This window comes from Engystomops pustulosus, chromosome 6, assembly GCF_040894005.1.
Source record: "Engystomops pustulosus chromosome 6, aEngPut4.maternal, whole genome shotgun sequence".
NCBI classification, from domain to species: Eukaryota; Metazoa; Chordata; class Amphibia; order Anura; family Leptodactylidae; genus Engystomops; species Engystomops pustulosus.
In genome coordinates, this window is record NC_092416.1 from 1,953,080 (window position 1) to 2,097,258 (window position 144,179).

Consider the following 144,179-nt stretch of genomic DNA (forward strand, 5'->3'; position numbering starts at 1 on the left):
AGGAGATAGCAGGATTTGCATATTACAATCAGTCCGACCTTCAGATATTTTCAGTATCGCACAACTTCACAACTGAACATTGTCCTAAATGATTGGACTGTCCATATATTACACAGACATTACATAGGCCCCCCCCTCAATCCTCAACCCCCCCCCCCTCCCCCAGCAGGACTCCAGACCACCAGGACTCAGAGGACCCAGTAGGTTCATGTAATGTCCAATGGCTGCTGAGCCCAAGAGGGTGACACTCCATATCACTCTTTCCCCTTAGGATCCTCTAAATCCCACCCACTGTACACTATACATATTTCTAGCCTCCACTCCTCCAGACTCCTCCTCCAGACTCCTCTGTCCTCCTCCTCCAGACTCCACTGTCCTCCTCCTCCTGACTTTTGTCACTCCTCAGCCCCCCGGTCCTTCATGTGGCCCCTACTGACAGCCTGGCCCCGCCCATGTAGCTATGGCCAGCAGAAAGTACTGAGGTGGAGGGTCCATGAATCTGTGGACGTCGTCTATAAGGAATAAAATGAACTAACTTAAAATTTCACTGAACTGGGACTGAAAAACGGAAACAGCCAATGGATGGGGGGGGGGCGGGTTTCTGGGGAGAAAGTGCTTTTCCTAATCTCTATCATCCCTCCTGCCCCCTCCTAACTCCTAACCCTCACAGGGGTAAATGTGGCATAAGTCCAGCCCCGGAGTAACAGACACAATTCAACTTTCTAAAAGCATCAAACAAGATAAAACCTTAATAGTCCACGCGTTTCAGTGTCACGTGTAAGAGGAAGGGCCTGAAACGCGTTTGGACTTTTACGGTTTTGTCTTGTTTGATGCTTTAATAAATTTACTCCGGGCTGGGAAACGTCTTCTGGAACGTCTCGGAGCTCTATGTGCCGAGGGAGGAACCGAGAGACAAAGACGCTGAGCTGGTTCTCTATTTACAAGTAAATGTGGCGTCCAGAGCCGTGGAGCCGGCGCCAGCAGTGACATCACGGGCACAGAGCCCCCGGGTCACGCCAGTGGAGCCGTTTGCTGATGGCGTCGCTGCCTAATCTCATATATTTGTTCTTTATCCTTGTTTAACCTTAATATGAGAGTGAGAGGTGATGATAATCTGATATCACGGTCACCAGCGCCAGGCGGTCACTTACCCTATCACTGGCGCTCGTAATGTCACATCCACACAGCACAGAATTATGGGAAATAGCCCTTTAAATCATAAGATAAACCCTTTAAGGCAACAGTTTCTTTCTTCCTACATTTGGATCTCCCCATCAATATAGACTTTTAGGTGGGTCCTCGCCATAAATGAGATGCAAATGAGGGATTATTTTAGGTTTAAGGAGTTTTTCTCAAATTTAACCTCCAGTGATGTTACACAATAAAGATCATGTTTAACCCATTAGTTACAATGTTACTCAGTGTTATTGTGGTTTTGGTCAGTGTAAGATCCCAGAGTGTGAGCAGGGACTCTAGGCAGATGCTTCATGATCCCTCTGTGGTGTGAGATGATGTGTGCTGACAATGTGCTTAGATTATCAGGGTACAGGGTTATATACACTTTCATTTACCTTCTGATCGTTCACTAATATCTGACAGTGGGGCACATTTACTTACCCGGTCCTGTCGCGATCCCGTGGTGCGTTGTCCGACGAGGATTCCTGTCTGCCACGATTCACCAAGGTCGTGCGTCCAATTTCCTGCATGTGTCGCTTCTGCGCTGAGATCCGGCCACGCCTCCTGATTTGTGTCGCATGCAAGCCGATGCACCAAAATTCCAATCGCGTGCGCCAAATACCCCTGCGCGAAATTAAAAAATTTGCAAACCCCAACGAAAATGCATCCGACGGACCGTTAGTAAATAAGCCCCCTAAAGAGAGATGAGGCAGATCAGAGATGATGAAATCCATGAGATGCATATTACACATGACATTCTCATCTCTGCTACATCTGCTCTTCCACAACACACTAGATCTGCTGTGCCTCCCCAGATAAAGAGCTTATCTTCCTGTAGCTTGTAGTTTTTCTCCTGTTGCTCAAGGCAAGAACTCATTGGGGGTCACTTACTAAGGGCCCGATTCGCTTTTTTGTCGGGTTTCCCGAATCTTACTGATCTGCGCCGTTTTTTCCTGAATTGCCCCGGGTTTTTGGCGCAAGCGATCGGATTGTGGGGCATCGCCGCCGGCATGCATGCGACGGAAATGGGGGGGCGTGGAAAAAACGCGGAATTGTCGCTTGACACGCACTTACCTGCACCCAGGATAGGATAGTGAACTCCGGTGGACTTCAACGCAGCAGCGACACCTGGTGGACATCGGGCGCACTACCTTAGTGAATCCCGGCCGGACCCGAATCAGCGTCGGAGAACCCACCGCTGGATTGCAACAGTAAATGTGCCCCACTGTCTGTGTATCAATGTGCATCAGTGAGTGAGCTCCGTCCTAGACTGCAGGGGGCGGGGCTAGAGTGCAAGGGGTGGGACTAGGATGTAAGGGGTGTGGCTAGAGTGCAGGGAGCAGAGACAGAGAAGCTCAGCAGGGTCCCCGACCCTAAGTCGGAAGTCACAGGGTCGTGTCTAGGGGCAGCTGAAATTGTGTCCAGCAGGACTGATAGAGGCAGGTGGGATTATATCTGTGAAATGCAAGATTTTGGTTAATAACAGCGAATTACAGAATGGGATATTCTGTTATCCTGAGTAGATTTTTAAAAAAACCTGTTTTCATGGGAGGAAAACCCCTTTAGGATGAAGTTTTTATTAATAGTAATTAGATTTTTTTAATTAAGATTTTTATCAGTATAATAGCCCTAGAAGCCCCGGTTAGAAGGTGATGATGCTGTAGTTCTTCTATATCACCGTGTGTTTATTAGGTCTAGTGCTCGGCCGGTCTGTAGACATCTGTAGCCTGGAGGTTGTGGTTGGACATCATGGTGTTCCCCCAGCCCCGGGGCCATCAGTATAATAGTCCTAGAAGCCCCGGTCAGAACGTGATGATACTGTAGTTCTTCTATATCACCGTGTGTTTATTAGGTCTAGTGCTCGGCCGGTCTGTAGACATCTGTAGCCAGGAGGTTGTGGGTGGACCTCATGGTGTTCCCCTAGCCCCGGGGCCATCAGTATAATAGTCCTAGAAGCCCCGGTCAGAAGGTGATGATACTGTAGTTCTTCTATATCACCGTGTGTTTATTAGGTCTAGTGCTCGGCCGGTCTGTAGACATCTGTAGCCAGGAGGTTGTGGGTGGACCTCATGGTGTTCCCCTAGCCCTGGGCCATCAGTATAATAGTCCTAGAAGCCCCGGTCAGAAGGTGATGATGCTGTAGTTCTTATACATCACCGTGTGTTTATTAGGTCTAGTGCCCGGCCGGTCTGTAGACATCTGTAGCCTGGAGGTTGTGGTTGGACCTCATGGTGTTCCCCCAGCCCCGGGGCCATCAGTATAATAGTCCTAGAGGCCCTGGTCAGAAGGTGATGATGCTGTAGTTCTTATACATCACCGTGTGTTTATTAGGTCTAGTGCCCGGCCGGTCTGTAGACCTCTGTAGCCTGGAGGTTGTGGTTGGACCTCATGGTGTTCCCCCAGCCCCGGGGCCATCAGTATAATAGCCCTAGAAGCCCCGGTCAGAAGGTGATGATACTGTAGTTCTTCTATATCACCGTGTGTTTATTAGGTCTACAGACCGGCCGAGCACAAGACCTCTGTAGCCTGGAGGTTGTGGTTGGACCTTATGGTGTTCCCCTAGCCCTGGGCCATCAGTATAATAGTCCTAGAAGCCCCGGTCAGAACGTGATGATGCTGTAGTTCTTCTGTATCACCGTGTGTTTATTAGGTCTAGTGCTCGGCCGGTCTGTAGACATCTGTAGCCTGGAGGTTGTGGGTGGACCTCATGGTGTTCCCCCAGCCCCGGGGCCATCAGTATAATAGTCCTAGAGGCCCTGGTCAGAAGGTGATGATGCTGTAGTTCTTATACATCACCGTGTGTTTATTAGGTCTAGTGCCCGGCCGGTCTGTAGACATCTGTGGCCTGGAGGTTGTGGTTGGACCTCATGGTGTTCCCCTAGCCCTGGGCCATCAGTATAATAGTCCTAGAAGCCCCGGTCAGAAGGTGATGATGCTGTAGTTCTTCTGTATCACCGTGTGTTTATTAGGTCTAGTGCTCGGCCGGTCTGTAGACATCTGTGGCCTGGAGGTTGTGGTTGGACCTCATGGTGTTCCTTCAGCCCTCGGGCCATTAGTATAATAGTCCTAGAAGCCCCGGTCAGAACGTGATGATACTGTAGTTCTTCTGTATCACCGTGTGTTTATTAGGTCTAGTGCTCGGCCGGTCTGTAGACATCTGTAGCCTGGGGGTTGTGGTTGGACCTTATGGTGTTCCCCTAGCCCTGGGCCATCAGTATAATAGTCCTAGAAGCCCCGGTCAGAACGTGATGATGCTGTAGTTCTTCTGTATCACCGTGTGTTTATTAGGTCTAGTGCTCGGCCGGTCTGTAGACATCTGTAGCCAGGAGGTTGTGGTTGGACCTCATGGTGTTCCTTCAGCCCTCGGGCCATTAGTATAATAGTCCTAGAAGCCCCGGTCAGAACGTGATGATACTGTAGTTCTTCTATATCACCGTGTGTTTATTAGGTCTAGTGCCCGGCCGGTCTGTAGACCTCTGTAGCCTGGAGGTTGTGGTTGGACCTCATGGTGTTCCCCCAGCCCCGGGGCCATCAGTATAATAGCCCTAGAAGCCCCGGTTAGAAGGTGATGATGCTGTAGTTCTTCTATATCACCGTGTGTTTATTAGGTCTAGTGCCCGGCCGGTCTGTAGACATCTGTAGCCTGGAGGTTGTGGTTGGACCTCATGGTGTTCCCCTAGCCCTGGGCCATCAGTATAATAGTCCTAGAGGCCCTGGTCAGAAGGTGATGATGCTGTAGTTCTTATACATCACCGTGTGTTTATTAGGTCTAGTGCTCGGCCGGTCTGTAGACATCTGTAGCCTGGAGGATGTGGTTGGTGTTCCTTCAGCCCTGGGGCCATCAGTATAATAGTCCTAGAAGCCCCGGTCAGAACGTGATGATACTGTAGTTCTTCTATATCACCGTGTGTTTATTAGGTCTAGTGCTCGGCCGGTCTGTAGACATCTGTAGCCTGGAGGTTGTGGTTGGACCTCATGGTGTTCCCCTAGCCCCGGGGCCATCAGTATAATAGTCCTAGAGGCCCCGGTCAGAACGTGATGATACTGTAGTTCTTCTGTATCACCGTGTGTTTATTAGGTCTAGTGCCCGGCCGGTCTGTAGACATCTGTAGCCTGGAGGTTGTGGTTGGACCTCATGGTGTTCCCCCAGCCCCGGGGCCATCAGTATATTAGTCCTAGAGGCCCCGGTCAGAACGTGATGATACTGTAGTTCTTCTATATCACCATGTGTTTATTAGGTCTAGTGCTCGGCCGGTCTGTAGACATCTGTAGTCATCTGGAGGTTGTGGTTGGACCTCATGGTGTTCCCCCAGCCCCGGGGCCATCAGTATAATAGCCCTAGAAGCCCCGGTCAGAAGGTGATGATACTGTAGTTCTTATACATCACCGTGTGTTTATTAGGTCTAGTGCTCGGCCGGTCTGTAGACATCTGTAGCCTGGAGGTTGTGGTTGGACCTCATGGTGTTCCCCTAGCCCCGGGGCCATCAGTATAATAGTCCTAGAGGCCCCGGTCAGAACGTGATGATACTGTAGTTCTTCTATATCACCGTGTGTTTATTAGGTCTAGTGCTCGGCCGGTCTGTAGACCTCTGTAGTCATCTGGAGGTTGTGGTTGGTGTTCATGATGTTTGCTCTTACCCCATTTGGTGTATGGATGTGGGGTAGGCCTGACCAGATAGGAAGGGCGCCCCTAGACTGGTGGCTCCCTTTTGTATGGGTTACCTTGGGTCACTTGCACAAAGGTGGTACTGGCACTTTCATATAGTGGGCAGAGTTTAGCTGAGGCCAACCCTATAAACTTCCCCTTCTTATTGCGGCACGTAAAGGAGTTGTAAGAAACTGTTTCCGCCTCCGCCCTTACTCCACCGTGACACTCGTTAGCAGTCCCGCCCTCCCCATTGTATTGATGTTTATTACTTTGTTTATTCTTTAAGTCACCGCTGGTGCAATGAGATACTGGAGATGGTGATGCTCAGCTTTTATAATAATAAAATCTGTGACCATTTTACAGCCAGCAGGAAGTTCTTGTCTTTATTTATTTACTAGCTGTAGATGTTCCCCATGATAGGAAATAACTGCTCTTAGCAGAATGGGTTAAAAAATGGGTCAAAATAGAATGGATTAATAAAAAATAATTTTATGTATCTGTCTCTCTCTTTCTGACTTTTCTGACTCTCTGTGTCTCTCTGACTGACTGCCTTTAACTTCTCTGTCTCTGACTCTCTTTCATTGACAGTCAATGACCATCTCATTCATTGACTGTCACTGACTGTCTCTTTCAGTGACTGACTGTCTCTGTCCGTCTCTTTCAGTGACTGTCTGTCTCTGTCCGTCTCTTTCAGTGACTGTCTGTCTCTGTCCGTCTCTTTCAGTGACTGTCTGTCTCTGTCCGTCTCTTTCAGTGACTGACTGTCTCTGTCCGTCTCTTTCAGTGACTGTCTGTCTCTGTCCGTCTCTTTCAGTGACTGTCTGTCTCTGTCCGTCTCTTTCAGTGACTGTCTGTCTCTGTCCGTCTCTTTCAGTGACTGTCTGTCTCTGTCCGTCTCTTTCAGTGACTGTCTGTCTCTGTCCGTCTCTTTCAGTGACTGTCTGTCTCTGTCCGTCTCTTTCAGTGACTGTCTGTCTCTGTCCGTCTCTTTCAGTGACTGTCTGTCTCTGTCCGTCTCTTTCAGTGACTGTCTGTCTCTGTCCGTGGGGAGATTTATTAGAAGTGTCTGAGAGTAGAACTGTTCTAGTTGTCCAGGACAACCAATCAGAGCTTAAGTTTCATTTTCCTACAGCTGTTTATAAAATGACAGCTGATCTCTGATTGGTTTCCATGGGCAACTGGAAGAGTTTTCCCTCAGACATTTCTGCTAAATCTCCCCCTATGTCTCTCTCCATATTACCTCACACATAAGCGTCTTATGCTCATTGCCTGTAGTAACCAATCACAGCTCAGAGCTCATAGTAATCACCTGTAATAGTAACCAATCAGAGCTCATATTAATCACCTGCGGCAGAACAGCAACCAGAAATCCGCTTACAACTGCCACATACATGCACACACATACATGCGTACACACACACTTACATACATACACACACACACACTTACACACACTTACACACACACACTTACATACACACACACACTTAGCATTTAACCAAATGTAGTTAATAACGCTATTTATTATAAGATAAAAAAGTGCCCTCTAGTGGTGGGGGATCAGACGCAGCAGATAACGTGACCTGTATAGAGACGGCTGTGCAGCCTGGACTCTGCCCCGGGTTTCTCTCCGGCTTTTTTGCATAGGACGTTTTATCTCGTCATCCTGAGAGTTTCACTTCCTTGTTTTCATCAGATAATCGGAGAGGACAAGGGGCTCAGTCATCGGGTTCCATGGTTACTATCAGACCACAGAGATGACGAGGCTGGAGGACTCCATGTTACTGTCACACCATAGAGATGACGAGGCAGGAGGACTCCAGGGTGAATATCAGACCATAGAGATGACAAGGCAGGAGGACTCCAGGGTGAATATCAGACCATAGAGATGACGAGGCTGGAGGACTCCATGTTACTATTAGACCATAGAGATGACGAGGCTGGAGGACTCCATGTTACTATTAGACCATAGAGATGACGAGACAGTGGGACTCCATTTTACTATCTGACCATAGAGATGACGAGGGAGGAGGACTCCAGGGTGAATATCAGACCATAGAGATGACGAGGCTGGAGGACTCCATGTTACTATTAGACCATAGAGATGACGAGGCAGGAGGACTCCATGTTACTATCAGACCACAGAGATGACGAGGCAGGAGGACTCCAGGGTGAATATCAGACCACAGAGATGACGAGGCAGGAGGACTCCATGTTACTGTCACACCATAGAGATGACGAGGCAGGAGGACTCCAGGGTGAATATCAGACCACAGAGATGACGAGGCAGGAGGACTCCATGTTACTATCTGACCATAGGATGACGAGGCAGGAGGACTCCGTATTACTATCTGACCATAGGATGACGAGGCTGGAGGACTCCATGTTACTATCTGACCATAGGATGACGAGGCAGGAGGACTCCGTATTACTATCAGAACATAGAGATGACAAGGCTGGAGGACTCCATGTTACTGTCACACCATAGAGATGACGAGGCAGGAGGACTCCATGTTACTATCAGACCATAGAGATGACGAGGCAGGAGGACTCCATGTTACTATCAGACCATAGAGATGACGAGGCAGGAGGACTCCATGTTACTGTCACACCATAGAGATGACAAGGCTGGAGGACTCCATGTTACTGTCACACCATAGAGATGACGAGGCAGGGTGAATATCAGACCACAGAGATGACAAGGCAGGAGGACTCCAGGGTGAATATCAGACCATAGAGATGACGAGGCTGGAGGACTCCATGTTACTATCTGACCATAGGATGACGAGGCAGGAGGACTCCGTATTACTATCAGAACATAGAGATGACAAGGCTGGAGGACTCCATGTTACTGTCACACCATAGAGATGACGAGGCAGGAGGACTCCATGTTACTATCAGACCATAGAGATGACGAGGCAGGAGGACTCCATGTTACTATCTGACCATAGAGATGACGAGGCTGGAGGACTCCATGTTACTATCTGACCATAGAGATGACGAGTCTGGAGGACTCCATGTTACTATCTGACCATAGGATGACGAGGCTGGAGGACTCCATGTTACTGTCACACCATAGAGATGACAAGGCTGGAGGACTCCATGTTACTGTCACACCATAGAGATGACGAGGCTGGAGGACTCCATGTTACTATCAGACCATAGAGATGACGAGGCTGGAGGACTCCATGTTACTATCTGACCATAGGATGACGAGGCAGGAGGACTCCGTATTACTATCAGAACATAGAGATGACAAGGCTGGAGGACTCCATGTTACTGTCACACCATAGAGATGACGAGGCAGGAGGACTCCATGTTACTATCAGACCATAGAGATGACGAGGCAGGAGGACTCCATGTTACTATCTGACCATAGAGATGACGAGGCTGGAGGACTCCATGTTACTATCTGACCATAGAGATGACGAGTCTGGAGGACTCCATGTTACTATCTGACCATAGGATGACGAGGCTGGAGGACTCCATGTTACTGTCACACCATAGAGATGACAAGGCTGGAGGACTCCATGTTACTGTCACACCATAGAGATGACGAGGCAGGAGGACTCCAGGGTGAATATCAGACCATAGAGATGACGAGGCTGGAGGATTCCAGGGTGAATATCAGACCATAGAGATGACGAGGCAGGAGGACTCCATGTTACTGTCACACCATAGAGATGACGAGGCTGGAGGACTCCATGTTACTATCTGACCATAGAGATGACGAGGCTGGAGGACTCCATGTTACTGTCACACCATAGAGATGACAAGGCTGGAGGACTCCATGTTACTGTCACACCATAGAGATGACGAGGCAGGAGGACTCCAGGGTGAATATCAGACCACAGAGATGACAAGGCAGGAGGACTCCAGGGTGAATATCAGACCATAGAGATGACGAGGCTGGAGGACTCCATGTTACTATCTGACCATAGGATGACGAGGCAGGAGGACTCCGTATTACTATCAGAACATAGAGATGACAAGGCTGGAGGACTCCATGTTACTGTCACACCATAGAGATGACGAGGCAGGAGGACTCCATGTTACTATCAGACCATAGAGATGACGAGGCAGGAGGACTCCATGTTACTATCAGACCATAGAGATGACGAGGATGGAGGACTCCATGTTACTGTCACACCATAGAGATGACAAGGCTGGAGGACTCCATGTTACTGTCACACCATAGAGATGACGAGGCAGGAGGACTCCAGGGTGAATATCAGACCACAGAGATGACAAGGCAGGAGGACTCCAGGGTGAATATCAGACCATAGAGATGACGAGGCTGGAGGACTCCATGTTACTATCTGACCATAGGATGACGAGGCTGGAGGACTCCGTATTACTATCAGAACATAGAGATGACAAGGCTGGAGGACTCCATGTTACTGTCACACCATAGAGATGACGAGGCAGGAGGACTCCAAATCTATGTCATGTATCTAGCACCTGGAGAAGTTCTAGGGCAGTGTTCACACTGTATGTAGAGAAGATGTCACTAGATCTGGGAGAAAAGTATGTGCCCCTGTAACTTCAATCTCCAATACAAATACTCCTCCCCCACCGTGTAGAATGTATTGTTTATCATAAGGGCCCCCTGAGCATCCAGGGCCCGGGGGCAGCCACACAGGTTACCCCTTGTCTGGGATCCTCAGGCTGTATACCAGAGGGATGGGGGCAGTAATCCTGCCCGATGCAGGAGGACTTGTGGTTGTGTTTCTGGCGTATGATGGTGGCACATTTCCAGGGGGTTGTTATATTTGGCCCCCGGCCCTGATATCTCCCAATCTCTACACCCGGTCACCTTCATGTCTTAATATCAGGGCGATAAACCGTCTGCGTCACTTCATGGGATGGGATGAAGCTTCTCTATTCTCTCTCCACAGATCTCAGGGAAAGAACCTTCAGGATGGGGTTAATATTAACAGAGAGCCGGTGCTGGGAATTCCCGGCTCAGGGCAGGAGGTGACGTGTAATGATGTCCCCACAGGGAACCACATGACTTCACCCACCATAGTGGAAGCCAGGGCAGAAAACAAGGAAACAGCAATTCCTGCAGCCACCACTAGAGCGGCGGATGTGAGGCCATTGTGTCCCATAGGTCTGATCTAAGTTGTCCCCGACTCCCTGGTCCTCTCTCTTTACTCCATAGATGTCAAACTCCAGGTCCTGAGGTCAGAGGTCTCCTGCAGCCTCCGGCCTTGATTTGTTGGCCCCTTAGTGACTGTATCATCTGCAGAACTTTACCATAAATGTGGACATCATGTGGGTTCATCAGTCGTAGCTCACCATAGACTTCCTCCAGAAGATCCTCTGGGCCTCCTTTGTGCCCTCAGAAGCTTTACTAAAACATTTGGTAAGAGACTGTAGCTGCATCCCCCTCCTCCACTGCTAGCACATTGTATAGATCACATGTGAATGTCCTCTGTAGCTGCATCCCCCTCCTCCTCCTCCTCCAGCACATCATATAGATCACATGTGAATGTCCTCTGTAGCTGCATCCCCCTCCTCCTCCTCCAGCACATCATATAGATCACATGTGAATGTCCTCTGTAGCTGCATCCCCCTCCTCCTCCTCCAGCACATCATATAGATCACATGTGAATGTCCTCTGTAGCTGCATCCCCCTCCTCCTCCTCCAGCACATCATATAGATCACATGTGAATGTCCTCTGTAGCTGCATCCCCCTCCTCCTCCAGCACATCCTATAGATCACATGTGAATGTCCTCTGCAGCTGCATCCCCCTCCTCCTCCTCCAGCACATCATATAGATCACATGTGAATGTCCTCTGTAGCTGCATCCCCCTCCTCCACTGCTAGCACATTGTATAGATCATAAGTGAACATCCTCTGCAGCTGCATCCCCCTCCTCCTCCTCCAGCACATCATATAGATCACATGTGAATGTCCTCTGTAGCTGCATCCCCCTCCTCCACTGCTAGCACATTGTATAGATCATAAGTGAACATCCTCTGTAGCTGCATCCCCCTCCTCCTCCTCCAGCACATCATATAGATCACATGTGAATGTCCTCTGTAGCTGCATCCCCCTCCTCCACTGCTAGCACATTGTATAGATCACATGTGAATGTCCTCTGTAGCTGCATCCCCCTCCTCCTCCTCCTCCAGCACATCATATAGATCACATGTGAATGTCCTCTGTAGCTGCATCCCCCTCCTCCTCCTCCAGCACATCATATAGATCACATGTGAATGTCCTCTGTAGCTGCATCCCCCTCCTCCTCCTCCAGCACATCATATAGATCACATGTGAATGTCCTCTGTAGCTGCATCCCCCTCCTCCTCCTCCAGCACATCATATAGATCACATGTGAATGTCCTCTGTAGCTGCATCCCCCTCCTCCTCCTCCAGCACATCATATAGATCACATGTGAATGTCCTCTGTAGCTGCATCCCCCTCCACCTCCTCCTCCAGCACATCATATAGATCCCATGTGAATGTCCTCTGTAGCTGCATCCCCCTCCTCCTCCTCCAGCACATCATATAGATCACATGTGAATGTCCTCTGTAGCTGCATCCCCCTCCTCCTCCTCCTGGACATCATATAGATCACATGTGAATGTCCTATGCAGCTGCATCCCCCCTCCTCCTCCTCCAGCACATCATATAGATCACATGTGAATGTCCTCTGTAGCTGCATCCCCCTCCTCCACTGCTAGCACATTGTATAGATCACATGTGAATGTCCTCTGTAGCTGCATCCCCCTCCTCCTCCTCCTCCAGCACATCATATAGATCACATGTGAATGTCCTCTGTACCTGCATCCCCCTCCTCCTCCTCCTCCTCCAGCACATCATATAGATCACATGTGAATGTCCTCTGTAGCTGCATCCCCCTCCTCCTCCTCCAGCACATCATATAGATCACATGTGAATGTCCTCTGTAGCTGCATCCCCCTCCTCCTCCTCCTGGACATCATATAGATCACATGTGAATGTCCTATGCAGCTGCATCCCCCCTCCTCCTCCTCCAGCACATCATATAGATCACATGTGAATGTCCTCTGTAGCTGCATCCCCCTCCTCCACTGCTAGCACATTGTATAGATCATAAGTGAACATCCTCTGCAGCTGCATCCCCCTCCTCCTCCTCCAGCACATCATATAGATCACATGTGAATGTCCTCTGTAGCTGCATCCCCCTCCACCTCCTCCAGCACATCATATAGATCACATGTGAATGTCCTCTGTAGCTGCATCCCCCTCCTCCTCCTCCTGGACATCATATAGATCACATGTGAATGTCCTCTGTAGCTGCATCCCCCTCCTCCTCCTCCAGCACATCATATAGATCACATGTGAATGTCCTCTGTAGCTGCATCCCCCTCCTCCTCCTCCAGCACATCATATAGATCCCATGTGAATGTCCTCTGTAGCTGCATCCCCCTCCTCCTCCTCCTGGACATCATATAGATCACATGTGAATGTCCTCTGTAGCTGCATCCCCCTCCTCCTCCTCCAGCACATCATATAGATCACATGTGAATGTCCTCTGTAGCTGCATCCCCCTCCACCTCCTCCTCCAGCACATCATATAGATCCCATGTGAATGTCCTCTGTAGCTGCATCCCCCTCCTCCTCCTCCAGCACATCATATAGATCACATGTGAATGTCCTCTGTAGCTGCATCCCCCTCCTCCTCCTCCAGCACATCATATAGATCACATGTGAATGTCCTCTGTAGCTGCATCCCCCTCCTCCTCCTCCAGCACATCATATAGATCACATGTGAATGTCCTCTGTAGCTGCATCCCCCTCCTCCTCCTCCAGCACATCATATAGATCCCATGTGAATGTCCTCTGTAGCTGCATCCCCCTCCTCCTCCTCCTGGACATCATATAGATCACATGTGAATGTCCTCTGTAGCTGCATCCCCCTCCTCCTCCTCCAGCACATCATATAGATCCCATGTGAATGTCCTCTGTAGCTGCATCCCCCTCCTCCTCCTCCAGCACATTCTATAGATCACATGTGAATGTTCTCTGTAGCTGCATCCCCCTCCTCCTTCTCCTGGACATCATATAGATCACATGTGAATGTCCTCTGTAGCTGTATCCCCCTCCTCCTCCTCCAGCACATTCTATAGATCACATGTGAATGTCCTCTGTAGCTGCATCCCCCTCCTCCTCCTCCAGCACATCATATAGATCACATGTGAATGTCCTCTGTAGCTGCATCCCCCTCCTCCTCCTCCTGGACATCATATAGATCACATGTGAATGTCCTCTGTAGCTGCATCCCCCTCCTCCTCCTCCAGCACATCATATAGATCCCATGTGAATGTCCTCTGTAGCTGCATCCCCCTCCTCCTCCTCCAGCACATCATATAGATCACATGTGAATGTCCTCTGTAGCTGCATCCCCCTCCTCCTCCTCCAGCACATTCTATAGATCACATGTGAATGTTCTCTGTAGCTGCATCCCCCTCCTCCTTCTCCTGGACATCATATAGATCACATGTGAATGTCCTCTGTAGCTGTATCCCCCTCCTCCTCCTCCAGCACATTCTATAGATCACATGTGAATGTCCTCTGTAGCTGCATCCCCCTCCTCCTCCTCCAGCACATCATATAGATCACATGTGAATGTCCTCTGTAGCTGCATCCCCCTCCTCCTCCTCCAGTACATCATATAGATCACATGTGAATGTCCTCTGTAGCTGCATCCCCCTCCTCCTCCTCCAGCACATCATATAGATCACATGTGAATGTCCTCTGTAGCTGCATCCCCCTCCTCCTCCTCCAGCACATCATATAGATCCCATGTGAATGTCCTCTGTAGCTGCATCCCCCTCCTCCTCCTCCAGCACATCATATAGATCACATGTGAATGTCCTCTGTAGCTGCATCCCCCTCCTCCTCCTCCAGCACATCCTATAGATCACATGTGAATGTCCTCTGTAGCTGCATCCCCCTCCTCCTCCTCCAGCACATCATATAGATCACATGTGAATGTCCTCTGTAGCTGTATCCCCCTCCTCCTCCTCCAGCACATTCTATAGATCACATGTGAATATTCTCTGTAGCTGCATCCCCCTCCTCCTCCTCCTGGACATCATATAGATCACATGTGAATGTCCTCTGTAGCTGCATCCCCCTCCTCCACTGCTAGCACATTGTATAGATCATAAGTGAACATCCTCTGCAGCTGCATCCCCCTCCTCCTCCTCCAGCACATCATATAGATCACATGTGAATGTCCTCTGTAGCTGCATCCCCCTCCTCCTCCTCCAGCACATCATATAGATCACATGTGAATGTCCTCTGTAGCTGCATCCCCCTCCTCCTCCTCCAGCACATCATATAGATCACATGTGAATGTCCTCTGCAGCTGCATCCCCCTCCTCCTCCTCCAGCACATCATATAGATCACATGTGAATGTCCTCTGTAGCTGCATCCCCCTCCTCCTCCTCCAGTACATCATATAGATCACATGTGAAAGTCCTCTGTAGCTGCATCCCCCTCCTCCTCCTCCAGCACATCATATAGATCCCATGTGAATGTCCTCTGTAGCTGCATCCCCCTCCACCTCCTCCAGCACATCATATAGATCACATGTGAATGTCCTCTGTAGCTGCATCCCCCTCCTCCTCCTCCAGCACATCATATAGATCCCATGTGAATGTCCTCTGTAGCTGCATCCCCCTCCTCCTCCTCCTGGACATCATATAGATCACATGTGAATGTCCTCTGTAGCTGCATCCCCCTCCTCCTCCTCCAGCACATCATATAGATCCCATGTGAATGTCCTCTGTAGCTGCATCCCCCTCCTCCTCCTCCTCCAGCACATTCTATAGATCACATGTGAATGTTCTCTGTAGCTGCATCCCCCTCCTCCTCCTCCTGGACATCATATAGATCACATGTGAATGTCCTCTGTAGCTGTATCCCCCTCCTCCTCCTCCAGCACATTCTATAGATCACATGTGAATGTCCTCTGTAGCTGCATCCCCCTCCTCCTCCTCCTGGACATCATATAGATCACATGTGAATGTCCTCTGTAGCTGCATCCCCCTCCTCCTCCTCCAGCACATCATATAGATCCCATGTGAATGTCCTCTGTAGCTGCATCCCCCTCCTCCTCCTCCAGCACATCATATAGATCACATGTGAATGTCCTCTGTAGCTGCATCCCCCTCCTCCTCCTCCAGCACATCCTATAGATCACATGTGAATGTCCTCTGTAGCTGCATCCCCCTCCTCCTCCTCCAGCACATCATATAGATCACATGTGAATGTCCTCTGTAGCTGCATCCCCCTCCTCCTCCTCCAGCACATCATATAGATCACATGTGAATGTCCTCTGTAGCTGCATCCCCCTCCTCCTCCTCCTGGACATCATATAGATCACATGTGAATGTCCTCTGTAGCTGCATCCCCCTCCTCCTCCTCCAGCACATCATATAGATCACATGTGAATGTCCTCTGTAGCTGCATCCCCCTCCTCCTCCTCCAGCACATCATATAGATCACATGTGAATGTCCTCTGTAGCTGTATCCCCCTCCTCCTCCTCCAGCACATTCTATAGATCACATGTGAATATTCTCTGTAGCTGCATCCCCCTCCTCCTCCTCCTGGACATCATATAGATCACATGTGAATGTCCTCTGTAGCTGCATCCCCCTCCTCCTCCTCCTCCAGCACATCCTATAAATCACATGTGAATGTCCTCTGTAGCTGCATCCCCCTCCTCCTCCTCCTGGACATCATATAGATCACATGTGAATGTCCTCTGTAGCTGCATCCCCCTCCTCCTCCTCCAGCACATCATATAGATCCCATGTGAATGTCCTCTGTAGCTGTATCCCCCTCCTCCTCCTCCAGCACATTCTATAGATCACATGTGAATGTTCTCTGTAGCTGCATCCCCCTCCTCCTCCTCCAGCACATCATATAGATCACATGTGAATGTCCTCTGCAGCTGTATCCCCCTCCTCCTCATCCAGCACATCATATAGATCACATGTGAATGTCCTCTGTAGCTGCATCCCCCTCCTCCTCCTCCAGCACATCATATAGATCACATGTGAATGTCCTCTGTAGCTGCATCCCCCTCCTCCTCCTCCAGCACATCCTATAGATCACATGTGAATGTCCTCTGTAGCTGCATCCCCCTCCTCCTCCTCCTGGACATCATATAGATCACATGTGAAAGTCCTCTGTAGCTGCATCCCCCTCCTCCTCCAGCACATCATATAGATCACATGTGAATGTCCTCTGCAGCTGCATCCCCCTCCTCCTCCTCCAGCACATCATATAGATCACATGTGAATGTCCTCTGTAGCTGCATCCCCCTCCTCCTCCTCCTCCAGCACATCATATAGATCATAAGTGAATGTCCTCTGTAGCTGCATCCCCCTCCTCCTCCAGCACATTCTATAGATCACATGTGAATGTCCTCTGTAGCTGCATCCCCCTCCTCCTCCTCCAGCACATCATATAGATAACATGTGAATGTCCTCTGTAGCTGCATCCCCCTCCTCCTCCTCCTGGACATCATATAGATCACATGTGAATGTCCTCTGCAGCTGCATCCCCCTCCTCCTCCTCCAGCACATCCTATAGATCACATGTGAATGTCCTCTGTAGCTGCATCCCCCTCCTCCTCCAGCACATCATATAGATCACATGTGAATGTCCTCTGTAGCTGCATCCCCCTCCTCCTCCTCCAGCACATCATATAGATCACATGTGAATGTCCTCTGTAGCTGCATCCCCCTCCTCCTCCTCCAGCACATCATATAGATCACATGTGAATGTCCTCTGTAGCTGCATCCCCCTCCTCCTCCTCCAGCACATCATATAGATCACATGTGAATGTCCTCTGTAGCTGCATCCCCCTCCTCCTCCAGCACATCATATAGATCACATGTGAATGTCCTCTGTAGCTGCATCCCCCTCCTCCTCCTCCAGCACATCATATAGATCACATGTGAAAGTCCTCTGTAGCTGCATCCCCCTCCTCCTCCAGCACATCATATAGATCACATGTGAATGTCCTCTGCAGCTGCATCCCCCTCCTCCTCCTCCAGCACATCATATAGATCACATGTGAATGTCCTCTGCAGCTGCATCCCCCTCCTCCTCCTCCAGCACATCATATAGATCATAAGTGAACATCCTCTGCAGCTGCATTCCCCTCCTCCTCCTCCAGCACATCCTATAGATCACATGTGAATGTCCTCTGTAGCTGCATCCCCCTCCTCCTCCAGCACATCATATAGATCACATGTGAATGTTCTCTGTAGCTGCATCCCCCTCCTCCTCCTCCAGCACATCATATAGATCACATGTGAATGTCCTCTGCAGCTGTATCCCCCTCCCCCTCATCCAGCACATCATATAGATCACATGTGAATGTCCTCTGTAGCTGCATCCTCCTCCTCCTCCTCCAGCACATCATATAGATCACATGTGAATGTCCTCTGTAGCTGCATCCCCCTCCTCCTCCTCCAGCACATCATATAGATCACATGTGAAAGTCCTCTGTAGCTGCATCCCCCTCCTTCTCCAGCACATCATATAGATCACATGTGAATGTCCTCTGCAGCTGCATCCCCCTCCTCCTCCTCCAGCACATCATATAGTTCACATGTGAATGTCCTCTGTAGCTGCATCCCCCTCCTCCTCCTCCAGCACATCATATAGATCATAAGTGAACATCCTCTGCAGCTGCATCCCCCTCCTCCTCCTCCAGCACATCCTATAGATCACATGTGAATGTCCTCTGTAGCTGCATCCCCCTCCTCCTCCAGCACATCATATAGATCACATGTGAATGTCCTCTGCAGCTGCATCCCCCTACTCCTCCTCCATCACATCATATAGATCACATGTGAATGTCCTCTGTAGCTGCATCCACCTCCTCCTCCTCCAGTACATCATATAGATCACATGTGAATGTTCTCTGTAGCTGCATCCCCCTCCTCCTCCTACTCTAGCACATCATATAGATCACATGTGAATGTTCTCTGTAGCTGCATCCCCCTCCTCCTCCTCCAGCACATCATATAGATCCCATGTGAATGTCCTCTGTAGCTGCTTCCCCCTCCTCCTCCTCCAGTACATCATATAGATCACATGTGAATGTCCTCTGTAGCTGCACCCCCCTCCTCCTCCTCCAGCACATCATATAGATCACATGTGAATGTCCTCTGTAGCTGCATCCCCCTCCTCCTCCTCCAGCACATCATATAGATCACATGTGAATGTCCTCTGCAGCTGCATCCCCCTCCTCCTCCTCCAGCACATCATATAGATCACATGTGAATGTCCTCTGTAGCTGCATCCCCCTCCTCCTCCTCCTCCAGCACATCATATAGATCACATGTGAATGTTCTCTGTAGCTGTATCCCCCTCCTCCTCCTCCTCTAGCACATCATATAGATCACATGTGAATGTCCTATGCAGCTGCATCCCCCTCCTCCTCCTCCAGCACATCATATAGATCACATGTGAATGTCCTCTGTAGCTGCATCCCCCTCCACCTCCTCCTCTAGCACATGATATAGATCATAAGTGAACATAATCTGCAGCTGCATATCACATCCTGCAGGTGGGGAGGGACCTTGCAACTTTTTTCAAGTGCTATTTCTGAGTTGTGGGACTTTATTAATGACTGTCCGAGCAGTGAGACTCATCTTATAGATTTCATTAGGTCGTGTAGTCACATGGAAGCTGCAGAAATGTGGTGACCCCAAACAAGGAATGTTATGCCCCCTATAAGTCTGGTCACAAAGGACAACCCAGAAGACATTGGGCTAGGGGGAGAAGTATCTACGAGATGAGACTTTCCAGAACCTCAGCTTCATCCAGGTGATAGATAGGACAATGTACACTCACCGGCCACTTTATTAGGTACACCTGTCCAACTGCTCGTTAACACTTAATTTCTAATCAGCCAATCACATGGCAGCAACTCAGTGCATTTAAGCATGTAGACATGGTCAAGACAATCTCCTGCAGTTCTCCCGAGCATCAGTATGGGGAAGAAAGGTGATTTGATGCCTTTGAACGTGGCATGGTTGTTGGTGGCAGAAGGGCTGGTCTGAGTATTTCAGAAACTGCTGATCTACTGGGATTTTCACGCACAACCATCTCTAGGGTTTACAGAGAATGGTCCGAAAAAGGAAAAACATCCAGTGAGCTGCAGTTCTGTGGGCGGAAATGCCTTGTTGATGCCAGAGGTCGGAGGAGAATGGGCAGACTGGTTCGAGCTGATAGAAAGGCAACAGTGACTCAAATCGCCACCCGTTACAACCAAGGTAGACAGAAGAGCATCTCTGAACGCACAGTACGTCCAACTTTGAGGCAGATGGGCTACAGCAGCAGAAGACCACACCGGGTGCCACTCCTTTCAGCTAAGAACAGGAAACTGAGGCTACAATTTGCACAAGCTCATCGAAATTGGACAGTAGAAGATTGGAAAAACGTTGCCTGGTCTGATGAGTCTCGATTTCTGCTGCGACATTTGGATGGTAGGGTCAGAATTTGGCGTCAACAACATGAAAGCATGGATCCATCCTGCCTTGTATCAGCGGGTCAGGCTGGTGGTGGTGGTGTCATGGATCTATCCTGCCTTGTATCAGCGGCTCAGGCTGGTGGTGGTGGTGTCATGGATCCATCCTGCCTTGTATCAGCGGCTCAGGCTGGTGGTGCTGGTGTCATGGATCCATCCTGCCTTGTATCAGCGGCTCAGGCTGGTGCTGGTGGTGTCATGGATCCATCCTGCCTTGTATCAGCGGCTCAGGCTGGTGGTGGTGGTGTCATGGATCCATCCTGCCTTGTATCAGCGGTCAGGCTGGTGGTGGTGGTGTCATGGATCCATCCTGCCTTGTATCAGCGGCTCAGGCTGGTGGTGCTGGTGTCATGGATCCATCCTGCCTTGTATCAGCGGCTCAGGCTGGTGGTGGTGGTGTCATGGATCCATCCTGCCTTGTATCAGTGGCTCAGGCTGGTGGTGGTGGTGTCATGGATCCATCCTGCCTTGTATGAGCGGCTCAGGCTGGTGGTGGTGGTGCCATGGATCCATCCTGCCTTGTATCAGCGGGTCAGGCTGGTGGTGCTGGTGTCATGGATCCATCCTGCCTTGTATCAGCGGGTCAGGCTGGTGGTGGTGGTGTCATGGATCCATCCTGCCTTGTATCAGCGGCTCAGGCTGGTGGTGGTGGTGTCATGGATCCATCCTGCCTTGTTTCAGCGGGTCAGGCTGGTGGTGGTGGTGTCATGGATCCATCCTGCCTTGTATCAGCGGCTCAGGCTGGTGCTGGTGGTGTCATGGATCCATCCTGCCTTGTATCAGCTGGTCAGGCTGGTGGTGGTGGTGTCATGGATCCATCCTGCCTTGTATCAGCGGGTCAGGCTGGTGCTGGTGGTGTCATGGATCCATCCTGCCTTGTATCAGCGGGTCAGGCTGGTGCTGGTGGTGTCATGGATCCATCCTGCCTTGTATCAGCGGCTCAGGCTGGTGCTGGTGGTGTCATGGATCCATCCTGCCTTGTATCAGCGGCTCAGGCTGGTGGTGGTGGTGTCATGGATCCATCCTGCCTTGTATCAGCGGCTCAGGCTGGTGGTGGTGTCATGGATCCATCCTGCCTTGTATCAGCGGCTCAGGCTGGTGGTGGTGGTGTCATGGATCCATCCTGCCTTGTATCAGCGGCTCAGGCTGGTGGTGGTGGTGTCATGGATCCATCCTGCCTTGTATCAGCGGCTCAGGCTGGTGGTGGTGGTGTCATGGATCCATCCTGTCTTGTATCAGCGGCTCAGGCTGGTGGTGGTGGTGTCATGGATCCATCCTGCCTTGTATCAGCGGCTCAGGCTGGTGGTGGTGGTGTCATGGATCCATCCTGCCTTGTATCAGCGGCTCAGGCTGGTGGTGGTGGTGTCATGGATCCATCCTGCCTTGTATCAGCGGCTCAGGCTGGTGGTGGTGGTGTCATGGATCCATCCTGTCTTGTATCAGCGGCTCAGGCTGGTGGTGGTGGTGTCATGGATCCATCCTGCCTTGTATCAGCGGCTCAGGCTGGTGGTGGTGGTGCCATGGATCCATCCTGCCTTGTATCAGCAGCTCAGGCTGGTGGTGGTGGTGTCATGGATCCATCCTGCCTTGTATCAGCGGCTCAGGCTGGTGGTGGTGGTGGTGTCATGGATCCATCCTGCCTTGTATCAGCGGCTCAGGCTGGTGCTGGTGTCATGGATCCATCCTGCCTTGTATCAGCGGGTCAGGCTGGTGGTGGTGGTGTCATGGATCCATCCTGCCTTGTATCAGCGGCTCAGGCTGGTGGTGGTGGTGGTGTCATGGATCCATCCTGCCTTGTATCAGCGGCTCAGGCTGGTGGTGGTGTCATGGATCCATCCTGCCTTGTATCAGCGGCTCAGGCTGGTGGTGGTGGTGTCATGGATCCATCCTGCCTTGTATCAGCGGCTCAGGCTGGTGGTGGTGGTGTCATGGATCCATCCTGCCTTGTATCAGCGGCTCAGGCTAGTGGTGGTGGTGCCATGGATCCATCCTGCCTTGTATCAGCAGCTCAGGCTGGTGGTGGTGGTGTCATGGATCCATCCTGCCTTGTATCAGCGGCTCAGGCTGGTGGTGGTGGTGTCATGGATCCATCCTGCCTTGTATCAGCGGCTCAGGCTGGTGGTGGTGGTGTCATGGATCCATCCTGCCTTGTATCAGCGGCTCAGGCTGGTGGTGCTGGTGTCATGGATCCATCCTTCCTTGTATCAGCGGCTCAGGCTGGTGGTGGTGGTGTCATGGATCCATCCTGCCTTGTATCAGCGGCTCAGGCTGGTGGTGGTGGTGTCATGGATCCATCCTGCCTTGTATCAGCGGCTCAGGCTGGTGGTGGTGGTGGTGTCATGGATCCATCCTGCCTTGTATCAGCGGCTCAGGCTGGTGGTGGTGTCATGGATCCATCCTGCCTTGTATCAGCGGCTCAGGCTGGTGGTGGTGGTGTCATGGATCCATCCTGCCTTGTATCAGCGGCTCAGGCTGGTGGTGCTGGTGTCAAGGATCCATCCTGCCTTGTATCAGCGGCTCAGGCTGGTGGTGGTGGTGTCATGGATCCATCCTGCCTTGTATCAGCGGCTCAGGCTGGTGGTGGTGGTGTCATGGATCCATCCTGCCTTGTATCAGCGGCTCAGGCTGGTGGTGCTGGTGTCATGGATCCATCCTGCCTTGTATCAGCGGCTCAGGCTGGTGGTGGTGGTGTCATGGATCCATCCTGCCTTGTATCAGCGGCTCAGGCTGGTGGTGCTGGTGTCATGGATCCATCCTGCCTTGTATCAGCGGCTCAGGCTGGTGGTGGTGGTGTCATGGATCCATCCTGCCTTGTATCAGCGGGTCAGGCTGGTGGTGCTGGTGTCATGGATCCATCCTGCCTTGTATCAGCGGCTCAGGCTGGTGGTGGTGGTGGTGTCATGGATCCATCCTGCCTTGTATCAGCGGCTCAGACTGGTGGTGCTGGTGTCATGGATCCATCCTGCCTTGTATCAGCGGCTCAGGCTGGTGCTGGTGGTGTCATGGATCCATCCTGCCTTGTATCAGCGGGTCAGGCTGGTGGTGGTGGTGTCATGGTGTTGTTGCTGCCCATGTCCATCCCTTTATGAGCACAATGTACCCGGTAACATCTGATGCTACTTTCAGCAGGATAATGCGCCAGGTCATAAAGCTGGAATCATCTCAGACTGGTTTCTTGAACATGACAATGAGGTCACTGGACACAAATGGCCTCCACAGTCACCAGATCTCAATCCAATAGAGCATCTTTGGGATGTGGTGGAACGGGAGATTCGCATCATGGATGTGCAGCCGACAAATCTGCGGCAACTGTGTGATGCCATCATGTCACTATGGAGCAAAATCTCTGAGGAGCTTCCAGCACCTTGTTGTATCTATGCCACCAAGAATTGAGGCAGTTCTGAAGGCAAAAGGGGGTCCAACCCGTTACTAGCATGGTGTACCTAATAAAGTGGCCGGTGAGTGTATGTGTAGATGATCAGGTGATTGGACAGTCTTTGACTTCAGATGTTTCCGTAGAGCGGGATCCGTCCCTCCTCCAGTTGTCGTGTACATTGGACCCGGAGTAATAAAATCTTCATAAACAGCCGCAATCCATGAGAATTATTACCTGGTGTCAATTATTAGCCGATAGCAGCTGCCATATAATCCACATCCGTAATCTCTACTTCCTTATAACGTGGAGCCACCTCCCGTTGCCTGCGCACAACTAGGGAAATGTCCAGGGCTCTGGGGTTCTAGGACCCCCATTAAAGGTTCTATAGAGTCAGCTAAGGTCAACCTGAAATTGTCTAGCCATTAGGGTTACAGTCATAGTCCCTGCAGCTGCCCGGTCTTATTATGTGCCCCCTGGTGTGAGATGGAAACCACCACAATCCAGGAAGGACATCAAGGTGGGTTACAGCATCTGACAACCAATGACCTCTCTCCCAGAGTCCTGAACCCCAGTAGAGGGCGCGGGTTGTGGTCATGTAGTGGCGGATCATCCCTCAAACATAAGAGCGCTCGGGGCCCAGATGTCAGGAGGTCATCTATACATTTATATACAGAGGGTGAAGACATCAACAAGTAAATCGATGTCTAGAGATGTTCTCAACCCATGAAGAAAGTGAGGTTCAAAAATCCATGGAAAGTCGTGACACCAGATGAAATCCATCAGCAATTACAGAGCAATCTGCCGCCGGGTGTCTGCCGCCGAGTGTCTGCCGCCGGGTGTCTGCCCCCAGGGTGTCTGCCGCCAGGGTGTCTGCCGCCAGGGTGTCTGCCGCCAGGGTGTCTGCTGCCGGGTGTCTGCCGCCAGGGTGTCTGCCGCCAGGGTGTCTGCCGCCGGGTGTCTGCCCCCAGGGTGTCTGCCCCCAGGGTGTCTGCCCCCAGGGTGTCTGCCGCCGGGTGTCTGCCGCCAGGGTGTCTGCCGCCAGGGTGTCTGCCCCCAGGGTGTCTGCCGCCAGGGTGTCTGCCGCCAGGGTGTCTGCCGCCAGGGTGTCTGCCGCCAGGGTGTCTGCCGCCAGGGTGTCTGCCGCCAGGGTGTCTGCCGCCAGGGTGTCTGCCGCCAGGGTGTCAGCCGCCAGGGTGTCTGCCGCCAGGGTGTCTGCCGCCAGGGTGTCTGCCGCCGGGTGTCTGCCGCCGGGTGTCTGCCCCCAGGGTGTCTGGCGCTGAGTGATACGTAATATCAGCTGCTGTCTCCATAAAAGGGCCGACCCCAGCATGGTCCGGATGTAAAGATAATCCCCGGGGGTGCAGGACCCCGATCTCCAGACACAGAACATACGTGTGGTTAGCGTGTTCTAGACTCTCATTATTACACGTTAGAGATGGAGAAGTCACCGACATCTGAGGAGACCTCCATGTCTGCAGCCGCGTCACTCATGGATCCTCCTCATGTGCTGATCCGTCAGGTGCTGGAGATGAAAGGGTTAAATCTACACAGAGATTTTATTATTCATCAGAAATCAGCGCCGCGCCCGGAGCGAATATTATCTGCCGCTACTTCCTCATAGACACGTAGTATCCTGATACCACAGCGCCCCCTACTGTACAGATCATGTACTGATACCACAGCGCCCCCTACTGTACAGATCATGTACCGATACCAGACCCAGAGCTCCCCCTACTGTACAGATCATGTACCGATACCAGACCCAGAGCTCCCCCTACTGTACAGATCATGTACTGATACCACAGCGCCCCCTGCTGTACAGATCATGTACTGATACCAGACCCAGAGCTCCCCCTACTGTACAGATCATGTACTGATACCACAGCGCCCCCTGCTGTACAGATCATGTACTGATACCACAGCGCCCCCTGCTGTACAGATCATGTACTGATACCAGACCCAGAGCTCCCCCTACTGTACAGATCATGTACCGATACCAGACCCAGAGCTCCCCCTACTGTACAGATCATGTACTGATACCAGACCCAGAGCCCCCCCCTACTGTACAGATCATGTACCGATACCAGACCCAGAGCTCCCCCTACTGTACAGATCATGTACCGATACCAGACCCAGAGCTCCCCCTACTGTACAGATCATGTACTGATACCACAGCGCCCCCTGCTGTACAGATCATGTACTGATACCAGACCCAGAGCTCCCCCTACTGTACAGATCATGTACTGATACCACAGCGCCCCCTGCTGTACAGATCATGTACTGATACCACAGCGCCCCCTGCTGTACAGATCATGTACTGATACCAGACCCAGAGCTCCCCCTACTGTACAGATCATGTACCGATACCAGACCCAGAGCTCCCCCTACTGTACAGATCATGTACTGATACCAGACCCAGAGCCCCCCCCTACTGTACAGATCATGTACCGATACCAGACCCAGAGCTCCCCCTACTGTACAGATCATGTACTGATACCAGACCCAGAGCTCCCCCTACTGTACAGATCATGTACCGATACCAGACCCAGAGCTCCCCCTACTGTACAGATCATGTACTGATACCAGACCCAGAGCTCCCCCTACTGTACAGATCATGTACCGATACCAGACCCAGAGCCCCCCCCCTACTGTACAGATCATGTACCGATACCAGACCCAGAGCTCCCCCTACTGTACAGATCATGTACTGATACCAGACCCAGAGCTCCCCCTACTGTACAGATCATGTACTGATACCAGACCCAGAGCCCCCCCTACTGTACAGATCATGTACCGATACCAGACCCAGAGCTCCCCCTACTGTACAGATCATGTACCGATACCAGACCCAGAGCTCCCCCTACTGTACAGATCATGTACCGATACCAGACCACGAGCTCCCCCTACTGTACAGATCATGTACCGATACCAGACCCAGAGCTCCCCCTACTGTACAGATCATGTACTGATACCAGACCCAGAGCCCCCCCTACTGTACAGATCATGTACCGATACCAGACCCAGAGCTCCCACTACTGTACAGATCATGTACTGATACCAGACCCAGAGCTCCCCCTACTGTACAGATCATGTACTGATACCAGACCCAGAGCTCCCCCTACTGTACAGATCATGTACTGATACCAGACCCAGAGCTCCCCCTACTGTACAGATCATGTACTGATACCAGACCCAGAGCTCCCCCTACTGTACAGATCATGTACCGATACCAGACCCAGAGCCCCCCCTACTGTACAGATCATGTACTGATACCAGACCCAGAGCCCCCCTACTGTACAGATCATGTACCGATACCAGACCCAGAGCTCCCCCTACTGTACAGATCATGTACTGATACCAGACCCAGAGCTCCCCCTACTGTACAGATCATGTACTGATACCAGACCCAGAGCCCCCCCTACTGTACAGATCATGTACTGATACCAGACCCAGAGCTCCCCCTACTGTACAGATCATGTACTGATACCAGACCCAGAGCCCCCCCTACTGTACAGATCATGTACTGATACCAGACCCAGAGCTCCCCCTACTGTACAGATCATGTACTGATACCAGACCCAGAGCTCCCCCTACTGTACAGATCATGTACTGATACCAGACCCAGAGCTCCCCCTACTGTACAGATCATGTACTGATACCAGACCCAGAGCTCCCCTTACTGTACAGATCATGTACTGATACCAGACCCAGAGCTCCCCCTACTGTACAGATCATATACTGATACCAGACCCAGAGCCCCCCTACTGTACAGATCATGTACTGATACCAGACCCAGAGCTCCCCCTACTGTACAGATCATGTACCGATACCAGACCCAGAGCTCCCCCTACTATACAGATCATGTACCGATACCAGACCCAGAGCTCCCCCTACTGTACAGATCATATACTGATACCAGACCCAGAGCCCCCTACTGTACAGATCATGTACCGATACCAGACCCAGAGCCCCCCCTACTGTACAGATCATGTACTGATACCAGACCCAGAGCTCCCCCTACTGTACAGATCATGTACCGATACCAGACCCAAAGCTCCCCCCCCCCCCCTACTGTACAGATCATGTACCGATACCAGACACAGAGCTCCCCCTACTGTACAGATCATGTACTGATACCAGACCCAGAGCTCCCCCTACTGTACAGATCATGTACTGATACCAGACCCAGAGCTCCCCCTACTGTACAGATCATGTACCGATACCAGACCCAGAGCTCCCCCTACTGTACAGATCATGTACTGATACCAGACCCAGAGCTCCCCCTACTGTACAGATCATGTACCGATACCAGACCCAGAGCTCCCCCTACTGTACAGATCATGTACCGATACCAGACCCAGAGCTCCCCCTACTGTACAGATCATGTACTGATACCAGACCCAGAGCCCCCCTACTGTACAGATCATGTACCGATACCAGACCCAGAGCCCCCCCTACTGTACAGATCATGTACTGATACCAGACCCAGAGCTCCCCCTACTGTACAGATCATGTACCGATACCAGACCCAGAGCTCCCCCTACTGTACAGATCATGTACTGATACCAGACCCAGAGCCCCCCCTACTGTACAGATCATGTACCGATACCAGACACAGAGCCCCCCCTACTGTACAGATCATGTACCGATACCAGACCCAGAGCTCCCCCTACTGTACAGATCATGTACTGATACCAGACCCAGAGCTCCCCCTACTGTACAGATCATGTACTGATACCAGACCCAGAGCTCCCCCTACTGTACAGATCATGTACCGATACCAGACCCAGAGCTCCCCCTACTGTACAGATCATGTACCGATACCAGACACAGAGCTCCCCCTACTGTACAGATCATGTACTGATACCAGACCCAGAGCACCCCCTACTGTACAGATCATGTACTGATACCAGACCCAGAGCTCCCACTACTGTACAGATCATGTACTGATACCAGACCCAGAGCCCCCCCTACTGTACAGATCATGTACCGATACCAGACCCAGAGCTCCCCCTACTGTACAGATCATGTACTGATACCAGACCCAGAGCTCCCCCTACTGTACAGATCATGTACTGATACCAGACCCAGAGCTCCCCCTACTGTACAGATCATGTACTGATACCAGACCCAGAGCCCCCCCTACTGTACAGATCATGTACTGATACCAGACCCAGAGCTCCCCCTACTGTACAGATCATGTACTGATACCAGACCCAGAGCTCCTCCTACTGTACAGATCATGTACTGATACCAGACCCAGAGCTCCCCCCTACTGTACAGATCATGTACTGATACCAGACCCAGAGCTCCCCCTACTGTACAGATCATGTACCGATACCAGACCCAGAGCTCTCCCTACTGTACAGATCATGTACCGATACCAGACCCAAAGCTCCCCCTACTGTACAGATCATGTACTGATACCAGACCCAGAGCTCCCCCTACTGTACAGATCATGTACTGATACCAGACCCAGAGCTCCCCCTACTGTACAGATCATGTACCGATACCAGACCCAGAGCTCCCCCTACTGTACAGATCATGTACTGATACCAGACCCAGAGCTCCTCCTACTGTACAGATCATGTACCGATACCAGACCCAGAGCTCCCCCTACTGTACAGATCATGTACCGATACCAGGCCCAGAGCCCCCCCCCCCTACTGTACAGATCATGTACCGATACCAGACCCAGAGACCCCCCCCCCTACTGTACAGATCATGTACTGATACCAGACCCAGAGCTTCCCCTACTGTACAGATCATGTACCGATACCAGACCCAGAGCTCCCCCTACTGTACAGATCATGTACTGATACCAGACCCAGAGCTCCCCCTACTGTACAGATCATGTACTGATACATGGAGACCACTTGTCTGGTCTGGTATCTCCTCCACTATCTGTACATATGATCTCCACTCATGGCCTTCTTCCTCTACACATGGGGACTTCAGGTATCTCCTCCATCTTCACTACCTATGATCTCCATGTGTGGCCTTCCTGCTCTCCACATGTAGTCTCTATGTATCTCCTCAACCATCTCTACCTCTGATCTCCATGCGTGGCCTCTCTACTCTCCACATGGGGTGTCCTTGTATCTCCCCCACCACCTCTACCTATGATCTCCATGCATGGCCGTCCCTCTCCCTTTATGAGACCTCCTTGTATCTCTTTCACCTTTACCTATGATCTCCAAATGTGGGCTCCCTGCTCTCTTCATGGGGTCTCCACCATCTCTACCTATAATCTCCATGCATGGACTTCCCGCTCTCAACGTGGAATCTCCATGTATATCCTCCACCTCCTCTTCCTATGATCTCCATGCATGGCCTCCTTGCTCTCCACGAGGAGTCTCCATGTATCTCCTCCACCATCTCTAACTATGATCTCCATACATTGCCTCCCTGCTGTCCAGATAGGGTGTCCATGTAACTCCTCCACCATCTCTACATATGATCTCCTTGCATGGCCTCTCTGCTCTCCAGATGGGGTCTCCATGTATCTCCTCCACCATTTCTACCTATGATCTCCATGCATGGACAACCCGCTCTCCACATGGCGTCAACATGTATCTCCTCCACCATCTCTACCTATGATCTCCATGCTTAGCCTCCCTGCTCTCCACATGGCGTCTCCATGTATATCTTCCACCATCTCTACATATGATCTCCATGAATGGCCTTCCTGCTCTCCAAATGGGGTCTCCATGTACCTCCTCCATCATCTCTACCTATGATCTCAATGCATGGCCTTTCCACTCTCCACAGTGGGTTTCCAAATATCTCCTCAAACATCTCTGCCTATGATCTCCATGCATGGCCTTCCTGCTCTCCAAATGTGGTCTTCTTTTTTTTTTCCTCAACCATCTTTACCTATGATCTTCTTGCATGGCCTTCCCGCTCCCTATATGAGACCTCCTTGTATCTCTTTCACCTTTACCTATGATCTCCACGTGTGGGCTCTCTGCTCTCTTCATTGGGTCTCCACCATCTCTACCTATAATCTCCATGCATTGACTTCCCACTCTCCACGTAGACTTTCCATATATATCCTCCAACTCCTCTTCCTATGATCTCCATGCATGGCCTCCTTGCTCTCCACGAGGAGTCTCCATGTATCTCCTCCACCATCTCTACCTATAATCTCAATGCATGGACTTCCCGCTCTCTACGTGGACTCTACATATATATCCTCCTCATCCTATCATCTCCATGTATTTCCTCCACCATCTCTACCTATGATCTCCATACACTGCCTCCCTGCTCTCCAGATGGGGTCTCCATCTCCTCCACCATCTCTACCTATGATCTCCATGCATGGCCGCCCTGCTCTCTACATGGCGTCTCCATGTATCTCCTCCACCATCTCTACCTATGATCTCCATTCATGGACATCCCACTCTCCACACGGAGTCAACATGTATCTCCTCCACCATCTCCACTTATGATCTCCATGCTTAGCCTACCTGCTCTCCATAAGGGGTCTCCATGTATCTCCTATACCATCTCTACCTATGATCTCCATGCATGACCTCCCTCCTCTACACATGGCGTCTCCATGTATCTCTTCCACCATCTCTACAAATGATCTAGATGCATGGCCTTCCTGCTCTCCATATGGGGTCTCCATGTATCTTCTCCACCATCTCTACTTATGATCTCCATGCATGGCATCCCTGCTCTCTACATGGCGTCTCCATGTATCTCCTCCACCATCTCTACCTATGATTTCCATGCATGGCCTCCCTGATCTCCATATTGGGGTCTCCAAGTATCTCCTTTATCTTCTCTACCTATTATCTCCATAGATGCCATCCCCTCTCTCCAGATGGGGTCTCCATGTATCTCCTCCACTATCTCTACCTATGATTTCTATGCATTGCCTCCATTCTCTCCATATAGGGTCTCCATGGATCTCCTCCACCATTTCTACCTATGATCTCCATGCATGGACAACCCGCTCTCCACATGGCGTCAACATGTCTCTCCTCCACCATCTCTACTTATGATCTCCTTGCATGGCTTCCTTGCTCTCCATATGGGGTCTCCATGTATCTCCTCCACCATCTCTGCCTATGATCTCCATGCATGGCCTCCGTGCTCTCCACATGGCGTCTCCATGTATCTCTTCCACTATCTCTACATATGTTCTCCATGCATGGCCTTCCTGCTTTCCATATGTGGTCTCCATGTATCTCCTCCACCATCTCTACCTATGATCTCCTTGCATGGCCTCCTTGCTCTCCATATGGGGTCTCCATGTATCTCCTCCACCATCTCTGCCTATGATCTCCATGCATGGCCTCCGTGCTCTCCACATGGCGTCTCCATGTATCTCCTCCACCATCTCTACCTATGATCTCCATGCGTGGCCTCCCTGCTCTCCATATGGGCTCTCCATGTATCTCCTCCACCATCTCTACCCATGATCTCCATGCATGGCCTCCCTGCTCTCAACAAGGTGTCTCCATGTAACTCCTCCACCATCTCTACCTATGATCTCCATGCATGGCCTCCCTGCTCTCCACATGGCGTCTCCATGTATCTTCTCCACCATCTCTACCTATGATCTCCATGTATGGCCTCTCTGCTCTCTACATGGCGTCTCCATGTATCTCGTCCACCATCTCTACCTATGATCTCCATGCATGGCCTCCCTGCTCTCCATATGGGGTCATGTATCTCCTTCACCATCTCTACCTATGATTTCCATGCATGGCCTTCCTGCTCTCCATATGGGGTCTCCATGTATCTCCTCCACCATCTCTACCTATGATCTCCATACATTGCCTCCCTGCTCTCCAGATCGGGTCTACTTGTATCTTCTCCAACATCTCTACCTATGATCTCCTTGCATGGCCGCCCTGCTCTCCATATGGGGTCTCCATGTATCTCCTCCATCATCTCTGCCTATGATCTCCATGCATGACCTCCCTGCTCTCTACATGGCGTCTCCATGTATCTCCGCCACCATCTCTACCTATGATCACCATGTATGGCCTCCCTGCTCTCCAGATGGGGTCTCCATGGATCTCCTCCACCATTTCTACCTATGATCACCATGTATGGCCTCCCTGCTCTCCATATGGGGTCTCCATGTATCTCCTCCACCATTTCTACCTATTATCTCCATGAATGCCCTCCCTTCTCTCTACATGGGGGATCCAAGTATCTCCTCCACCATCTCTACCTATGATCTCCATACATGGCCTCCCTGCTCTCCATATGGGGTCTCCTTGTATCTCCTCCACCATCTCTACCTATGATCTCCATACATGGCCTCCCTGCTCTCCATATGGGGTCTCCTTGTATCTCCTCCACCATCTCTACCTATGATCTCCATGCATGGCCTCCCTGCTCTCCAGATCGGGTCTTCACGTATCTCTTTCACCATCTCTACCTAGGATCTCCATACACGGCCTCCCTGCTCTCCAGATGGGGTCTCCATGTATCTTTTCCACCATTTCTGCCTATGATCTGCATGCATGGCCTTCCCGCTCTCCACATGGCGTCAAAATGTATCTCATTGACCATCTCTACCTATGATCTCCATGCATGGCCTCCCTGCTCTCCATATAGGGTCTCCATGTATCTCCCCCACCATCTCTACCTATGATCTCCATGCATGGCCTCCCTGCTCTCCACATGGCGTCTCCATGTATCTCCTCCACCATCTCTACCTATGATCTCCATGCATGGCCTCCCTGCTCTCCATAGAGGGTCTCCATGTATCTCCCCCACCATCTCTACCTATGATCTCCATGCATGGCCTCCCTGCTCTCCACATGGCGTCTCCATGTATCTCCTCCACCATCTCTACCTATGATCTCCATGCGTGGCCTCCCTGCTCTCCATATGGGCTCTCCATGTATCTCCTCCACCATCTCTACCCATGATCTCCATGCATGGCCTCCCTGCTCTCCACACGGCGTCTCCATGTATCTCCTCCACCATCTCTACCTATGATCTCCATGTATGGCCTCTCTGCTCTCTACATGGCGTCTCCATGTATCTCGTCCACCATCTCTACCCATGATCTCCATGCATGTGCTCCCTGCTCTCCACAAGGGGTCTCCATGTATCTTCTCCACCATCTCTACCCATGATCTCCATGCATGGCCTCCCTGCTCTCCACAAGGGGTCTCCATGTATCTCCTCCACCATCTCTACCTATGATCTCCATGCATGGCCTCCCTGCTTTTCACAAGGGGAGGACAGAGGGGGACAGCTGGGGGACACGCTGAGGACAGAGGGGGACAGCTGAGGACAGAGGGGGACAGCTGAGGACAGAAGGGGGACGGCGGGGGACAGAAGGGGGACGGCGGGGGACAGAAGGGGGATCATCTACCTATGATCTCCATGCATGTCCTCCCTGCTCTCAACAAGGGGTCTCCATGTAACTCCTCCACCATCTCTACCTATGATCTCCATGCATGGCCTCCCTGCTCTCCATATGGGGTCTCCATGTATCTCCTCCACCATCTCTACCTATGATCTCCATACATGGCCTCCCTGCTCTCCAGATGGGGTCTCCATGTATCTCCTCCACCATCTCTACCCATGATCTCCATGCATGGCCTCCCTGCTCTCCACATGGGGTCTCCATGTATCTCCTCCACCATCTCTACCCATGATCTCCATGCATGTGCTCCCTGCTCTCCACAAGGGGTCTCCATGTATCTTCTCCACCATCTCTACCCATGATCTCCATGCATGGCCTCCCTGCTCTCCACAAGGGGTCTCCATGTATCTCCTCCACCATCTCTACCTATGATCTCCATGCATGGCCTCCCTGCTCTCCACAAGGGGTCTCCATGTATCTCCTCCACCATCTCTACCTATGATCTCCATGCATGGCCTCCCTGCTCTCCAGATGGGGTCTCCATGTATCTCCTCCACCATCTCTACCTATGATCTCCATACATGGCCTCCCTGCTCTCCAGATGGGGTCTCCATGTATCTCCTCCACCATCTCTACCCATGATCTCCATGCATGGCCTCCCTGCTCTCCACATGGGGTCTCCATGTATCTCCTCCACCATCTCTACCTATGATCTCCATGCATGGCCTCCCTGCTCTCCATATGGGCTCTCCATGTATCTTCTCCACCATCTCTACCCATGATCTCCATGCATGGCCTCCCTGCTCTCCACAAGGGGTCTCCATGTATCTCCTCCACCATCTCTACCTATGATCTCCATGCATGGCCTCCCTGCTCTCCATATGGGGTCTCCATGTATCTCCTCCACCATCTCTACCTATGATCTCCATGCATGGCCTCTCTGCTCTCCAGATGGGGTCTCCATGTATCTCCTCCACCATCTCTACCTATGATCTCCATGCATGGCCTCCCTGCTCTCCACAAGGGGTCTCCATGTATCTCCTCCACCATCTCTACCTATGATCTCCATGCATGGCCTCCCTGCTCTCCACAAGGGGTCTCCATGTATCTCCTCCACCATCTCTACCTATGATCTCCATGCATGGCCTCCTTGCTCTCCACATGGGGTCTCCATGTATGTGTCACATTGTATAATGCTAGTAATAACCATGTGATGCTCTAAATATTACAAGAGACGGACATTATTTTATTCATACTCAAGTATAGTGCTCACATATACCATAGCAGAGGTGCTGTACCTGATCACGTGGAGCTCACAATTGTCCTAACAAAGTACATGTACAATCAATTACAAAGGAGTAACACAAATGGGGCAACACAGCAATAAAAGGGATAGCGCCCCCATGTGTTAGCGACATCATTGCACCCCCATCCTGATGCCCCGGCCTCCTCCATGTCCCCGGCTGTGGCCTCTCCAGTAATGGGCCTCTAGGACCTCACTCAGGCTTTCTAATAGAGAATGACAACATAAGCTTCAAAAAATAGAGGGTAGCCCGACCCCTGACCCCATCTGTTATAATGTAATAATACTGATGGCTTACTGAGGTAAATATGACGAGGGGGGTACACATGGACCCATCTAGCTCAGTTGATGTTCCGCAGTCTCCAGGGGGCGCTGTACAATACTTACACAGTATGGTATAAAAATAAGTTAACACTTGAGATCAGAGCGTGGTCCTTCTCGTGGCTCATCGTGTCTGGACATGAGGGAGATCAGATCTCCATGAGAAGTCACTCAAAGTCTTACAGAACAGGGAGTAGCTGCCATTCTTCACCTGGACAGCAGGGGCGCCACCAGACTAAGCACAGAATAAGGCTACAAGGGGAGAGTTCACATTGTATGGTAGTAGGTGAAGGCTTGTTGGGACATCCCTGGAGGCCCGGACCCACGAGGGCGGAGAAGAGCCGAGCGCCTGTGATGTAAACACAACATGACGGACCAGGCGGCGGCGCCGGGGAGGTACCGCTCAGCGCAACTTCAACTCAGAATATACCACATTGTCCGTGGGCTCCGCATTCTGGGGGCTCCGGTTCTCGTATATCACCTCCGGCTGCTGCAGAAGAAAAACACAAGCAAGAGTTACGCTGAGGACAGACGGGGGACAGCTGAGGACAGACGGGGGACGGCTGAGGACAGACGGGGGACGGCTGGGGACAGACGGGGGACGGCTGGGGACAGACGGGGGACGGCTGGGGACAGACGGGGGACGGCGGGGGACAGAAGGGGGACGGCGGGGGACAGAAGGGGGACGGCGGGGGACAGAAGGGGGACGGCGGGGGACAGAAGGGGGACGGCGGGGGACAGAAGGGGGACAGCTGAGGACAGAAGGGGGACAGCTGAGGACAGACGGGGGACAGCTGAGGACAGAAGGGGGACATCTGAGGACAGAAGGGGGACAGCTGGGGGACAGCTGAGGACAGACGGGGGACGGCTGAGGACAGAAGGGGGACATCTGAGGACAGAAGGGGGACATCTGAGGACAGAAGGGGGACATCTGAGGACAGAAGGGGGACATCTGAGGACAGAAGGGGGACAGCTGAGGACAGAGGGGGACAGCTGGGGGACACGCTGAGGACAGAAGGGGGACGGCTGGGGGACAGAAGGGGGACGGCTGGGGGACAGAAGGGGGACGGCTGGGGGACAGAAGGGGGACGGCTGGGGGACAGAAGGGGGACACGCTGAGGACAGAGTGGGAACTGAGGACAATTGACTGAAGACTTGCATAGACTTTCTTTTTATATTTCTCCATTACTGATTAGACACTGAGTAACTGGAAAGTAAAAATTCTCCATCAGTTGTAATGAGTGGATCAGATCCTGCACACACAGCGCAGTGTAAAGGCAGGAGATCACAGGACGGAGGGGAAGGGGGGGCTGCTGAGGGGGAGGGAGGGCTGCTGGGGGGGGGCTGCTGCGGGGGAGGGGGGCTGCTGAGGGGAGGAGGGGGGGCTGCTGAGGGGGAGGGGGGGCTGCTGCGGGGGAGGGGGGCTGCTGAGGGGGAGGGGGGGCTGCTGGGGGGGGGGGCTTCCATAGGGAAGAATGGCAAAAAAAAGAAAAAATCAGTGAATGAATAAAAAAGTCTTTTAGGGGGGGTCCTCTCAGAGAGGGGTCACTGTGTGTATACATATACGTGCTGCTGCCACATGCGCGTCTCTTTATTCCTATGTAGGTGTTTTATAGTGTAGGTGGACAGATTTACGGGTGCAGTAACGCAGTTTTGCGGCACGTGGCCGTAACGCATATGTTTTTAAATGAATCAGAACAGCTGAGAAAAGGAGATTTAAGAATAGAATGTGTTAACACTTTATTAACATCATACTGTTAACATGTAATTGCATTAGCAAACACATGTCTTAACACAGTGGGGGTCATTTACTAAGGGCCGATTCACGTTTTCCCGACGTGTTACCCGAATATTTCCGATGCACCGATTTCCCCTGAATTCCCCCGGGATTTTGGCGCACGCGATCAGATTGTGGCGCATCGGCTCTGGCATGCACGCGGCGGAAATCGGGGGGCGTGGCCGAACGAAAACCTGACGGATTCGGAAAAACCGACGCATTTTTAAAAAAAAGTGTCGCTGAGCTTGCACTTACCTTCACTAGGAATAGGCCGGTGAACTTGAGTGTGTTCCGATGCTCTTCAGCGCAGCAGCGCCACTGGGTGGACGTCGGAGGAACTGCCTTAATGAATCCCAGCCGGACCCGAATCCACCGCAGAGAACGCGCCGCTGGATTGCGAATGTAAGTAAATCTGCCCCATTGACACATGTGCCAACATTTTGTTATTGTATGTGTTAATGTTGTGTAAACATATATGTAAACATTGTGTTAATATATTATCAGCTTTTGTAATCAGGAAAATCTCCTCTTCTCAGCCCAAATGCCGCATGTGAATACATATATCTTATTCTTTGATGTAGTAGATACATGGGGCAGATTTACTTACCCGGTCCATTCGCGATCCAGCGGCGCGTTCTCTGCGGTGGATTCGGATCCGGCAGGGAATTAACTAAGGTAGCTCCTGCGATGTCCACCAGGTGTCGCTGCTGCGCTGAAGACCATCGGAATGCACTGAAGTTGACCAAGCCGGGCCGAGTGCAGGTAAGCGCGTGTCGAGCGCCACTTTTTTATTTTTAAATGCGGCGGTATTCCCAATCCGTCGGGTTTTCATTCGGCCACGCCCCCCCCCCCCCCCCCCCCCGATTTACGTTGCGTGCATGTCGGTGCCGATGCGCCACAATCCGATCGCGTGCGCCAAAATCCCGGGGCAATTCAGGGAAAATCGGCGCAAATCGGAAATATTCGGGTAACAAGTCGGGAAACCGCGAATCGGCCCTTAGTAAATGACCCCCACTGTGTGATGCATGGATCCGGTGCTCTGACTCTTCTGCCTCGCTCTGCACTAGATCTCTGTACAAGTAGTAACACTCATTGGGGCAGATTTACTTACCCGGTCCTGTCGCGATCCAGCGGCGCGTTCTCTGCGGTGGATTCGGGTCTTCCGGCGAATCACTAAGGTAGTTCCCCCGATGTCCACCAGGTGTCGCTGCTGCACTAAATTCCATCGGAGTGCACTGAACTTTACCAAGCCGGGCCGGGTGAAGGTAAGCGCATGTCCAGCGACACTTTTTTTTTTTTTTTTTTTTTAAATGCGGTGGTTTCTCCGAATCCGTCGGGTTTTCGTACGCACACGCCCCCCGATTCCCGTCGCGTGCACGCCGGCGCCGATGCGCCACAATCCGATCGCGTGCGCCAAAAACTCAGGGCACTTCAGGGAAAATCCGCGCAAAACGGAAAAATTCGGGTAACCCGCTGTAAAAACGAGATTCGGGCCCTTAGTAAATAACCCCCATTATGTGTCCTGATTGGCTGATCGTTTTGTGCACGTTCATGTGAATGCCCTGAGTGCTACTGGCATCACTGCCCACAGCTGAGGTCACACGCAGGAAGCCCCGCCCCCTTCAGGAGAAGCGGAGAGGATATAACAGACAGCCTCTTATATCTATTACCGCTATATCTCAGGATAGGAAGAAGCCAGAAGCGTGATACAGGTATCGCTGGGATTGTAGTCACATGTTCTCTCCACAAGTGCTGCAACTAACTTTTGTCAAGTAACGTTACAGTTACACTTTGGGGGACATTAATCTAGTTTTTATACAGTTTCTAGCATTTTTTGTGCAATAATCTGGCGCAGTTCATTAATTTGTCGCATTTGTGCGCCATTTTCTGGCACATTGCAAAGTTCGGCACTTAGTGGCTCTGAGTCCCTGCGCGTTATCTGACACAGTGAGCGGCTGCTATACTGAGGTTTGCTCCGGATCTATCACTAATTTGTGCCTAAAAAGATGCAAAAAAGGCACAAAAATCCCCCCGAATCTGAGCAGCTGCACTTCAAAAAACCTTCACTTTCATTACTAAAAACAAAGGTTTTCGTTTGCCAAATGAAGAATTTCCTCTATACAGCATGAGAATAAAATGTGACATTTCTCCAGTAACGACCTCATCATTGGGGGTCATTTACTAAGGGCCCAATTCGCGTTTCCCAACGTGTTACCCGAATATTTCCGAGTTGCGCCGATTTTCCATGAATTGCCCTGAGATTTTGGCGCACGCGATCGGATTGTGGCGCATCAGCGCCGGCCTGCACGCGACGGAAATCGGGGGGCGTGGCCGAACGAAAACCCGACGGATTCGGAAAAACCGCCGCATAAAAAAAAAAATGTCGCGGGACTCGCGCTTACCTTCACTAGGAATAGGCCGGTGAACTTCAGGGCATTCCGGGGAACTTCAGCGCAGCAGCGCCACCTGGTGGATGTTGGAGGAACTGCCTTAATGAATCCCGGCCGGACCCGAATCCACCGCAGAGAACGCGCCGCTGGATCGCGAATGGACCGGGTAAGTAAATCTGCCCCACTGTCTATAGGATCATCTCTGTGATTATTGTCTGATTGTACAGATCTATAATATTATCAGTCTCCATTTCCTGTACATTATAATAACAAAGGCGAAGACTTTTTAGTTTTTTCCATCTCTGTAACTTTTGGTCCCTGCAGTCACATTGTGGTCCGGACATTGTACAAGCCGAGACTTTATGTGCAGAGCTGAAGCCCGGAACCTTCTCTCAGTCTCGTTCCATTATTAGTCATTAATGAGCTTTACTTTGTAGGGTAAAAATTAGAGAAAAATTAGGGGCTAAGGAATGGGACATGCGACAATTCCTAAACACATTCACTAAGGCAGAACTAGATGAATCGTGAATCACAAGCCAAAAAAAGAACAAACCAGATGCAAAAATAGGCAAAGCTAAGCCCCCTATGAGTAATGTCCCCCTTAGGCTCCACCCCTGAGGATCCCCTCATCTTCTTTCCCTAATGGATCCCTTCAGGAAATGCTAAATGCTTAAAGGAACATTCCATGTAAAACTGATCCATGTGTTCTATTAAAGGGGTGGAGCATAGTACAGGGATCCACCCCATGGTCCACCCCCCAGGCTCTGCACAGAACCAGTGGACCAGCATTCCTTGCAGTTATGACCTGGGGACATCTCCATCACGCCCACAAGGGGCCACATCTCGTGTACAGCACATTCCAGGGATCGAGTGGATGACACAATATCATTGGTGGACGCTTTTCCTTTTCTGATCAGTGAACGGATGTGATGTTACCTGCTGCTTTTTTTGTGGATTCTTGGAGAAATCGATATCTGCGTACTGGAGCTCGTGCTGCTCCTACAATACAAGACACGGATCGGTCAGCAACTATAAGACGGACGGCCAAGGACCCATACATATACATCCACAGGGGCCCGTACATATACATACAAAGGGGCCCATACATGTACATACACAGGGGCCCGTACAGGTACATCCACAGGGGCCCGTACAGGTACATCCACAGGGGCCCGTACAAGTACATACACAGGGGCCCGTACAGGTACATCCACAGGGGCCCGTACAGGTACATCCACAGGGGCCCGTACAGGTACATCCACAGGGGCCCGTAGACGTGCACCCACAGGGCACCTTACATGTGCATCCACAGGGGCTCATACATATGCATAGTCTCCAGGGGTCAGGCTGGCGTGTGAGCCGTCTCCAGGGGTCAGGCTGGCGTGTGAGCCGTCTCCAGGGGTCAGGCTGGCGTGTGAGCCGTCTCCAGGGGTCAGGCTGGCGTGTGAGCCGTCTCCAGGGGTCAGGCTGGCGTGTGAGCCGTCTCCAGGGGTCAGGCTGGCGTGTGAGCCGTCTCCAGGGGTCAGGCTGGCGTGTGAGCCGTCTCCAGGGGTCAGGCTGGCGTGTGAGCCGTCTCCAGGGGTCAGGCTGGCGTGTGAGCCGTCTCCAGGGGTCAGGCTGGCGTGTGAGCCGTCTCCAGGGGTCAGGCTGGCGTGTGAGCCGTCTCCAGGGGTCAGGCTGGCGTGTGAGCCGTCTCCAGGGGTCAGGCTGGCGTGTGAGCCGTCTCCAGGGGTCAGGCTGGCGTGTGAGCCGTCTCCAGGGGTCAGGCTGGCGTGTGAGCCGCCTCCAGGGGTCAGGCTGGCGTGTGAGCCGCCTCCAGGGGTCAGGCTGGCGTGTGAGCCGTCTCCAGGGGTCAGGCTGGCGTGTGAGACCTACTGTATCACCAGGTGATGGAGCAGTGAGTGGGGGGGACACATGGGCCACATGTCCTGGGAGGATATGTAATGGTCACAGCCACAGAAGATAAGTACCGGGCCCAGCCACAGGGGATAAGGAGGGGAGATCTACTCTATCGTCAGGGTCATGTAACTGCCCCATCTAGACCTCTACTATGTGGCCTCTCCCTTCCTATATATTGTAGATTATCGTAGATGATCGCGTCTGTACTCACCGGACTTTGCGCCGGATTATCGGTCTGACCTATGAGAAGACAAAGCAGAGAGATGAGAAGATGATGGGTTACAACGTGATTTACAGAAACTACAGACATGATGAGAAAACATCCACAACCCAAAGATTCAATGGAGAGAAGATACAGGGAAGGTCAATTACCCATTACAGCCTCTCCAGTCCAGTCACTACAGAACCATATCGGATAAGTACCGGGCCCAGTGGCAGAGGATAAGTACCGGGCCCAGTGGCAGGGGATAAGTACCGGGCCCAGTAGCAGGGGATAAGTACCGGGAACAGCCCCAGGGCATAAGTACCAGGCCCAGAATCAGAGGATAAGTACCGGGCCCAGCTACATGGGAGACTGAACCAGGCCCTGTATCAAAAGATAAGTACCGGGCCCAGCCACAGGGGATAAGTACTGGGCCCAGCTACATGGGAGACGGAACCGGGCCCTGTATCAAAAGATAAGTACCGGGCCCAGCCACAGGGGATAAGTACTGGGCCCAGCAACATGGGAGACGGAACCGGGCCCTGTATCAAAAGATAAGTACCGGGCCCAGCCACAGAGGATAAGTACCGGGTCCAGGCACAGGGGATAAGTACTGGGCCCAGCCACAGGGAATAAGTACCGGGCCAAGCCATAGGGGATAAGTACCGGGCCCAGCGACAGGGGATAAGTACCGGGCCCAGCCACAGGGAATAAGTACAGGGCCCAGCCACAAGGGATAAGTACCGGGCCCAGCCACAGGGAATAAGTACAGGGCCCAGCCACAGGGGATAAGTACCGGGCCCAGCCACAGGGGATAAGTACAGGGCCCAGCCACAGGGATAAGTACTGGGCCCAGCCACAGAGGATAAATACCGGGCCCAGTGGCAGGGGTTAAGTCCTGGGAACAGCCCCAGGGGATAAGTACCGGGCCCAGCCACAGGGGATAAATACCAGTCCCAGTGGCAGGGGATAAGTACTGGGAACAGCCCCAGGGGATAAGTACCGGCCCTGTGGGAGGATGGACGCTGAGCTCAGGCTGCGGTATTATTTATATCAGTGGCTCTGGTGCTACAGAAATCTGATTGTCCTCATGTTGCACGGCAGATGATGGGTTGGAGATGAGTTTGGGACCAATTTGTGTTGGGGGCTCTCGGTGTGGGCAGTGTGGGCTCCCGGATGTCATCTACTCACTAAGTTCATACCCTGACTCCCTGCTCCTTATATGGAGATCACACCTGACTCCTCAAGGTCTCATCCTTGGTGGGTCAGGAGTCACAGAACCAGAAGTGATGTATAAAACACTATAATCGGAACCTGTCTCGTTTCTCCATGTGAGCCTCAGTTTTTTCTTCCCATCGCACAAGGAAGCGATGAATAATATTGGTTTGAGTTTGACCCCCTGAGGAGCCTCACAATATCCTCAAGTCTCTACATGCCTAACGTAGCCGTGGCAGCAGCTATTGTCCCGTACAGAGGCAGGAACGTTACTCCTGGATGCCGGGACGTGTCCTGCTTTCACTTATAAGCCGGGAGACAATGGCTGCCCACACCCTGCGGCTTAGCTGCTTTGCATGTAACTAGAGCAATGGGGAAATATACAGAGAGATCCGGTCACTGCCCGTGGTGCACCTCTGGGGGGGGGTAGCTGGAGGGCGCAGTCAGTGCCAAAGGCTTTTCTGCCACAGACCAAGTCATTAAGGCACAAGGTTTCCGGGGCCCAGGGGCAGATAATGCTGTGGACCCCAGAGTTTCTCAAAAAATCTAGGTACCACACCTGCACAGTGATCTCAGGGGCTACACCAGGCCTGGAAAGCTCTAAGAAGTGGACCAGGTATAGAGACCCACACTAAGTATAGAGGGTAGCTACCGGATCTGGAATAATCAAATAGACCAATAGACCTCAATCTTTAATGATAATCCCATTCCTCCACACATGGTTCTGCTCCATACAGAGATGGGCTCTGCCTTGCACAAAGGAACCTGATCTTTCAGATATCGTCCCTCTACTTCACATGTAGACTGGGTCCATGATATAAACAGTAGTCGCTGTGCTCCTCATATTAGCTTGGTCCTTACAGAAATGGTCCCTGTATTTCACATATCGACCTTGTCCTCCATAAATGGTCCCTGTCCTCTACATATTGACCAGTTCCTAACAGAGCTGGGCCCTATTCTCCACTGATGGGACAGGTCCTCCATAGATGGACCCCTATCCTCCACAAAGAGAGTATGTCCTCCATAGGTGGGTCCTATCCTCCTCAGAGGGAATATGTCCTCCATAGGGGGACCCAAGCTTCCACTGAGTGACTGTGTCCTCCATAGATGGGCCTTATCCTCCACTGATAGACTGCGTCCTTCATAGATGGGTCCTATCCTCCACTGATGGACTGTGTCCTCCATAGATGGGTCCTATCCTCCACTGATGGACTGTGTCCTCCACAGATGGGCCCTATCCTCCACTGATGGACTATGTCCTCCACAGATGGGCCCTATCCTCCACTGATGGTCTGTGTCCTCCATAGATGGGCCCTATCCTCCACTGATAGACTGTGTCCTCCATAGATGGGCCCTATCCTCCACTGATAGACTGTGTCCTCCATAGATGGGCCCTATCCTCCACTGATAGACTGTGTCCTCCATAGATGGGCCCTATCCTCCACTGATGGTCTGTGTCCTCCATAGATGGGTCCTATCCTTCACTGATGGACTGTGTCCTCCATAGATGGGCCCTATCTTCCACTGATGGTCTGTGTCCTCCATAGATGGGCCCTATCCTCCACTGATAGACTGTGTCCTCCATAGATGGGCCCTATCCTCCACTGATGGTCTGTGTCCTCCAAAGTTGGGTCCTATCCTCCACTGATAGACTGTGTCCTCCATAGATGGGCCCTATCCTCCACTGATGGTCTGTGTCCTCCATAGATGGGTCCTATCCTCCACTGATAAACTGTGTCCTCCATAGATGGGCCCTATCTTCCACTGATGGACTATGTCCTCCATAGATGGGCCCTATCCTCCACTGATGGACTGTGTCCTCCATAGATGGGTCCTATCCTCCACTGATAGACTGTGTCCTCCATAGATGGGCCCTATCCTCCACTGATAGACTGTGTCCTCCATAGATGGGCCCTATCCTCCACTGATGGTCTGTGTCCTCCATAGATGGGTCCTATCCTCCACTGATGGACTGTGTCCTCCATAGATGGGTCCTATCCTCCACTGATGGACTGTGTCCTCTATAGATGGGTCCTATCCTCCACTGATGGACTGTGTCCTCCATAGATGGGTCCTATCCTCCACTGATGGACTGTGTCCTCCATAGATGGGCCCTATCTTCCACTGATGGTCTGTGTCCTCCATAGATGGGCCCTATCTTCCACTGATGGTCTGTGTCCTCCATAGATGGGCCCTATCCTCCACTGATGGTCTGTGTCCTCCAAAGATGGGTTCTATCCTCCACTGATGGACTATGTCCTCCATAGATGGGCCTTATCCTCCACTGATGGAATGTGTCCTCCATAGATGGGCCTTATCCTCCACTGATGGAATGTGTCCTCCATAGATGGGCCCTATCCTCCACTGATGGAATGTGTCCTCCATAGATGGGCTTTATCCTCCACTGATGGACTATGTTCTCCATAGATGGGCCCTATCCTCCACTGATGGTCTGTGTCCTCCATAGATGGGTTCTATCCTCCACTGATGGTCTGTGTCCTCCATAGATGGGCCTTATCCTCCACTGATGGACTATGTCCTCCATAGATGGGCTTTATCCTCCACTGATGGACTGTGTGCTATATAGATGGTCCTATCCTCCATATCTAAGGGTCCTGTGGAGGTTCCCCATAAGTCCTTGCGCCGGTGCCCCCTACCTTCCCCTGCTTTCTGCTCGCCTTGTTAACCACCTTCCCTTCTTCACCCCTCGGAGGTCATAAGTTTTCAGCAGAGAACGGCGCAGATCATAAATCTGTAGGGTGGTACCACAACTCTTCTCCGCCACCAGCGTGTACCAGTCACTACGGACATCACAACTCTCACTCTGGACAGGACTATGGCGCAATGTAGTATATGAGGAAGTGTAAGACGATGATGTCTAGATACAGACCTCAGGGTCACGCGGAAAGTTCCCTATTTTCTGCTTAATCCTCAATGACACAACTTCTGTAAATTTCTACATCCTCGACAGAAGGTTCCTCCGGTGGAGTCCAGAGAAGAGGAACATAGAAAGGGTTTTGTTTCCTGAGCGGTTCTGACCTGCACTAGACATCACATCAGTAGGGTTCTATGGATCAGGTGCCTCGTGTGGACATGTGACCGTTATATGACTGGGATTCTACATTGTTTAGCAGTTTTCCCGTCTGCAGCCTCTGATCCTCAGAGCTGGTGGCTGGAGAGTGGATACCATGATGTCTCCCATACACTGCACACAGGCAGAAGAGGAGGACCTGCCTGAGGTCATGGAGGACATTATAGAGTCTACTCATAGATTTCTATAGGCTCCTGTAACCTGATCTATACAGCGGGGTCAGGGGCTGTCGAGTCACCTGTGACCCTTATTAAATCCTATTCCCAGAGCCCATGACTTAGATCCACAGCTCGGATACAGCGGCTCAGCTGTCAGGTTCCCCTCTCAGTTGATTTCCTTCCTTCATACACGATGGGAAGTTCACAGTAAGTGTCCGCGAGCAGCAGCTTCCTGCAGGTCACAGTTCACGCTGACCTTATAAACAGCAATTCAGGATATACATGATGTGCACGTGAGCGGGGGTCTCACACACAGCCCCCAGATTATACTACATGTATTATATATACTGTATCCACAGAGTCACCAGATCACCAGAGGTAAGTGCGCAGACCCAAATATATAACTGACCCGAAATACGGGGAGTGGGATGTGGACCCCTCTGCCTTCTCACAGACTGACCTGAGGTGACAGGTGACCCCATCAGTGTTATATCCCAGTAACCTAGATGGGGTCAGCAGGGGTCTACCTATCTGAATAGCCCCGCAACGGTGATGGTCAATAAGGTGGGTCTAGAGAAGACAGGACAGAGCCCCGGAGCATCGGCAGGGCAGAACTAGGTCAGGGCAGGGAGAGCTCAGGGCAGTAGAATAGGACACAGGTCAGGGCAGGCAGAACTCGGGGCAGTGGAATAGGACACAGGTCAAGGCAGAGCTCCAGGGTAGTAGAATAGGTCAGAGGTCATTGCAGGCAGAGCTCCAGGGCAGTAGAATAGGACACAGGTCAGGGCAGGCAGAGCTCCAGGGCAGTAGAATAGGACAAGGGTCAGGGCAGGCAAAGCTCCCAGGCAGTAGAAAGGGTCACAGGTCCGGGCAGGCAGAGCTCGAGGGAAGTAGAATAGGACACAGGTCAGGGCAGGCAGAGCTCCAGAGCAGTAGAATAGGTCACAGGTCAGGGCAGGCAGAGCACCAGGGCAGTAGAAACGGTCACAGGTCAGGGCAGGCAGAGCTCAGGGCAGGCAGAGCTCCAGGGCAGTAGAATAGGACACAGGTCAGGGCAGGCAGAGCTCCAGGGCAGTAAAATAGGACACAGGTCAGGACAGGCAGAGCTCAGGGCAGTAGAATAGGTCACATGTCAGGGCAGGCAGAGCTCAGGGCAGGCAGAGCTCCAGGGCAGTAGAATAGGTCACAGGTCAGGACAGGCAGAGCTCAGGGCAGTAGAATAGGTCACATGTCAGGGCAGGCAGAGCTCAGGGCAGTAGAATAGGACACAGGTCAGGGCAGGCGGAGCTCAGGGCAATGGAATAGGACATGGGTCAGGGCAGGCAGAGCTCAGGGCAGTAGAAAATGACACAGGTCAGGGGAGGCAGAGCTCAGGGCAGTAGAATAGGTCACAGGTCAGGACAGGCAGAGCTCAGGGCAGTAGAATAGGACCCAGGTGAGGGCAGGCAGAGCTCAGGGCAGTAGAATAGGACACAGGTAAGGACAGGCAGAGCTCAGGGCAGTAGAATAGGTCACAGGTCAGGGCAGGCAGAGCTCCAGGGCAGCAGAATAGGTCACAGGTCAGGGCAGGCAGAGCTCCAGGGCAGCAGAATAGGTCACAGGTCAGGGCAGGCAGAACTCCAGGGCAGTAGAATAGGACAAGGGTCAGGGCAGGCAGAGCTCAGGGCAGGCAGAGCTCCAGGGCAGTAGAATAGGACACAGGTCAGGGCAGGCAGAGCTCGAGGGAAGTAGAATAGGACACAGGTCAGGGCAGACAGAACTCCAGAGCAGTAGAATAGGTCACAGGTCAGGGCAGGCAGAGCTCCAGGGCAGTAGAAAGGTTTACAGGGCAGGCAGAGCTCAGGGCAGGCAGAGCTCCAGGGCAGTAGAATAGGACACAGGTCAGGTCAGGCAGAGCTCAGGGCAGTAGAATAGGACACGGGTCAGGGCAGGCAAAGCTCAGGGCAGGCAGAACTCCAGGGCAGTAGAATAGGACACAGGTCAGGGCAGGCAGAACTCAGGGCAGTAGAATAGGACACGGGTCAGGGCAGGCAGAGCTCCAGGGCAGTAACATAGGACACACTTCAGGGCAGGCAGAGCTCCAGAGCAGTAGAATAGGTCACGGGTCAGGGCAGGAAGAGCTCAGGGCAGGCAGCACAGATCCGTGGTCAGGACTCTTATATAACAATAACTGGTCTGTTTATTCAGGGTTTTTCAAAGAACAAGACAAAGCAGACGACTACATGGGGCCCCTAACAACAATATATATGTGTACACTCACACAGTTACATACAGTACATACAGATCACACAGTTATATACAGATCATACAGTTATACAGATCATACAGTTATATACAGATCATACAGTTATACAGATCATACAGTTATACAGATCATACAGTTATACAGATCATACAGTTATACACAGTTTCATACAGTTATATACAGATCAAACAGTTATACAGATCATACAGTTATATACAGATCATACAGTTATATACAGATCAAACAGTTATACAGATCATACAGTTATACACAGATCATACAGTTATATACAGATCATACAGTTATACAGATCATACAGTTATATACAGATCATACAGTTATACAGATCATACAGTTATATACAGATCATACAGTTATACAGATTCATACAGTTATACAGATCATACAGTTATACAGATCATACAGTTATACACAGATCATACAGTTATACAGATCATACAGTTATATACAGATCATACAGTTACATACAGATCATACAGTTATATACAGATTCATACAGTTATACAGATCATACAGTTATATACAGATCATACAGTTATATACAGATCAAACAGTTATACAGATCATACAGTTATACACAGATCATACAGTTATATACAGATCATACAGTTATACAGATCATACAGTTATATACAGATCATACAGTTATACAGATCATACAGTTATATACAGATCATACAGTTATACAGATTCATACAGTTATACAGATCATACAGTTATACAGATCATACAGTTATACACAGATCATACAGTTATACAGATCATACAGTTATATACAGATCATACAGTTACATACAGATCATACAGTTATATACAGATTCATACAGTTATACAGATCATACAGTTATATACAGATTCATACAGTTATACAGATCATACAGTTATATACAGATTCATACAGTTATACAGATCATACAGTTATATACAGATCATACAGTTACATACAGATCATACAGTTATATACAGATTCATACAGTTATACAGATCATACAGTTATATACAGATCATACAGTTATACACAGATCATACAGTTATATACAGATCATACAGTTATACAGATCATACAGTAAATACAGATCATACAGTTATACACAGATCATACAGTTATACAGATCATACAGATCATACAGTTATATACAGATTCATACAGTTACATACAGATCATACAGTTATACAGATCATACAGTTACATACAGATCATACAGTTATATACAGATCATACAGTTATACAGATCATACAGATCATACAGTTATATACAGATCATACAGTTATATACAGATCATACAGTTATACAGATCATACAGTTATATACAGATCATACAGTTATATACAGATCAAACAGTTATACAGATCATACAGTTATACACAGATCATACAGTTATATACAGATCATACAGTTATACAGATCATACAGTTATATACAGATTCATACAGTTATACAGATCATACAGTTATATACAGATCATACAGTTATACACAGATCATACAGTTATATACAGATCATACAGTTATACAGATCATACAGTAAATACAGATCATACAGTTATACACAGATCATACAGTTATACAGATCATACAGATCATACAGTTATATACAGATTCATACAGTTACATACAGATCATACAGTTATACAGATCATACAGTTACATACAGATCATACAGTTATATACAGATCATACAGTTATACAGATCATACAGATCATACAGTTATATACAGATCATACAGTTATATACAGATCATACAGTTATACAGATCATACAGTTATATACAGATCATACAGTTATATACAGATCAAACAGTTATACAGATCATACAGTTATACACAGATCATACAGTTATATACAGATCATACAGTTATACAGATCATACAGTTATATACAGATCATACAGTTATACAGATCATACAGTTATACAGATCATACAGTTATACACAGATCATACAGTTATACAGATCATACAGTTATATACAGATCATACAGTTATACACAGATCATACAGTTATATACAGATCATACAGTTACATACAGATCATACAGTTATATACAGATTCATACAGTTATACAGATCATACAGTTATATACAGATCATACAGTTATACACAGATCATACAGTTATATACAGATCATACAGTTATACAGATCATACAGTAAATACAGATCATACAGTTATACACAGATCATACAGTTATACAGATCATACAGATCATACAGTTATATACAGATTCATACAGTTACATACAGATCATACAGTTATACAGATCATACAGTTACATACAGATCATACAGTTATATACAGATCATACAGTTATACAGATCATACAGATCATACAGTTATATACAGATTCATACAGTTACATACAGATCATACAGTTATACAGATCATACAGTTACATACAGATCATACAGTTATATACAGATCATACAGTTATACAGATCATACAGTTATATACAGATTCATACAGTTACATACAGATCATACAGTTATACAGATCATACAGTTACATACAGATCATACAGTTATATACAGATCATACAGTTATACAGATCATACAGTACATACAGATCATACAGTTATACACAGTTTCATACAGTTATATACAGATCATACAGTTATACAGATCATACAGTACATACAGATCATACAGTTATACACAGTTTCATACAGTTATATACAGATCATACAGTTATACAGATCATACAGTTATATACAGATCATACAGTTATACACAGATCATACAGTTATACACAGTTTCATACAGTTATATACAGATCATACAGTTATACAGATCATACAGTACATACAGATCATACAGTTATACACAGTTTCATACAGTTATATACAGATCATACAGTTATACAGATCATACAGTTATATACAGATTCATACAGTTATACAGATCATACAGTTATATACAGATCATAGAGTTATACAGATCATACAGTTATATACAGATCATACAGTTATACACAGATCATACAGTTATACACAGTTTCATACAGTTATATACAGATCATACAGTTATACAGATCATACAGTTATACAGATCACACAGTTACATACAGATCATACAGTTATATACAGATCATACAGTTATACAGATCACACAGTTATACAGATCATACAGTTATACAGATCATACAGTTATACAGATCATACAGTTACATACAGATCATACAGTTATACAGATCATACAGTTATATACAGATCATACAGTTACATACAGATCATACAGTTATATACAGATCATACAGTTATACAGATCATACAGTTATATACAGATCATACAGTTACATACAGATCATACAGTTATACAGATCATACAGTTATACACAGATCATACAGTTATATACAGATCATACAGTTATACAGATCATACAGTTATATACAGATCATACAGTTATACAGATCATACAGTTATATACAGATCATACAGTTATACAGATCATACAGTTATATACAGATCATACAGTTACATACAGATCATACAGTTATACACAGATCATACAGTTATACAGATCATACAGTTATACAGATCATACAGTTATACACAGTTTCATACAGTTATATACAGATCAAACAGTTATACAGATCATACAGTTATATACAGATCATACAGTTATATACAGATCAAACAGTTATACAGATCATACAGTTATACAGATCATACAGTTATACACAGATCATACAGTTATATACAGATCAAACAGTTATACAGATCATACAGTTACATACAGATCATACAGTTATACACAGTTTCATACAGTTATATACAGATCAAACAGTTATACAGATCATACAGTTATATACAGATCATACAGTTATACAGATCATACAGTTATATACAGATCATACAGTTATACAGATCATACAGTTATACAGATCATACAGTTATACAGATCATACAGTTATACACAGATCATACAGTTATACAGATCATACAGTTATATACAGATCATACAGTTATAAGCAGATCATACAGTTATATACAGATCATACAGTTACATACAGATCATACAGTTATATACAGATTCATACAGTTATACACAGATCATACAGTTATATACAGATCATACAGTTATACACAGATCATACAGTTATATACAGATCATACAGTTATACAGATCATACAGTAAATACAGATCATACAGTTATACACAGATCATACAGTTATACAGATCATACAGATCATACAGATCATACAGTTATATACAGATCATACAGTTATACAGATCATACAGTTATATACAGATTCATACAGTTACATACAGATCATACAGTTATACAGATCATACAGTTACATACAGATCATACAGTTATATACAGATCATACAGTTATACAGATCATACAGTTATATACAGATCATACAGTTATACAGATCATACAGTTATACAGATCATACAGTTATACAGATCATACAGTTATATACAGATCATACAGTTATACAGATCATACAGTTATATACAGATCATACAGTTATACAGATCATACAGTTATATACAGATTCATACAGTTACATACAGATCATACAGTTATACAGCTCATACAGTTACATACAGATCATACAGTTATATACAGATCATACAGTTATACAGATCATACAGTACATACAGATCATACAGTTATACACAGTTTCATACAGTTATATACAGATCATACAGTTATACAGATCATACAGTACATACAGATCATACAGTTATACACAGTTTCATACAGTTATATACAGATCATACAGTTATACAGATCATACAGTTATATACAGATCATACAGTTATACACAGATCATACAGTTATACACAGTTTCATACAGTTATATACAGATCATACAGTTATACAGATCATACAGTACATACAGATCATACAGTTATACACAGTTTCATACAGTTATATACAGATCATACAGTTATACAGATCATACAGTTATATACAGATTCATACAGTTATACAGATCATACAGTTATATACAGATCATAGAGTTATACAGATCATACAGTTATATACAGATCATACAGTTATACACAGATCATACAGTTATACACAGTTTCATACAGTTATATACAGATCATACAGTTATACAGATCATACAGTTATACAGATCACACAGTTACATACAGATCATACAGTTATATACAGATCATACAGTTATACAGATCACACAGTTATACAGATCATACAGTTATACAGATCATACAGTTACATACAGATCATACAGTTATACAGATCATACAGTTATATACAGATCATACAGTTACATACAGATCATACAGTTATACAGATCATACAGTTATATACAGATCATACAGTTACATACAGATCATACAGTTATACAGATCATACAGTTATATACAGATCATACAGTTATACAGATCATACAGTTATACAGATCATACAGTTATACACAGATTCATACAGTTATATACAGATTCATACAGTTACATACAGATCATACAGTTATACACAGATCATACAGTTATATACAGATCATACAGTTATACAGATCATACAGTTATACAGATCACACAGTTATACAGATCATACAGTTACATACAGATCATACAGTTATATACAGATCATACAGTTATACAGATCATACAGTTATACAGATCACACAGTTATACAGATCATACAGTTATATACAGATCATACAGTTATATACAGATCATACAGTTATACAGATCATACAGTTATACAGATCACACAGTTATACAGATCATACAGTTACATACAGATCATACAGTTATACAGATCATACAGTTATACACAGATTCATACAGTTATATACAGATTCATACAGTTATACAGATCATACAGTTATACAGATCATACAGTTATATACAGATCATACAGTTATACAGATCATACAGTTATATACAGATCATACAGTTATACAGATCATACAGTTATACACAGATCATACAGTTATACACAGATCATACAGTTACATACAGATCATACAGTTATACACAGATCATACAGTTATATACAGATCATACAGTTATACAGATCATACAGTTATATACAGATCATACAGTTATACACAGATCATACAGTTATATACAGATCATACAGTTACATACAGATCATACAGTTATATACAGATTCATACAGTTATACAGATCATACAGTTATATACAGATCATACAGTTATACACAGATCATACAGTTATATACAGATCATACAGTTATACAGATCATACAGTACATACAGATCATACAGTTATACACAGATCATACAGTTATACAGATCATACAGATCATACAGTTATATACAGATTCATACAGTTACATACAGATCATACAGTTATACAGATCATACAGTTACATACAGATCATACAGTTATATACAGATCATACAGTTATACAGATCATACAGTTATATACAGATTCATACAGTTACATGCAGATCATACAGTTATACAGATCATACAGTACATACAGATCATACAGTTATACACAGATCATACAGTTATACAGATCATACAGATCATACAGTTATATACAGATTCATACAGTTACATACAGATCATACAGTTATACAGATCATACAGTTACATACAGATCATACAGTTATATACAGATCATACAGTTATATACAGATCATACAGTTATACAGATCATACAGATCATACAGTTATATACAGATTCATACAGTTACATACAGATCATACAGTTATACAGATCATACAGTTACATACAGATCATACAGTACATACAGATCATACAGTTATACACAGTTTCATACAGTTATATACAGATCATACAGTTATACAGATCATACAGTTATATACAGATTCATACAGTTATACAGATCATACAGTTATATACAGATCATACAGTTATACAGATCATACAGTTATATACAGATTATACAGTTATACACAGATCATACAGTTATACACAGTTTCATACAGTTATATACAGATCATACAGTTATACAGATCATACAATTATATACAGATCATACAGTTATACAGATCATACAGTTATACAGATCATACAGTTACATACAGATCATACAGTTATACAGATCATACAGTTATACAGATCATACAGTTATATACAGATCATACAGTACATACAGATCATACAGTTATACACAGTTTCATACAGTTATATACAGATCATACAGTTATACAGATCATACAGTTATACAGATCATACAGTTATACAGATCATACAGTTATATACAGATCATACAGTACATACAGATCATACAGTTATACACAGTTTCATACAGTTATATACAGATCATACAGTTATACAGATCATACAGTTATATACAGATTCATACAGTTATACAGATCATACAGTTATATACAGATCATACAGTTACATACAGATCATACAGTTATACAGATCATACAGTTATATACAGATCATACAGTTATACACAGATTCATAAAGTTACATACAGATCATACAGTTATACAGATCATACAGTTATATACAGATCATACAGTTACATACAGATCATACAGTTATATACAGATCATACAGTTATACAGATCATACAGTTATATACAGATTCATACAGTTACATACAGATCATACAGTTATACAGATCATACAGTTACATACAGATCATACAGTTATATACAGATCATACAGTTATACAGATCATACAGTACATACAGATCATACAGTTATACACAGTTTCATACAGTTATATACAGATCATACAGTTATACAGATCATACAGTTATATACAGATTCATACAGTTATACAGATCATACAGTTATATACAGATCATAGAGTTATACAGATCATACAGTTATATACAGATCATACAGTTATACACAGATCATACAGTTATACACAGTTTCATACAGTTATATACAGATCATACAGTTATACAGATCATACAGTTATACATATCACACAGTTACATACAGATCATACAGTTATATACAGATCATACAGTTATACAGATCACACAGTTATACAGATCATACAGTTATACAGATCATACAGTTACATACAGATCATACAGTTATACAGATCATACAGTTACATACAGATCATACAGTTATACAGATCATACAGTTATATACAGATCATACAGTTACATACAGATCATACAGTTATATACAGATCATACAGTTATACAGATCATACAGTTATATACAGATCATACAGTTACATACAGATCATACAGTTATACAGATCATACAGTTATATACAGATCATACAGTTATACACAGATCATACAGTTATATACAGATCATACAGTTATACACAGATCATACAGTTATATACAGATCATACAGTTATACAGATCATACAGTTATACACAGATTCATAAAGTTACATACAGATCATACAGTTATACAGATCATACAGTTATATACAGATCATACAGTTATACAGATCATACAGTTATACACAGATTCATACAGTTACATACAGATCATACAGTTATACAGATCATACAGTTATACACAGATCATACAGTTATACAGATCATACAGTTATATACAGATCATACAGTTACATACAGATCATACAGTTATACAGATCATACAGTTATATACAGATCATACAGTTATACACAGATTCATAAAGTTACATACAGATCATACAGTTATACAGATCATACAGTTATATACAGATCATACAGTTATACAGATCATACAGTTATATACAGATCATACAGTTATACAGATCATACAGTACATATAGATCATACAGTTATACACAGATTCATACAGTTACATACAGATCATACAGTTATACAGATCATACAGTTATACACAGATTCATACAGTTATATACAGATCATACAGTTATACAGATCATACAGTTATACAGATCATACAGTTATACACAGATTCATACAGTTATATACAGATCATACAGTTACACAGATCATACAGTTACATACAGATCATACAGTTATACAGATCATACAGTTATACACAGATTCATACAGTTATATACAGATCATACAGTTATACAGATCATACAGTTATACAGATCATACAGTTATATACAGATCATACAGTTACATACAGATCATACAGTTATACAGATCATACAGTTACATACAGATCATACAGTTATATACAGATCATACAGTTATACAGATCACACAGTTATACAGATCATACAGTTATACAGATCATACAGTTATATACAGATCATACAGTTATACAGATCATACAGTTATATACAGATCATACAGTTACATACAGATCATACAGTTATACAGATCATACAGTTATATACAGATCATACAGTTATACACAGATCATACAGTTATATACAGATCATACAGTTATACACAGATCATACAGTTATATACAGATCATACAGTTATACAGATCATACAGTTATACACAGATTCATAAAGTTACATACAGATCATACAGTTATACAGATCATACAGTTATATACAGATCATACAGTTATACAGATCATACAGTTATATACAGATCATACAGTTATACAGATCATACAGTTATACACAGATTCATACAGTTACATACAGATCATACAGTTATACAGATCATACAGTTATACACAGATCATACAGTTATACAGATCATACAGTTATATACAGATCATACAGTTACATACAGATCATACAGTTATACAGATCACATAGTTATATACAGATCATACAGTTATACACAGATTCATAAAGTTACATACAGATCATACAGTTATACAGATCATACAGTTATATACAGATCATACAGTTATACAGATCATACAGTTATATACAGATCATACAGTTATACAGATCATACAGTTATACAGATCATACAGTTATACACAGATCATACAGTTATACAGATCATACAGTTATACAGATCATACAGTTATATACAGATCATACAGTTATACACAGATTCATACAGTTACATACAGATCATACAGTTATACAGATCATACAGTTATACACAGATTCATACAGTTATATACAGATCATACAGTTATACAGATCATACAGTTATACAGATCATACAGTTATACACAGATTCATACAGTTATATACAGATCATACAGTTACACAGATCATACAGTTACATACAGATCATACAGTTATACAGATCATACAGTTATACACAGATTCATACAGTTACATACAGATCATACAGTTATACAGATCATACAGTTATACAGATCATACAGTTATATACAGATCATACAGTTACATACAGATCATACAGTTATATACAGATCATACAGTTATACAGATCATACAGTTATACAGATCATACAGTTATACACAGATTCATACAGTTATACAGATCATACAGTTATATACAGATCATACAGTTATACAGATCATACAGTTATATACAGATCATACAGTTATACAGATCATACAGTTATACACAGATTCATACAGTTATATACAGATCATACAGTTACATACAGATCATACAGTTATACAGATCATACAGTTATACAGATCATACAGTTATACACAGATTCATACAGTTACATACAGATCATACAGTTATACAGATCATACAGTTATACAGATCATACAGTTACATACAGATCATACAGTTATACAGATCATACAGTTATACAGATCATACAGTTATACACAGATTCATACAGTTACATACAGATCATACAGTTATACAGATCATACAGTTATACAGATCATACAGTTACATACAGATCATACAGTTATACAGATCATACAGTTATACACAGATCATACAGTTATATACAGATCATACAGTTATATACAGATCATACAGTTATACACAGTTTCATACAGTTATATACAGATCATACAGTTATACAGATCATACAGTTATACACAGATCATACAGTTATACAGATCATACAGTTATATACAGATCATACAGTTATACAGATCATACAGTTATACACAGTTTCATACAGTTGTATACAGATCATACAGTTATACAGATTCATACAGTTATATACAGATCATACAGTTACATACAGATCATACAGTTATACAGATCATACAGTTATATACAGATCATACAGTTATACACAGTTTCATACAGTTATATACAGATCATACAGTTATACAGATCATACAGTTATATACAGATCATACAGTTATACAGATCATACAGATCATACAGTTATATACAGATCATACAGTTATACAGATCATACAGTTATACAGATCATACAGTTATATACAGATCATACAGTTATACAGATCATACAGTTATACAGATCATACAGTTATACACAGTTTCATACAGTTATATACAGATCACACAGTTATACAGATCATACAGTTATACAGATCATACAGTTATACACAGTTTCATACAGTTATATACAGATCATACAGTTATACAGATCATACAGTTATATACAGATCATACAGTTATATACAGATCATACAGTTATACACAGTTTCATACAGTTATATACAGATCATACAGTTATACAGATCATACAGTTATACAGATCATACAGTTATATACAGATCATACAGTTACATACAGATCATACAGTCAGGCCAATAACTGGGGGACGTTCCCTCCCTGGGTAAGGTGTAAACACGTAACAATACAGACAAAAAAAACACAATAATGCTAGGTACAATCCGAGTCAGCAACAGCGGGAATATTAATAACCAAATCACAATCCAAATAGACGAGTCAATAAACAGGCAAGAAATCAGAAATACAAGAGGAGCAGCGACCAGCGAGGAGTCACAGAAACCCTGGCCACTTACAGGGAGCTCAGCCCTGCCACCGGTGGTAGGAGCAACAATTACAGGTCCACAGAGTTACCCCCTGCAGGACAGGCTCAGGGGGAGCGGCAGACATCAGGTCAGAGCCATAGAGCCTCGTTCACACTGCAGGACAGGCTCAGGGGGAGCGGCAGACATCAGGTCAGAGCCATAGAGCCTCGTTCACACTGCAGGACAGACTCAGGGGGAGCGGCAGACATCAGGTCAGAGCCATAGAGCCTCGTTCACACTGCAGGACAGGCTCAGGGGGAGGGGCAGACATCAGGTCAGAGCCATAGAGCCTCGTTCACACTGCAGGACAGGCTCAGGGGGAGGGGCAGACATCAGGTCAGACAGTGTAGAGCCTCGTTCACACTGCAGGACAGGCTCAGGGGGAGCGGCAGACATCAGTTTAGAGCCATAGAGCCTCGTTCACACTGCAGGACAGACTCAGGGGGAGCGGCAGACATCAGGTCAGAGCCATAGAGCCTCGTTCACACTGCAGGACAGACTCAGGGGGAGGGGCAGACATCAGGTCAGAGCCATAGAGCCTCGTTCACACTGCAGGACAGACTCAGGGGGAGCGGCAGACATCAGGTCAGAGCCATAGAGCCTCGTTCACACTGCAGGACAGACTCAGGGGGAGGGGCAGACATCAGGTCAGAGCCATAGAGCCTCGTTCACACTGCAGGACAGACTCAGGGGGAGCGGCAGACATCAGGTCAGAGCCATAGAGCCTCGTTCACACTGCAGGACAGACTCAGGGGGAGGGGCAGACATCAGGTCAGAGCCATAGAGCCTCGTTCACACTGCAGGACAGGCTCAGGGGGAGCGGCAGACATCAGGTCAGACAGTGTAGAGCCTCGTTCACACTGCAGGACAGACTCAGGGGGAGGGGCAGACATCAGGTCAGAGCCATAGAGCCTCGTTCACACTGCAGGACAGACTCAGGGGGAGCGGCAGACATCAGGTCAGAGCCATAGAGCCTCGTTCACACTGCAGGACAGGCTCAGGGGGAGCGGCAGACATCAGGTCAGAGCCATAGAGCCTCGTTCACACTGCAGGACAGACTCAGGGGGAGGGGCAGACATCAGGTCAGACAGTGTAGAGCCTCGTTCACACTGCAGGACAGGCTCAGGGGGAGGGGCAGACATCAGGTCAGACAGTGTAGAGCCTCGTTCACACTGCAGGACAGACTCAGGGGGAGGGGCAGACATCAGGTCAGACAGTGTAGAGCCTCGTTCACACTGCAGGACAGGCTCAGGGGGAGGGGCAGACATCAGGTCAGAGCCATAGAGCCTCGTTCACACTGCAGGACAGGCTCAGGGGGAGCGGCAGACATCAGGTCAGAGCCATAGAGCCTCGTTCACACTGCAGGACAGACTCAGGGGGAGCGGCAGACATCAGGTCAGAGCCATAGAGCCTCGTTCACACTGCAGGACAGACTCAGGGGGAGCGGCAGACATCAGGTCAGAGCCATAGAGCCTCGTTCACACTGCAGGACAGACTCAGGGGGAGGGGCAGACATCAGGTCAGAGCCATAGAGCCTCGTTCACACTGCAGGACAGACTCAGGGGGAGGGGCAGACATCAGGTCAGAGCCATAGAGCCTCGTTCACACTGCAGGACAGACTCAGGGGGAGCGGCAGACATCAGGTCAGTGCCATAGAGCCTCGTTCACACTGCAGGACAGACTCAGGGGGAGGGGCAGACATCAGGTCAGAGCCATAGAGCCTCGTTCACACTGCAGAACAGACTCAGGGGGAGGGGCAGACATCAGGTCAGAGCCATAGAGCCTCGTTCACACTGCAGGACAGACTCAGGGGGAGCGGCAGACATCAGGTCAGACAGTGTAGAGCCTCGTTCACACTGCAGGACAGGCTCAGGGGGAGCGGCAGACATCAGGTCAGAGCCATAGAGCCTCGTTCACACTGCAGGACAGGCTCAGGGGGAGCGGCAGACATCAGGTCAGAGCCATAGAGCCTCGTTCACACTGCAGGACAGACTCAGGGGGAGGGGCAGACATCAGGTCAGAGCCATAGAGCCTCGTTCACACTGCAGGACAGACTCAGGGGGAGCGGCAGACATCAGGTCAGTGCCATAGAGCCTCGTTCACACTGCAGGACAGACTCAGGGGGAGGGGCAGACATCAGGTCAGAGCCATAGAGCCTCGTTCACACTGCAGGACAGACTCAGGGGGAGGGGCAGACATCAGGTCAGATAGCGTAGAGCCTCGTTCACACTGCAGGACAGACTCAGGGGGAGGGGCAGACATCAGGTCAGAGCCATAGAGCCTCGTTCACACTGCAGGACAGGCTCAGGGGGAGCGGCAGACATCAGGTCAGAGCCATAGAGCCTCGTTCACACTGCAGGACAGACTCAGGGGGAGGGGCAGACATCAGGTCAGAGCCATAGAGCCTCGTTCACACTGCAGGACAGACTCAGGGGGAGGGGCATACATCAGGTCAGAGCCATAGAGCCTCGTTCACACTGCAGGACAGACTCAGGGGGAGGGGCAGACATCAGGTCAGAGCCATAGAGCCTCGTTCACACTGCAGGACAGACTCAGGGGGAGCGGCAGACATCAGGTCAGAGCCATAGAGCCTCGTTCACACTGCAGGACAGACTCAGGGGGAGGGGCAGACATCAGGTCAGAGCCATAGAGCCTCGTTCACACTGCAGGACAGACTCAGGGGGAGGGGCAGACATCAGGTCAGAGCCATAGAGCCTCGTTCACACTGCAGGACAGACTCAGGGGGAGGGGCAGACATCAGGTCAGAGCCATAGAGCCTCGTTCACACTGCAGGACAGACTCAGGGGGAGCGGCAGACATCAGGTCAGTGCCATAGAGCCTCGTTCACACTGCAGGACAGACTCAGGGGGAGGGGCAGACATCAGGTCAGAGCCATAGAGCCTCGTTCACACTGCAGGACAGACTCAGGGGGAGGGGCAGACATCAGGTCAGATAGCGTAGAGCCTCGTTCACACTGCAGGACAGACTCAGGGGGAGGGGCAGACATCAGGTCAGAGCCATAGAGCCTCGTTCACACTGCAGGACAGGCTCAGGGGGAGCGGCAGACATCAGGTCAGTGCCATAGAGCCTCGTTCACACTGCAGGACAGACTCAGGGGGAGGGGCAGACATCAGGTCAGAGCCATAGAGCCTCGTTCACACTGCAGGACAGACTCAGGGGGAGGGGCAGACATCAGGTCAGATAGCGTAGAGCCTCGTTCACACTGCAGGACAGACTCAGGGGGAGGGGCAGACATCAGGTCAGATAGCGTAGAGCCTCGTTCACACTGCAGGACAGACTCAGGGGGAGGGGCAGACATCAGGTCAGAGCCATAGAGCCTCGTTCACACTGCAGGACAGACTCAGGGGGAGGGGCAGACATCAGGTCAGACAGTGTAGAGCCTCGTTCACACTGCAGGACAGACTCAGGGGGAGGGGCAGACATCAGGTCAGAGCCATAGAGCCTCGTTCACACTGCAGGACAGACTCAGGGGGGGGGGGGCAGACATCAGGTCAGACAGTGTAGAGCCTCGTTCACACTGCAGGACAGACTCAGGGGGAGGGGCAGACATCAGGTCAGAGCCATAGAGCCTCGTTCACACTGCAGGACAGACTCAGGGGGAGGGGCAGACATCAGGTCAGAGCTATAGAGCCTCGTTCACACTGCAGGACAGACTCAGGGGGAGGGGCAGACATCAGGTCAGAGCCATAGAGCCTCGTTCACACTGCAGGACAGACTCAGGGGGAGGGGCAGACATCAGGTCAGATAGTGTAGAGCCTCGTTCACACTGCAGGATGGTGATAACTCAGCGTCTGCTCATCCTAGCAGCACGGACAGAGGAGACGGCAGACGTGACACACACATTCTTACACACATGATTGGGTCAGTCAGGTGGCACCGTGGTACCAGCCAGCACCCGCATACATCCAGCACTCCCCAGATGTGGGGCGCAGCCTCAGGTCTTACCATTTCGGGTGGAGGAATTCATCTTAGGATTTGCATCATTTGGGCTGAAAATAAAACAGAAAAATCACAAAAACAGAGAAGACTGTGACGTTGCACACATCAGGGGCCTCAATCCGCTGGACCCCCCCTGCAACACATTATACGACGGAGCAGCGGACTCCAGGATCCAGATAGAGAGTGTGGCCCTCATAACATTGTGGGCTGTATCCTCCCCTCCTGCAGAGCGCCCTCTGCCCCTATGATAACACTTCCTGCCCTCCCTATCACACGGGTCGGTCCCTGTGGGGGATGGTCTCCATATAGTCTGATCCCAGTTATTGGATTTTGTGGCCTTTACTTACCCTTTGCGTCGCTTGTGTATGATGAGCAGGTAAATTATTGCTGCGATAAGAAGCAGCAGCAGCAGCGCAGCGACCACCACCCCGACCACCATGGCTGAATCTTTACTGTCCGAGTCTCCGGTAGAACCTTCTGCAAAAGACAATGGGGCTTAATCACAAAGGGGCGCGCTGATCTTTAGTCGGACTGTGCACCTTTTTCAGGGCTAAACTGCTTGTACAGGTATAAGAAGTGTGGCGCATGTGATCGTTTTTTAGCGCAGCGGCGCTGCTTCCATGCGACACAAGTTATAGGGCGTGCCAGGGGACGGTCCGACTGATTTAGACCGAGTGTGGGATCTATAATGCAAATTGTGTCGCGTCCAATGCACTTACATGCACCAGGAAGAAGAAGGTGAACTCCGGGGACCTGAGCGGGGAAGCGACACATGCAGGATATCGGGTGAAGGATCTTAGTGACTCCCTGCACAGCACATTATACACGGACAATGCACTTACATGCACCAGGAAGAAGGTGAACTCCAGGGACCTGAGCGGGGAAGCGACACATGCAGGATATCGGGGGCACGATCTTAGTGACTCCCCGCACATCGCATTATACACGGACAATGCACTTACATGCACCAGGAAGAAGAAGGTGAACTCCGGGGACCTGAGCGGGGAAGTGACACATGCAGGATATCGGGTGCATGATCTTAGTGACTCCCCGCACAGCGCATTATACACGGACAATGCACTTACATGCACCAGGAAGAAGAAGGTGAACTCCGGGGACCTGAGCGGGGAAGCGACCCATGCAGGATATCGGGGGCACGATCTTAGTGACTCCCCGCACATCGCATTATACATGGACAATGCACTTACATGCACCAGGAAGAAGAAGGTGAACTCCTGGGACCTGAGCGGGGAAGCGACACATGCAGGATATCAGGCGCAGGATCTTAGTGACTCTCCGCACAGCGCATTATACACGGACAATGCACTTACATGCACCAGGAAGAGGAAGGTGAACCCCGGGGACCTGAGCGGGGAAGCGACACATGCAGGATATGGGTGCAGGATCTTAGTGACTCCCCGCACAGCGCATTATACACGGTCAATGCACTTACATGCACCAGGAAGAAGAAGGTGAACTCCTGGGACCTGAGCGGGGAAGCGACACATGCAGGATATCAGGCGCAGGATCTTAGTGACTCTCCGCACAGCGCATTATACACGGACAATGCACCATCCTGTAAGTAAATGTGCCCCAATGTGTAGTCTCAGCCTAGTCTGGGACCTTTGGGATTGTCTTCCAAGTCACCTATCAGCGCACCTCCCTTCCGGTCACTATCCCTCTGTCTGGACATGTAAGGTGACAATGCGCTGAGCATTATGGGTCTTGTAATCATCATTTTCCTTCAGCTCGTATCTATACCTCCCAATCATCCTGGATTTGTTGGAATTGGCCTCGATTTTGGCTGATGTCCCAGTGGGTGGGTGTCATGTCCAGATTCCAGAGCTAAAATCTCCTGATGAATCAATCTCAGCTCTCTTCCTGTGCCAGGACCTTCCCGTGCCAGGACCTTCCCGTGCCAGGACCTTCCTGTGCCAAGACCTTCCTGTGATGTCACATGGCTGAGAGCTGGTGATGGGTTTTGTAAGGTCCTTACACAGACCTAGAAGAGAAGTCTGGAGGGATATGGGAAGTGTGTAAGGAGGTCGGGGCAGGAGGAAGGAGTTGGGGGATAATTATACTGGAGGAATAAACTGCAGAGGACACTGTAAATTTTTTTTGGGGGGTACCTGAGGTGCTTGGTGTCAGGAGTGGGTCCTACAGCCCGGCAGGTCTCCAGAAGGTGATGTGTGCAAGAAAATGGAGGGAGAGGCTGACAGAGTAGGTTTTACCCTGGGGCAACCCCTGTGTAGATTGGGATCCCTGGGGATGGAGAATGGGGCGCCCATGATGGTGAACAGCCTAATCCAGGGATCACTCAGAGACACGTTGGTGAAGTATAACTTGCAGTTCTGTATTGGATTGACGCTTGTTGCCTCATTGCCCAATACTGGAAGAAATCCACCCCGTCTACGAGATCCCACTTACTGGCCAGGATTCGGGGAGTACGTAGTATGGAAACGATGATCAGCAAGACTTATTTGATAAAGTCTGGAGACCATAGGATATTGGGCATCTACCTTACAGAGGGATACACCTTAAGCCCCCATTGTACATCCCTACTCCCCTTCCCCAGTGTTTGTCTCTTTCTTTTCTTTGTGTGTCCGCCTGGGGTTTGAGTTGTATAGTTCTGTGTTTATATGTTGGATAACATGTGGTACCTATAACTAGAGACCCCTCTATGGTATCTGTGGATGCAGTTGAGGGTGTGTTATATAGATTTGCTACTATTGAAAAGAACACATCTAAATTTCATTTGACCGATGATGAAGACTTGAGTAAGATTGTTGGACACTGTTGAATTGATCCTTGTATTTGTTTCATGGAGGTTAAATGTTTTACATGTTGTAAAACTTATGGAAAATCAAAAAAATATACAGTTATACAAAAAAGTCTACAATCCCCTAGCATCCCCCGGGCGTCTCTGATGCTCTTGAGCCTAGTCACTCTGGAGAAGTAGAGATTGTGAATCAAGGGCTTTCATGTCCAGGCCTATGTCCAATGGCAGATGGTCGTGCCTCCTGAACATCAGGTAGTAGGGGTGAATCCAGTAGAATAGTGAGTGGTGTTGTTGTAGAGGTACAGAAAAGCTCTGGCCAGTCGGCCCTTTTGGCAGGTGGCTGGGTCCTCAGTGTGGATGATACACAGTGGTCCTCAGCTTCTTACAGCTGTAGAGAGTACACAACTCTTGGAATAGCTGGAACTCGAACGATGACCCTCAGTCTGTGAGGATCTTCTCCGGACAACCATAGGATAGGATGAAGCCGCAGTGGTTCTGGTTGTCAGGTCCTTGACTGGCACTGCCACCACGAACTTGGTGTAATGATTGATTATAGTCATCGCGTACACATGGCCGGACTGACTGGACTCCTACTTCATGTGGTCTAGGACCACAATGTCCAGGGGGCGCTGGCTCGCGATGGGGTGCAAGGGAGCCCTCTGATTATATCGCTCTCCACAAGTGATGGCACAGGACAGGATTTCCTGACACCAGGCTTCAATGTCGAGCTTCATGTTCACCCAGTGGAACTGCCTCCGGAGGGTAGCCTCAGCCCAGCAATGTTTTGGCATCCCTCCTGGGGATCACAATTTGGCACAGTCGGTCATAGGTAACAGGATCTAGAGTATTCCTTTTCAATAGGTCCTGATGCATGCTTAGAGTCTTCCTCTGGCGCCACAGAGGAACAGTTCCTGTTGCCAGGATAACATTCTCTAACTGTTCCAGACACTCTAGGAGTTGCAGGTCACTTGGTCCACTAGGGTGGCAACTTACTTAGACACCAGAGATTGGGAGGCCTGTTGTGCCGAGGCAGATTGTTAACCAGTCAGGGCTGCTGATACCTCTTGGGTTTCAGATGGAAGTTGTTCCTCAAGTACATCAATGGCCATCTCCTTAATAGGTAGGAAGCGTTAGGATGATGAAGGGCTAACATTTTTAGCTGACATTTGTGGTGGTTAGAAACACCAGGAAGGAACTGCTCTCTCAGGGTTTGGTCCCGATTCTCTGCCTCTCTGGGCTCTACATGTGTAATCGCCTCCCAGGCTTGTTGCAATGGGAGGGCAAAGTCTCTGAGGGACTCTTGTGGCTGTTGTCTCTTCCCAAAGAACCGCTGTTTTAGTTCACATACAGCGCGGTTCTCACAGGTAGTTCTCAGCCCATCCAGTATCTGAATTACAGTCTGACCTCACGTAGAGCTGGTCTCTGCAACTGGCCAATCAAGATGGTTATCTGCTGCTCTTCAGTCACAGTGTACAAGGTGAAGGTGGCAGCACCCCTAAATTCATGGAGCCCCAGGTAACAGGGCATTGTAAGAGGCATGACTGCATTTGTGGTGGTAGATACAGCTGATTGGTTGGGACTGGCAGGGGCACTTGGCAGACGCCTTCGCATTGGGTGAGGGTAGTGTAGTTGGACGGCACTCCAGTGTAGCATTCTCTTCCTGACCCGACATAGTGGCACCAGGGATTCTAAGCCTGAGGGAAAAAGAGATGTAACAATGTCCATTGCTATGGGCGATGGCTGTTATTGGGGACATGGTCCCTTTAAGACACAGTCACTATTCCCTGGGAGGTGAGCTAATATACACCTAGCTTTGGAAACCATCTCTACCACTCAGCATCAGCCAATGACAGGACAGCTCCGATGCACGACGGTCCCTTTTCCGGGCTGGTGCACACAGAGTCAGCAGAAGTTTCGTCAGCGTGCGCCGAAATCCAAGGTAGCCAATTAACGCTCTTCCTTGCTGGGCTGCAACTGCTCCGGCTCCTCCTCCAAGGTACTTCATGCCACATGGGCAGGGGCCGACCTTAGCACTTTAAGACTTAACACTTTCAGTGCTGCAGCAGCGCTCTTTCAGCAGAGTTGACACAGTTCTTTGCAGGTATTAACCTGTCTATGTTGTAGAACACAAATCACTCGGGGCTTTATCCGGATGGCAGCAGGGTTAGGCAGCACAGTCTTTTAAAACGACAGTTCAAAGTGCCAGGATAAGGCACAGAAGTAAATATCCTGTTCGTGACGACATCTGCAACATCCCCACAGGGGCCTAGCCTTTTCTTGTTGGCCTGGAGACAGCCAGGGCCCAGAATACTGGAGTGGCTGGCGATGCCGGCCTAGGGCACCGTAGTGTCACGGGGCTTGGTATGGGGAGCGGAGGGCTGTCCTCCGCTCCACCAGCAGGTGGTGTTGGCAAGAAATATGGAGGGAGAGGCTGTGGTACTGGTTCTCCCTGGGGCAACCCCTTAGTGTCTGTAAGATAGGTCCCTGGGTAACGGATGGGGAGCTCGTGGTGGTGACAGTCTTATCCAGGGATCAGACCGAGGCAACATTGTGCAAGTCAACTTACAGTTCTTTATTCAACTCAACAGCAGGCAATGGCAAAATGGTAGCAGCAGATTCAGCAAGCTGGTGAGCTGGTGGGAGATAGCTGGTCCGCAGGAAGGTTTCTCTCGGCTTTGTAGTAGCTTCAGGCTGGGCTGGTAGAGATGGAGCCGAGTCCAGATAGTGGATCTCGGCTCTGGGGCTTAAGTCTCCTGACTTGCGCTGATGTGTCAGGCAAGGCCTGGGGCACCTCTGCTTCCTGGTAATAAGACATTGGGGGTCATTTACTAAGGGCCCGATTCGCGTTTTCCCGACGTGTTACCCGAATATTTCCGATTTGCGACGATTTCCTCTGAATTCCCCCGGGATTTTGGCGCACACGATCAGATTGTGGCGCATCGGCGCTGGCATGCACGCGACGGAAATCGGGGGGCGTGGCCGAACGAAAACCCGACGGATTCGGAAAAACCGCCGCATTTTTTTAAAAAAATGTGTCGCGGAGCTTGCACTTACCTTCACTAGGAATAGGCCGGTGAACTTGAGTGCATCCGATGCTCTTTAGTGCAGCAGCGCCACCTGGTGGACGTAGGAGGAACTGCCTTAATGGATCCCGGCCGGACCCGAATCCACCGCAGAGAATGCGCTGCTGGATCGCGAATGGACCGGGTAAGTAAATCTGCCCCATTGGCTTGTGCTGCTCTGCAGGAGCTGCACTCTCCTCTTGCATTGCGGACATGTGCTCCAAGATAGAGTCTCTCACTCTGACCATGTGCTCCCGCCCACCAGGGGGCTTTATACTCCCCTGGTCAGGTGGTAGCACCCTCTAACCAGCTTCCAGTTTGATTTACAATGGTACAAAGGATTTTACATTGTTAACTATTGCCTTATCAGGCAGTGACTTGAAGCTGCAATTACTAAGTTTCCCATGTTATAGCTTCTGACATGAAGAGGGGCACTATCGCAACACCTACTTAACCCTTTGCATCGGCAGGGGTGTTGCACTTGGTCTGTGTCTTTCTGCTAATTCCTTCCTTTCTGCCATGAGAAGTGTGTGTCTCCATCTGCTAATTCCATGGAGACTGCTCCCTTGCTGCCCAAGCAGCAGAGCCAATACGGGCTTCTACTAGCCCTCAATCTGACAACTAGACTAGGGCAGAGGAACTCAAAATTCCAGATCCACAGCCAACTAATCCACCACCTTGCGTGTGTGCCTGTTATCTGCCGCTTTGTGGACTATGCTCTGTGGAGACTGTGTGTTATTTTTAATATTTTCAAGATTTCTGTCTCCTCATGTGATCCCTAGTTGCTGCTAACACCATGGGTCTCCACTTCACCACCTGCCCGGGCATCCAGACACCGGGAGGACCCCAGGGGCATCTGTTCTCTATGCTGTGATCTCCCCCTCTTCATTTATCCCCTTGTGGGCATAGATGAGGCCTGTTCCTGTCGACCAATCCACCGTGACATATCCTGGGGCTTGGCCACACTACAAGCCTCTCAGGTAACAGGGGGTCGCAGTTAGGTCCCGGTGGGAGGACGTTGCACATGTATGGGGGCTGGTAGAGGGGGTCAGTCACAGAGAGGTGGCCGCTGTTGGAGCCCTGGACGGTCTGTGCTGCTGTTTTATATTTTCCCTGTGATGACCTGGTTCTTTCATGAATTGATTGGGTATTGATAACAATGATAAATGGAGGGGCACATGAAATAGAAGAAGGGGAGCGCTGGTGCTAACTACAGGGTTTTGATTTGGATTTGTTTTGAAAGGTGTAGCAAAAGCATATTGTGGACCTCATCTCCTCCTCATATTCTGGTCTCTCATCTCCTCCTCATATTGTGGCCTCTCATCTCCCCCTCATATTGTGGCCCCTCTCATCTCTCCATCATATTGTGGCCCCTTATCTCCCCTCATATTGTGGCCTCTCATCTCCTCCTCATATTGTGGCCTCTCATCTCTCCATCATATTGTGGCCTCTCATCTCCCCCTCATATTGTGGTCTCTCATCACCCCCTCATATTGTGGTCTCTCATCACCCCCTCATATTGTGGCCTCTCATCTGCTCCTCATATTGTGGCCTCTCATCTCCCCCTCATATTGTGGCCTCTCATCTCCCCCTCATATTGTGGCCTCTCATCTCCTCCTCATATTGTGGCCTCTCATCTCCCCCTCATATTGTGGCCTTTCATCTCCCCCTCATATTGTGGCCTCTCATCTCCCCCTCATATTGTGGACCTCATCTCCTCCTCATATTGTGACCTCTCATCTCCCCCTCATATTGTGGCCTCTCATCACCCCCTCATATTGTATCCCCTCTCATCTCCCCCTCATATTGTGGCCTCTCATCACCTCCTCATATTGTGGCCTCTCATCTCTCCATCATATTGTGGCCTCTCATCTCCTCCTCATATTGTGGCCTCTCATCTCCCCCTCATATTGTGGCCTCTCATCTCCCCCTCATATTGTGGCCTCTCATCTCCTCCTCATATTGTGGCCTCTCATCTCCCCCTCATATTGTGGCCTTTCATCTCCCCCTCATATTGTGGCCTCTCATCTCCCCCTCATATTGTGGACCTCATCTCCTCCTCATATTGTGACCTCTCATCTCCCCCTCATATTGTGGCCTCTCATCACCCCCTCATATTGTATCCCCTCTCATCTCCCCCTCATATTGTGGCCTCTCATCTCCCCCTCATATTGTGGCCTTTCCTCTCCCCCTCATATAGTGGCCCCTTATCTCCCCCTCATATTATGGCCTTTCATCTCCTCCTCATATTGTGGACTCTTAACTTCTCCTCATATTGTGACCTCTCATCTCCTCCTCATATTGTGACCTCTCATCTCCCCCTCATATTGTGGACTCTTATCTCCTCCTCATATTGTGACCTCTCATCTCCCCCTCATATTGTGACCTCTCATCTCCTCCTCATATTGTGGCCCCTCTCATCTCCGCCTCATATTGTGGCCCCTCTCATCTCCCCCACATATAGCAGCCTCTCATCTCCCCCTCATATTGTGACCTCTCATCTCCCCCTCATATTGTGGCCTCTCATCCCCCCCTCATATTGTGGCCTCTCATCTCCTCCTCATATTGTGGCCTCTCATCTCCTCCTCATACTGTGGCCTCTCATCTCCTCCTCATATTGTGGCCTCTCATCTCCTCCTCATATTGTGGCCTCTCATCTCCTCCTCATATTGTGGCCTCTCATCTCCACCTCATATTGTGACCTCTCATCTCCTCCTCATATTGTGGCCCCTCTCATCTCCTCCTCATATTGTGGCCTCTCATCTCCCCCTCATATTGTGGCCTATCATCTCCCCCTCATATTGTGACCTCTCATCTCATCCTCATATTGTGTCCTCTCATCTCCTCCGCATATTGTGACCTCTCATCTCCCCCTCATATTGTGGACTCTTATCTCCTCCTCATATTGTGACCTCTCATCTCCTCCTCATATTGTGACCTCTCATCTCCTCATATTGTGGCCCCTCTCATCTCCTCCTCATATTGTGGCCTTTCATCTCCCCCTCATATTGTGGCCTCTCATCTCCTCCTCATATTGCGGACTCTTATCTCCTCCTCATATTGTGGCCTCTCATCTCCCCCTCATATTGTGGCCCCTCTTCTCTCCTTCATATTGTGGCCTCTCATCTCCCCCTCATATTGTGGCCCCTTATCTCCCCCTCATATTATGGCCTTTCATCTCCCCCTCATATTGTGGACTCTTATCTCCTGCTCATATTGTGGCCTCTCATCTCCTCCTCATATTGTGGCCTTTCATCTCCCCCTCATATTGTGGCCTCTCATCTCCTCCTCATATTGCGGACTCTTATCTCCTCCTCATATTGTGGCCTCTCATCTCCCCCTCATATTGTGGCCCCTCTTCTCTCCTTCATATTGTGGCCTCTCATCTCCCCCTCATATTGTGGCCCCTTATCTCCCCCTCATATTATGGCCTTTCATCTCCCCCTCATATTGTGGACTCTTATCTCCTGCTCATATTGTGGCCTCTCATCTCCTCCTCATATTGTGGCCTCTCATCTCCCCCTCATATTGTGGCCTCTCATCTCCCCCTCATATTGTGGCCTCTCATCTCCTCCTCATATTGTGGCCTCTCATCTCCCCCTCATATTGTGGCCTTTCATCTCCCCCTCATATTGTGGCCTCTCATCTCCCCCTCATATTGTGGACCTCATCTCCTCCTCATATTGTGACCTCTCATCTCTCCCTCATATTGTGGCCTCTCATCACCCCCTCATATTGTATCCCCTCTCATCTCCCCCTCATATTGTGGCCTCTCATCTCCCCCTCATATTGTGGCCTTTCCTCTCCCCCTCATATAGTGGCCCCTTATCTCCCCCTCATATTATGGCCTTTCATCTCCTCCTCATATTGTGGACTCTTAACTTCTCCTCATATTGTGACCTCTCATCTCCTCCTCATATTGTGACCTCTCATCTCCCCCTCATATTGTGGACTCTTATCTCCTCCTCATATTGTGACCTCTCATCTCCCCCTCATATTGTGACCTCTCATCTCCTCCTCATATTGTGGCCCCTCTCATCTCCGCCTCATATTGTGGCCCCTCTCATCTCCCCCACATATAGCAGCCTCTCATCTCCCCCTCATATTGTGACCTCTCATCTCCCCCTCATATTGTGGCCTCTCATCCCCCCCTCATATTGTGGCCTCTCATCTCCTCCTCATATTGTGGCCTCTCATCTCCTCCTCATACTGTGGCCTCTCATCTCCTCCTCATATTGTGGCCTCTCATCTCCTCCTCATATTGTGGCCTCTCATCTCCTCCTCATATTGTGGCCTCTCATCTCCACCTCATATTGTGACCTCTCATCTCCTCCTCATATTGTGGCCCCTCTCATCTCCTCCTCATATTGTGGCCTCTCATCTCCCCCTCATATTGTGGCCTATCATCTCCCCCTCATATTGTGACCTCTCATCTCATCCTCATATTGTGTCCTCTCATCTCCTCCGCATATTGTGACCTCTCATCTCCCCCTCATATTGTGGACTCTTATCTCCTCCTCATATTGTGACCTCTCATCTCCTCCTCATATTGTGACCTCTCATCTCCTCATATTGTGGCCCCTCTCATCTCCTCCTCATATTGTGGCCTTTCATCTCCCCCTCATATTGTGGCCTCTCATCTCCTCCTCATATTGCGGACTCTTATCTCCTCCTCATATTGTGGCCTCTCATCTCCCCCTCATATTGTGGCCCCTCTTCTCTCCTTCATATTGTGGCCTCTCATCTCCCCCTCATATTGTGGCCCCTTATCTCCCCCTCATATTATGGCCTTTCATCTCCCCCTCATATTGTGGACTCTTATCTCCTGCTCATATTGTGGCCTCTCATCTCCTCCTCATATTGTGGCCTTTCATCTCCCCCTCATATTGTGGCCTCTCATCTCCTCCTCATATTGCGGACTCTTATCTCCTCCTCATATTGTGGCCTCTCATCTCCCCCTCATATTGTGGCCCCTCTTCTCTCCTTCATATTGTGGCCTCTCATCTCCCCCTCATATTGTGGCCCCTTATCTCCCCCTCATATTATGGCCTTTCATCTCCCCCTCATATTGTGGACTCTTATCTCCTGCTCATATTGTGGCCTCTCATCTCCTCCTCATATTGTGGCCTCTCATCTCCTGCTCATATTGTGGCCTCTCATCTCCCCCTCACATTGTGGCCCCTCTCATCTCCTCCTCATATTGTGGCCTCTCATCTCCCCCTCATATTGTGGCCTCTTATCTCCTCCTCGTATTGTGGCTTCTCATCTCCCGCTCATAATTTGCCCCCTCTCATCTCCTCCTCATATTGTGGCCTCTCATCTCCCCCTCAAATTGTGACCTCTCATCTCCTCTTCATCTTGTGACCTCTCATCTCCTCCTCATATTGCGGACTCTTATCTCCTCCTCATATTGTGGCCTCTCATCTCCCCCTCATATTGTGGCCCCTCTTCTCTCCTTCATATTGTGGCCTCTCATCTCCCCCTCATATTGTGGCCCCTTATCTCCCCCTCATATTATGGCCTTTCATCTAACCCTCATATTGTGGACTCTTATCTCCTGCTCATATTGTGGCCTCTCATCTCCTCCTCATATTGTGGCCTCTCATCTCCTGCTCATATTGTGGCCTCTCATCTCCTGCTCATATTGTGGCCTCTCATCTCCCCCTCACATTGTGGCCCCTCTCATCTCCTCCTCATATTGTGGCCTCTCATCTCCCCCTCATATTGTGGCCTCTTATCTCCTCCTCGTATTGTGGCTTCTCATCTCCCGCTCATAATTTGCCCCCTCTCATCTCCTCCTCATATTGTGGCCTCTCATCTCCCCCTCAAATTGTGACCTCTCATCTCCTCTTCATCTTGTGACCTCTCTCATCTCCTCCTCATAGTGTGTCCTCTCCTCTTGTGCCCCTTATCCTCATTTTGTTCCCCCTAATAACCGAATATATTGTGGCCTGTCATTTCCCCCACATATTGTGGCCCCTCTCATTTCCCCCTCATATTATGGCCCCCCTTATAATGTGGCCTCTCATGTTCCCTCATCTTGTGGCCCCTCTCATCTCCCCCTCATATTGTTGCCCCTTATAATCCCTCATATTATGGCCTCTCATCTCCCCCTCATATTGTTGCCCCTTATAATCCCTCATATTATGGCCCCTCTGGACCTACCGTAACCTGGTGACGTCACCATCAGAACTGTGATCGGAGTGTGCAGCTACCGGCCGGAGCTCCACTCCTCGTGCAGTTACACGTTGTTTAGCCTCTTGCTAAAACGCTCAGTGGATTACTCACAAGAAACAGCACCCTGACGGATTCCTGAATACAAGTGTAACGGAACTTCATCTCCTGGAACCAACCCAGACAAAGAACCTGCAGCACTCGATACAGGTACCAATATCTATCATACACAAAGACATTTTAGTACCATCTATGCCTGACTATCTCTGTTACTATTGTCCTAGACACATATAGTCCGAGACCGTTCAGTCAGTATATCAGTATGCATTGAGGACACCATCGCTGCGCTATTCTGCACACTTGTAAATATAGTCCATACATTTCAATTATCGGTGGCGCAGGTACCACATTGTTTTATCATCTCCCCATCATATTGTGGCCCCTCTCATCTCCACCTCATATTGTGGCCCCTCTCATCTCCACCTCATATTGTGGCCCCTCATAACCCCTTATATTGTGGGCTCTCATCCCCCTCCTCCCACTCCTTCTCCTTTTCTTGTTTTAAATGTATACAATAATAATTTATTTAGATTTAATAATAAAAGCACATACTTACCTGTCCACGTTCCCTAGCAGTGCTCCTCTTCTCATCTTTCTCTGTGATGCCGTCAGATGTGATGACACATGGCCCATGCCGGCATCACAGGAAAGCCATGCTGATGGAGAGAGCTGATTGCTCCAAGCTTCAGCTCCAAGGGACGCAGAGAGTAGAAGACCCTGGACAGCAGGGGGCAGAGGCGGGTGTCGGGGGACACCGGTGGGCCAGTCCGACCCAAAACTCACAACATTGTGGGGCTCATTTACTAAGGGTCCGAACGCCGCACTTTCATCGGGTTTCCCGAATATTTCTGTTTTGCGCCGAATTAGAATGCCGATTTTGAATCCCGGCAGACCCGAATCCTCGTAAGACAGCGCACCGTGGGATCGCGACTGGACCAGGTAAATAAATGTGCCCCTGTGTGTCCATTGGTGGCTAAGTTGGGTAAGTACATCTACCTGAGGTCCTTCCACACCCTAAACATAACACCTATTTTTAAATGTATCCTCTAATCTTCATACAGTGAAGGGATTTGCATGAAGGAAGCTGGGATGGTCAATCTACGGTGGATTCAGGGAGGACATTTACTTACAAAGTCACTCGAGTTCCCTAAAAGTGCTACTGCTGAGCGATTCACTAAGATCATGAATGTGTCGCTTTCCCGCTCAGGCCCGACAGAGTTCACCATCTTTTTTGTGATGCACCTCTAACATAGGGCGGTCCCAATCAGTCGGACCAAGCGCAGGAACATCCCATAATTTGTGTTGTATGGCAGCCATCGCAGCTGCGCCACAATAGGGTCACATGCAACAAAATTCCTCTCAGTTCCCAGGCCCTGCCATCCATACAGGGGAAACACCCACCAAAGTAAAACATATCCCCTGGACAGATGGAATAGATGGGGCCTAGGGTTTATACAGGTTATTGGTAGAGTCGTGGACATCCACGTGCTGTCACTGACTTTCCTGAATTTTCGGACACAACAGTGAAAAATTGAGCTTGTCCTGACTGAGTGTCCTTTGTGGAGCTTATGCAAATTCTAAACTCTAAAATGCATCAGGTGAAGCCGCCTCGGACTAAAGCGTCCGACAGTGTCACATGATCCGTTTCAGAGCTGCTGACAGGCTGTTATGTGATGCAGTAGGTAATGCCACAGGACCAGGAGGATAGGCTCCACGGATGTCACCCATTGATAGCGTCGGGTATTGATGAGATGTCAGGGATGGTACCACCTCACCGTCATTTCCATAGAAGCCATGAAACCTCCTGGCACATGTGCTAAATAGACCTACATGAGGATAAGTGCTCCTGATTCCTCTGGAGAATTCAGGGGCCACACTATCCATTGCATCACGCCCTTTAAGGAATACACGGGTGGTTCTTCTATGAACACAGGTGGTTCTTGAATGGACACGTATGACACCGCATGACTATGGCCTGTGACAGAGCCACTTTTGGAGGTATCACCCCAGTGTTTTGCTGACCATTCTAGATGATCATCTTTGAGGTGTTGTTTGAGTAATGGACGGGTGAGCCATCGTCCGGGGCGGTGTCCAGGATCTCGATATGTACACATTCTACACTGCAGTCAGTGCTGGTTATTCCTGTAGTACTACTTTCTCTATTCCGCTTATTGCTGTGGACTTTGTTATTGACTATTATTTTTCTCACAATTTTATATGTCGCTGCCATCTTGGTTTTGACCTGACTTGCCTTTCTTTGCTTATTTCTTTGCCTTTGTTTTTTACATGTCCTATGCACATACCCAGACCAGGGACTATTGTCCAGTTGTCACCTGCAGGTTGAGCTCAGTGTATGCAAGTAGTCAGGGACAAGGGCTCAGGGTAAGCTCAGGACCTGATCTTGACAGCCTAGTAGCTAGATCCATCTGAAACTAACCTCCTCATCTGTCATAGATGATCTCCTGGAGATCAATGGAATCCCATGCCCATTGGAAGTGCACTTACTGTTGTGAACGAGGATTTTGTACACAGTATCAATTTTTTCTGCTAAAGCCTGAAAGAATGGATGTGTAAAAACATAAATTTTAGGTAGGGTTATTAAAATCTCTACCATAAACTATAAACTTACTCTCAGTCACATTGAGGTAGACGGAGGCAGCAGCAGTGCGTAGGGTCACCGCGTTCCTCACCACACACGTGTACGTTCCCTCATCCTCAGGTATCACTTCACTTATCCGATATTTGTTTGTCTTCTCCTGTACCGTTGTCCCATTCACTTTCCATTCATATTCCGGAGGTGGGAGAGAATCAGCAGAACATGTGAATGTGATGGAGGAACCGGGTTTCACATACACCGTCCCTTCTATGCGCACATTATCTGGACCATCTGCAAAACAGGAGAAGACATAGACATGACGGGAGGTGAAGACCTTCCAGAACATCAGTGAGGACACATTCAGGAGATCCAGGCTATGATGTACAATGGTCTCACCAGATCTACTCACAGGCCACAGTGACGGTGTAGGGATCACTGGACTCCTTACTGACAAGGTTCTCTGCCTCACATTGGTATTCTCCAGAGTCTCCACGTCCAACACTGCGGAAGCTGAGAGTCCTGTTCTCTCCAGATAATGTGGCTTCAGAGGAGATGCTGGCACCGCGCCTGGTCCATATCCTCCTCATGGCCCGGGAGGTGTCACAGGTGAGGGAGAGGGAATCGTTTTCCTTGGGTGAGGTGCTGGATGCTGTGATTTTAGGTTTTGTGACCGGCTCTGTGAAGGAACATAGGAGACACTTCAATAATAAAATATACACATCATTTATTTTGTCTCATTATGATGGAGACATTGGGGCACATTTACTAAGGCTTTGTGCCGCTTTGTGACGCACTTTTTCGGACTGTGCCCTATCTTCAATGGTAAAATTGCTTGCACAAGTATTTAAATAGTGGGTGCATTGCGATTGTGTCACACACAACACTTTTGTGGTGCAGCTGCGCTGCTTCCAAGCGACACAATTTAGGGGGGGCCATCCGATGGTCTGACTGATACGGACTGGGCGCAGGATTTAACTTTCAAATTGTGTTGCAAGCCCAAGCACTTGCTTGATTTATAGACATTCGCTGGTCGCCAGTGATGACCCCTGTTTGATATGAAGTGATATGAACGCATTAAGGCTGCATTCACATGACGGTAAGAAAACGTCCGTATGCTTCACGTACCGTGCGGGTTACATACAGCCACATTCATTTTAATGGACAATACGGCCAACCATTTATATTGCCGTTGTTACCACTGTACCGTATACTGGCCATATAAAAATATACAGCATGTCCTATTGTCTCCCGTATTTCAGTTCCGTATACCCTAGAAGTCTATGGGACGTATAAAATACGGGTTACATACGTGCTGCATACAGATGAAAAACGTCACGTATATACAGGCTCATATGGCACGGAAACACGGGACTGGAGAAATCATACGTCCGTGTGAATGCAGCCTGAGGCAAGCTGAAATGGAAGTAGGCGAATGAGACTGAATTAGAGAACCGAGAGGTAGAAGGTGGGAGAAGCTTCCATGTCATCCAAAAAGGGAGAGAAATACCTGGTAACATTATGTGAGATGAGGTCAGAGCGCTGGATCAGCTCCACAACTGGACCTACAGAGGATGACCAGGAAGACCCTGCCTAGTGCTGATGGACTCAGGGGAACAACTGCTTATAAGTCACTTCATCAAGGACCTAATGGAAGCTCCACCACATCTCACCAACCAGGGACCCTATAACAAAGTAAACATCTCTCACTAACCTTTATACCGTCTATGGTCCATATACGTGTATAGTATAATCTTATTGCCATAGAGACAGAGGTCCAATCATATAGAGGAACATATTTGCCAGTCCTCGTCTGATGGATATCTCCGCTCTTCATCTACTCTGGAGCATTGGCTGGTGTTTGCTTACTCCTGATGGTAGATTACAGAATCTTTCCTTCTGATCTCTGGCAGCTCCAGGATCTGGGATACATTGTACAGGTCTGGATGTGTTAGCTATAAACCAGTGACTGTAGGTCGCTATAATAGTTCTGAGCTTCTGTGCAGAAATAATAGTTTGCATCCACCAGTAATCAAGATATGGAGGAGGAAGAAAAAATCAGGCTGAATAGAACTAGAAGAGTAAACTCCAGGTGATACCAGGACCACCTACCAGTGAGATGAGTCGGGTGAGGAACAGGTTTGCTTCGGTACAACGTTCAACGTGATCTCCCCCAGAAGAGAGCAACCCACATGACATCTGCAATCTTAAAATCTTTTTCGGACTCCCCTTATTTGCCCCAGTGCAACTTCTAGTTCTTCTCCCCTTGGGTAGAGAACTTGAAACTAAACCTAAGCCTTACCTGAGGCAAGGACTTCTCCCCCCGTGTCACTCAAATCTCACTCTTCCCCCATCATCTCCCTGCATATTTCTGAGCTTTGTCTGACAGCATCTCCATATACTTTATGTATGGAGAAGAAACCTTCAGTCCTGATGCTATAAATGGGTGTGAGCAGCTTTGGACTGTCTCTGACAGTGCACCCATGGAGGACATAAGGCCCAGAACATATAGTGAAGGTGGAGAAGGTGAGAGGCCAGAACTGTCGTATAGGGGAGGACATGATGGATGACAGAGGGCTCAGGACATATAGTGAAGGTGGAGAAGGTGAGGGGCCAGAACTGTCGTATAGGGGAGGACATGATGGAGGCTACTGGTCTTGGTTACGATGACATGATGACAGACTGGTCTTGGTTACGATGACATGATGGCAGACTGGTCTTGGTTACAATGACATGATGGTAGACTGGTCTTGGTTACAATGACATGATGGTAGACTGGTCTTGGTTACGATGACATGATGGCAGACTGGTCTTGGTTACGATGACATGATGGCAGACTGGTCTTGGTTACAATGACATGATGGCAGACTGGTCTTGGTTACAATGACATGATGGCAGACTGGTCTTGGTTACAATGACATGATGGCAGACTGGTCTTGGTTACAATGACATGATGGCAGACTGGTCTTGGTTACAATGACATGATGGTAGACTGGTCTTGGTTACGATGACATGATGGTAGACTGGTCTTGGTTACAATGACATGATGGTAGACTGGTCTTGGTTACAATGACATGATGGTAGACTGGTCTTGGTTACAATGACATGATGGTAGACTGGTCTTGGTTACAATGACATGATGGCAGACTGGTCTTGGTTACGATGACATGATGGTAGACTGGTCTTGGTTACGATGACATGATGGCAGACTGGTCTTGGTTACGATGGCATGATGGCAGACTGGTCTTGGTTACGATGACATGATGGCAGACTGGTCTTGGTTACGATGACATGATGGCAGACTGGTCTTGGTTACGATGACATGATGGCAGACTGGTCTTGGTTACGATGACATGATGGCAGACTGGTCTTGGTTACGATGACATGATGGCAGACTGGTCTTGGTTACAATGACATGATGGCAGACTGGTTTTGGTTACAATGACATGACGGCAGACTGGTCTTGGTTACGATGACATGACGGTAGACTGGTCTTGGTTACGATGACATGATGGTAGACTGGTCTTGGTTACAATGACATGATGGCAGACTGGTCTTGGTTACAATGACATGACGGCAGACTGGTCTTGGTTACAATGACATGACGGCAGACTGGTCTTGGTTACGATGACATGACGGCAGACTGGTCTTGGTTACGATGACATGACGGCAGACTGGTCTTGGTTCCGATGACATGATGGCAGACTGGTCTTGGTTACAATGACATGATGGCAGACTGGTCTTGGTTACAATGACATGATGGTAGACTGGTCTTGGTTACAATGACATGATGGCAGACTGGTCTTGGTTACAATGACATGATGGCAGACTGGTCTTGGTTACAATGACATGATGGCAGACTGGTCTTGGTTACGGTGACATGATGGTAGACTGGTCTTGGTTACAATGACATGATGGCAGACTGGTCTTGGTTACAATGACATGATGGCAGACTGGATGATGTAATGTCCTAGTATTGATGATTCGATCACTAAAGCTTCTGGTGATAAGAGGTGAAGTTCACACATCATTTTTCTAGTATTTCTCTATCCTGAGCCAATTTTACGCTTAAACATAACCAATTAACAAAAGAAATATAGACTCAAAACAGCTTTAGACCAAGAGACAAAAAGTTAACTTAAAGGGGTATTCTGGGAATATGAACCCCTGATACAAAAACCCATAATGCTATAAATAAATGAATATAACAAAACTCAGCGTCATTAATCACAAAATACATAAATACTTAATAGTTTGCTTTTATGATTCATAAAATATTATGGGCTTTCTAAAGTAGGCGGAGTTATCTCCAAGATGGCTGCCATCTACAACTACAAGTCCCATGATTCCTCAGTTCTCAGTAACAGCTCCTCCCTCTCATGCTCTGCTCCCAGTGGTGATAAACTTTCCTGCATACCTCCCAGCTTTTAGGCGTATAGCTCATCCAAACAACAAAAAATTAGAATTTGGCGGCTTGCCATGGGTTCTAACGTTTTATTTCTAATAAAAACGTATTCATAAAATATACTTTGAAAAATGTATTAAAATTACAATAGCAATTTGATCTAAAAGGAGAGGCATGTCGTAGCCCGAACCAGACTCGCCATAACATACGGACTGATGACGATCCCGACTCAGGCGTATGAAACGTGTCTCCTTTTATATCAAATTGCTTTTGTATATGTTATGAATACGTTTTTAATAAATCGTTGGAACCCACGGCACGGCGCCATACGGTAATTTTTTCCTGTTTGGATGAGCCATATGCTTAAAAAATGTTTCCATTGAACTAGACCCTCTGGATTTAGAACAGGGGGCAGAGCTGTGGATGGACAACAAAGCTGTGACACAACTAGAACAGGTGAGCACCCACCTATTATCTGTTTAACTAAAAATATTATTCACATACTACACAATATTAGCGCTTTCTGACATTTTTTATTTAATCCAAATAACTTTTGGGCGTGAGATAGAGGGACAAAATGTCCCATCCCTTTTTTTATACCACGCCCCTTGCCCCACCTGCAAAGGTGCATATGACCTATCCTCCATCCTCCTCATATTGTGACCTCCTGTCCTCCATCCTCCTCATATTGTGACCTCCTGTCCTCCATCCTCCTCATATTGTGGCCTCCTGTCCTCCTTCCTTCTCATATTGTGGCCTCCTGTCCTCTATCCTTCCAAATATTGTAGCCTCCTGTCCTCCATCCTCCTCATATTGTGGCCTCCTGTCCTCCATCTCCCTTATATTGTAGTCTCCTGTCCTCCGTTCTCCTCATATTGTAGTCTCCTGTCCTCCAATCTCCTCTTATTGTGACCTCCTGTGCTGCATCTTCCCTCTTATTGTGGCCTCCTGTCCTCCATATCCGCTCATATTGTGGCCTCCTGTCCTCTATCTCCCCTCATATTGTGATGTCCTGTCCTCCATCTCCCCTCATATTGTGGCCTACTGTCCTCCATCCTCCTCATACTGTGACCTCCTGTCCTCCCTCATATTGTGGCCTCCTTTCCTCCATCTCCCTTCATATTGTGGCCCCCTGTCCTCCATCCTCCTCATACTGTGACCTCCTGTCCTCCATCCTCCTCATATTGTGGCCTCCTGTCCTCCATCTCCCAAAATAACACCCTCGGGCTCATTTATCAGGGCCTCTGCGTCACGTCAGTAGCGTAGAGGCCCTGAAATAACCGCAAATGCTTATTGCTAGCACCTGCGATTATTTGCCCCAATCCGCCACCTCCACGCCAGTGGCCGGCCAGGGGGGCATTACTGTCCCTGCGCATTCGCTGCTGCAGGCGACTTTTCAAACGCTGCTCAAGGACTGAAGCCTCTTGATGTATCGCGCTGCCAGCGCCATAATTGATATCCCCCATTGTCCTATATTAATTTTCGGCTCTTATTTGCAGGGGATGTCTTATTTTTTCATGTACAAGAATTCAAATTTATTGGGGCAGATTTACTTACCCGGTCCGTTCGCGATCCAGGGGCGCGTTCTCTGCGGTGGATTCGGGTCCGGCCATGATTCACTAAGGTAGTTCCTTCGCCGTCCACCAGGTGGCGCTGCTGCGCTGAAAAGCATCTGAATGCACTGGAATTCACCGAGCCGAACCAAGTGAAGGTAAGCGCGTCACAAGCGACACTTTTATTGTTTTAAATGCAGCGGTTTTTCCGAATCCGTAGGGTTTTCGCTCGGCCACGGCCCCCGATTTCCATCGCATGCATGTCGGCGCCGATTGTGACCTCATTTTCTACCAGCCAGAACTGTCAGTCATATTTTGGAGGTTAGTATGGTTAAAGTTTACTGATATTTGTGTTACGGGTAATTTATTAAAGTTCCCTTACAGGGGGTTTACATCCAGTCTCTCTGTAATCCTGGGCACAAGCTTTTCCTAAGCAGCAGTATAATGGTCTAAAAGCTTCTACACTCAAGACGGAGAAACTGTCAGAGGCGGCGGGCGAGGGGTGGCAATTACTACTTTTATCATGTAATATTTGCCGTCTGGTATAACAATCATTGTGTTATGAGTGCTCCTGCGACCCATCTCCTGGGTCGCAGGCGCACCCGTACCCCTCTCCACTGCTCCGGGTCCCTGGCGATCCACTCACCTCCCCACGAGCCAGCGATGACTCTGGCAGCGCGGCGCGCGTGTTCCGACCTCCTAGGTCGTGCAGCAGCTTCAAGTAATTTAAAGGGCCAGAGCGCCGATCCTTGGCGCTGGCCGGCAAGCCATATTTCTTAAATTTCCAGCCCCTTCCTGTGTCCCCTGCCGGATCTTTGTGCCTCACAGCCTTAGAAAAAGCTAAACTGAGTGATCTAATCTCTCTGGCCACTCAGATAGACATCCGATTTACTGAGCGCTCTAAGGAACAACATCTGGAACTACCGCAAGTCAGGACCCGTCGTCTGCCCTGTCTAGCTCCAGTCTTCCAAAGACCGCTTCAACCACCCGCCGTGACAGGTTCAGAGGAACCAATGCATGTGGACAGAGCTCGGCTGTCTCCCCAGGAACGCTCCAGGCGACTTCAGGAGAACCTCTGTCTCTGAACGCACCTAGGGTTTTTGGGAGAAGCATCCCTAGGTGAGAACAAAGCTTCTCCACATCTGAACATACTTGTCTAACTCAGCAACAGGATGGGTAAACGGTTTCCAGCCTCAGCCTTCCTGGATTCCGGTTCGGCAGGAAACTTCGTGGATGCTGCCTTGGTATCACAGTACCGTCTTCCTGTGGTCCATCTCGAGAAGCCGCTGCTCATCTCATCAGTCAGTGGGCAGATTATCCAAGACCCGATCCGGTTCCGCACAGAACCCCTATGCCTACAAGTAGGGGTCTTGCACAAAGAGAAACTTTCCTAGTATTACGATGCACCTCTTCAGTTCTTCTGGTCCTTCCATGGTTGCACCGCCATGCACTTGTGCTTGACTGGCAAATGGGTGAAGTTCTCCGCTGGGGTCCAGAATGCCAGTCACGTTGTCTGGAACTGCCTTGTCCCGTTTCTGCCGTCTCGCTTCTGAAGTCCTCCAAGCCTCTGGTGGGTCTCCCTGCTCCATATGTGGACTTTGATGATGTCTTTTCAGAGAAGCAAGCTGAAACTCTGCCGCCACACCAACCCTATGACTGTCCAATAGACTTAGATCCGGGCCTCTCCTCAACAGGGTCGAGTGTATCCCCTATCTGTTCCTGAAACCGCGGCCATGATGGCCTATGTGAAGGAGAAGCCACAGAAGGGCTTTATACGCAAGTCCTCGTCCCCTGCCGGTGCGGAATTCTTCTTCATGGCCAAGAAGAATGGTTCTCTCCGTCCGTGCATTGATTACTGCGGTCTCAATAAGGTCATGGCGAAAAATCACTACCCACTACCCCTGATCATCGAACTGTTTGATCGTCTTTGTGGTGCCAAGGTTTTCACCAAGTTGGACCTGCAGGGGCATACAACCTCATCCGCATACGAGAAGGTGATGAATAGAAAACCGCCTTCAATGCTCGAGATGGCCACTTCGAGTACCTTGTTATGCCCTTTGGACTCTGTAATGCACCGGCGGTGTTTCAGGAGTTTGTCAACGACATATTCAGGGACTTGCTCTATACCTGTGTCGTGGTCTATCTAGACAATATCCTGGTGTTCTCCGCAGACATTGAGGCCCATCGAGTCCATGTACGGCAAGTGTGTCCCAACCGACACTTTTTTTGTTTTAAATGCGGCATTTCTTCCGAATCCGTTGGGTTTTCGCACGGCCACGCCCCCCGATTTCTGTCGCGTGCATGCCAGCGCCGATGCGCCAAAATCCGATCGCGTGCGCCAAAATCCCGGGGCAATACAGGGAAAATCGGTGCAAATCGGAAATATTCGGGTAACACGTCGGGAAAACGCAAATCGGGCCCTTAGTAAATGACCCCCATTGTCTTGGACTGTGGAGTCCAGTTTGTTTCCCGTTTCTGGCGATCCCTGTGCAGTCAGCTACAAGTGAAGCTGGACTTCTCAACTGCGTATCATCCGCAGTCCGATGGACAAGTTGAGAGGGTTAATCTGACCCTGGAATTCTCTTACAACTCATTGGACTCTGAATCTGCCGGCTCCGCTCCATTATTTATTGTATATGGACTACATCCTCGCCCTCCTCTTCCACTTGCTGAGAGGTCTGATGTTCCTGCCGTGGAGGAATTGGTCCGAGATCTAAGATACATCTGGGAGCAAACACGTCAAGCAAATCTTTGCTTCGGGCATCCGTCAACACTAAAACGAAGGCGGACAAGAAGCGCAGATCTCCTCCAGTGGACAAAGTATGGCTGTCTTCCAGGTACATCCATTTGAAGATACCCAGCTATAAGCTTGGTCCTCGTTTCTTGGGTCCATTTGAGGTACTGAAGCGCCTCAATCCTGTGGCGTTTAAGCTGCGCCTTCCACCCTCCATGCGCATCTCGAATTCCTTCCACATCTCTCTATTGAAACCAGTCATCCTGAACCACTTCTCTCGGCAAGTGCCTCCTCCTGATCCTGAGGCTGATTTCACCAATGTCTTCTAGGTAAAGGAGGTCCTGGATATGAAGACAGTTATAGGGAAGCGGTTCTTCCTTGTCGACTGGAAGGGGTTCGGGCCAGAGGAAAGATCCTGGGAGCCAGAGGATAACATCTTGGACCGTGGTCTTCTGCAAAAATTCCTCCAGTCCAAGAAGAGGGGAAGGCCGAAGGAAGGGGGGGGGGTTCCTGTCATGTGTGCCCCTGCCACCCATCTCCCGGGTCACAGGCACACCTGTGCCCCTTTCCACTGCTCTGGGTCCCCGGCGATCCACTCACCTCCCCAGGATCCAGCGATGACTCCGGCAGTGCGGCGCGCGCTTCCCCGCCCCCTAGGGTGTGCACGGCAGCTTCAAGAAATTTAAAGGGCCAGTGCGCTGATAATTGCTGCTGACCGGCCAGCCATATTGCTTAAATTTCCAGCCCCTTCCTGTGCCCCCTGCCCGATCTTTGTGTCTCACAGCCTTAGAAAAAGCTCCCAAGCGATTATTCTGCGTTCCTGTGTCTCCAACGTTCCTGTGTGTTCCTGTGTATCCTGCGTTCCTGCTCCCGTGTGTTTCTGCTCCTGAGGTTCCATGTCCTGCGTCCCGTGTGCCTGTGTTACCGTTCCCATCTGCCTGGACCTCCCGTTGCTCACCTTGGATTGGACTTGACGTTGCATCTCTGCCGTCTGCCTTGACCTTGTGCCTGGACCTGACCACGAGACTGTCTCCTGCTAAGGTACCTCGACCTCGGCTGCCACCGCTGGTTATCGCACCTGTGGAACGACCTGGTGGCACCCTGCTGCAGCAAGACCATCCCGCTTTGTGGAAGGCTCTGGTGAAGACCAAGTGCCACTTAGATTCTGGTCCCATGTGTCGGCTAGTACCACCTCCCGCGGTGGTCCAGAGTACCCACTCATCCCGAATCCTGACACATTGTAAAACCACTTTTATCTTTATAAAACATAAATATTAGATCCAGAGAATATGGAGAATTTATTTAACCATGTTCTAAGCTTCAGGACGTCACATTAACAATCCTTCAACCCCGAGAGTATTGTTGGGTGGAGAAGGGAAATCTCATTTATTTATTCAAACCAAAGTTCACTCACCATAGACTTCTAGCATTACCGGGAGGTCCAGTTGTGTTTTATCTGTCTGTATCTTGGCGATATAATTCCCCCGATCCGTGAGCTGAAGATCTTTGATGTGTAATGATCCGTTATTGAGAGCTGAGATCCGGGCGTTGTGCTGAGGTCCGAAGACTGTAGGGAGACCACCACCAGGAAAACTTGTCAGGATGAAATATGGAGCATCGGTATTCGGCCCTTTATACCAGGTGATCCGCACAATATTCCCAGTAATCCCAGTAACAGTCATGGTGACTGATCCATTAATAACCGGATACTGGGGGATCAGCTGGAGACTTGGGGATCCACTCGTCACATCCAGCACCAGGCCCAGGAGAACTGGAAAAGAAGACAAAAGGTTCTGCTCAATGATCACATCTAATACACAGAATAGATGAATTTTAGGCACACACAATGGGGGTCATTTACTAAGGGCCCGATTCATGTTTTCCCGACGTGTTACCCGAATATTTCCGATTTGCGCCGATTGTACCTGAATTGCCCCGGGATTGTGGCGCACGCGATCGGATTGTGGCGCATCGGCGCCGGCATGCGCGCGACGGAAATCGGGGGCGTGGCCGAACGAAAACCCGACGTATTCGGAAAAACCGCCGCATTTAAAAACCGCAGAAGTGTCGCTTGGGGAGCGCTTACCTTCACCTGGTCCGAGGTGGTGCATTCCGGCGCGATGAGATGACTTTCAGCGCAGCAGCGCCACCTGGTGGACGGCGGAAGAACTACATTCATAAATTCCGGCCGGACCCGAATCCAGAGCAGAGAACGCGCCGCTGGATCGCGACTGGACCGGGTAAGTAAATGTGCCCCAATGAGTTTTCTTTGCTTAATTAATTTTTATTTGTAGTGAAAAAATTCATAGTAATCGGCCTTCACCATGAAGTAGTTTAGTGTCATAACATCTTATTTCAAACATAAATAGATCAAAAATTATTACGACGTTTCGGTCATCTCGACCTTTGTCAAGTGTGATCTTATTCTGAAAAAATGAATAATAAACAAGGCATTAGGAAGGGTCGTTACATCACAATATATACATATAAATCTACATAATATATTTTACAGGTATTATTCAAAGGATATATATAATGTTATAAACGGTAAACATCATAGGAATAGTTCATAACAGTAAGTATACATTACATCATATATTTTACAGGTATTATTCAAAGGATATATATAATGTTATTTACGTTAAATAAACGGTAAACATCCTAGGAATAGTCCATAACAGTAAGTATACATTACATCATAATAGTCTGGATTAGGTAACCAGTGCTCCTGCCTCACCTAAACTTCATATATCTCCACTACAAGTAAGTAGATTGCTTTTCTCTCCTATATACTGCTTATGCTAATCGTGCTTTCACTAATCAGACTCTTTTGCAACTTCTATCCACCTCCTTGCAGCCTGTTATTCCCCTTCACTGAGAGCTTTCATTGACTATCCCATAGTTCACTTTTTTCAGTAACTACATTCTCTGGATTATTTCCCAAAAAATTTCTAAAAAATGTCTTTTCATGAATTAGAACTACGTCATCTTTTCCCTATTATAAAACCATGTTACCAAATCCAGACTATTACGATGTAATGTATACTTACTGTTATGGACTATTCCTATGATGTTTACCGTTTATAACATTATATATATCCTTTGAATAATACCTGTAAAATATATTATGTAGATTTATATATATATATTGTGATGTAACGACCCTTCCTAATGCCTTGTTTATTATTCATTTTTTCAGAATAAGATCACACTTGACAAAGGTCGAGATGACCGAAACATCGTAATAATTTTTGATCTATTTATGTTTGAAATAAGATGTTATGACACTAAACTACTTCATGGTGAAGGCCGATTACTATGAATTTTTTCACTACAAATAAAAATTAATTAAGCAAAGAAAACTCATTGGGGGTCATTTACTAAGGGCCCGATTCGCGTTTTCCCGACGTGTTACCCGAATATTTCCGATTTGCGCCGCTTGTACATGAATTGCCCCGGGTTTTTGGCGCACGCGATCGGATTGTGGCGCATCGGCACCGGCATGCGCGCGACAGAAATCGGGGGGGCGTGGCCGAACGAAAACCCGACGTATTCGGAAAAACCGCCGCATTTAAAAACCGAAAATGTGTCGCTTGGGGAGCGCTCACCTTCACCTTCTATGGGATGGTGCATTCCGGGGCGTTAAGATTATTTTTGGCGCTGCAGCGCCACCTGGTGGACGGCGGAGGAACTACCATCTTAAATCCCAGCCGGACCCGAATCCTGTGCAGAGAACGCGCCGCTGGATCGCGAATGGGCCGGGTAAGTAAATGTGCCCCATTGTGTGTGCCTAAAATTCATCTATTTTGTATAAAGTGGACTGAGAATCCCAATTTTTTGAGCATCACATATCTTTTGTAGAGTGCGGTACCTCTGTCACCATATCTAATACACAGAATGTCACACATGGCTGCCATCTGGGGGGAACAGTGGGACACCAGTCACGGGCTAGGAGAGGGGCCCGGAAGTCCCAATAAACCCCTTCACTCCTGCTCCTCCTCTGCCCCTCTATGTGTGGCTCCGGGAAATTCACTTTTTCCCAATATTCACATTATTCGGATAAGAGCATTAATAGAAGAGGACACCAGGCTGGGCTGACCTACAATTCCAGGTCCTACACTGCTGCTCCCCCTCACATGGCAAGTCCTGCACTGCTCCTCCCCCTCACATGTCAGGTCCTGCACTGTTCCTCCCCCTCACATGTATGGTCCTGCACTTCTCCTCCCCCTCACATGTCAGCTCCTGCACTGCTCCTCCCCCTGAGATGTAAGGTCCTGCACTGCTCCTCCCCCTCACATGTCAGGTCCTGCACTGCTCCTCCCCCTCACATGTTAGGTCCTGCACTGATCCTCCTCCTTACATGTCAGGTCCTGCACTGCTCCTCCCCCTCACATGTTAGGTCCTGCACTGATCCTCCTCCTTACATGGCAGGCCCTGCACTGCTCCTTCCCCTCTCATTTCATGTCTTGCACTGCTCCTCCCCCTCACATGTCAGGTCCTGCACTGCTCCTCCCCCTCACATGTTAGGTCCTGCACTGATCCTCCTCCTTACATGTCAGGTCCTGCACTGCTCCTCCCCCTCACATGTTAGGTCCTGCACTGATCCTCCTCCTTACATGGCAGGCCCTGCACTGCTCCTTCCCCTCTCATTTCATGTCTTGCACTGCTCCTCCCCCTCACATGTATGGTTCTGTACTGCTCCTCCCCTCACATGTCAGGTCCTGCACTGATCCTCCCCCTCTCATGTCATGTCTTGCACTGCTCCTCCCCTCACATGTATGGTCCTGCACGGCTCCTCCCTCTCTCATGTCAGGTCCTGCACTGCTCCTCCCCTCACATGTATGGTCCTGCACTCCTCCTCCCCCTCTCATGTCATGTCTTGCACTGCTCCTCCCTCACATGTCAGGTCCTGCACTGCTCCTCCCCTCACATGTATGGTCCTGCACTGCTCCTCCCCCTCTCATGTCATGTCTTGCACTGCTCCTCCCCTCACATGTCAGGTCCTGCACTGCTCCTCCCCTCACATGTATGGTCCTGCACTCCTCCTCCCCCTCTCATGTCATGTCTTGCACTGCTCCTCCCCTCACATGTCAGGTCCTGCACTGCTCCTCCCCTCACATGTATGGTCCTGCACTGCTCCTCCCCCTCTCATGTCATGTCTTGCACTGCTCCTCCCCTCACATGTCAGGTCCTGCACTGCTCCTCCCCCTCTCATTTCATTTCCTGCATTGCTCCACTTCCGCCCCCTCACATGCCCACACCAGCAGGAAGCCAGAGGTCGCTACATCCCAGCAGGAGCTGCCAATGCTTCAGGGATGGTAGTGGTTGTTCCACACACACTATAGGGAGGGAAATCATGACTAAGGTTATCAAATTCCCTAAATGACATCAGAAGGAGAAAAGAAACGGCACCCAGATCCCTGTTGCGATAACTTCAGGATACTGATTTACTTAAAGGAAATCAACCACTTAATACCTCTGCTCCTCTTCACCTTGATCCCGGTGCTTTGCTAGTCTTGACATGCCGGTATCACCTAGAAAACAAACGTATAATTAGCAGCACAGAGCGTGGGACAACATATCCAGCTCTCCGGGCTGCTAATTATGCACGTCCCCGCACCTCCCTCTCCAAGCATGTTTTTTGAGTGGTTGATTTCCATCAAAATACTTATATACTGACCAAACATGTGTAACATCTCCCACCGGGGCCTAGCCTTTTCTTGGGGCCTGGATACAGCCAGGGCCCAGAATAGCTGAGAGCGGTTGTTGGTTGCGGCCTAGGGCACGCTGATTTCAAGGTGCTTGGTATGGGGACCGGAGGGCTGTCCTACAGCCTGGCAGCTCTCCAGCAGGTGGTGCGTGCAAGAAATAAAGAGGCCGATGTACAGGTTCACCCTGGAGCAACACCTGCGGTAGGATGAGCCCCTGAGTGATGAATGGGGAAGCCCGTGGTGGTAAGCAGCCTGATCCAGGGATCACATGGAGGCAACATTGTGCAATAACTTACAGTTCTTTATTTAAGCTTGAACACAGGCAATGGCCTAACAGCAGCATGTTCAGCAGGGTGGAAAGCTGGTAGGAGGTAGCTAGTCTGCAGGAAGGGTTGCTCACAGCCTGGAAGTAGCTTCAGACTGGGCTGTCCAAGCAGTGGACCTTTGCTCTGGGGCTTAGTCTCCTGACTGGCTTCAGGTGTCAGGCAGTGGCCTGTGACACTGTGACACTGACTTCTGCAGCACAGGCAGGTGCATTCTCCTCTGCTTCTGCTTAGACTAAAGCTGAAGGACCAAGACCATGTGCTCCCGCCCACCAGGGGTTTTAATACTCCCCTAGTAAGGTGGCAGCACTCTCCAATCAGCTTCCAGCTTGCTTTACAGAAAAGAACACAGCATATAATTGGTTACATACAATTGATATTATAACTCTGCTGCCCCCCTATGCATCTGCTCGGAGGCGAGAGGTGCAGGGATTACTATGACTGATGGTTGTTTCACCTGCAATTGCTTCTTCCAGAAAGAAAAAGTAGCAAAGAAAATCTAGTAAATAGCGTCCCCCACCCCAATGTGTCCTCTACACAAGTGATGGCCGCCATTTCTCCTATTCTATATGCGATTCTATGGATCGCACTTTCCTGGCACAAATCTGGAAAACATCAAGACAAATCATCAAGGATCCTGCGTGTACGAAGGGATCATCCCAAACAATCAGATCCAATCCGTGCTGAGAGGAGAAGCCCCGTGTTAGCTCAGCTCCGTCTCGTTCCAGACGTTGAATTATTGCAGCCCACCTCAGCAGCATGGGCAAAAGAAAGGCCAAGCCTCCCTCTGCCTCCCGGGAACGTTCCGGTGCCTCACAGAACAGCAGCAAAGCTTCATCTTATGGGGAGCACAAATAGTGGGTCCCCTGCTCCCCACCAACAGCTCCTTATAGACCTGGCCCCTTATCAGGACCTATTGGTCTACTACCCTACTCAACCTCCCCCTTTGTGCTATCCCCAGCCCAACCTCTCCCTCACAGAGGCGCACACACAGCGACCAAGACCTGAAAGCGGATGAATATGCTGCCATTCCTCAAGCCCTACAACCCCTCATCTCCTCCACATTGCTGGTCCCCCACCTCGGACAAGTCTGCAACATCCCCCACTGGGGCCTAGCCCTTTCTTGTGGCCTGGAGGCAGCCGGGGCCCAGAATACCGGAGTGGCTGGTTGCGCCCTAGGCACGCTGCGGTCACGGTGCTTGGTACGGGGACCGGAGGGCAGTCCTACAGCCTGGCAGCTCTCCAGCAGGTGGTGCGTGCAAGAAATAAGGAGGGAGAGGCTGATGTACTGGGGCAACCCCTGAGTGTCTGTAGTATGTGTGTCCTGGGTAATGGATGGGGGAGCCTGTGATGGTACAGCCGTATTCAGGGACCAGACGGAGGCAACATTGTGCAAAAATAATTCACATTCTTTATTGGAACTGCAGGCAACGAGCCAAACGATAACAGAACAGATGCGGGATTATTGGAGAGTCCAGATTACTGGAGTGGTCATGGAGAGTGATCTTCAGAAGTAAATATACCAGCCTGGTAGTAGGTGCGGGCTGGGAGGTAGCTGTGTCCAGATATAGGGTGTTCTGTGCTAGTGGTGCACTGACACTCTGGGGCTTATTTACTAAGGGTCAGCGGAGCGCATTTTTGTCGGGTTTCCTGACGATTTCCAATTATCGCCGCATTTAACAGAGGATTTTGGTGCACACGCAACACAAGTCGGGGGGGCGGGCCGATGGACTATCCGACAGATTCAGACAACGTGCAGAATTTTAAAAAATTGTATCGCAAGACACGCACTTACAAGCACCAGGAAGAAGAAGGTGAACTACAGGGACCTCAGCGGGGGAAGCGACAGATGCAGGATCTCAGGCGCACGATGTTGGTGAATCACACCGGACTTCATCTTCATCGGACCGTCCGGTTTGGGGATCGCGACAGGACCGGGTAAGTAGATGTGCCCCTCTGTCTCTGGTCACTCAGTGTGTGCTCTGTATCGAGAGCTGAGGCCTAGGAGGTCTGTGGTCGTGCTCTAAGGTCTCTCTGGTAAGAGCTGGATTCCCAGAGGACTTGCCCCTTCCTGTCCAGGAGTTTTGTTATACCCTGGTCAGGTGGTCTCACTCTCCAATCACACTCCAGCTTACAATGAAGCATATCATTGGATAAAAACATTAAATAGTTTTAACCCTTGCCTGTCCAGGCAAATTTACTCTAATAGACTGTATTACCCTAAAAGTGTGTTGATCAGACTCCTCTAGAGAGATACTACAGGTGGAGGGCCTTATTCGCAAGAACCCCCTAGCCTACACATCGGCAGGGGTGTTGCACATGTCCCTGGTACCTGTGACCTGGTCTGTAAACATCACACATGGGGCAGAGTCCAGTAAATAGGTCATTGACATCAGAGATGATTTGTCCTGCTCTTCCTGCTGCGGGGGAAATCCAGCTGGCGGTGATCTTCTCATCTGTCAATGTGACTGGTGAGGGGAAGTAATGTGACTGATGAGGGGGCAGACCTCGGCCTCTGCTTGGGGGTCCGCAGCTGCAGCAGGTCCATAATAATACATTGTTGGCAAACCTGAGATGTTCCCTCATCTTCCGTGTGGCCAGACCATGTGTGAGGACAATGTAGTGAGATCCTCTGGATAGGGCAGGACGTGCACCGAAACACAAGTCCCTAATTCACCTCCAGGGGATAAAAAAGTTATGAGACCCATTACATGAACAAGAGGTGGAATTGGTCTTACCAGGTTTGGCTGGCACTGGTTATGGGATAGTCTCTGGCTGGCACTGGTTATGGGATAGTCTCTGGCTGGCACTGGTTATGGGGCAGTCTCTGGCTGGCACTGGTTATGGGGCAGTCTCTGGCTGGCACTGGTTATGGGGCAGCCTCTGTCTGGCACTGGTTATGGGATAGTCTCTGGCTGGCACTGGTTATGGGACAGTCTCTGGCTGGCACTGGTTATGGGATAGTCTCTGGCTTGCACTGGTTATGGGACAGTCTTTGGCTGGCACTGGTTATCGGGCAGCCTCTGGCTGGCACTGGTTATGGGATAGTCTCTGGCTGGCACTGGTTATGGGACAGTCTCTGGCTGGCACTGGTTATGGGATAGTCTCTGGCTTGCACTGGTTATGGGACAGTCTCTGGCTGGCACTGGTTATGGGGCAGCCTCTGGCTGGCACTGGTTATGGGATAGTCTCTGGCTGGCACTGGTTATGGGATAGTCTCTGGCTGGCACTGGTTATGGGATAGTCTCTGGCTGGCACTGGTTATGGGACAGTCTCTGGCTGGCACTGGTTATGGGACAGTAGCTAGCTGCCACTGGTTATGGGACAGTCACTGGCTGACACTGGTTATGGTATAGTCTCTGGCAGGCACTGGTTATGGGACAGTCTCTGGCAGGCACTGGTTATGGGACAGTCTCTGGCAGGCACTGGATATGCGATCGTCTCTGGCTGGCACAGGTTATGGGGCAGCCTGAGGCTGGCATAGGTTATGGGGCAGCCTCTGGGTGGCACTGGTTATGCGATAGTCTCTGGCTGGCACTGGTTATGGGACTGTCTCTGGCTGCCACTGGTTATGGGATAGTCTCTGGCTGGCACTGGCTATGGGACAGTCTCTGGCTAGCACTGATTATGGGACAGTCTCTGGCTGGCACTGGTTATGGGACAGTCTCTGGCTGGCACTGGTTATGGGGCAGCTTCTGGCTGGCACTGGTTATGGGACAGTCTCTGGTTGGCACTGGTTATGGGACTGCCCCTGGCTGGCACTGGTTATTTCGATAGTCTCCGGTTGGCACTGGTTATGGGGCAGTCTCTGCCTGGCACTGGTTATGGGACAGTCTCTAGCTGCCAGTGGTTATGGGACAGTCTCTGGCTGGCACTGGTTATGGGATAGTCTCTGGCTGGCAATGGTTATGGGACAGTCTCTGGCTGGCACTGGTTATGGGACAGTTTCTGGCTGGCACTGGTTATGGGATAGTCTCTGGCTGGCACTGGTTATGGGATAGTCTCTGGCTGGCACTGGTTATGGGACAGTCTCTGGCTGACACTGGTTATGGGGCAGCCACAGGCTGGCACTGGTTATTTCGATAGTCTCTGGCTGGCACTGGTTATGGGACAGTCTCTGGCTGGCACTGGTTATGCGATAGTCTCTGATTGGCACTGGTTATGGGATTGTCTCTGGCTGGCACTGGTTATGGGATAGTCTCTGGCTGGCACTGGTTATGGGATAGTCTCTGGTTGGCACTGGTTATGGGGCAGCCTCTGGCTGGCACTGGTTATGGGACTGCCCCTGGCTGGCACTGGTTATTTCGATAGTCTCCGGTTGGCACTGGTTATGGGGCAGTCTCTGGGTGGCAATGGTTATGCGATAGTCTCTGGCTGGCACTGGTTATGGGGTAGCCTCTGGCTGGCACTGGTTATAGGGCAGCCTCTGGCTGGCACTGGTTATGGGGCAGCCTCTGGCTGGCACTGGTTATGGGGCAGTCTCTGGCTGGCACTGGTAATGGGGCAGCTTCTGGCTGGCACTGGTTATGGGACAGTCTCTAGCTGCCACTGGTTATGGGACAGTCTCTGGCTGGCACTGGTTATGGGATAGTCTCTGGCTGGCAATGGTTATGGGACAGTCTCTGGCTGGCACTAGATATGCGATCGTCTCTGGCTGGCACTGTTTATGGGGCAGCCTGAGGCTGGCATAGGTTATGGGGCAGCCTCTGGCTGGCACTGGTTATGGGACAGTCTCTTGCTGCCACTGGTTATGGGATAGTCTCTGGCTGGCACTGGTTATGGGACAGTCTCTGGCTGGCACTGGTTATGGGGCAGCTTCTGGCTGGCACTGGTTATGGGACAGTCTCTGGTTGGCACTGGTTATGGGACTGCCCCTGGCTGGCACTGGTTATTTCGATAGTCTCCGGTTGACACTGGTTATGGGGCAGTCTCTGCCTGGCACTGGTTATGGGACAGTCTCTAGCTGCCACTGGTTATGGGACAGTCTCTGGCTGGCACTGGTTATGGGATAGTCTCTGGCTGGCACTGGTTAAGAGGCAGCCTGTGGCTGCCACTGGTTATGGGACAGTCTCTGGCCGACAATGGTTATGGGATAGTCTCTGTCTGGCACTGGTTATGGGGCAGCCTCTGGCTGGCACTGGTTATGGGATAGTCTCTGGCTGGCACTGGTTATGGGGCAGCCTCTGGCTGGCACTGGTTAAAGGGCAGCCTCTGGCTGGCACTGGTTATGGGGCAGCCTCTGGCTGGCACTGGTTATGGGGCAGCCTCTGGCTGGCACTGGTTATGGGAGAGTCACTGGCTGGTTCTGGTTATGGCGCAGCCTCTGGCTGGCACTGGTTATGGGATAGTCTCTGGCTGGCACTGGTTATGGGATAGTCTCTGGCTGGCACTGGTTATGGGACAGTCTCTGGCTGGCACTGGTTATGGGATAGTCTCTTGCTGGCACTGGTTACGGGACAGTCTCTGGCTGCCACTGGTTATGGGGCAGTCTCTGGCTGCCACTCGTTATGGGGCAGCCTCCGGCTAGCACTGGTTATGGGACAGTCTCTGGCTGGCACTGGTTATCGGATAGTCTCTGGCTGGCAATGGTTATGGGACAGTCTCTGGCTGGCAATAGATATGCGATCGTCTCTGGCTGGCACTGGTTATGGGGCAGCCTGAGGCTGGCATAGGTTATGGGGCAGCCTCTGGGTGGCACTGGTTATGGGACTGCCCCTGGCTGGCACTGGTTATTTCGATAGTCTCCGGTTGGCACTGGTTATGGGGCAGTCTCTGCCTGGCACTGGTTATGGGACAGTCTCTAGCTGCCACTGGTTATGGGACAGTCTCTGGCTGGCACTGGTTATGGGATAGTCTCTGGCTGGCACTGGTTATGGGACAGTCTCTTGCTGCCACTGGTTATGGGATAGTCTCTGGCTGGCACTGGTTATGGGACAGTCTCTGGCTGGCACTGGTTATGGGGCAGCTTCTGGCTGGCACTGGTTATGGGACAGTCTCTGGTTGGCACTGGTTATGGGACTGCCCCTGGCTGGCACTGGTTATTTCGATAGTCTCCGGTTGGCACTGGTTATGGGGCAGTCTCTGCCTGGAACTGGTTATGGGACAGTCTCTAGCTGCCACTGGTTATGGGACAGTCTCTGGCTGGCACTGGTTATGGGATAGTCTCTGGCTGGCACTGGTTAAGAGGCAGCCTCTGTCTGCCACTGGTTATGGGACAGTCTCTGGCTGACAATGGTTATGGGGCAGCCTCTGGCTGGCACTGGTTATGGGATAGTCTCTGGCTGGCACTGGTTATGGGATAGTCTCTGGCTGGCACTGGTTATGGGACAGTCTCTGGCTGGCACTGGTTATGGCATAGTCTCTGGCTGGCACTGGTTACGGGACAGTCTCTGGCTGCCACTGGTTATGGGGCAGTCTCTGGCTGGCTCTGGTTATGGGGCAGCCTCCGGCTAGCACTGGTTATGGGACAGTCTCTGGCTGGCACTGGTTATGAGATAGTTTCTGGCTGGCAATGGTATTGGACAGTCTCTGGCTGGCACTGGTTATGGGACAGTCACTGGCTGGCACTGGTTATGGGATAGTCTCTGGCTGGCACTGGTTACGGGGCAGTCTCTGGCTGGAACTGGTTATGGAGCAGCCTCTGGCTGGCACTGGTTATGGGACAGTCTCTGGCTGGCACTGGTTATGGGGCACCCTCCGGCTGGCACTGGTTATGGGATAGTCTCTGGCTGGCACTGGTTATGGGACAGTCTCTGGCTGGCACTGGTTATGGGATAGTCTCTGGTTGGCACTGGTTACGGGGCAGCCTCTGGCTGGAACTGGTTATGGGACAGTCTCTGGCTGGCACTGGTCATGGGATAGTCTTTGGCTGGCACTGGTTATGGGGCAGCCTCTGGCTGGCACTGGTTATGGGCCAGCCTCCGGCTGCCACTGGTTACGGGGCAGTCTCTGGCTGCCACTGGTTATGGGGCAGCCTCCGGCTGGCACTGGTTGTGGGACAGTCTCTGGCTGGCACTGGTTATGGGACAGTCTCTGGCTGGCACTGGTTATGGGGCAGCCTCTGGCTGGCACTGTTTATGGGGCAGCCCCTGGCTGGCACTGTTTATGGGACAGTCTCTGGCTGGCACTGGTTAACGGGGCAGTCTCTGGCTGGCACTGGTTATGGGGCAGTCTCTGGCTGGCACTGGTTATGCGATAGTCTCTGGCTGGCACTGGTTACGGGGCAGTCTCTGGCTGCCACTGGTTATGGGGCAGCCTCCGGCTGGCACTGGTTGTAGGACAGTCTCTGGCTGGCACTGGATATGGGATAGTCTCTGGCTGGCACTGGTTATGGGGCAGCCTCTGGCTGGCACTGTTTATGGGCCAGCCTCCGGTTGGCACTGGTTATGGGGCAGTCTCTGGGTGGCAATGGTTATGCGATAGTCTCTGGCTGGCACTGGTTATGGGGCAGCCTCTGGCTGGCACTGGTTAGAGGGCAGCCTTTGGCTGGCACTGGTTATGGGGCAGACTCTGGCTGGCACTGGTAATGGGGCAGCCTCTGGCTGGCACTGGTTTTGGGGCAGCCTCTGGCTGGCACTGGTTATGGGACAGTCTCTGGTTGGCACTGGTTATGGGACAGTCTCTGGCTGGCACTGGTTACGGGGCAGTCTCTGGCTGGCACTGGTTATGCGATAGTCTCTGGCTGGCACTGGTTACGGGGCAGTCTCTGGCTGGCACTGGTTATGCGATAGTCTCTGGCTGGCACTGGTTACGGGGCAGTCTCTGGCTGGCACTGGTTACAGGGCAGTCTCTGGCTGGCACTGGTTACGGGGCAGCCTCTGGCTGGCACTGTTTATGCGATAGTGTCTGGCTGCCACTGGTTACGGGGCAGTCTCTGGCTGCCACTGGTTATGGGACAGTCTCTGGCTGGCACTGGTTATGGGATAGTCTCTGGCTGGCACTGGTTATGGGACAGTCTCTGGCTGGCACTGTTTATGCGATAGTCTCTGGCTGCCACTGGTTACGGGGTAGTCTCTGGCTGCCACTGGTTATGGGACAGTCTCTGGCTGGCACTGGTTATGGGATAGTCTCTGGCTGGCACTGGTTATGGGGCAGCCTCTGGCTGGCACTGTTTATGCGATAGTCTCTGGCTGCCACTGGTTACGGGGCAGTCTCTGGCTGCCACTGGTTATGGGACAGTCTCTGGCTGGCACTGGTTATGGGATAGTCTCTGGCTGGCACTGGTTATGGTGCAGCCTCTGGCTGGCACTGGTTTTGGGGCAGCCTCTGGCTGGCACTGGTTATGCGATAGTCTCTGGCTGGCACTGGTTACGGTGCAGTCTCTGGCTGGCACTGGTTACGGGGCAGTCTCTGGCTGGCACTGGTTACGGGGCAGTCTCTGGCTGGCACTGGTTATGCGATAGTCTCTGGCTGGCACTGGTTACGGGGCAGTCTCTGGCTGGCACTGGTTACGGGGCAGTCTCTGGCTGGCACTGGTTACGGGGCAGCCTCTGGCTGGGTTCTCCATCCTGTGACCCTGGCGCACTGTTCACACAGAAACCACAGACTACAATGTTGAACTAAGATCAGACAGAGGAGGAAAGAGGAACAAGTGCATGTGGACACATAATATGACTCAATTCTGCAGAAACCCCTGACATGGGACTGCTCACCCCCCTCCGATGTTCCCCTCTGAAAATCTGCAGAAAACACTCAAAATCACAACTTCTACCCCAGAGCTTGAAAACTGCTCCTCAGCCACAGAATCTCCTCAGAACCAGAGCTATAGTAATGGCAGCCACTTAGTGCAGTCTACTGGAGAACTACAAGTCACAGCATGTTCCTGCAGGTCCAGAGCCCGCAGGGAGATCTCTGGGTTGGTCACGCATTGTATGACCCGGCAGCCACTTGTACTCACAGGCAATACTAGAGCCGCGTTCTCACCTGAGCGGGTGCAGGTCCTCACAATGAGAGAATGTGCACGGTTCTTAGGACCAGACAATAGGTAGCTGTGCCCCAGATGCTGGATGTGTCATGCGGGATCCTCACATAGGATCATATATCTGCTCTCCGAGGTGTAAGACACCTGTGGCCAGCATCAAGGGTCAGCGCCCCTGCTCCCACCCTCAGGACATAGGGGCTCAGGGGTCAGCACATCCGCACCAACCCTCAGGACATAGGGGCTCAGGGGTCAGCACATCCGCACCAACCCTCAGGACATAGGGGCTCAGGGGTCAGCACACTCACTCCAACCCTCAGGACATAGGGGCTCAGGGGTCAGCACACCCCTACAACCCTCAGGACATAGGGGCTCAGGGGTCAGCACACCCGCTCCAACCCTCAGGATATAGGGGCTCAGGGGTCAGCACACCCGCTCCAACCCTCAGGACATAGGGGCTCAGGGGTCAGCACACCCCTACAACCCTCAGGACATAGGGGCTCAGGGGTCAGCACACTCGCTACAACCCTCAGGACATAGGGGCTCAGGGGTCAGCACACCCGCTCCAACCCTCAGAACATAGGGGCTCAGGGGTCAGCACACTCCCTCCAACCCTCAGGACATAGGGGCTCAGGGGTCAGCACACTCGCTCCAACCCTCAGGACATAGGGGCTCAGGGGTCAGCACACTCCCTCCAACCCTCAGGACATAGGGGCTCAGGGGTCAGCACATCCGCACCAACCCTCAGGACATAGGGGCTCAGGGGTCAGCACACTCCCTCCAACCCTCAGGACATAGGGGCTCAGGGGTCAGCACACTCGCTCCAACCCTCAGGACATAGGGGCTCAGGGGTCAGCACACTCGCTCCAACCCTCAGGACATAGGGGCTCAGGGGTCAGCACATCCGCACCAACCCTCAGGACATAGGGGCTCAGGGGTCAGCACACTCGCTCCAACCCTCAGGACATAGGGGCTCAGGGGTCAGCACACTCACTCCAACCCTCAGGACATAGGGGCTCAGGGGTCAGCACACTCGCTCCAACCCTCAGGACATAGGGGCTCAGGGGTCAGCACATCCGCACCAACCCTCAGGACATAGGGGCTCAGGGGTCAGCACACTCGCTCCAACCCTCAGGACATAGGGGCTCAGGGGTCAGCACCCCCGCTCCAACCCTCAGGACATAGGGGCTCAGGGGTCAGCACCCCCGCTACAACCCTCAGGACATAGGGGCTCAGGGGTCAGCACCCCCGCTCCAACCCTCAGGACATAGGGGCTCAGGGGTCAGCACCCCCGCTACAACCCTCAGGACATAGGGGCTCAGGGGTCAGCACACTCGCCCCAACCCTCAGGACATAGGGGCTCAGGGGTCAGCACACCCGCTCCAACCCTCAGGACATAGGGGCTCAGGGGTCAGCACACCCGCTCCAACCCTCAGGACATAGGGGCTCAGGGGTCAGCACACCCGCTCCAACCCTCAGGACATAGGGGCTCAGGGGTCAGCACACCCGCTCCAACCCTCAGGACATAGGGGCTCAGGGGTCAGCACACTCGCTACAACCCTCAGGACATAGGGGTTCAGGGGTCAGCACACTCGCTCCAACCCTCAGGACATAGGGGCTCAGGGGTCAGCACACCCGCTCCAACCCTCAGGACATAGGGGCTCAGGGGTCAGCACACTCGCTCCAACCCTCAGGACATAGGGGCTCAGGGGTCAGCACCCCCGCTCCAACCCTCAGGACATAGGGGCTCAGGGGTCAGCGCCCCCGCTCCAACCCTCAGGACATAGGGGCTCAGGGGTCAGCACACTCGCTCCAACCCTCAGGACATAGGGGCTCAGGGGTCAGCACCCCCGCTCCAATCCTCAGGACATAGGGGCTCAGGGGTCAGCACACTCCCTCCAACCCTCAGGACATAGGGGCTCAGGGGTCAGCACACTCGCTCCAATCCTCAGGACATAGGGGCTCAGGGGTCAGCACACCCGCTACAACCCTCAGAACATAGGGGCTCAGGGGTCAGCACATCCGCACCAACCCTCAGGACATAGGGGCTCAGAGGTCAGCACATCCGCACCAACCCTCAGGACATAGGGGCTCAGAGGTCAGCACATCCGCACCAACCCTCAGGACATAGGGGCTCAGAGGTCAGCACATCCGCACCAACCCTCAGGACATAGGGGCTCAGAGGTCAGCACATCCGCTCCAACCCTCAGGACATAGGGGCTCAGGGGTCAGCACACTCACTCCAACTCTCAGGACATAGGGGGTCAGGGGTCAGCACACCCGCTACAACCCTCAGGACATAGGGGCTCAGGGGTCAGCACACCCGCTCCAACCCTCAGGACATAGGGGCTCAGGGGTCAGCACACCCGCTCCAACCCTCAGGACATAGGGGCTCAGGGGGTCAGCACACCCGCTACAACCCTCAGGACATAGGGGCTCAGGGGTCAGCACACTCGCTACAACCCTCAGGACATAGGGGCTCAGGGGTCAGCACACTCGCTCCAACCCTCAGGACATAGGGGCTCAGGGGTCAGCACACCCGCTCCAACCCTCAGGACATAGGGGCTCAGGGGTCAGCACACCCGCTCCCACAATCAGGACATAGGGGCTCCGGGGTCAGCACCCCCGCTCCAACCCTCAGGACATAGGGGCTCAGGGGTCAGCACACCCGCTCCAACCCTCAGGACATAGGGGCTCAGGGGTCAGCACACCCGCTCCAACCCTCAAAACATAGGGGCTCCGGGGTCAGCACATCCGCACCAACCCTCAGGACATAGGGGCTCAGGGGTCAGCACACTCGCTCCAACCCTCAGGACATAGGGGCTCAGGGGTCAGCACACCCGCTCCAACCCTCAAAACATAGGGGCTCCGGGGTCAGCACATCCGCACCAACCCTCAGAACATAGGGGCTCAGGGGTCAGCACACCCGCTCCAACCCTCAGGACATAGGGGCTCAGGGGTCAGCACACCCGCTCCAACCCTCAGGACATAGGGGCTCAGGGGTCAGCACCCCCGCTCCAACCCTCAGGACATAGGGGCTCAGGGGTCAGCACACCCGCTCCAACCCTCAGGACATAGGGGCTCAGGGGTCAGCACACCCGCTCCAACCCTCAGGACATAGGGGCTCAGGGGTCAGCACACCCGCTCCAACCCTCAGGACATAGGGGCTCAGGGGTCAGCACACCCGCTCCAACCCTCAGGACATAGGGGCTCAGGGGTCAGCACACCCGCTCCAACCCTCAGGACATAGGGGGTCAGGGGTCAGCACACCCGCTCCAACCCTCAGGACATAGGGGCTCAGGGGTCAGCACACCCGCTCCAACCCTCAGGACATAGGGGGTCAGGGGTCAGCACACCCGCTCCAACCCTCAGGACATAGGGGCTCAGGGGTCAGCACCCCCGCTCCAACCCTCAGGACATAGGGGCTCAGGGGTCAGCACACTCGCCCCAACCCTCAGGACATAGGGGCTCAGGGGTCAGCACATCCGCACCAACCCTCAGAACATAGGGGCTCAGGGGTCAGCACACCCGCTCCAACCCTCAGGACATAGGGGCTCAGGGGTCAGCACACCCGCTCCAACCCTCAGGACATAGGGGCTCAGGGGTCAGCACACCCGCTCCAACCCTCAGGACATAGGGGCTCAGGGGTCAGCACACTCGCCCCAACCCTCAGGACATAGGGGCTCAGGGGTCAGCACATCCGCACCAACCCTCAGAACATAGGGGCTCAGGGGTCAGCACACCCGCTCCAACCCTCAGGACATAGGGGCTCAGGGGTCAGCACACCCGCTACAACCCTCAGGACATAGGGGCTCAGGGGTCAGCACCCCCGCTCCAACCCTCAGGACATAGGGGCTCAGGGGTCAGCACATCCGCTCCAACCCTCAGGACATAGGGGCTCAGGGGTCAGCACATCCGCACCAACCCTCAGGACATAGGGGCTCAGGGGTCAGCACCCCCGCTACAACCCTCAGGACATAGGGGCTCAGGGCTCAGCACACTCGCTCCAACCCTCAGGACATAGGGGCTCAGGGGTCAGCACACTCGCTACAACCCTCAGGACATAGGGGCTCAGGGGTCAGCACACCTGCTCCAACCCTCAGGACATAGGGGCTCAGGGGTCAGCACACCCGCTCCAACCCTCAGGACATAGGGGCTCAGGGGTCAGCGCCCCCGCTCCCACCCTCAGGACATAGGGGCTCAGGGGTCAGCACCCCCGCTACAACCCTCAGGACATAGGGGCTCAGGGGTCAGCACCCCCGCTCCAACCCTCAGGACATAGGGGCTCAGGGGTCAGCACACCCGCTACAACTCTCAGGACATAGCGGCTCAGGGGTCAGCACACCCGCTCCAACCCTCAGGACATAGGGGCTCAGGGGTCAGCACCCCCGCTACAACCCTCAGGACATAGGGGCTCAGGGGTCAGCACACCCGCTCCAACCCTCAGGACGTAGGGGCTCAGGGGTCAGCACACTCCCTCCAACCCTCAGGACATAGGGGCTCAGGGGTCAGCACACCCGCTCCAACCCTCAGGACATAGGGGCTCAGGGGTCAGCGCCCCCGCTACAACCCTCAGGACATAGGGGCTCAGGGGTCAGCACACTCCCTCCAACCCTCAGGACATAGGGGCTCAGGGGTCAGCACACCCGCTCCAACCCTCAGGATGTAGGGGCTCAGGGGTCAGCACATCCGCACCAACCCTCAGGACATAGGGGCCCAGGGGTCAGCACACCCGCTACAACCCTCAGGACATAGGGGCTCAGGGGTCAGCACACTCGCTCCAATCCTCAGGACATAGGGGCTCAGGGGTCAGCACACTCGCTCCAACCCTCAGGACATAGGGGCTCAGGGGTCAGCACACCCACTCCAACCCTCAGGACATAGGGGCTCAGGGGTCAGCGCCCCCGCTCCCACCCTCAGGACATAGGGGCTCAGGGGTCAGCACACTCGCTACAACCCTCAGGACATAGGGGCTCAGGGGTCAGCACACCCGCTCCAACCCTCAGGACATAGGGGCTCAGGGGTCAGCACACCCGCTCCAACCCTCAGGACATAGGGGCTCAGGGGTCAGCACACCCGCTCCAACCCTCAGGACATAGGGGCTCAGGGGTCAGCACACCCGCTCCAACCCTCAGGACATAGGGGCTCAGGGGTCAGCACACTCGCTCCAACCCTCAGGACATAGGGGCTCAGGGGTCAGCACACCCGCTCAGACCCTCAGGACATAGGGGCTCAGGGGTCAGCACACCCGCTCCAACCCTCAGGACATAGGGGCTCAGGGGTCAGCACACTCGCTCCAACCCTCAGGACATAGGGGCTCAGGGGTCAGCACACCCGCTACAACCCTCAGGACATAGGGGCTCAGGGGTCAGCACACTCGCCCCAACCCTCAGGACATAGGGGCTCAGGGGTCAGCACACTCGCTCCAACTCTCAGGACATAGGGGCTCAGGGGTCAGCACACTCGCTCCAACCCTCAGGACATAGGGGCTCAGGGGTCAGAACACCCGCTACAACCCTCAGGACATAGGGGCTCAGGGGTCAGCACACTCGCTCCAACCCTCAGGACATAGGGGCTCAGGGGTCAGCACACCCGCTCCAACCCTCAGGATATAGGGGCTCAGGGGTCAGCACACTCGCTCCAACCCTCAGGACATAGGGGCTCAGGGGTCAGCACCCCCGCTACAACCCTCAGGATATAGGGGCTCAGGGGTCAGCACACCCGCTCCAACCCTCAGGACATAGGGGCTCAGGGGTCAGCACCCCCGCTACAACCCTCAGGACATAGGGGCTCAGGGGTCAGCACACCCGCTACAACCCTCAGGACATAGGGGCTCAGGGGTCAGCACACTCGCTCCAACCCTCAGGACATAGGGGCTCAGGGGTCAGCACACCCGCTCCAACCCTCAGGATATAGGGGCTCAGGGGTCAGCACACTCGCTCCAACCCTCAGGACATAGGGGCTCAGGGGTCAGCACCCCCGCTACAACCCTCAGGACATAGGGGCTCAGGGGTCAGCACACCCGCTCCAACCCTCAGGACATAGGGGCTCAGGGGTCAGCACCCCCGCTACAACCCTCAGGATATAGGGGCTCAGGGGTCAGCACACCCGCTCCAACCCTCAGGACATAGGGGCTCAGGGGTCAGCACCCCCGCTACAACCCTCAGGACATAGGGGCTCAGGGGTCAGCACACCCGCTACAACCCTCAGGACATAGGGGCTCAGGGGTCAGCACACTCGCTCCAACCCTCAGGACATAGGGGCTCAGGGGTCAGCACACTCCCTCCAACCCTCAGGACATAGGGGCTCAGGGGTCAGCACACCCGCTCCAACCCTCAGGACATAGGGGCTCAGGGGTCAGCACATCCGCACCAACCCTCAGGACATAGGGGCTCAGGGGTCAGCACACTCGCTCCAACCCTCAGGACATAGGGGCTCAGGGGTCAGCACCCCCGCTACAACCCTCAGGACATAGGGGCTCAGGGGTCAGCACACTCGCTCCAATCCTCAGGACATAGGGGCTCAGGGGTCAGCACCCCCGCTCCAACCCTCAGGACATAGGGGCTCAGGGGTCAGCACACCCGCTCCAACCCTCAGGACATAGGGGCTCAGGGGTCAGCACACTCGCTCCAATCCTCAGGACATAGGGGCTCAGGGGTCAGCACCCCCGCTCCAACCCTCAGGACATAGGGGCTCAGGGGTCAGCACCCCCGCTCCAACCCTCAGGACATAGGGGCTCAGGGGTCAGCGCCCCCGCTCCAACCCTCAGGACATAGGGGCTCAGGGGTCAGCACACTCGCTACAACCCTCAGGACATAGGGGCTCAGGGGTCAGCACCCCCGCTACAACCCTCAGGACATAGGGACTCAGGGGTCAGCACACCCGCTGCCACAATCAGGACATAGGGGCTCAGGGGGTCAGCACCCCGCTACAACCCTCAGGACATAGGAGCTCAGGGGTCAGCACACCCGCTCCAACCCTCAGGACATAGGGGCTCAGGGGTCAGCACCCCCGCTCCAACCCTCAGGACATAGGGGCTCAGGGGTCAGCACACCCGCTCCAACCCTCAGGACATAGGGGCTCAGGGGTCAGCACACCCGCTCCAACCCTCAGGACATAGGGGCTCAGGGGTCAGCACACCCGCTCCAACCCTCAGGACATAGGGGCTCAGGGGTCAGCGCCCCCGCTCCCACCCTCAGGACATAGGGGCTCAGGGGTCAGCACACCCGCTCAGACCCTCAGGACATAGGGGCTCAGGGGTCAGCACACCCGCTCCAACCCTCAGGACATAGGGGCTCAGGGGTCAGCACACTCGCTCCAACCCTCAGGACATAGGGGCTCAGGGGTCAGCACATCCGCACCAACCCTCAGGACATAGGGGCTCAGGGGTCAGCACCCCCGCTCCAACCCTCAGGACATAGGGGCTCAGGGGTCAGCACACCCGCTCCAACCCTCAGGACATAGGGGCTCAGGGGTCAGCACACTCGCTCCAACCCTCAGGACATAGGGGCTCAGGGGTCAGCACACCCGCTGCAACCCTCAGGACATAGGGGCTCAGGGGTCAGCACACTCGCCCCAACCCTCAGGACATAGGGGCTCAGGGGTCAGCACACCCGCCCCAACCCTCAGGACATAGGGGCTCCGGGGTCAGCACACCCGCTCCAACCCTCAGGACATAGGGGCTCAGGGGTCAGCACACTCGCTCCAACCCTCAGGACATAGGGGCTCAGGGGTCAGCACACTCGCTCCAACCCTCAGGACATAGGGGCTCAGGGGTCAGCACACTCGCTCCAACCCTCAGGACATAGGGGCTCAGGGGGTCAGCACCCCGCTACAACCCTCAGGACATAGGGGCTCAGGGGTCAGCACCCCCGCTACAACCCTCAGGACATAGGGGCTCAGGGGTCAGCACCCCCGCTACAACCCTCAGGACATAGGGGCTCAGGGGTCAGCACACCCGCTCCAACCCTCAGGACATAGGGGCTCAGGGGTCAGCACACTCGCTCCAACCCTCAGGACATAGGGGCTCAGGGGTCAGCACCCCCGCTACAACCCTCAGGACATAGGGGCTCAGGGGTCAGCACACCCGCTCCAACCCTCAGGACATAGGGGCTCAGGGGTCAGCACACCCGCTCCAACCCTCAGGACATAGGGGCTCAGGGGTCAGCACACTCGCTCCAATCCTCAGGACATAGGGGCTCAGGGGTCAGCACCCCCGCTCCAATCCTCAGGACATAGGGGCTCAGGGGTCAGCACCCCCGCTACAACCCTCAGAACATAGGGGCTCAGGGGTCAGCACACCCGCTCCAACCCTCAGGACATAGGGGCTCAGGGGTCAGCACACTCGCTCCAACCCTCAGGACATAGGGGCTCAGGGGTCAGCACACCCGCTCCAACCCTCAGGACATAGGGGCTCAGGGGTCAGCACACCCGCTACAACCCTCAGGACATAGGGGCTCAGGGGTCAGCACACCCGCTACAACCCTCAGGACATAGGGGCTCAGGGGTCAGCACACCCGCTCCCACCCTCAGGACATAGGGGCTCAGGGGTCAGCACCCCCGCTACAACCCTCAGGACATAGGGGCTCAGGGGTCAGCACACTCGCTCCAACCCTCAGGACATAGGGGCTCAGGGGTCAGCACAGTCGCTCCAATCCTCAGGACATAGGGGCTCAGGGGTCAGCACACCCGCTCCAACCCTCAGGACATAGGGGCTCAGGGGTCAGCACAGTCGCAGTCATCCTCAGGGTGGGGGCTCAGGGGTTACTCCAAGGTGTGTGGGTATCAGGGGTGGGCACGGTTGATGGGTGCTGGGCGCAGGGGTCACCCCCCAGTGTGTGGGTATCAGGGGTGGGCACGGTTGATGGGTGCTGGGCGCAGGGGTCACCCCCCAGTGTGTGGGTATCAGGGGTGGGCACGGTTGATGGGTGCTGGGCGCAGGGGTCACCCCCCAGTGTATGGGTATCAGGGGTGGGCACGGTTGATGGGTGCTGGGCGCAGGGGTCACCCCCCAGTGTGTGGGTATCAGGGGTGGGCACGGTTGATGGGTGCTGGGTGCAGGGGTCACCCCCCAGTGTGTGGGTATCAGGGGTGGGCACGGTTGATGGGTGCTGGGCGCAGGGGTCACCCCCCAGTGTGTGGGTATCAGGGGTGGGCACGGTTGATGGGTGCTGGGCGCAGGGGTCACCCCCCAGTGTGTGGGTATCAGGGGTGGGCACGGTTGATGGGTGCTGGGCGCAGGGGTCACCCCCCAGTGTGTGGGTATCAGGGGTGGGCACGGTTGATGGGTGCTGGGCGCAGGGGTCACCCCCCAGTGTATGGGTATCAGGGGTGGGCACGGTTGATGGGTGCTGGGCGCAGGGGTCACCCCCCAGTGTGTGGGTATCAGGGGTGGGCACGGTTGATGGGTGCTGGGTGCAGGGGTCACCCCCCAGTGTGTGGGTATCAGGGGTGGGCACGGTTGATGGGTGCTGGGCGCAGGGGTCACCCCCCAGTGTGTGGGTATCAGGGGTGGGCACGGTTGATGGGTGCTGGGCGCAGGGGTCACCCCCCAGTGTGTGGGTATCAGGGGTGGGCACGGTTGATGGGTGCTGGGCGCAGGGGTCACCCCCCAGTGTGTGGGTGTCAGGGGTGGGCACGGTTGATGGGTGCTGGGCGCAGGGGTCACCCCCCAGTGTGTGGGTGTCAGGGGTGGGCACGGTTGATGGGTGCTGGGCGCAGGGGTCACCCCCCAGTGTGTAGGTATCAGGGTGGGCACGGTTGATGGGTGCTGGGCGCAGGGGTCACCCCCCAGTGTGTGTGTGTCAGGGGTGGGCACGGTTGATGGGTGCTGGGCGCCCTCCTCCTGCGTCTCCTCCTTCCCCCGTACATCTGATGGATTCCTTGGTTTCCATGTCCATTGTGTGTATGAGAGGACGGATCGGTGTACAGCGCTCCGGTATACGCTGGTGCTATATATATACATGTGACAGCAGGCGGGGAGGGGGTCATTGCCTGGCAGCCGTATACTACGCAGCACACAATGCACTCGCCTCTGCTACATCTGTCAGACATGATGACATCACACCATACATGACCAATCCGTGTCTTACCTGGCAGCAGCACACGGCGGCTGAGATACATGGTATCCAAGGTGTAGATACAGGAGATGGAGGGTGGCCTCAGTCGGACATCCTGATTTCCCTCTCTTGTGTCCTCCCACACGTCTCCCTGTCACATGGCTCCGGCATGGGGCTGTCCTATACCAGGGAGGTGCTGGGGGAAGGGATTTCCAAATTCAGCTGATGCCAAGAGCCCTCAGTGTGTGGAGCCTGCACCCCGGGGCTGGGGAGGGGGCAGTATACAGGACAGGGGGGCAGTATACAGGACAGGGGGGCAGTATACAGGAGAGGGGGGGGGGCACAGTATACAGGAGAGGGGGGGCAGTATACAGGACAGGGGGGGGCAGTATACAGGACAGGGGGGGACAGTATACAGGAGAGGGGGGCAGTATACAGGAGAGGAGGGGGCACAGTATACAGGAGAGGGGGGGCAGTATACAGGAGAGGAGGGGGCACAGTATACAGGAGAGGAGGGGCACGGTATACAGGAGAGGGGGGGCAGTATACAGGACAGGGGGGGGCACAGTATACAGGAGAGGGGGGGCAGTATACAGGAGAGGAGGTTGCACAGTATACAGGAGAGGAGGGGCACAGTATACAGGAGAGGAGGGGCACAGTATACAGGAGAGGGGGGGCAGTATACAGGAGAGGGGGGGGGCAGTATACAGGACAGGGGGGGGAGTATACAGAACAGGGGGGGGCACAGTACACAGGACAGGGGGGCAGTATACAGGACAGGGGGGGGCACAGTATACAGGAGAGGAGGGGCACAGTATACAGGAGAGGAGGGGGCACAGTATACAGGAGAGGAGGGGGCACAGTATACAGGAGAGGAGGGGCACAGTATACAGGAGAGGAGGGGCACAGTATACAGGAGAGGAGGGGGCACAGTATACAGGAGAGGAGGGGGCACAGTATACAGGAGAGGAGGGGCACAGTATACAGGAGAGGGGGGCACAGTATACAGGAGAGGAGGGGCACAGTATACAGGGGAGGAGGGGGCACAGTATACAGGAGAGGAGGGGCACAGTATACAGGAGAGGGGGGGCAGTATACAGGAGAGGGGGGGGGCAGTATACAGGACAGGGGGGGGAGTATACAGAACAGGGGGGGGCACAGTACACAGGACAGGGGGGCAGTATACAGGACAGGGGGGGGCACAGTATACAGGAGAGGAGGGGCACAGTATACAGGAGAGGGGGGGCAGTATACAGGAGAGGAGGTTGCACAGTATACAGGAGAGGAGGGGCACAGTATACAGGAGAGGAGGGGCACAGTATACAGGAGAGGGGGGGCAGTATACAGGAGAGGAGGTTGCACAGTATACAGGAGAGGAGGGGCACAGTATACAGGAGAGGAGGGGCACAGTATACAGGAGAGGGGGGGCAGTATACAGGACAGGGGGGGGCACAGTATACAGGAGAGGAGGGGGCACAGTATACAGGAGAGGAGGGGCATAGTATACAGGAGAGGAGGGGGGCACAGTATACAGGAGAGGAGGGGCACAGTATACAGGAGAGGAGGTTGCACAGTATACAGGAGAGGAGGGGCACAGTATACAGGAGAGGAGGGGCACAGTATACAGGAGAGGGGGGGCAGTATACAGGACAGGGGGGGGGCAGTATACAGGACAGGGGGGGGAGTATACAGAACAGGGGGGGGCACAGTACACAGGACAGGGGGCAGTATACAGGACAGGGGGGGGCACAGTATACAGGAGAGGAGGGGCACAGTATACAGGAGAGGAGGGGCACAGTATACAGGAGAGGGGGGGGCAGTATACAGGAGAGGGGGGGCAGTATACAGGACAAGGGGGGCAGTATACAGGACAGGGGGGGCACAGTATACAGGAGAGGGGGGGCAGTATACAGGGGGGGCACAGTATACAGGACAGGGGGGGCAGTATACAGGACAGGGGGGGCAGTATACAGGGGAGGAGGGAGCACAGTATACAGGAGAGGAGGGGCACAGTATACAGGAGAGGAGGGGGCACAGTATACAGGAGAGGAGGGGGCACAGTATACAGGAGAGGAGAGGGGCACAGTATACAGGAGAGGAGGGGAGACAGTATACAGGAGAGGAGGGGCACAGTATACAGGAGAGGAGGGGGCACAGTATACAGGAGAGGAGGGGGCACAGTATACAGGAGAGGAGGGGGCACAGTATACAGGAGAGGAGGGGCACAGTATACAGGAGAGGGGGGGCACAGTATACAGGAGAGGAGGGGGCACAGTATACAGGAGAGGAGGGGGCACAGTATACAGGAGAGGGGGGGCACAGTATACAGGAGAGGAGGGGCACAGTATACAGGAGAGGAGGGGGCACAGTATACAGGAGAGGAGGGGGCATAGTATACAGGAGAGGGGGGGCAGTATACAGGACAGGGGGGGCACAGTATACAGGAGAGGGGGGGCAGTATACAGGAGAGGGGGGGCAGTATACAGGACAGGGGGGGCACAGTATACAGGAGAGGGGGGGCAGTATACAGGACAGGGGGGGCACAGTATACAGGAGAGGAGGGGGCACAGTATACAGGAGAGGAGGGAGCACAGTATACAGGAGAGGAGGGGGCACTGTATACAGGAGAGGAGGGGCATAGTATATAGGAGAGGAGGGGGGCACAGTATACAGGAGAGGAGGGGGCACAGTATACAGGAGAGGAGGGGGCACAATATACAGGACAGGGGGGGGCACAGTATACACGAGAGGAGGGGGCATAGTATACAGGAGAGGAGGGGGCACAGTATACAGGAGAGGAGGGGGCACAATATACAGGACAGGGGGGGGCACAGTATACACGAGAGGAGGGGGCATAGTATACAGGAGAGGAGGGGCACAGTATACAGGAGAGGAGGGGCACAGTATACAGGAGAGGAGGGGGCACAGTATACAGGAGAGGAGGGGGGCACAGTATACAGGAGAGGAGGGGGCACAGTATACAGGAGAGGAGGGAGCACAGTATACAGGAGAGGAGGGGGGCACAGTATACAGGAGAGGAGGGGGGCACAGTATACAGGAGAGGAGGGGGGCACAGTATACAGGAGAGGAGGGGGCACAGTATACAGGAGAGGAGGGGGCACAGTATACAGGAGAGGAGGGGGCACAGTATACAGGAGAGGAGGGGCACAGTATACAGGAGAGGAGGGGGCACAGTATACAGGAGAGGAGGGGCATAGTATACAGGAGAGGAGGGGGCACAGTATACAGGAGAGGAGGGGCACAGTATACAGGAGAGGAGGGGGGCACAGTATACAGGAGAGAAGGGGGCACAGTATACAGGAGAGGAGGGGGCACAGTATACAGGAGAGGAGGGGGCACAGTATACAGGAGAGGAGGGGGGCACAGTATACAGGAGAGGAGGGGCACAGTATACAGGAGAGGAGGGGGGCACAGTATACAGGAGAGGAGGGGCACAGTATACAGGAGAGGAGGGGGGCACAGTATACAGGAGAGGAGGGGGCACAGTATACAGGAGAGGAGGGGGCACAGTATACAGGAGAGGAGGGGGGCACAGTATACAGGGGAGGAGGGGGCACAGTATACAGGAGAGGAGGGGGCACTGTATACAGGAGAGGAGGGGGCACAGTATACAGGAGAGGAGGGGCACAGTATACAGGAGAGGAGGGGGCACAGTATACAGGAGAGGAGGGGGGCAGTATACAGGAGAAGAGGGGGCACAGTATACAGGAGAGGGGGGGCAGTATACAGGGGGGGCTCAGTATACAGGATAGGGGGGCAGTATACAGGAGAGGGGGAGCAGTATACAGGAGAGGGGGGGCAGTATACAGGATAGGGGGGCACAGTATACAGGAGGAGGGGGGCACAGTATACAGGGAAGGAGGGGGCACAGTATACAGGAGAGGAGGGGGCACAGTATACAGGAGAGGGGGGGCAGTATACAGGGGGGGGGGCTCAGTATACAGGAGAGGAGGGGGCACAGTATACAGGGGAGGAGGGGGCACAGTATACAGGAGAGGGGGGCAGTATACAGGAGAGGGGCAGTATACAGGAGAGGGGGGGCAGTATACAGGGGGGGGGGCTCAGTATACAGGATAGGGGGGGGCACAGTATACAGGAGAGGAGGGGGGCAGTATACAGGAGAAGAGGGGGCACAGTATACAGGAGAGGGGGGGCAGTATACAGGGGGGGCTCAGTATACAGGATAGGGGGGCAGTATACAGGAGAGGGGGAGCAGTATACAGGAGAGGGGGGGCAGTATACAGGATAGGGGGGCACAGTATACAGGAGGAGGGGGGCACAGTATACAGGGAAGGAGGGGGCACAGTATACAGGAGAGGAGGGGGCACAGTATACAGGAGAGGGGGGGCAGTATACAGGGGGGGGGGGCTCAGTATACAGGAGAGGAGGGGGCACAGTATACAGGGGAGGAGGGGGCACAGTATACAGGAGAGGGGGGGCAGTATACAGGAGAGGGGCAGTATACAGGAGAGGGGGGGCAGTATACAGGGGGGGGGGCTCAGTATACAGGATAGGGGGGCACAGTATACAGGAGAGGAGGGAGCACAGTATACAGGAGAGGAGGGGGCACAGTATACAGGAGAGGAGGGGGCACAGTATACAGGAGAGGGGGGGCAGTATACAGGGGGGGGGGCTCAGTATACAGGAGAGGAGGGGGCACAGTATACAGGGGAGGAGGGGGCACAGTATACAGGAGAGGGGGGGCAGTATACAGGAGAGGGGCAGTATACAGGAGAGGGGGGGCAGTATACAGGGGGGGGGGCTCAGTATACAGGATAGGGGGGGGCACAGTATACAGGAGAGGAGGGGGGCAGTATACAGGAGAAGAGGGGGCACAGTATACAGGAGAGGGGGGGCAGTATACAGGGGGGGCTCAGTATACAGGATAGGGGGGCAGTATACAGGAGAGGGGGAGCAGTATACAGGAGAGGGGGGGCAGTATACAGGATAGGGGGGCACAGTATACAGGAGGAGGGGGGCACAGTATACAGGGAAGGAGGGGGCACAGTATACAGGAGAGGAGGGGGCACAGTATACAGGAGAGGGGGGGCAGTATACAGGGGGGGGGGGCTCAGTATACAGGAGAGGAGGGGGCACAGTATACAGGGGAGGAGGGGGCACAGTATACAGGAGAGGGGGGGCAGTATACAGGAGAGGGGCAGTATACAGGAGAGGGGGGGCAGTATACAGGGGGGGGGGCTCAGTATACAGGATAGGGGGGCACAGTATACAGGAGAGGAGGGAGCACAGTATACAGGAGAGGAGGGGGCACAGTATACAGGAGAGGAGGGGGCACAGTATACAGGAGAGGAGGGGGCACAGTATACAGGAGAGGGGGGCAGTATACAGGAGAGGGGGGCAGTATACAGGAGAGGGGCTCAGTATACAGGATAGGGGGGCACAGTATACAGGAGAGGAGGGGGGCACAGTATACAGGGGAGGAGGGGTACAGTATACAGGAGAGGAGGGGGCACAGTATACAGGAGAGGAGGGGGGCACAGTATACAGGAGAGGGGGGCAGTATACAGGAGAGGGGCTCAGTATACAGGATAGGGGGGCACAGTATACAGGAGAGGAGGGAGCACAGTATACAGGAGAGGAGGGGGGCACAGTATACAGGAGAGGAGGGGGGCACAGTATACAGGAGAGGGGGGCAGTATACAGGAGAGGGGGGCAGTATACAGGAGAGGGGCTCAGTATACAGGATAGGGGGGCACAGTATACAGGAGAGGAGGGAGCACAGTATACAGGAGAGGAGGGGGGCACAGTATACAGGAGAGGAGAGGGGCTCAGTATACAGGATAGGGGGGCACAGTATACAGGAGAGGGGGGCAGTATACAGGAGAGGGGGGCAGTATACAGGAGAGGGGCTCAGTATACAGGATAGGGGGGCACAGTATACAGGAGAGGAGGGAGCACAGTATACAGGAGAGGAGGGGGGCACAGTATACAGGAGAGGAGGGGGGCACAGTATACAGGGGAGGAGGGGGCACAGTATACAGGAGAGGACGGGCACAGTATACAGGGGAGGAGGGGGCACAGTATACAGGAGAGGAGGGGGCACAGTATACAGGAGAGGAGGGAGCACAGTATACAGGAGAGGAGGGGGCACAATATACAGGAGAGGAGGGAGCACAGTATACAGGAGAGGAGGGGGCACAGTATACAGGAGAGGAGGGGGCACAGTATACAGGAGAGGAGGGGGCATAGTATACAGGAGAGGAGGGGGCACAGTATACAGGAGAGGAGGGGGGCACAGTATACAGGAGAGGAGGGGCACAGTATACAGGAGAGGAGGGGGCACAGTATACAGGAGAGGAGGGAGCACAGTATACAGGAGAGGAGGGGCACAGTATACAGGAGAGGAGGGGGCACAGTATACAGGAGAGGAGGGGGCACAGTATACAGGAGAGGAGGGGGGCAGTATACAGGAGAGGAGGGGGCACAGTATACAGGAGAGGGAGAGGGCACAGTATACAGGAGAGGAGGGGGCACAGTATACAGAGAGGAGGGGGCACAGTATACAGGAGAGGAGGGGGCACAGTATACAGGAGAGGAGGGGGCACAGTATACAGGAGAGGAGGGGGGCACAGTATACAGGAGAGGAGGGGGCACAGTATACAGGAGAGGAGGGAGCACAGTATACAGGAGAGGAGGGGGCACAGTATACAGGAGAGGAGGGGGCACAGTATACAGGAGAGGAGGGGGGCACAGTATACAGGAGAGGAGGGGCATAGTATACAGGAGAGGAGGGGCACAGTATACAGGAGAGGAGGGGCATAGTATACAGGAGAGGAGGGGGCACAGTATACAGGAGAGGAGGGGGCACAGTATACAGGAGAGGAGGGGCATAGTATACAGGAGAGGAGGGGGCACAGTATACAGGAGAGGAGGGGGGCACAGTATACAGGAGAGGAGGGGGCACAGTATACAGGAGAGGAGGGAGCACAGTATACAGGAGAGGAGGGGGCACAGTATACAGGAGAGGAGGGGCACAGTATACAGGGAGGGAGGGGGGCACAGTATACAGGAGAGGAGGGGCACAGTATACAGGACAGGGGGGCACAGTATACAGGAGAGGAGGGGGCACAGTATACAGGAGAGGAGGGGGCACAGTATACAGGAGAGGAGGGGGCATAGTATACAGGAGAGGAGGGGGCACAATATACAGGAGAGGAGGGGGCACAGTATACAGGAGAGGAGGGGGCACAGTATACAGGAGAGGAGGGGGCACAGTATACAGGAGAGGAGGGGGCAGTATACAGGAGAGGAGGGGGGCACAGTATACAGGAGAGGAGGGGGCACAGTATACAGGAGAGGAGGGGGCACAGTATACAGGAGAGGAGGGGGGCATAGTATACAGGAGAGGAGGGGCACAGTATACAGGAGAGGAGGGGGCACAGTATACAGGAGAGGAGGGGGCACAGTATACAGGAGAGGAGGGGGGCATAGTATACAGGAGAGGAGGGGCACAGTATACAGGAGAGGAGGGGCATAGTATACAGGAGAGGAGGGGGGCACAGTATACAGGAGAGGAGGGGGCACAGTATACAGGAGAGGAGGGGGGCACAGGTATACAGGAGAGGAGGGGGGCACAGTATACAGGAGAGGAGGGGGCACAGTATACAGGAGAGGAGGGGGCACAGTATACAGGAGAGGAGGGGGGCACAGTATACAGGAGAGGAGGGGGCACAGTATACAGGAGAGGAGGGAGCACAGTATACAGGAGAGGAGGGGGCACAGTATACAGGAGAGGAGGGGGCACAGTATACAGGAGAGGAGGGGGGCACAGTATACAGGAGAGGAGGGGCACAGTATACAGGACAGGGGGGGGCACAGTATACAGGAGAGGAGGGGGGCACAGTATACAGGAGAGGAGGGGGCACAGTATACAGGAGAGGAGAGGGCACAGTATACAGGAGAGGAGGGGGCACAGTATACAGGAGAGGAGGGGCATAGTATACAGGAGAGGAGGGGGCACAATATACAGGAGAGGAGGGGGCACAGTATACAGGAGAGGAGGGGGCACAGTATACAGGAGAGGAGGGGGCACAGTATACAGGAGAGGAGGGAGCACAGTATACAGGAGAGGAGGGGGCACAATATACAGGAGAGGAGGGAGCACAGTATACAGGAGAGGAGGGGGGCACAGTATACAGGAGAGGAGGGGCACAGTATACAGGAGAGGAGGGGGCACAGTATACAGGAGAGGAGGGAGCACAGTATACAGGAGAGGAGGGGCACAGTATACAGGAGAGGAGGGGGCACAGTATACAGGAGAGGAGGGGGCACAGTATACAGGAGAGGAGGGACATAGTATACAGGAGAGGAGGGGGCACAATATACAGGAGAGGAGGGGGCACAGTATACAGGAGAGGAGGGGGCACAGTATACAGGAGAGGAGGGGGCACAGTATACAGGAGAGGAGAGAGCACAGTATACAGGAGAGGAGGGGGCACAATATACAGGAGAGGAGGGAGCACAGTATACAGGAGAGGAGGGGCACAGTATTCAAGAGAGGAGGGGGCACAGTATACAGGAGAGGAGGGAGCACAGTATACAGGAGAGGAGGGGCACAATATACAGGAGAGGAGGGAGCACAGTATACAGGGGAGGAGGGAGCACAGTATACAGGAGAGGAGGGGGGCACAGTATACAGGAGAGGAGGGGCACAGTATACAGGAGAGGAGGGGGCACAGTATACAGGAGAGGAGGGAGCACAGTATACAGGAGAGGAGGGGCACAGTATACAGGAGAGGAGGGGGCACAGTATACAGGAGAGGAGAGGGCACAGTATACAGGAGAGGAGAGGGCACAGTATACAGGAGAGGAGGGGCACAGTATACAGGAGAGGAGGGGGCACAGTATACAGGAGAGGAGGGGGCACAGTATACAGGAGAGGAGGGGCATAGTATACAGGAGAGGAGGGGGGCACAGTATACAGGAGAGGAGGGGGCACAGTATACAGGAGAGGAGGGGGCACAGTATACAGGAGAGGAGGGGGCACAGTATACAGGAGAGGAGGGAGCACAGTATACAGGAGAGGAGGGGGCACAATATACAGGAGAGGAGGGAGCACAGTATACAGGAGAGGAGGGGGCACAGTATACAGGAGAGGAGGGGCACAGTATACAGGAGAGGAGGGGGCACAGTATACAGGAGAGGAGGGGCACAGTATACAGGAGAGGAGGGGGCACAGTATACAGGAGAGGAGGGGGCATAGTATACAGGAGAGGAGGGGGCACAGTATACAGGAGAGGAGGGGGGCACAGTATACAGGAGAGGAGGGGCACAGTATACAGGAGAGGAGGGGGCACAGTATACAGGAGAGGAGGGAGCACAGTATACAGGAGAGGAGGGGCACAGTATACAGGAGAGGAGGGGGCACAGTATACAGGAGAGGAGGGGCATAGTATACAGGAGAGGAGGGGGGCACAGTATACAGGAGAGGAGGGGGCACAGTATACAGGAGAGGAGGGGGGCACAGTATACAGGAGAGGAGGGGGGCACAGTATACAGGAGAGGAGGGGGCACAGTATACAGGAGAGGAGGGGGCACAGTATACAGGAGAGGAGGGGGGCACAGTATACAGGAGAGGAGGGGGCACAGTATACAGGAGAGGAGGGGGCACAGTATACAGGAGAGGAGGGGGCACAGTATACAGGGGAGGAGGGGGCACAGTATACAGGAGAAGAGGGGGCACTGTATACAGGAGAGGAGGGGGCACAGTATACAGGAGAGAAGGGGGCACAGTATACAGGAGAGGAGGGGGCACAGTATACAGGAGAGGGGGGGCAGTATACAGGGGGGGCACAGTATACAGGAGAGGAGGGGGCACAGTATACACGAGAGGAGGGGGCATAGTATACAGGAGAGGAGGGGGCACAGTATACAGGAGAGGAGGGGGGCACAGTATACAGGAGAGGAGGGGGCACAGTATACAGGAGAGGGGGGGCAGTATACAGGAGAGGAGGGAGCACAGTATACAGGAGAGGAGGGGGGCACAGTATACAGGGGAGGAGGGGGCACAGTATACAGGAGAGGAGGGGGCACTGTATACAGGAGAGGAGGGGGCACAGTATACAGGAGAGGAGGGGGCACTGTATACAGGAGAGGAGGGGGCACAGTATACAGGAGAGGAGGGGGCACAGTATACAGGAGAGGAGGGGGGCAGTATACAGGAGAAGAGGGGGCACAGTATACAGGAGAGGGGGGGCAGTATACAGGGGGGGCAGTATACAGGAGAGGGGGAGCAGTATACAGGAGAGGGGGGGCAGTATACAGGATAGGGGGGCACAGTATACAGGAGGAGGGGGGCACAGTATACAGGGAAGGAGGGGGCACAGTATACAGGAGAGGAGGGGGCACAGTATACAGGAGAGGGGGGGCAGTATACAGGGGGGGGCTCAGTATACAGGATAGGGGGGCACAGTATACAGGAGGAGGGGGGCACAGTATACAGGGGAGGAGGGGGCACAGTATACAGGAGAGGAGGGGGCACAGTATACAGGAGAGGGGGGGCAGTATACAGGAGAGGGGCAGTATACAGGAGAGGGGGGGGCAGTATACAGGGGGGGGGCTCAGTATACAGGATAGGGGGGCACAGTATACAGGAGAGGAGGGAGCACAGTATACAGGAGAGGAGGGGGGCACAGTATACAGGAGAGGAGGGGCACAGTATACAGGAGAGGGGGGGCACAGTATACAGGAGAGGAGGGGCAGTATACAGGAGAGGAGAAGGCACAGTATACAGGAGAGGAGAGGGCACAGTATACAGGAGAGGAGGGGCACAGTATACAGGAGAGGAGGGGGCACAGTATACAGGAGAGGGGGGGCAGTATACAGGAGAGGAGAAGGCACAGTATACAGGAGAGGAGGGGGCACAGTATACAGGAGAGGAGAGGGCACAGTATACAGGAGAGGAGAGGGCACAGTATACAGGAGAGGAGGGGGCACAGTATACAGGAGAGGAGGGGGCACAGTATACAGGAGAGGAGAGGGCACAGTATACAGGAGAGGAGGGGGCACAGTATACAGGAGAGGAGGGGGCACAGTATACAGGAGAGGAGGGGGCACAGTATACAGGAGAGGAGGGGGCACAGTATACAGGAGAGGAGGGGGCACAGTATACAGGAGAGGAGGGGGGCACAGTATACAGGAGAGGAGGGGGCACAGTATACAGGAGAGGAGGGGCATAGTATACAGGAGAGGAGGGGCACAGTATACAGGAGAGGGGGGGCACAGTATACAGGAGAGGAGGGGGGCACAGTATACAGGAGAGGAGGGGGCACAGTATACAGGAGAGGAGGGGGCACAGTATACAGGAGAGGAGGGGCATAGTATACAGGAGAGGAGGGGCACAGTATACAGGACAGGGGGGGCACAGTATACAGGAGAGGGGGGGCACAGTATACAGGAGAGGAGGGGGGCACAGTATACAGGAGAGGAGGGGGCACAGTATACAGGAGAGGAGGGGCATAGTATACAGGAGAGGAGGGGCACAGTATACAGGAGAGGGGGGGCACAGTATACAGGAGAGGAGGGGGGCACAGTATACAGGAGAGGAGGGGGCACAGTATACCGGAGAGGAGGGGGCACAGTATACAGGAGAGGAGGGGGCACAGTATACAGGAGAGGAGGGGGCACAGTATACAGGAGAGGAGGGGGCACAGTATACAGGAGAGGAGGGGAGGCACAGTATACAGGAGAGTAGGGGCACAGTATACAGGAGAGGAGGGGGGCACAGTATACAGGAGAGGGGGGGCAGTATACAGTAGAGGAGGGGGGCACAGTATACAGGAGAGAAGGGGGCATAGTATACAGGAGAGGAGGGGGCACAGTATACAGGAGAGGAGGGGCACAGTGTACAGGAGAGGAGGGGGCACAGTATACAGGAGAGGGGGGGCACAGTATACAGGAGAGGAGGGGGGCACAGTATACAGGAGAGGAGGGGGCACAGTATACAGGACAGGGGGGGGCACAGTATACAGGAGAGGAGGGGGGCACAGTATACAGGAGAGGAGGGAGCACAGTATACAGGAGAGGAGGGAGCACAGTATACAGGAGAGGAGGGGGCACAGTATACAGGAGAGGAGGGGGCACAGTATACAGGAGAGGAGGGGGGCACAGTATACAGGAGAGGAGGGGCACAGTATACAGGAGAGGAGGGGGGCACAGTATACAGGAGAGGAGGGGGCACAATATACAGGAGAGGAGGGAGCACAGTATACAGGAGAGGAGGGGGCACAGTATACAGGAGAGGAGGGGGCACAGTATACAGGAGAGGAGGGGGCACAGTATACAGGGGAGGAGGGGGCACAGTATACAGGAGAGGAGGGGGCACAGTATACAGGAGAGGAGGGGGCACAGTATACAGGAGAGGAGGGAGCACAGTATACAGGAGAGGAGGGGCACAGTATACAGGAGAGGAGGGGCATAGTATACAGGAGAGGAGGGGCACAGTATACAGGAGAGGGGGGGCACAGTATACAGGAGAGGAGGGGGCACAGTATACAGGAGAGGAGGGGCACAGTATACAGGAGAGGAGGGGCATAGTATACAGGAGAGGAGGGGCACAGTATACAGGAGAGGGGGGGCACAGTATACAGGAGAGGAGGGGGGCACAGTATACAGGAGAGGAGGGGGGCACAGTATACAGGAGAGGAGGGGGCACAGTATACAGGAGAGGAGGGGGCACAGTATACAGGAGAGGAGGGGGCACAGTATACAGGAGAGGAGGGGGGCACAGTATACAGGAGAGGAGGGGGCACAGTATACAGGAGAGGAGGGGGCACAGTATACAGGGGAGGAGGGGGCACAGTATACAGGAGAGGAGGGGGCACTGTATACAGGAGAGGAGGGGGCACAGTATACAGGAGAGGAGGGGGCACAGTATACAGGAGAGGAGGGGGCACAGTATACAGGAGAGGGGGGGCAGTATACAGGGGGGGCACAGTATACAGGAGAGGAGGGAGCACAGTATACAGGAGAGTAGGGAGCACAGTATACAGGAGAGGAGGGGGCACAATATACAGGACAGGGGGGGCACAGTATACACGAGAGGAGGGGGCATAGTATACAGGAGAGGAGGGGGCACAGTATACAGGAGAGGAGGGGCACAGTATACAGGAGAGGAGGGGGCACAGTATACAGGAGAGGAGGGGGCACAGTATACAGGAGAGGAGGGGGCACAGTATACAGGGGAGGAGGGGGCACAGTATACAGGAGAGGAGGGGGCACAGTATACAGGGGAGGAGGGGGCACAGTATACAGGAGAGGAGGGGGCACAGTATACAGGAGAGGAGGGGGCACATTATACAGGAGAGGAGGGGGCACAGTATACAGGAGAGGAGGGGGGCACAGTATACAGGAGAGGAGGGGGGCACAGTATACAGGAGAGGAGGGGGGCACAGTATACAGGAGAGGAGGGGGCACAGTATACAGGAGAGGAGAGGGCACAGTATACAGGAGAGGAGGGGGGCACAGTATACAGGAGAGGAGGGGGCACAGTATACAGGGGAGGAGGGGGCACAGTATACAGGAGAGGAGGGGGCACAGTATACAGGGGAGGAGGGGGCACAGTATACAGGAGAGGAGGGGGCACAGTATACAGGGGAGGAGGGGGCACAGTATACAGGAGAGGAGGGGGCACAGTATACAGGAGAGGAGGGGGCACAGTATACAGGAGAGGAGGGGGCACAGTATACAGGAGAGGAGGGGGGCACAGTATACAGGAGAGGAGGGGGGCACAGTATACAGGAGAGGAGGGGGGCACAGTATACAGGAGAGGAGGGGGCACAGTATACAGGAGAGGAGGGGGGCAGTATACAGGAGAAGAGGGGGCACAGTATACAGGAGAGGGGGGGCAGTATACAGGGGGGGCAGTATACAGGGGGGGCTCAGTATACAGGATAGGGGGGCAGTATACAGGAGAGGGGGAGCAGTATACAGGAGAGGGGGGGCAGTATACAGGATAGGGGGGCACAGTATACAGGAGAGGAGGGGGGCACAGTATACAGGGAAGGAGGGGGCACAGTATACAGGAGAGGAGGGGGCACAGTATACAGGAGAGGGGGGGCAGTATACAGGGGGGGGCTCAGTATACAGGATAGGGGGGCACAGTATACAGGAGGAGGGGGGCACAGTATACAGGGGAGGAGGGGGCACAGTATACAGGAGAGGAGGGGGCACAGTATACAGGAGAGGGGGGGCAGTATACAGGAGAGGGGCAGTATACAGGAGAGGGGGGGCAGTATACAGGGGGGGGGGCTCAGTATACAGGATAGGGGGCACAGTATACAGGAGAGGAGGGAGCACAGTATACAGGAGAGGAGGGGGCACAGTATACAGGAGAGGAGGGGCATAGTATACAGGAGAGGAGGGGCATAGTATACAGGAGAGGAGGGGGCACAGTATACAGGAGAGGAGGGGGGCACAGTATACAGGAGAGGAGGGGCATAGTATACAGGAGAGGAGGGGGGCACAGTATACAGGAGAGGAGGGGGCACAGTATACAGGGGAGGAGGGGGCACAGTATACAGGAGAGGAGGGGCATAGTATACAGGAGAGGAGGGGCATAGTATACAGGAGAGGAGGGGGCACAGTATACAGGAGAGGAGGGGGCACAGTATACAGGAGAGGAGGGGCACAGTATACAGGAGAGGAGGGGGGCATTGTATACAGGAGAGGAGGGGGCACAGTATACAGGAGAGGAGGGGGCACAGTATACAGGAGAGGAGGGGGGCACAGTATACAGGAGAGGAGGGGGGCACAGTATACAGGAGAGGAGGGGGCACAGTATACAGGAGAGGAGGGGGGCAGTATACAGGAGAAGAGGGGGCACAGTATACAGGAGAGGGGGGGCAGTATACAGGGGGGGCAGTATACAGGGGGGGCTCAGTATACAGGATAGGGGGGCAGTATACAGGAGAGGGGGAGCAGTATACAGGATAGGGGGGCACAGTATACAGGAGGAGGGGGGCACAGTATACAGGGAAGGAGGGGGCACAGTATACAGGAGAGGAGGGGGCACAGTATACAGAAGAGGGGGGGCAGTATACAGGGGGGGGCTCAGTATACAGGATAGGGGGGCACAGTATACAGGAGGAGGGGGGCACAGTATACAGGGGAGGAGGGGGCACAGTATACAGGAGAGGAGGGGGCACAGTATACAGGAGAGGGGGGGCAGTATACAGGAGAGGGGCAGTATACAGGAGAGGGGGGGCAGTATACAGGGGGGGGGGCTCAGTATACAGGATAGGGGGCACAGTATACAGGAGAGGAGGGAGCACAGTATACAGGAGAGGAGGGGGGCACAGTATACAGGAGAGGAGGGGCACAGTATACAGGAGAGGGGGGGCACAGTATACAGGAGAGGAGGGGCAGTATACAGGAGAGGAGAAGGCACAGTATACAGGAGAGGAGAGGGCACAGTATACAGGAGAGGAGGGGCACAGTATACAGGAGAGGAGGGGGCACAGTATACAGGAGAGGGGGGGCAGTATACAGGAGAGGAGAAGGCACAGTATACAGGAGAGGAGGGGGCACAGTATACAGGAGAGGAGAGGGCACAGTATACAGGAGAGGAGAGGGCACAGTATACAGGAGAGGAGGGGGCACAGTATACAGGAGAGGAGGGGGGCATAGTATACAGGAGAGGAGGGGGCACAGTATACAGGAGAGGAGGGGGCACAGTATACAGGAGAGGAGGGGCACAGTATACAGGAGAGGAGGGAGCACAGTATACAGGAGAGGAGGGGGCACAGTATACAGGAGAGGAGGGGGCACAGTATACAGGAGAGGAGGGGGCACAGTATACAGGAGAGGAGGGGCATAGTATACAGGAGAGGAGGGGGGCACAGTATACAGGAGAGGAGGGGGCACAGTATACAGGAGAGGAGGGGGCACAGTATACAGGAGAGGAGGGAGCACAGTATACAGGAGAGGAGGGGGCACAGTATACAGGAGAGGAGGGAGCACAGTATACAGGAGAGGAGGGGGCACAGTATACAGGAGAGGAGGGGGCACAGTATATAGGAGAGGAGGGGGCACAGTATATAGGAGAGGAGGGGGCACAGTATACAGGAGAGGAGGGGGCACAGTATACAGGAGAGGAGGGAGCACAGTATACAGGAGAGGAGGGGGCACAGTATACAGGAGAGGAGGGGGCACAGTATATAGGAGAGGAGGGGGGCACAGTATATAGGAGAGGAGGGGGCACAGTATACAGGAGAGGAGGGGGCACAGTATACAGGAGAGGAGGGAGCACAGTATACAGGAGAGGAGGGGGCACAGTATACAGGAGAGGAGGGGGCACAGTATACAGGAGAGGAGGGGCATAGTATACAGGAGAGGAGGGGGGCACAGTATACAGGAGAGGAGGGGGCACAGTATACAGGAGAGGAGGGGGGCACAGTATACAGGAGAGGAGGGGGGCACAGTATACAGGAGAGGAGGGGGCACAGTATACAGGAGAGGAGGGGGCACAGTATACAGGAGAGGAGGGGCATAGTATACAGGAGAGGAGGGGGGCACAGTATACAGGAGAGGAGGGGGCACAGTATACAGGAGAGGAGGGGGGCACAGTATACAGGAGAGGAGGGGGGCACAGTATACAGGAGAGGGGGGGGCAGTATACAGGGGGGGCACAGTATACAGGAGAGGAGGGGGCACAGTATACAGGAGAGGAGGGGGCACAGTATACAGGAGAGGAGGGGCATAGTATACAGGAGAGGAGGGGGGCACAGTATACAGGAGAGGAGAGGGCACAGTATACAGGAGAGGAGGGGGCACAGTATACAGGAGAGGAGGGGGCACCATATACAGGAGAGGAGGGAGCACAGTATACAGGAGAGGAGGGGGCACAGTATACAGGAGAGGAGGGGGCACAGTATACAGGAGAGGAGGGGCATAGTATACAGGAGAGGAGGGGGCACAGTATACAGGAGAGGAGGGGCACAGTATACAGGAGAGGAGGGGGCACAGTATACAGGAGAGGGGGGGCAGTATACAGGACAGGGGGGCAGTATACAGGAGAGGGGAGGCAGTATACAGGAGAGGGGGGGCAGTATACAGGAGAGGGGGGGCAGTATACAGGAGAGGAGGGGGCACAGTATACAGGAGAGGAGGGGGGCACAGTATATAGGAGAGGAGGGGGCACAGTATTCAGGAGAGGAGGGGCACAGTATACAGGAGAGGAGGGGGCACAGTATACAGGAGAGGAGGGGGCACAGTATACAGGAGAGGAGGGGGCACAGTATACAGGAGAGGAGGGGCATAGTATACAGGAGAGGAGGGGCACAGTATACAGGAGAGGGGGGGCACAGTATACAGGAGAGGAGGGGGCACAGTATACAGGAGAGGAGGGGCATAGTATACAGGAGAGGAGGGGGGCACAGTATACAGGAGAGGAGGGGGCACAGTATACAGGAGAGGAGGGGCATAGTATACAGGAGAGGAGGGGCACAGTATACAGGAGAGGGGGGGCATAGTATACAGGAGAGGAGGGGGCACAGTATACAGGAGAGGGGGGGCACAGTATACAGGAGAGGAGGGGGGCACAGTATACAGGAGAGGAGGGGGCACAGTATACAGGAGAGGAGGGGCATAGTATACAGGAGAGGAGGGGCACAGTATACAGGAGAGGGGGGGCATAGTATACAGGAGAGGAGGGGGCACAGTATACAGGAGAGGGGGGGCACAGTATACAGGAGAGGAGGGGGGCACAGTATACAGGAGAGGAGGGGGCACAGTATACAGGAGAGGAGGGGCATAGTATACAGGAGAGGAGGGGCACAGTATACAGGAGAGGGGGGGCATAGTATACAGGAGAGGAGGGGCACAGTATACAGGAGAGGGGGGGCACAGTATACCGGAGAGGAGGGGGCACAGTATACAGGAGAGGAGGGGGGCATAGTATACAGGACGGGAGGGGAGCACAGTATACAGGAGAGGAGGGGGCACAGTATACAGGAGAGGAGGGGGCACAGTATACAGGAGAGGAGGGGGGCAGTATACAGGAGAGGAGGGGGGCACAGTATACAGGAGAGGAGGGGGCACAGTATACAGGAGAGGAGAGGGCACAGTATACAGTAGAGGAGGGGGCACAGTATACAGGAGAGGAGAGGGCACAGTATACAGGAGAGGAGGGGGCACAGTATACAGGAGAGGAGAGGGCACAGTATACAGGAGAGGAGGGGGCACAGTATACAGGAGAGGAGAGGGCACAGTATACAGGAGAGGAGGGGGGCACAGTATACAGGAGAGGAGGGGGCACAGTATACAGGAGAGGAGGGGGCACAGTATACAGGAGAGGAGGGGGCACAGTATACAGGAGAGGAGGGGGCACAGTATTCAAGAGAGGAGGGGGCACAGTATACAGGAGAGGAGGGGGCACAGTATACAGGAGAGGAGGGGGCACAGTATACAGGAGAGGAGGGGGCACAGTATACAGGAGAGGAGGGGCACAGTGTACAGGAGAGGAGGGGGCACAGTATACAGGAGAGGAGGGGCACAGTATACAGGAGAGGAGGGGGGCACAGTATACAGGAAAGGAGGGGAGACAGTATACAGGAGAGGAGGGGGGCACAGTATACACGAGAGGAGGAGGCACAGTATACAGGAGAGGGGGGGCACAGTATACAGGAGAGGAGGGAGCACAGTATACAGGAGAGGAGGGGGCACAGTATACAGGAGAGGAGGGGCACAGTATACAGGAGAGGAGGGGCACAGTGTACAGGAGAGGAGGGGGCACAGTATACAGGAGAGGAGGGGCACAGTATACAGGAGAGGAGGGGCACAGTATACAGGAGAGGAGGGGGCATAGTATACAGGAGAGGAGGGGCACAGTGTACAGGAGAGGAGGGGGCACAGTATACAGGAGAGGAGGGGGCACAGTATACAGGAGAGGAGGGGCACAGTGTACAGGAGAGGAGGGGGCACAGTATACAGGAGAGGAGGGGCACAGTATACAGGAGAGGAGGGGGGCACAGTATACAGGAGAGGAGGGGAGACAGTATACAGGAGAGGAGGGGGGCACAGTATACACGAGAGGAGGAGGCACAGTATACAGGAGAGGGGGCACAGTATACAGGAGAGGAGGGGGCACAGTATACAGGAGAGGTGGGGCACAGTATACAGGAGAGGAGGGGGCACAGTATACAGGAGAGGAGGGGGGCACAGTATACAGGAGAGGAGGGGGCACAGTATACAGGAGAGGAGGGGGCACAGTATACAGGAGAGGAGGGGCACAGTATACAGGAGAGGAGGGGGGCACAGTATACAGGAGGGGGCACAGTATACAGGAGAGGAGGGGGCACAGTATACAGGAGAGGAGGGGGCACAGTATACAGGAGAGGAGGGGGCACAGTATACAGGAGAGGAGGGGCACAGTATACAGGAGAGGAGGGGGCACAGTATACAGGAGAGGAGGGGGGCACAGTATACAGGAGAGGAGGGAGCACAGTATACAGGAGAGGAGGGGGCACAGTATACAGGAGAGGAGGGGCACAGTATACAGGAGAGGAGGGACACAGTATACAGGAGAGGAGGGGGCACAGTATACAGGAGAGGAGGGGCACAGTATACAGGAGAGGGGGGGCAGTATACAGGAGAGGAGGGGGCACAGTATACAGGAGAGGAGGGAGCACAGTATACAGGAGAGGAGGGGGCACAGTATACAGGAGAGGAGGGAGCACAGTATACAGGAGAGGAGGGGGCACAGTATACAGGAGAGGAGGGGGACACAGTATACAGGAGAGGAGGGGGGCACAGTATACAGGAGGGGGCACAGTATACAGGAGAGGAGGGGGCACAGTATACAGGAGAGGAGGGGGCACAGTATACAGGAGAGGAGGGGCACAGTATACAGGAGAGGAGGGGGCATAGTATACAGGAGAGGAGGGGGCACAGTATACAGGAGAGGAGGGGGGCACAGTATACAGGAGAGGAGGGGGCACAGTATACAGGGGAGGAGGGGGCACAGTATACAGGAGAGGAGGGGGCACAGTATACAGGAGAGGAGGGGCACAGTATACAGGAGAGGAGGGGGCATAGTATACAGGAGAGGAGGGGGCACAGTATACAGGAGAGGAGGGGGGCACAGTATACAGGAGAGGAGGGGGCACAGTATACAGGGGAGGAGGGGGCACAGTATACAGGAGAGGAGGGGGCACTGTATACAGGAGAGGAGGGGGCACAGTATACAGGAGAGGAGGGGGCACAGTATACAGGAGAGGAGGGGGCACAGTATACAGGAGAGGGGGGGCAGTATACAGGGGGGGGGGGCACAGTATACAGGAGAGGAGGGGGGCACAGTATACAGGAGAGGAGGGGGGCACAGTATACACGAGAGGAGGGGGGCACAGTATACAGGAGAGGAGGGGGCACAGTATACAGGAGAGGAGGGGGCACAGTATACAGGAGAGGAGGGAGGCACAGTATACAGGAGAGGAGGGGGCACAGTATACAGGAGAGGAGGGGGCACAGTATACAGGAGAGGAGGGGCACAGTATACAGGAGAGGAGGGAGCACAGTATACAGGAGAGGAGGGGAGCACAGTATACAGGAGAGGAGGGGCACAGTATACAGGAGAGGGGGGGCAGTATACAGGACAGGGGGGGCAGTATACAGGGGGGGCACAGTATACAGGAGAGGAGGGGGCACAGTATACAGGAGAGGAGGGGCACAGTATACAGGAGAGGTGGGGCACAGTATACAGGAGAGGAGGGGCACAGTTTACAAGATAGGGGGGGAACAGTATACAGGAGAGGAGGGGGCACAGTATACAGGAGAGGAGGGGGGCACAGTATACAGGAGAGGAGGGGGGCACAGTATACAGGAGAGGAGGGGGCACAGTATACAGGAGAGGAGGGGGGCACAGTATACAGGAGAGGAGGGGGCACAGTATACAGGAGAGGAGGGGCATAGTATACAGGAGAGGAGGGGCACAGTATACAGGAGAGGAGGGGCACAGTATACAGGAGAGGAGGGGGCACAGTTTACAGGAGAGGAGGGGCACAGTATACAGGAGAGGAGGGGCACAGTATACAGGAGAGGAGGGGCACAGTATACAGGAGAGGAGGGGGCACAGTATACAGGAGAGGAGGGGGCACAGTATACAGGAGAGGAGGGGGCACAGTATACAGGAGAGGAGAGGGCACAGTATACAGGAGAGGAGGGGAGCACAGTATACAGGAGAGGAGGGGGAACAGTATACAGGAGAGGAGGGGCACAGTATACAGGAGAGTAGGGGCACAGTATACAGGAGAGGAGGGGGGCACTGTATACAGGAGAGGAGGGGGCACAGTATACAGGAGAGGAGGGGGCACAGTATACAGGAGAGGAGGGGGCACAGTATACAGGAGAGGAGGGGGCACAGTATACAGGAGAGTAGGGGGCACAGTATACAGGAGAGGAGGGGGCACAGTATACAGGAGAGGAGGGGGCACAGTATACAGGAGAGGAGAGGGCACAGTATACAGGAGAGGAGGGGAGCACAGTATACAGGAGAGGAGGGGGCACAGTATACAGGAGAGGAGGGGCACAGTATACAGGAGAGGAGAGGGCACAGTATACAGGAGAGGGGGGGCACAGTATACAGGAGAGGAGGGGGCACAGTATACAAGAGAGGAGGGGGCACAGTATACAGGAGAGGAGGGGGCACAGTATACAGGAGAGGAGGGGGCACAGTATACAGGAGAGGAGGGGGCACAGTATACAGGAGAGGAGGGGCATAGTATACAGGAGAGGAGGGGGGCACAGTATACAGGAGAGGGGGGGCAGTATACAGGAGAGGAGGGGCACAGTATACAGGAGAGGAGGGGGCACAGTATAGAGGAGAGGAGGGGGGCACAGTATACAGGAGAAGAGGGGGCACAGTATACAGGAGAGGTGGGGCACAGTATACAGGAGAGGAGGGGGGCACAGTATACAGGAGAGGAGGGGGCACAGTATACAGGAGAGGAGGGGGCACAGTATACAGGAGAGGAGGGAGCACAGTATACAGGAGAGGGGGGGCAGTATACAGGAGAGGAGGGAGCACAGTATACAGGAGAGGAGGGGGCACAGTATACAGGAGAGGGGGGGCAGTATACAGGAGAGGAGGGGGCACAGTATACAGGAGAGGAGGGGGCACAGTATACAGGAGAGGAGGGGGCAAAGTATACAGGAGAGGAGAGGGCACAGTATACAGGAGAGGAGGGGGCACAGTATACAGGAGAGGAGGGGGCACAGTATACAGGAGAGGAGGGGGGCACAGTATACAGGAGAGGAGGGGGCACAGTATACAGGAGAGGAGGGGGGCACAGTATACAGGAGAGGAGAGGGCACAGTATACAGGAGAGGGGGGGGACACAGTATACAGGAGAGGGGGGGCACAGTATACAGGAGAGGAGGGGGCACAGTATACAGGAGAGGAGGGGCATAGTATACAGGAGAGGAGGGGTACAGTATACAGGAGAGGAGGGGGCACTGTATACAGGAGAGGAGGGGGCACAGTATACAAGAGAGGAGGGGAGACAGTATACAGGAGAGGAGGGGGCACAGTATACAGGAGAGGAGGGGGGCACAGTATACAGTAAAGGAGGGGGCACAGTATACAGGAGAGGAGGGGGGCACAGTATACAGGAGAGTAGGGGGGCACAGTATACAGGAGAGTAGGGGGGCACAGTATACAGGAGAGAAGGGGGGAATACAATATACAGGAGAGGAGGGGCACAGTATACAGGAGAGGAGGGGCACAGTATACAGGAGAGGAGGGGGCACAGTATACAGGAGAGGAGGGGCACAGTATACAGGAGGGGGCACAGTATACAGGAGAGGAGGGGGCACAGTATACAGGAGAGGAGGGGGCACAGTATACAGGAGAGGAGCCCAGGAGGACACAGGAGAGGAGCCCAGGAGGACACAGGAGAGGAGCTCAGGAGGACACAGGAGGAGTTCAGGAGGATACAGGAGAGGAGCTCAGGAGGACACAGGAGAGGAGCTCAGGAGGATACAGGAGAGGAGCTCAGGAGGACACAGGAGAGGAGGCCAGGAGGACACAGGAGAGGAGCTCAGGAGGACACAGAAGAGGAGCTCAGGAGGACACAGGAGAGGAGCTCAGGAGGATACAGGAGAGGAGCCAAGGAGGACACAGGAGAGGAGCTTAGGAGGACACAGGAGAGGAGCTTAGGACGATACAGGAGAGGAGCTCAGGAGGATACAGGAGAGGAGCTTAAGAGGACAGGAGCCTAGGAGGACACAGGAGAGGAGCTCAGGAGGACACAGGAGAGGAGCTCAGGATGACACAGGAGGAGCTCAGGAGGACATAGGAGAGGAGCTCAGTAAGACATAGGAGAGGAGCTCAGTAAGACACAGGAGAGGACCTCAGGAGGACACAGGAGAGGAGCTCAGGAGGACACAGGAGAGGAGCCCAGGAGGACACAGGAGAGGAGCTCAGGAGGACAAAGGAGAGGAGCTCAGGAGGATACAGGAGAGGAGCTCAGGAGGACACAGGAGAGGAGCTCAGGAAGACACAGGAGAGGAGCTCAGGAGGACACAGGAGAGGAGCTCAGGTAGACACAGGAGAGGAGCTCAGGAGGATACAGGAGAGGAGCCCAGGAGGACACAGGAAAGGAGCCAAGGAGGACACAGGAGAGGAGCTCAGGAGGACAAAGGAGAGGAGCTCAGGAGGATACAGGAGAGGAGCTCAGGAGGACACAGGAGAGGAGCTCAGGAGGACATAGGAGAGGAGCCCAGGAGGAGACAGGAGAAGAGCTCAGGAGGACACAGGAGAGGAGCTCAGGAGGACACAGGAGAGGAGCTCAGGAGGACACAGGAGAGGAGCCCAGGAGGACACAGGAGAGGAGCCCAGGAGAACACAGGAGAGGAGCTCAGGAGGATACAGGAGGAGCTCAGGAGGACACAGGAGAGGAGCTCAGGAGGACACAGGAGAGGAGCCTATCAGGACACAGGAGAGGAGCTCAGGAGGATACAGGAGAGGAGCTCAGGAGGATACAGGAGAGGAGCTCAGGAGGACACAGGAGAGGAGCTCAGGATTACACAGGAGGAGCTCAGGAGGACACAGGAGAGGAGCTCAGGAGGACACAGGAGAGGAGCTCAGGAGGATACAGGAGAGGAGCTCAGGAGGATACAGGAGAGGAGCTCAGGAGGATACAGGAGAGGAGCTCAGGAGGACACAGGTGAGGAGCCCAGGAGGACACAGGAGAGGAGCCCAGGAGCACACAGGAGAGGAGCCCAGGAGGACACAGGAGAGGATCTCAGGAGGACACAGGAGAGGAGCTCAGGAGGATACAGGAGAGGAGCTCAGGAGGACACAGGAGAGGAGCCCAGGAGGACACAGGAGAGGAGCCCAGGAGGACACAGGAGAGGAGCTTAGGAGGACACAGGAGAGGAGCTCAGGACGATACAGGAGAGGAGCTCAGGAGGATACAGGAGAGGAGCTCAGGAAGACACAGGAGAGGAGCTCAGGAGGATACAGGAGAGGAGCCCAGGAGGACACAGGAGAGGAGCCCAGGAGGATACAGGAGAGGAGCTCAGGAAGACACAGGAGAGGAGCCCAGGAGGACACAGGAGAGGAGCTCAGGAGGATACAGGAGAGGAGCTCAGGAGGATACAGGAGAGGAGCTCAGGAGGACACAGGAGAGGAGCTCAGGAGGACATAGGAGAGGAGTTTAGGAGGATACAGGAGAGGAGCTCAGGAGGATACAGGAGAGGAGCTCAGGAGGATACAGGAGAGGAGCTTAGGAGGACACAGGAGAGGAGCCTATCAGGACACAGGAGAGGAGCTCAGGAGGATACAGGAGAGGAGCTCAGGAGGACACAGGAGAGGAGCTCAGGAAGACACAGGAGAGAAGCTCAGGAGGATACAGGAGAGGAGCCCAGGAGGACACAGGAGAGGAGCTCAGGAGGACACAGGAGAGGAGCTCAGGAGGATACAGGAGAGGAGCTCAGGAGGATACAGGAGAGGAGCTCAGGAGGACACAGGAGAGGAGCTCAGGAGGATACAGTAGAGGAGCCCAGGAGGACACAGGAGAGGAACCCAGGAGGACACAGGAGAGGAGCTCAGGAGGACACAGGAGAGGAATTCAGGAGCACACAGGAGGAGCTCAGGAGGATAAAGGAGAGGAGCTCAGGAGGATACAGGAGAGGAGCTCAGGAGGATACAGGAGAGGAGCTCTGGAGGATACAGGAGGGGAGCTCAGGAGGACACAGGAGAGGAGCTCAGGAGGATACAGGAGAGGAGCTCTGGAGGACACAGGAGGAGCTCAGGAGGATAAAGGAGAGGAGCTCAGGAGGACACAGGAGAGGAGCTCAGGAGGACACAGGAGAGGAGCTCAGGAGGACACAGGAGGAGCTCAGGTGGATAAAGGAGAGGAGCTCAGGAGGACACAGGAGAGGAGCTCAGGAGGATACAGGAGAGGAGCTCAGGAGGATACAGGAGAGGAGCTTAGGAGGACACAGGAGAGGAGCCCTGGAGGATACAGGAGAGGAGCTCAGGAGGATACAGGAGAGGAGCCCAGGAGGACTCAGGAGGAGCCCAGGAGGACACAGGAGAGGAGCTCAGGAGGATACAGGAGAGGAGCTCAGGAGGACACAGGAGAGGAGCTCAGGAGGATACAGGAGAGGAGCTCAGGAGGACACAGGAAAGGAGCCTAGGAGGACACACGAGAGGAGCTCAGGAGGATACAGGAGAGGAGCTCAGGAGGACACAGGAGTGGAGCCCAGGAGGATACAGGAGAGGAGCTCAGGAGGACACAGGAGAGGAGCTCAGGAGGATATAGGAGAGGAGCTCAGGAGGACACAGGAGAGGATCTCAGGAGGATATAGGAGAGGAGCCCAGGAGGACACATCAGAGGAGCTCAGGAGGACACAGGAGGAGCTCAGGAGGATACAGGAGAAGAGCTCAGGAGGATACAGGAGAGGAGCTTAAAAGGACACAGGAGAGGAGCCTAGGAGGACACAGGAGAGGAGCTTAGGAGGATACAGGAGAGGAGCTCAGGAGGACACAGGAGAGGAGCCCAGGAGGACACAGGAGAGGAGCTCAGGAAGACACAGGAGAGGATCTCAGGAGGATACAGGAGAGGAGCCCAGGAGGACACAGGAGAGGAGCTCAGGAGGACACAGGAGAGGAGCTCAGGAGGATACAGGAGAGGAGCTCAGGAGGATACAGGAGAGGAGCTCAGGTAGACACAGGAGAGGAGCTCAGGAGGATACAGGAGAGGAGCCCAGGAGGACACAGGAGAGGAGCCCAGGAGGACACAGGAGAGAAGCTCAGGAGGACACAGGAGAGGAGTTCAGGAGGACACAGGAGGAGCTCAGGAGGATACAGGAGAGGAGCTCAGGAGGATACAGGAGAGGAGCTCAGGAGGACACAGGAGAGGAGCCCTGGAGGATACAGGAGAGGAGCTCAGGAGGATACAGGAGAGGAGCTCAGGAGGACACAGGAGATGAGCCTAGGAGGACACACGAGAGGAGCTCAGGAGGATACAGGAGAGGAGCTCAGGAGGACACAGGAGAGGAGCCCAGGAGGATACAGGAGAGGAGCTCAGGAGGACACAGGAGAGGAGCTCAGGAGGATACAGGAGAGGAGCTCAGGAGGACACAGGAGAGGAGCTCTGGAGGACACAGGAGAGGAGCCCAGGAGGACACAGGAGAGGAGCTCAGGAGGATACAGGAGAGGAGCTGAGGAGGACACAGGAGAGGAGCTCAAGAGGACACAGGAGAGGAGCTCAGGAGGATACAGGAGAGGAGCCCAGGAGGACTCAGGAGAGGAGCCCAGGAGGACACATCAGAGGAGCTCAGGAGGACACAGGAGGAGCTCAGGAGGACACAGGAGAGGAGCTCAGGAGGACACAGGAGAGCAGCTCAGGAGGACACAGGAGAGGAGCCCAGGAGGACTCAGGAGAGGAGCCCAGGAGGACACATGAGAGGAGCTCAGGAGGACACAGGAGTAGCTTAGGAGGACACAGGAGAGGAGCCCAGGAGGACACAGGAGAGGAGCTCAGGAGGATACAGGAGAGGAGCTCAGGAGGACACAGGAGAGGAGCCCAGGAGGATACAGGAGAGGAGCTCAGGAGGACACAGGAGAGGAGCTCAGGAGGATACAGGAAAGGAGCTCAGGAGGACACAGGAGAGGAGCCCAGGAGGATACAGGAGAGGAGCTCAGGAGGACACAGGAGAGGAGCCCAGGAGGATACAGGAGAGGAGCCCAGGAGGACACATGAGAGGAGCTCAGGAGGACACAGGAGGAGCTCAGGAGGACACAGGAGAGGAGCCCAGGAGGACACAGGAGAGGAGCTCAGGAGGATACAGGAGAGGAGCTCAGGAGGACACAGGAGAAGAGCCCAGGAGGATACAGGAGAGGAGCTCAGGAGGACACAGGAGAGGAGCTCAGGAGGATACAGGAAAGGAGCTCAGGAGGACACAGGAGAGGAGCCCAGGAGGACACAGGAGAGGAGCTCAGAAGGATACAGGAGAGGAGCTTAGGAGGATACAGGAGAGGAGCTCAGGAGGACACAGGAGAGGAGCCCAGGAAGACACGGGAGAGGAGCTCAGGAGGACACAGGAGAGGAGCTCAGGAGGATACAGGAGAGGAGCTCAGGAGGACACAGGAGAGGAGCCCAGGAGGACACAGGAGAGGAGCTCAGGAGGATACAGGAGAGGAGCTCAGGAGGATACAGAAGAGGAGCTCAGGAGGACACAGGAGAGGAGCCCAGGAGAACACAGGAGAGGAGCTCAGGAGGATACAGGAGAGGAGCTCAGGAGGACACAGGAGAGGAGCCCAGGAGGATACAGGAGAGGAGCTCAGGAGGACACAGGAGAGGAGCTCAGGAGGATACAGGAAAGGAGCTCAGGAGGACACAGGAGAGGAGCCCAGGAGGATACAGGAGAGGAGCTCAGGAGGAAACAGGAGTGGAGCTCAGTAAGACACAGGAGAGGAGCTCTGGAGGATACAGGAGTGGAGCTCAGGAGGACACAGGAGAGGAGCTCAGGAGGATACAGGAGAGGAGCTCAGGAGGACACAGGAGAGGAGCCCAGGAGGACACAGGAGAGGAGCCCAGGAGGACACAGGAGAGGAGCTCAGGAGGATACAGGAGAGGAGCTCAGGAGGACACAGGAGAGGAGCTCAGGAGGACACAGGAGAGGAGCTCAGGAGGATACAGGAGAGGAGCTCAGGAGGACACAGGAGAGGAGCTCAGGAGGACACAGGAGAGGAGCCCAGGAGGACACAGGAGAGGAGCTCATTAGGATACAGGAGAGGAGCTCAGGAGGATCCAGGAATACAGGAGAGGAGCTCAGGAGGACACAGGAGAGGAGCCCAGGAGGACACAGGAGAGGAGCCCAGGAGGATACAGGAGAGGAGCTAAGGAGGATACAGGAGAGGAGCTCAGGAGCACACAGGAGAGGAGCTCAGGAGGATACAGGAGAGGAGCCCAGAAGGACACAGGAGAGGAGCTCTGGAAGACACAGGAGAGGAGCCCAAGAGGACATAGGAGAGGAGCTCAGGCGGACACAGGAGGAGCTCAGGAGGACACAGGAGGAGCTCAGGAGGACACAGGAGAGGAGCTCAGGAGGACACAGGAGAGGAGCTCAGGAGGATACAGGAGAGGAGCTCAGGAGGACACAGGAGAGGAGCTCAGGAGGATACAGGAGAGGAGCTCAGGAGGACACAGGAGAGGAATCCAGGAGGACACAGGAAAGGAGCCCAGGAGGACACAGGAGAGGAGCTCAGGAGGATACAGGAGAGAAGCTCAGGAGGACACAGGAGGAGCTCAGGAGGATACAGGAGAGGAGCTCAGGAGGATACAGGAGAGGAGCTCAGGAGGACACAGGAGAGGAACCCAGGAGGACACAGGAGAGGAGCTCAGGAGGATACAGGAGAGGAGCTCAGGATGATACAGGAGAGGAGCCCAGGAGGATACAGGAGAGGAGCTCAGGAGGACACAGGAAAGGAGCTTAGGAGGATACAGGAGAGGAGCTCAGGAGGACACAGGAGAGGAGCTCAGGAGGACACAGGAGAGGAGCTCAGGATGATACAGGAGAGGAGCCCAGGAGGATACAGGAGAGGAGCTCAGGAGGACACAGGAAAGGAGCTTAGGAGGATACAGGAGAGGAGCTCAGGAGGACACAGGAGAGGAGCTCAGGAGGACACAGGAGAGGAGCTCAGGAGGATACAGGAGAGGAGCCCAGGAGGACACAGGAGAGGAGCCCAGGAGGACACAGGAGAGGAGCTCAGGAGGACACAGGAGAGGAGCTCAGGAGGATACAGGAGAGGAGCCCAGGAGGATACAGGAGAGGAGCTCAGGAGGACACAGGAGAGGAGCTCAGGAGAACACAGGAGAGGAGCTCAGGAGGATACAGGAGAGGAGCTCAGGAGGATACAGGAGAGGAGCTCAGGAGGACACAGGAGAGGAGCCCAGGAGGACACAGGAGAGAAGCTCAGGAGGATACAGGAGAGGAGCTCAGGAGGATACAGGAGAGGAGCTCAGGAGGACACAGGAGAGGAGCTCAGGAGGACACAGTAGAGGAGCCCAGGAGGATACAGGAGAGGAGCTCAGGAGGATACAGGAGAGGAGCTCAGGAGGATACAGGAGAGGAGCTCAGGAGGATACAGGCGAGGAGCTCAGGAGGACACAGGAGAGGAGCTCAGGAGGACACAGGAGAGGAGCCCTGGAGGATACAGGAGAGGAGCTCAGGAGGATACAGGAGAGGAGCTCAGGAGGACACAGGAGAGGAGCTCTGGAGGACACAGGAGAGGAGCTCAGGAGGACACAGGAGAGGAGCTCAGGAGGACACAGGAGGAGCCTTAGAGGACAGAAAACGAGTGCAGGAGAGAGAGGGAGGGAAAGATAGAGCTACAGAGAGAGGGAAAGCTACAGAAGAAGAGAGACAAAGTTCAATAGAAAGCTAGAGGGAAAGCTAGAAAAAGGAGAGACAGAGACAGCGAGAGAACGTGAGATAGACATCACTCCCCCCTGAGCAGTCATTCCCCCGATAGTATAGACTTTCTGTCACTTTGCGCTCTCGGGAAACGGGTGTCTCATACAATGTTATTGGATGTATTGATGCGGACATTTAACCCTTACATCTCCTGTGAGGTCCCTGCATGATCCATATCCCACAGTCCTGCTGCCATAATACATCATTATCGTCTCCAGCATCTAAACTACGAGACCCCTAAAGCAGAGACCCTCATGTTACTGCTGTGCTCTTGTGTCACTCCCTCATACTCATAGACTGTAAGCTCTTGTGTCACCCACTCATCCTCATAGACTGCAAGCTCTTGTGTCCTCCCTCATCCTCATAGACTGTAAGCTCAGGTGTCCCCCCTCATCCTCATAGACTGTAAGTTCTTGTGTCATCCCTTCATCCTCATAGACTGTAAGATCTTGTGTCCCCCCTCATCCTTATAGACTGTAAGCTCTTGTGTCACCCCCTCATCCTCATAGACTGTAAGCTCTTGTGTCCCCCCCCCTCATCCTCATAGACTGTAAGCTCTTGTGTCACCCCCTCATCCTCATAAACTGTAAGCAATTGTGTTACCCCCTCATCCTCATAGACTGTAAGCTCTTGTGTCACCCCCTCATCCTCATAGACTGTAAGCTCTTGTGTCATCCCTTCATCCTCATAGACTGTAAGATCTTGTGTCCTCCTCATCCTCATAGACTGTAAGCTCTTGTGTCACCCCCTCATCCTCATAGACTGTAAGCTCTTGTGTCCTCTCATCCTCATAGACTGTAAGCTCTTGTGTCATCCCCTCATCCTCATAAACTGTAAGCTATTGTGTTACCCCCTCATTCTCATAGACTGCAAGCTCTTGTGTCACCCCCTCATCCTCATAGGCTGTTAGCTCTTGTGTCACCCCCTCATCCTCATAGAGGTTAAGCTCTTGTGTCCCCCCTCATCCTCATAGACTGTAAGCTCTTGTGTCACCTCCTTATCCTCATAGACTGTAAGCTCTTGTGTCCCTCCTCATCCTCATAGACTGTAAGCTCTTGTGTCACCCCCTCATCCTCATAGACTGTAAGCTCTTGTGTCCTCCTCATCCTCATAGACTGTAAGCTATTGTGTCACCCCTTCATCGTCATAGACTGTAAGCTCTTGTGTCACCCCATCATCCTCATAGACTGTAAGCTCTTGTGTCCTCCTCATCCTCATAGACTGTAAGCTCTTGTGTCCCCCTCATCCTCATAGACTGTAAGCTCTTGTGTCATCCCCTCATCCTCATAGACTGTAAGCTCTTGTGTCCTACTCATCCTCATAGACTGTAAGCTCTTGTGTCCTCCCCTCATCCTCATAGACTGTAAGCTCTTGTGTCCCCCCCTTATCCTCATAGACTGTAAGCTCTTGTGTCCTACTCATCCTCATAGACTGTAAGCTCTTGTGTCCTCCCTCATCCTCATAGACTG

General features: G+C 52.0%; 1 protein-coding gene across 3 annotated transcripts; it reads right to left on the bottom strand.

The window, feature by feature from the left end:
- Positions 1 to 35,326: 35,326 nt before the first annotated feature.
- On the bottom strand, positions 35,327 to 112,902 carry LOC140066213 (cell adhesion molecule CEACAM16-like). Of its 3 annotated transcripts, XM_072113740.1 has the most exons (10): positions 112,783 to 112,875; positions 93,217 to 93,274; positions 89,155 to 89,511; positions 79,461 to 79,727; positions 79,085 to 79,342; positions 64,728 to 64,857; positions 64,387 to 64,430; positions 42,003 to 42,031; positions 40,829 to 40,891; positions 35,327 to 36,215 (listed from the first exon to the last, which is right to left on the bottom strand). In XM_072113740.1, exons 3-10 carry the CDS (start codon positions 89,420 to 89,422, stop codon positions 36,129 to 36,131), a joined length of 1,146 nt encoding a protein of 381 aa, XP_071969841.1. In that variant the 5' UTR covers positions 89,423 to 89,511; positions 93,217 to 93,274; positions 112,783 to 112,875; the 3' UTR covers positions 35,327 to 36,128. The 3 variants fall into 3 exon arrangements, with proteins under 3 accessions (XP_071969841.1, XP_071969840.1, XP_071969842.1); XM_072113739.1 differs by lacking the exon at positions 93,217 to 93,274 and having other exon boundaries at positions 112,783 to 112,902; XM_072113741.1 differs by lacking the exons at positions 64,387 to 64,430; positions 64,728 to 64,857; positions 93,217 to 93,274 and having other exon boundaries at positions 112,783 to 112,902.
- Between the last annotated feature and the right edge of the window lie 31,277 nt (positions 112,903 to 144,179).

Coding starts and splice junctions, on each gene's coding strand:
- LOC140066213 (XM_072113739.1), bottom strand. CDS start 112,813: ATGTATCTCAGCCGCCGTGTGCTGCTGCCAG. Junction 89,512..112,782: donor CCGCCGTGTGCTGCTGCCAG/GTAAGACACGGA, acceptor CTTCTTTTCCAG/TTCTCCTGGGCCTGGTGCTG. Junction 79,728..89,154: donor GGTAATGCTAGAAGTCTATG/GTGAGTGAACTT, acceptor GTTCCTTCACAG/AGCCGGTCACAAAACCTAAA.